Source organism: Eptesicus fuscus, chromosome 3, assembly GCF_027574615.1.
Source record: "Eptesicus fuscus isolate TK198812 chromosome 3, DD_ASM_mEF_20220401, whole genome shotgun sequence".
Taxonomy (NCBI): Eukaryota; Metazoa; Chordata; class Mammalia; order Chiroptera; family Vespertilionidae; genus Eptesicus; species Eptesicus fuscus.
The window spans coordinates 33,003,297-33,113,773 of record NC_072475.1 but is presented as its reverse complement, the minus strand read 5'-3'; the positions used below and the strand labels follow the sequence as shown (position 1 = coordinate 33,113,773).

The 110,477-nt window shown below is 39.0% G+C and overlaps 1 protein-coding gene, 1 long non-coding RNA gene and 1 pseudogene across 3 annotated transcripts; 2 read left to right on the top strand and 1 right to left on the bottom strand.

The window, feature by feature from the left end:
• The first annotated feature begins 25,479 nt into the window (after positions 1–25,479).
• On the top strand, positions 25,480–30,014 carry LOC129148275 (dnaJ homolog subfamily B member 6-like; annotated as a pseudogene).
• Positions 30,015–41,670: 11,656 nt separating this feature from the next.
• On the bottom strand, positions 41,671–104,402 carry ECT2 (epithelial cell transforming 2). Of its 2 annotated transcripts, XM_054711249.1 has the most exons (25): positions 104,302–104,402; positions 102,714–102,862; positions 101,959–102,038; positions 99,992–100,174; positions 98,937–99,026; positions 97,265–97,372; positions 95,681–95,754; positions 93,450–93,580; positions 92,970–93,085; positions 92,809–92,871; positions 90,655–90,877; positions 87,968–88,104; positions 79,837–79,956; positions 78,840–78,908; positions 76,428–76,538; positions 75,673–75,769; positions 72,882–72,963; positions 67,954–68,032; positions 67,672–67,791; positions 62,711–62,849; positions 61,445–61,599; positions 54,014–54,121; positions 52,736–52,882; positions 49,275–49,534; positions 46,806–47,838 (listed from the first exon to the last, which is right to left on the bottom strand). In XM_054711249.1, the coding sequence occupies exons 2-24, from the start codon at positions 102,838–102,840 to the stop codon at positions 49,298–49,300; spliced, it is 2,796 nt and encodes a 931-aa protein (XP_054567224.1). In that variant the 5' UTR covers positions 102,841–102,862; positions 104,302–104,402; the 3' UTR covers positions 46,806–47,838; positions 49,275–49,297. The 2 variants fall into 2 exon arrangements, with proteins under 2 accessions (XP_054567229.1, XP_054567224.1); XM_054711254.1 differs by lacking the exons at positions 46,806–47,838; positions 49,275–49,534 and adding an exon at positions 41,671–41,806.
• Positions 104,036–105,227, top strand: LOC129147804 (uncharacterized). The gene is made up of 3 exons (XR_008555014.1): positions 104,036–104,059; positions 104,467–104,643; positions 104,746–105,227. It is a non-coding gene; the product is annotated as an uncharacterized LOC129147804 (long non-coding RNA).
• Positions 105,228–110,477: the final 5,250 nt, after the last annotated feature.

Below are 110,477 nucleotides of genomic sequence, written 5' to 3'. Positions count from 1 at the left end.
GACTTCAAGACCCGGTCTTGCTGAATTTCCTGCCCATCCCTTGAGTAGTTCTATCCCGGAGTACCCCATTTTTTCAGTGATACTTGGCATGACATCACACCCTGACAATACCCTGCCTTCCTTAACTTATTCTCACTCTTCCCTACACCCTTTCCCTTCTTCTCTACTCAGCCTTCAAAGCCTCAGCTCAAAATAGAGACAGAATCAGCCCTAACTGATTTGGCTCAGTGGGTAGAGCCTTGGCCTGTGGACTCAAGGGTCCCAGGTTTGATTCCAGTCAAGGGCATGTACCTTGGTTGCGGGCACATACCAAGTAGGGAGTATGCAGGAGGCAATTGATCTGTTTCTCTCTCATCGATGTTTCTAACTCTCTATCCCTTTTCCTTCCTCTCTGTAAAAAAATCAATAAGATATATTTTTTTTTAAAATAGAGACAGAATAAGAGATAAAGAGCAGACTGACAGCTGTTTCGGGGGTGGGGCTGGGGAGTGGAAGGATTAAACAAAAAAAAAAGAAAAAAAGTCACTTATGCCAGCCTGTGTGGCTCAATGGCTGAGCATCAACCTATGAACCAGGAGGTCACAGTTGGATTCCCAGTCAGGACATGTACCTGGGGATATGATTCCATCCCCAGTAAAGGGCACGCAAGAAGCAGCCAATCAATGATTCTCTCTCATCATTGATGTTTCTCTCTCCCTCTCCCTTCCTCTTTGATAGAGTGAATTTTCTGGAAATATTTATAGAAAAGAAGAAAAATAGGATGGTAAAAGAGAAGGAAGATGTTTAGCAATTGAGTTTAAAATTTAGCACAATTGGTTTTTAGCCTAGTTCCTAGAAATGAAGTTGCTGTGCTGTGATCAAAGGCAACCCACATTGTTTCTCCGAATATCACTCACCCCATCTGCAAAATAGAAATAATAATAATAATAATAATAATAATAGATCTTACCTCCTTGGCACTGTTATGAGAGTATATGAACTAAAAGAGTGCCTGTAAAATTTCAATTTTGAATTTATTCCAAGGTCATTCCATTTTTTTAAGTATTTTTTCAGAAAAGGAAAATTAGAAATTGACTCCATAAGTTTCACTGAAAAAATACTCTTTTGTTGAATAATAATAGGAGACAAAACATGTCACCGTTCCAACTCATCCTCCTTTATTAATGGATTAAGCCTCATCAAAAGGCAATAAAAAGGGTATAAGAGGCTCCTAAGAATCATTCAAATTTTTATCAGTCATTTTCCCTCCATAAAATGAGCATTTCTATTAAAATGATATTACATAAAAATGGAATTTTAATGTGTGGAGATTCTTTAAAATCACGAGACCACCTGGCAAAAGGCAGGCTTCAAACTATTTTTGCCTCCGTAGAAATTAGAAGTGAAAGAAACACTGAAGTGAATAAAATTAGAAAATTCAAAACGAAAATAGGCACAGAATAAAATGTGCTGCCCAACTGTGGAAGTTTCAGGACATCCAACGCTAAGACGCCCACAGTTAAGAGCACTGGGTCTTGGTCAGCGGTGAGCATGGGAAGTGAGAAGCTCCTATGCTGTCGGTCATTGCCCTGCTCATAGAGAGACCACCTGGGTTATGGAGGAAGGCAGGCTGCGAGGGAAGGAGCAATGTGGGACTAGAAAGCAAGGATGGTGACATCACAGCACCGCTGAAATCATGAATTTCTTGCCATAGGGTGCAGGCCAGAAGAAGGTGCTCCAGTAAGCAAAAATACAGTCACGTTTAAAGAATGGTCACTCCAGACAAAAGAGGGCTCCTCGAAGAATAGGAAAAGGATACTCTGGTAAGTTTGTGTCAATGATCAAGCTTGAGGTCATTTTCAAAATACTACTAGTGATGAGTAGAAAACATTCTGTGCCTATTTTGAGAAGCATTGAGATAATATGCATAGAACTGCATACATTGTACTTGTAGATATTGGGGAGGGGGTGTGTGAATATTTATCTTGATCATCTCTGAGGAATTTCAGTTTAAAAAAAAAAAGAGCCCTAACTGGTTTGGCTCAGTGGATAGAGCGTCGGCCTGTGGACTCAAGGGTCCCAGGTTTGATTCCGGTCAAGGGCATGTCCCTTGGTTGCGGGCACATCCCCAGGAGGGGGTGTGCAGGAAGCAGCTGATCGATGTTTCTCTCTCATCGATGTTTCAAACTCTGTATCCCTCTCCCTTCCTCTCTGTAAGAAAATCAATAAAATATATTTTTAAAAAGAAAAGAAAAAATGTAGGTGAGAACAAAATACTCAAAAAACAAGTTTCTTCCAGGGTATAAGCTGAGGCCCTTGGAAAGCGCATCACTTTCATTGTTGGCTGGGACACAGCCAAGGAAACCCGTTCTCTTAGACCCACTGTCTCCCAATGTCCTGGAAGGACTGGCTCTCCCACGGGCCTGGCTACGTCTTTCATAAGCAGGAAGCATCTAAGTGCATTACTATGTACTTAGGAAACGGACAAGGCCACAGGTCACTGTTACTAGCATCTCCCTGTTGGCTTTTCACCTCGCTGCCGGCTGTCCACACTTGACAACACTTGACACTGGAAAAGCTGGTCCTCGTTGCCAGCGCATTAGCTCCTTTGATCTTGCACACAGCCTCCCGTGGTAGGCGGCGCAATTCTTTTCCGGATGAGCAAACGAAGGCTCGGAGATGGAAGGTCACGGTCCTACAAAGAGGCACATTGAAGGTAAAAATCCCACATCTTCCGGTTCCAAAGCTACGGCATCTCCCCCTGCCATTGGAAACTGCATAGTGGTTATGAGAATGGTTTGGTTCTCCGAGAAAGAGCAGCCCCCTGGCAAGCGCTCCTGGGTGTTTCCGGAGCCCCTTGGAGTGGTTGGTGCTGTGTTGAATCACCTGGAGGGGAAGAGGCCGCGTGCGTTTCCCCTGTGTGAGGCGCTGGCAGTGGGCTCAGGCTGCAGATGGGCAGAGGGAGGGGAGACCGGGGTGCAACGCTCTGAGCGGGGATTAAACATCCCACTCCGAAAGCGAACAGCTGTAGCCCCTTTACATTACAGTTTTAAAATTCCGAGCGTAAAAAAAGAACTATAAAAATCACAAGTAGGCCCTGGATCATAACAGATGAATAAGGGATTTATAATCTTTAAACTGCAAGGAGAATGGCTTATGCTGGTACCATTTCCTATTTTGATTACAATCATTGTCCTGAGAGCAGATTCATGTTGTGCCTTTTCTGATGCCTTTTGCAATCCATCACGAGGAGACAACAGAATGGGAGATAATAAAACCTATGTAACTTCAGACCTTTCCATGGGCTTTTCCTTCCTTTCTCTTTTTCTTTCGTTCTTTTTCATTCTTTCTCTTTCCCTTGTTTGTCATCATTTGATTGAGCAGTCGTTTCCTATTGGGGGCTGTTAGCCACCTCATTAAGCTGGAAGGGGGAGATGGTGTGGACAATTACCTTCCAGAATATTAAAAAGGTTAAAGTAATGCAATAGTCCGCTGCTTAGTACTTCTCATAAACTAACTCAGGTATTAAATTCTGACATCTTGTTCCAGGTTCCCAGCCTATAATCATGAGAAATGGCACAAAGCAAGGCTCTCCCTGAATTGTTTTAAAGTGGCATTCTTCTCCTAACGCTTTCAGGTCCTATGTCGTTTATGCATCCATAAGCCTTGGGGAAATTTCTACCCCTCCCTTCCCTACAACACCCTCCGACAACAGAATGTCCCTTATTCCTTCGTTGGGAGTTCTCCAGCTCAGTCTGTTTTCCCCTGTAGTAAAAGAACGCCTATAAAATTTATAAGAAGCTTTATAACAACCAAAATTCTCTATTTTTCTAGAAATCTACCATTTATGAAATGCAGTTTGAAGATATCAAGTCTCATATGCAAAGAAACAATGCAAAAGTCTTGGGTGCAGTGCCTCTGGGCTCCAGCCTGGCTATTAACTGTTACGGCCTAAAGTAGGACCGGAGCAGTGTGCACCTACCTGTGTTATTGTGCTATATACGCAACCAACTGGAAAACTATAGCTGCACCGATGCGAGAAAAATTTTAAAAAAGACAAATTATGTTGTATTTTTCAGGTGTTATTAAAATCCCACCGTTGGATAAAGGCTAGGATGACATCAAAACCCAGTAATTTCTAAATTAAAAAGGAAAAAAATAACTCTTTCTTCTCAGTGTTATTTTTTCCACTCTTGGTCCAGTTAGAGTGCCTAGCCTTTTATAGCACAGAGAATATATCGAGCATAAGAAACTGGTACCATACCCACAGCTCACCTGGTTTTATAGAATTACATTCCTATCTCCATCACTTATACTCCAACTGCCCTTGGGTGGCTTATACACCGGTGACATTTGTAACCTACAGGGAGTTACCCCTTGGAGGCTGCAAAGCTTGGGGTATATTATACCAAATCTCATTAAGCTCATTAAAGCATTTCCACACAGTGTTTTATGATGGATATGGAAGCCTCAGGAATTCTAGCTGGATTTATAAACAGCCTCCTGTTGTTTGTTATTCTAACTGTGGTCATTATACAAATGTAAATGTATATGCACTCTGTCTTCATTTGCATGTAATTTTGGCAAGCAGTGTCAGAAAAAAGAAGTGTTGACAACCGCTTACCAATCACTACTCTTCTCAGACAATAAATTAACTCATTTGTTCATCCATTCATATATTCCATAAGCCAGGCGTCCTCAAACTACGGCCCGCGGGCCACATGCGGGTGTTTTTGCCGTTTTGTTTTTTTACTTCAAAATAAGATATGTGCAGTGTGCAAAGGAATTTGTTCATAGTTTTTTTAAAACTATAGTCTGGCCCTCCAACGGTCTGAGGGACAGTGAACTGGCCCCCTGTTTAAAAAGTTTGAGGACACCTGCCCTAAGCATTAATTCTATATCTACTATGCAGGAGGCAATGTGAGAGGGTAACAGGCGTGGGATATATAAAAATAAGGAGATAGTCCCTGACCTCAAGAAGCATATGATGGTCTAGTGAAAAAAAAGAAATATCAACAGATACATTACCGTTACTATTTGTTTGTAAGTAGTGGGATTTCAGTATACAGTACATGAAATTCTATGTGAGAAGACCGAAACAGGCAAGTTTAACAGAGATAGTACTTGAGTTGGATTTTGAGGGATGAGTAGGACATTTCCGAATGCAGACAGCACTGCTAGTGGCAGGAAGGAAAATCAGGACTTCTGTGGTTATGGGTAATGCACCTGACTTCCTTCATCCAGGTCACTGCCATTCTGAATAATGAAGGAAATAGATTTTTGGCTTCCAGCGTCACTGGGGCAGTTTCATGGGAAGAAGTCACAGAAGATTCAAAGGCAGCCAAGGGAACAGCCATCTGACCTGCTGCTGACTGCATTTTCCAACAGACCTACAAGCGGGCTCTCCCTCTGGACCACAAGCGTTAACCAGGGGGCAGCCCTTCAGCCTTGGCCATTCACTAGGAAGGGGGCCACTCCTGACATTGCCTCTTCTGCTCGCTTTATTCGTATTGACTCCCCTCAGCAGTGCCAGAGGTCAGGTCTTGAAGAAAGCCTTTTCATCCTTTGGCAGGTATGTTTACTAGGACTGGAAAAATTCTCACACTGAGGAAGCACTTTGGATGAAAAAGAATTTCTGCTGTCCGGTGGTCACATTTTCAAAAATCATTATATTTTCATATTAAAATGACATTGTGTGGCCCTAGCTGGTTTGGCTCAGTGGATAGAGCATCAGCCTGTGAACTGGAGGGTCCTGGGTTCGATTCCAGTCAAGGGCACATGCCAGGGTTACGGGCTTGATCCCCAGTAGGGTGTGTGCAGGAGGCAGTCGATCAATAATTCTCTCTCGTCATTGATGTTTCTAACTCTCTCTCCCTCTCCTTTTCTCTCTGAAATCAATAAAAAAATATATTTTTAAAAAATAGTGTAAAATACGTTTAATGTTGAACTAAAGCCACGTGTGTACATCCATATGGTGTTTGTTAGAAGGGTTGAAATGTCTGCATGTTTCCATACTTTCATTCCCAGGGGATGTTACTTTGGGTAGATTAAGGAAGAGGAGCATTCATGCATCCTGTTACACTGGACAAGGTCTTGCTGCAGGGACCTGTCCAAGAAGAGCAGGTTTGGGAACAAGGCATGTACTTGCTCCTGCCACCACATCAGTAAACCACAACAGTGATCTTAGGAAATTTCTGGTATTGCTAGGACTACTGTTCTACAAATAAATAGGGAACAGAAGCAAGTTCCAAAGACTCCATTGTAGAGTGGTTACCTGAGCTATCCCCAAAGACACTTCTATTCATTCCATCCCCTCTTCAAATATCTCCTCACCAACCACAGCAAGTCCCAGAAGATGCTCAAAGATAAAGGCAGCTGAAAAGCCCCCCAAAGCATTTGGGGTAGAAATTATTGATAGCTGCTGCTTACTGCCTTCCAATGGTCACATCTGAAAATGTTTACGCGTTTCTCCTTCTTTCCCACCTTTTTTTTCAGGAAGTGATCCTCTCTCCTTGTTTTCCATGGCTGCTGTGCCAAGGAACAGCACTCTCACCTGTCTGAAGGAATTGGCTGCTTTGGAAGGAAGGGAAGAAATCTCTCCAGCATTAGTTAGTATAAAGGGAGGCTCATGTAAGTTATAGCTGTCTGGGGCCAGCTTGCACCGATACTTGGCATTTGTTCTTTCCTTCCTCCTCCCCACTCCCCCGTGCTGGAGGATACCTGCTGTAATAAAAAATAATAGAGAAAATTTGTTCCCACGAAGCCTTATTGAAATGCTCCACTGGTAGGAGTGACTGTAGGTCGGGAGGGGAAACATTCGGTCAATGGGATTCAGAGCGATGCTCCCTCTTCTGAACTCCCGCGGCACCAATTGGCTGAAGCAGCCCATGACATTTATCTAGTCCTGCCCTGCTGTGTTGTCTGTGCATGTCTGTCTCATGCACTCAGAGAGTGTGTAAAATTTCCTTAAAGGTAATATAATCCCTCATGCTCTCCTTTGTACCTCCAATAGTTCCTCGCACAGGGACTTGCACCCTGAAGTCATTTGAGAGAAAAAGGTTGGTGTGCTACTTCTGAAGACATTTGAACATATTTTAAAGAATTTTTTAAAGTGTTACAAGGAAACAGAACACAAAAGAGAAGGGGGCAGACTTTTTCATCTTTCCTCGATATGACAGACAGAATGATAATATTCCCAAAGATGTCCAAGTCCTAATCTCCAGAATCCATGGATATGTTGTGTTACATGGCGAGGGGGGAATCAAGGTTGCTAATCAGCTGATTTTAAATGGGGAGATTTTTCCTTCATTTTCTGGGTTAACAGAATCACAAACATTCTTAAAAGTAAAAGCCGGAAGCAGAAAAAGTGTCAGTGATGGTATGTGAGAAAGATTACTAGCCATTGCTGGCTTTGAAGATGGAAATGGGCCACAGACCAAGCAATGTGGGCAGCCAATAGAACGTGGAATAGGCAAGAACATTCTCCCTGGGGCCTGTTGATTTCCTGCTTTTATTTAGTGCAGTTCTGATCTCAGAACTGTAAGATAAGAAGTTTGTGTGGTTTTAAGCCACCAAGTTCATAGAAATTTGTGACAGAAGTGATAAGAAATAAATATTCAACTATCAACTTACCCAAAAGGAAGGGGAGTTTAATATTGAGACATTTTCTTCCTGATAGTTTCTGCCTTCAAGAAAGTCTTCAATCCTGTTTGACAAAAAAAGTTTCTAAATGATAGGGGCTAAAAAGGAGTGAAGCGACTATCAGGCAAATCTTTGGCTTCCCAGACCCTTGTATGTTCCACGTAATAACCCATTGTGGAAGGCAGAGCTAGTCTTGCTTTTGCATGAAATGAGCAGTTGCCTCTGTAGTGATTTCACGGGGAAGAATAAGGTCCCCAATCTACTTCCCTCAAAAATGTCCCTCCCGCCTCCCACTGGGCCTTGAAAACTGGGAAAGTAATATCACAGACAGTTGAATAGGGCAATATCCCTGCTTTCTGTAGGGAAATCTTATATCTTTGGATCAGAGGGTCCAGTTTTCACAATGGAAAACAACTTGCTATAGTGCCTGAACACAAATGTCACTTGAAAGCGGTGTCCCCAAACCTGATATCATTGGATGTTTCCAAATGAGATAGGCTCGGAGCCAGCAATACTGGCTGGAAACAAAAGGGGATGCATGTAGACACAGGTGTCTGCCAAGCCAGGGAGGAAAATAGAGAGAATTGGGCTCCGAAGACCATCTTTGCTAATGCCACAATTTTGTTTACTATCAACACTAAAAGGTGCAGGCTCCCCACTTCAGTCTATGCAGTTGATTAGCCTGGAAGGGCTGCAAAGGCTGCCTCTAGTACATCCTCTGAGTGAAATAAGGGCTTAAAGCACTCTTGTAATTGTTCAGTACCCAAGATACAAGTGAACACGTTTATGGGACTTGGCCTCTAGCCCACTTCTTATGAATACACATAAACACACCCTTTATTGCTCAATAATGTTTTCCCTTTTGCAACTTTTTATGAGCTACTAAGAAAAAAATGGGGTTTGTATTTTAATTTTTTCAGGAGGAGAAACCACAGAAATACCAAATCTTCCAAATGGGAACTTCTCTTGCCTGCTGCCTCAACCAAAAATTTTGTCAGGGGAGTGGTCAAAGCTTCGGCATCAACAATTCGAGATATTAATTTGGTCCAAATTCAACTAACTTGCTCTCCAGACTGAATTTCTGCATTTCTCTTTATGCGCCCAACCTCCTTCTCTGGGGTGCTTAAGGTGCAAAGCAGCAGAATTCATCAGCTCTATATACTTTATGGGATGTGCTCCCCACCAGCTCTGTTACAAATTAGTACTGTCTCCCCTTGGCTTCCATCCAGAAGAACAAGAAGCTCTTTCATCCATGTGCACCTTTTCATTGCCACGTCTACACCAAGGGCAGGCCTCCATGACCCCCTACCTAGACCAGTGACTTCCTAACTAGTCACCTTGTCCCTAATATTCACATTCTCCAATTTATATAGCCACATTGCTGCCAGATTAGTATTGAAGGAGAGATATAATATTGCCCCAGCTTAGATGATTCAATAGGTCTTCATTTTTCACCAAATGAAGTTCAACCTCCTTAACCTGGCACTCGACCTCATACAACCTGACTTCAAATTACATTTTCAGATGTATCACTCACTGCCCTCTTCCATGCATTCTGCACCACTAATAATCTGGATAGTTTGGCACTCGGCAGTGTACCCCCACATGTGCCTTAATTCTTGCCACTTTGAGTTCTTTGTTGCAAGCCACAAAAACTGAATTTGACTACCTTAGGGTATATATTGGAAGTTCACAAAGGCTAAAGGGCAAGGCACAGAAAGGGAAGAAATCAGAGCTGTTGGGGAGTGGGGTGCTCAATAGCAGAAACTTTTGAACAGTCTCTTCAGGAGACAGCTAAAGTAAATAAATGAGCTCAAGATTTTTGAGACTTTTGTTTCTGTTTGATTTTTGCCAGTCTACCCAGATTCCAGTTCCAGAGTATTCAACTGACCTGGCTTTGGCTAGAGAAAATAAGAGCACCTTAGTGGACAATTTCTTAAACTTTGTCCAAATGGAGAAGACAATTCTCCAAAAGTAAATCAGAGTTTTAGTACCCAAAGAACAAACAACAGAGGTTGGGCAGCCAAAAGCCACAAATACCTACAACACACTATGTCCGCCTGGAATGCTCATTTCAACCTACCAAAACTCTGCCAATCTTTCCTTTGATGTCTGAGCTCATCTCTCTTGTTGTACACTTCAGTTCAGAGTGTGCTCCTCTTTCAGTCCTCCTTACTTTCTTCCTTGTTTATAGTCTGTATGTCTTATCCCCTTCCTCTCTTACTAGCCTTGTAGTGAGAAAGTCACCTCCCCTCTCTAGGCTCCAGTTCCTAGGTCTACAAAAAGAGATAATAACAACTATCTCACAGAATCATTGTGAGTAGGATTCTAATATCTGAGTGTAATATAATTATTTCAGGGACTGACATGAAGCCTTCAATATATGGCGTTGTTGTTATTATTTTTATTAGCCTGTCATCATCATTGTCAGTATATAACTCTTTTAGACTGGGAATCATGATTTATGTGTTTTTATAGACCCTAGTCAAATATTTTACACAGAAATTATGTGCTACTTCTAGTGCATGAATGACTCAATCAATAAAGCAATCAATCAATGAAGGAAGAAAAAAAATGGAAGCTGAAATTGAAACTGAGATTTCAGTAGACCTGCCCTTTCTACTTTAACAACCCTATAAGGAGACCCCAACTGTAGGAGCAAGGATCAGGATAAATGTTCCAAGAAATAGACAGGTACAGAGCTTTCCATGATTCATTCTGTAGTTCTGAGGTATTTAGAAATACAGCCCCAGTTCTTTTCTTTTTCAGCAATAGCTTTTAACTGTGTGAAATTTTAAAATAAATAATGAAAAGAAAGAATGAAGGAACAGGGAAAGGAGAAAGGAAGAAGACCTATAATAAGAACTTTAGGGTGACCCACTGTGATAGGAAACACACCCCCATCCCTGACCTAGTTCTCTCACTCTGTCAGTGGCCCCCTCATGAGCCATTCTTGGTGCTGCTACTGTGTGCAATAGTTAAAGATGCTCCTCAGGCATCCTTATCTCCCTTGGTTACCATTATGGGTCTGTCTTCTATGAATTTATCGAAACCTTCAAATCTATTTTTAGATTCAGCTTTTGCCATTTTCCATTTGTATCTTAAAGCTTCGCTTTGAGTTTCATCTGGATGGCTGGTGGAAAACAAGAAAAAACTAGCCCTTCCAAGAGAGAACTGGAGCAAGTTCCATTTAAACCTTACCTGTGCCACTCATGCAACAGCCTTGGGCCAAACATTTGCCCTCCCTGATTCACTTTGGTTCATTTAAAATTGATACAATAATCTTCAGATTAGTACATTAAAGACTAATTAGATTTTAACTTTACCATGCCACTCATGGAATATGAAGGAGATTATATAAATATTGCATCTTATAGATTCTGAATAAGAATCTTTTTTTTAATTTGACTAAATGTTTATCTCTCCTGATCATTCATTTTTCCTTCATACCATCATATATTTATACACTTTAGATAATCCCTGTAGGATCACAACATATAGATGTATAGAATATACTCTAGGGGTTGACGTTCATATTGTTTAGCATAGATATGTCTATTCATTATGAAAATTTCCAGGTGAATGTCAGTAAACTATTTCAAGGCAATGGTACCTTTTTCCTCTTCACACCAAGATATTAAGAAGAATTATGGTTAAATTTGAGACATTCATATATATTCTCTCAGTTTGGACCTTGAATAAACTTCAATTTATTAAATAGATTCAAGAAAGCCTAATGTTATTTCTTTTTTGAATTATTATTGAATTATTTTGAAATTGGTCTTTATTGATTTCAGAGAGAGGAAGGGAAGGGAAGGAGAGAGATAGGAAAACATCGATGATCAGCTGCCTCCTGCATGTCCCCCATTGGGGATCAAGCCCACAATCCAAGCATGTGCCATGACTGAAAACCAAACCAGTGATCTCCTGGTGCATGGGACAATGCTCAACCAACTGAGCTACACCAGCCAGGCTAGAAAGCCTAATGCTATTTCAAATATAACATAGATGCAATAGTTTTCTCCTGCATCAGACTTCCCACTCACACAGCACACAGTCCTTTTATCCGAGCTATTCCTCATGGAGCTCAGTTTTTGAGGCCCATCACTTCATCTTTCAGCCCTGGTTGTGTGTCCAGAAGATACACACTTCAATGCAGGTCTATAAATTAATCAGGCTTTATTTATTTATTTTTATAAATGCTATAAATTATTTATTTATCTTTTGTGTTTTTTTTAATTTAATAAATCTTTATTGTTCAGATTATTAGAGTTGTTCCTCTTTTTTCTCCCCGTAGCTCCCCTCCACCTGGTTCCCATCCCACCCTCTTCCCGTACCTCCCCCTCACTGTCCTCATCCATAGGTGTAAGATTTTTGTCCAATCTCTTCAGGAACCCCCACACCCCTTTCCCCCTGAGAGTTGTCAGTCCACTCCCTTTCTATGCCCCTGATTCTATTATATTCACCAGTTTATTCTGTACATCAAATTTTTAATTCACTTGATTTTTAGATTCACTTGTTGATAGATATGTATTTGTTGTTCATAATTTTTATCTTTACCTTTTTCTTCTTCTTCCTCTTCTTAAAGAATACCTTTCAGCATTTCATATAATACTGGTTTGGTGTTGATGAACTCCTTTAGCTTTTTCTTATCTGTGAAGCTCTTTAGCTGCCCTTCAATTCTGAATGTCAGCTTGGCTGGGTAGAGTAGTCTTGGTTGTAGTTTCTTGCTATTCATCACTTTGGATATTTCTTGCCACTCCTGTCTGGCCTGCATAGTTTCTGTAGAGAAATCAGCTGACAATCGTATGGGTGCTCCCTTGTAGGTACTAACTGTTTTTCTCTTGCTGCTTTTAATATTCTCTCTTTGTCTTTTGCTCTTGGCATTTTAATTATGATGTGTCTTGGTGTGGTCCTCTTTGGATTCCTTTTGTTTGGGATTCTGTGCGCTTCCTGGACTTGTAAGTCTATTTCTTTCACCAGGTGGGGGAAGTTTTCAGTCATTATTTCTTCAAATACGTTTTCAGTATCTTGCTTTCTCTCTTCTTCTGGCACCCCCATAATTCTGATATTGGTACCCTTGAAGTTGTCCCAGAGGCTTCTTACACTATCTTCAAATGTTTGGATTCTTTTTTCTTTTAGCTTTTCCAGTTGAGTGATTTTTGCTTCTTTGTATTTCAAATCTTTGACTTGATTCTTGCGTTCCTCTAGTTTGCTGTTGGGTGTCTGTATAATATTTTTTTATTTCAGTCAGTGTATGTTTAATTTCTAGTTGGTCCTTTTCCATATCCTCAAGGGTCTCTCTCATATCCTCAAGGGTCTCGCTAAATTTATCGGCCTTTTCTAGGGAATTCTTGAAAAACCTTATAACCGTGGTTTTTAATTCTATCTCTAGTCGTTTGTTTTCCTCCATTTCTTTCGTTTGTGATCTGTTTCTTTGTCTCCGCATTTTCGCTGCTTCCCTGAGTTGGTAGGGTAGCTTTGTGTGCTAGGTGTCCTATATGGGCCAGTGGCTCGGCCTCCCCAGTTGCCTGAGGTGGACACTCTTGGTGCACCCCTTTGTGGACTGTGTGTACAGCCTTGTTGTAGTTAAGTCTTGATTGTTGTTGGTATCAGGGGGAGGAGTTGACCTCCAGGCCAACTGACTGTGAGGATCAGCTGTGTCTACGTCAGGAGACAGCTTTATTCGACTAGACTTGCAAAATTGCAAAAGCCTCTGTGCTCAGCTTGGATGGGGCGGAGTTTCAGGGTGGAGCCTACAGCTTTGGCTTCCTGTCAGCCCGCCCTATGAGGTTCCTGGGTCTCAGTGTCCCTCAGTACTCACTGCAAGCACCTCTGAGAGAAAGGCGCCCTCAAGTTTCACCCACTGCCAGACAGTCTAGTCTCTCCCGCAATGAATCTGGATTCCCAGATTCTTGCCCATAACTGGGGTTCAGTGCAGTCAGAACTGGGGTTCAGCGCAGTCCAGAGCTTTTGTCTCCTTCCCACTAGGACAATCCAGCGGCACAGTCAACAGTCCGTCCTCTGCGCGCATTCACGTGTGCACCTCCGGAGCTCTGCCTTTCACCACTCCCCTGAGTTTCCGCCTTACAGCCCAGATTCCCCCAGTATGAGCCTGGGTTCCCAGGGTCTCGCCCAGAACTGGGGTTCAGTGCAGTCGGAGCTGGGGTTAAGCACAGTCCGGAGCTTTTATCTCCTTCCCACTAGAGAATACCAGCCAGGCACTCAGCCACCCCGTCCTCTCCGGCTCCATCATCTCCGCATGCGCACGCCCATGTTTCCGTACCTCAGGCTTTTACAGCTCCTCTGATTTTCCTTGTGGTTTTCTCTTTCCTTCTAGTTGTAGAGTTTCCAGTCAGCCAGCTTTCCTGTGGTTCTGGATGATGTCCGTTTTGTCTTTTAGTTGTATTTTTGAAATTGTTGTGCGAGGCTGCAGTTTAGGTGTTTACCTATGCCGCCATCTAATCAGGCTTTAATGTCTTCTCTCCACATCCCCATGTCTGGCATAGAAATCTGTTTCAGGTGAAGTGTGAGGATGCCAGGCAAATCCACAGAGTAACACTAAATGTTATTCCAATTAGCATTATCTTTTATTTTCTCCTCAAAAGGAGGTCAGCTACTGGACTTGGCTCCTTTTAGGCATTGATGAGTATATTCTTAACCCTCAGAGTGGAGCCAAGAAAAGGATCTCTTGATCTGTTTCTAGATTTAATATTTCCTAGTAGATTTAAGAAAACCAATATTGTCTCAGGTACATGCACACACACATCATCATCATCATCTATATAAAACAAGATATAACCATTTTAACAGGAATTGTGCATTTCACAGATTTAGGAGTAAAAATGTTCAGGCTGATGCAAGCAACCCCGCATCAAGTACTCATTGAGCTCTTACTTGAACCTCTGCCTGTGTTGAAACCACAGGAAAGGAAAAATCCTTACTTCAGTATAGGAATGGAAATATGTCAAGTTACTTACTCTACTAAACCTCATTTTTCTAATGATTAAAATGAGACTAATAATACCTACCTCTCAGACCATTAGTTAACTGAAATAATAAACATGAAATCTCCTAAGTAACTAATAAATATTTAGCAAATACTTATGGAAAACCTACTGCACTAATTAAAAAGATAAGCATTGAAAAAAAAAAGATAAGCATTGTTCTGGCCTTCATGGAGCTTTTACTCTTGTTAGAGTGCTTTTTTATTATTATTATTCACAAAAGGTTCTTAAAAGAATGAAGCAACTAGTGGTGTGCTAGAGGCAGCTTGCAAGAGTCATTGGCTTGCAAGAGTCATTACTAAATATACAAAACGAGTTGCTAAACCATTGGTAGCTTGAAATGTGGGAGTATTTACACCACAGTAATTGCCAAGCACTGTGAATCAGGCATTTTTTTCAAAAGGTCAGTTTTCTAGCACATCTTTGGGAGCAAAATATGAAAGCATGAGAAATATAGCATAGTGGTTAAGAACAGAGATTTGGAATTGAGGAGACATTGATTAAAAGCCTAGCTCTACAACCTATAAGCTATGAGACTGAGCAATACATTTGGCTACTCTGAGCCTTATTATCCTCATATCTTAATATTGTAACCTACTTATATTAGGCTGACAGAATAAACATAGACTGGGTGGCTTAAACAACAATTTTATCACAGTTTTGGGGGCAGAAGTCCAAGATCAAGTGGGCAACATAGTCAGTTTCTGGGGTGGACTCTCTTTCTGGCTTGCAAATGGCCAGTTTCTCACTGTGTCCTCATGTGGCCTCTCCTTGGTGGGTGTGCATGGAGAGAGAGCAAACAAGCTTTCTAATGTCTCTTCTTATAAGGACACTAATCCTAACAGATCAGGGCCCTACTCTTAAGACTTTATTTAACCTTCACACCTCCTTGAAGGTCCTCTCTGAATAGTCACACTGCATGGATAAGGCTTCAACATATCAATGTTGAGAAGACACAAACATTTAGTCCTTAACACTGTCTCATAAGTTTGTTAGGAAGATGAGACAGTATGTAAATGCAATGCTTAGTGCTTCACAAGTCCTCAATAAATATTATCTACTATGACTATTACTTGTTAGGCAAGTGAGTCTGGCTTTGTGAGGTGGTGGGAAGGGAAACTAGAGACAGGAAGCCTATAATCAAGAAGATTAAAAAAAGAAGATTATTGAGCAGACTATTGGAAAACCTCAGGCAAGTACTGTTTAGACAAAGACAGACCTCATTAAATGAAAAATTAACAAGATATAGAAACTGACTAGATATGAAGGTGATAAGAAGAAAGGGCCAGAGATAAGGAGCCTGGGTTAAAAGAATTGATGGGAAAAAGACACCATAAGGTGAGAATTGGTTTGGGGAGTTTTAGGAGATAAACTGAAACAATTGAGAAATTAAGATAATGCTCAAAAACATCCCATATCCCCCATTTCAAATTCTGAAAGCATGTTTTCATTGACCAAATATTTCTTGAGTTTTTGCTATGTGCAAGACATTGTCAGGGATACAAAAATGATCAGGATAGGGTCCTTATCTTTGATATTCTATGGCTCATTACAGGAGATGACATGAAAAAGATGATTGAAAGAGATTCAAATTAGATGCACTGAATTTTGCAAAGGAAGAGAGATGGCTTATTATTGGGGATAAATTAGGATTTTTATAAAGGCAGGGTGATAGAACATGAAGGCTGGAGAGATTTTTTATTTTTATTTTTTAAATATGTTTTTATTAATTTCAGAGAATAAGGGAGAAGGAGAGAAAGATAGAAAGATCAATGATGACAAAGAATCATTTCTATTGCCACTCTCAATTTTTTGGTGCTGATCAGATCTGATAAAAGTACCATAAATAGCCCACCGGTGTAGCTCAGCGGTTGAGCATCAACCTATAATCAGGAGGTCATGGTTCAATTCCAGGTCAGGTCACATGCCCAGGTTGTGGGCTCAATCCCCCAGTGCAGAGGGTGCAGGAGGCAGCTGATCAATGATTCTCCCTCATCGTTGATGTTTCTGTCTCTCTCTCCATCTCCCTTCCTCTCTGAAATCAATAAAAATATATATTTTTAAAAAAATTCAAAATAGAACTACCACATAATTCAGCAATCCCATTACTGGCTATATATCCCAAGAAATGAAATCAGTATCTTGAAAGATATCTGTACTCCCATTACATTACAACATTATTCATATTAGTCAAGATGTGGAAATAATGTAAGTATTCATTAATGGGTTAATGGATAAATAAAACAGATATACAATGCAATATTATTCAGCTATATAAAAGAGACAAATCCTGCCATTTGCAAGATCATGGATGAATCTTAAGGACATTGTGCTAAATGAAATCAACCAGATACTGAAAGACAAATACTGTATGATATTATTTATATATAGAATCTAAAGTACTCAACAAACTCATAGAAGCAGAGAGTAGAATGATGGTTCTCAGAGCCAGAGCCATTTTCAAGGATGCAGTCTTGAGCAATTAATGTATTGTTGAGACCATCTGAACTAAATATGCAGTTGAGCCCAGGTAAGGTTTCTATAAAAACCTTTAAGATTTTGGTGGGCTGGTGCAGAGATCTACTTGTCTTTTGGTTGCCCGAGACAAAGCTCATCTATAAGTTTCCTTGCTTATGAAATCTGGAGTGGTCTCTCCCTGCCTTCTGTGTACGGGAGCCAGTTTCACCTGGGAAATTCACAGAGTTGCAAATCAACTCCCCAGCACCTGGCCTTAGGCGTGACACAAAATAGGCTCTCAGGGAATGGTGGTTGAAGGCAGGGATGAAGGGAGGAGAAAAGGGAGAGACAGAGGTGCAGCAAGACGACAGGACATGGGGCTTTGGAAAGTTTGCCTCCACTTTTAGATTTGGGGCTTAAGAACAAAGACCATCATCTTTCCGTTCTTCCAGCCAACATACCTAATGTAGAATCAAACATGCACTGAACATGCAATGAATTATTAGCACACCTTTGAATTATTAAAAGCAGGGATTAAAGATTAGAAAGAAGTCTTGCATTTAAAAACATATGGTTTTTCTCTTAATTTCTAGGAAAATGAGGACTGTCCAGATGCTGCTGCTGATAGAACTGACTTCTAATAGCATGCTGCAAGGTTGAGACTGTGCCATTTGTGCTTTGTAAAATCCAGAATCCTTCCGTGGTCTGAACAGTAACAGCCCAAGCAAACTGAAGCTGATGGAGCATTTTTTGTTCACTAAATTAAACGTCCTCAGTGATGTGAGTCTGCTTTCTTCTTTCGCTTTTAGGGAGGCTGGTGTGTAGGTTAGCCATGCTTTTTACAATCCACAGATTTTTGTAGATGGGCAACTTTTAAATACAAAATTATACTGTCTTGGTAATATTATTATTATTATTATTATTATTATTATTATTATTGCTAGTACTGCTATCTCTACCTCTGGTGCCTGGGAATGCTGGGAGATCCCATGGATAAAGAAAACTAGAGTCTTTTAAAGACTCAAAACTAAAGCAACCTGCCTTCCCCTTCTCTCCAGCACACCAGCAAGAATTAATTACCTACTTGGGGGAAATGAACAGAAGCATTAGCCCATCTAGAATGGAAAAACCAGGCCCTCGGGACTCAGAGGGCTTCAAAACTGAGCCTGCTAAGCCGCATCAATTTAAGGAGGATTTAAATGTTCTACCCTGCTTTCTCTTTGTCAGAAGTGAATCACATGGAGATGAGAAGGAGGCCAAACAATGAGAACAAGCATTTGCATAAGGTCAGGTGGCCTGGTCTATTCTAGATGCGTGGTCTGAAGATGGAACTGTGTATTTGAAGTTAGCACACCTTTGAATTATTAAAAACAGGGATTAAAGATTAGAAAGAAGTCTTGCATTTAAAAACATAGGGTTTTTCTCTTAATTTCTAGGAAAATGAGGACTGTCCAGATGCTGCTGCTGATAGAACTGACTTCTAATAGCATGCTGCAAGGTTGAGACTGTGCCATTTGTGCTTTGTAAAATCCAGAATCCTTCCGTGGTCTGAACAGTAACAGCCCAAGCAAACTGAAGCTGATGGAGCATTTTTTGTCCACATCCCTCACTATCTTCCACCTCCCCTCTTCTGCGCAGCACCAAGCACTCTCCAATTAAGAGGAAGTAACCCATATAAAGAGTGCAAATGTCCAGCAAAGGTAATGTGGTTCTGTCCTTTTGTAAAATGAATGGAATCTCAAGCTTTTACCCAATCTAGCAGCACACCCGTTTGAAAGATCTTTATTTTTCAACATGTTTTTATTGATTTCAGAGAGGAAGGGGTAGAGAGAGATAGAAGCATCAGGGATGAGAAAGAATCATCAATTGGCTGCCTCTTGCACGCCCCCCACTGGGGATTGAGCCCACAACCCAGGCATGTGCCCTGACCAGGAATCAAACTGTGGCATTGAGCCACACCGGCTGGGCTGAAAGACCTTTAGCAAGCTTCCTAGGTGATAATCAGTACAAAGGAGCTCACTGACTAATTCAACAAACTTTTCTTGAGCATCTTTGTTATGCCAGGGATGAGCTTTCAGAGGTACTGCTTAGAGTCCATTGCCAAGAGTTTATGGCCTGCATGCGTATAAGGCCCAAACCTCACACACATGCAGGCCAGTGTAGGCTGTAATATCTTCCCAAGGATACACAGACAAGACTGAGAGATGTTCTTCATAGTGCCTATTTTGGACTTCGAAATAAGTTTTTATAAGTCATGTAATATCTTGTGAAAAGCCTGTCTATGTTGCATCATATCTTTTGTATTAAAACATTTAATTGGCCCAGTCAGTGTGGCTCAGTGGTTGAGCATCAACCTATGAACCAGAATGTCACGGTTCGATTCCTGGTCAGGGCACATTTCCGGGTTGTGGGCTCAATCCCCAGTGTGGGACCTGCAGGAGGCAGCCAGTCAATGATTCTCTCTCATCATTGATGTTTTTATCTCTCTCACCCTCTCCTTTCCTCTCTGAAATCAATAAAAAATATATTTTTTTAAAAGATGTAATTGGTCCTGGCCGGGTGGCTCAGTTGGTTGGAATATTGTCCCATACACTAAGAGGTTTCAGGTTTCATTCCCTGTCAGAGCACATACCTTGCTTTCAGGTTTCATCCCTAGTTGGGGTGAATATAGGAGGCAATAGATCAATGTTTCTCTATCTCTGTGTCTCTCCCCCTTCCTCTCTTTCTAAAATAAATAAAAACATATCCTCAAGTGAGGATAAAAAATAAATTGATTGATCATAGATAGATAGATACAAACATACATACATATGCATATATATAAATTATTTTTTATATTCCACAATTTTAACCCTATTTTAGCATTTCCCCATTTGCAGAGATACTGGGTGCCTCAAACTGTGGAAGTGGCCCAGCCCTTTCTGAGAGTATAAGATGATAAAGATAGCATGAAACCATGGAAACGACATCATTTTCTAGCACTTAAATCATCTCAAAGTAACAATTACTACCTTTTTCTTTTAAATCTCCATTCAAGGTTTCTTATTGACTCTTCTATAATGGCATGGTGGCATTTCACTGTGGTTTGAAATTGTATTCTGCTGCACCTTCATCTAAATCCCTCCTGCATCAATTTCTCTACATTCTTTCTTGATGTATTGGTATAAATAGAAAAAAAAAAGTCATTTACCAGGATTTGCAGTGTATGTGACAGAGTACTTTGCTTATCATACATAGAGTCTGAACAAATGTTGCTCAATTTTAACCAAAGATGTTGACCAGATTCATATACCAAATATAAATAGAGTAGTATATATATAGATACTATTAAACAAACCACCTCTTCAAAACACTTAATGTATATTATTTTACAGCTTTCCTGTAAAGTTGTTTTTCTTATCCCAACTATACAGCCCGTGTGACCTTAAAGCCATATTGTGGGTTCCAGACTACAAGGCAGTATCTCCCCCTTTGGTCCTGGGGCTAGATTTTGTTGCTTTTAATTGTGTTCTTTCTAATGAAAACAATTCTCAACTGGGAACAACTCTACAGAGAATCTGAAAAGAAAAAAAAAGAGTAAATTTGGAGAAGTCAGAGCTTTGACATTTTTTCCCATCATATTTCTTCAAAGTAATTGCTCCAAAAGAGAACGTGGTACTTATTTCCAGTAAAACTGTGACAGCCCCAGAAATGCTGACTCACTTGTAATGGAATATCATTCCTGGAACCATGTCCCACGTAAAGTGGCCTGTCCGAGCTCCAGCAGATGAGAAAGGGCCTCTCTGGTCATGGCACCTCCCCCCTACTTCAGCGAGTGCTCATGGGACACTGTCTGTCACAGGATGTTCACAGGACAGGTTTGTGTTAGAGAAGCCAGACTTCTCAGCTTGCATCCCATAATACGTAGCTACCAGGATATTTGTTTTCTTTATAATGAACAAAGTTTGGAATTAATACCTAGTTTTGTCTCCTTTACTATTTTGGCATTTCTTTGTTTGGATTATTGTACCCTGCTTCCTTTCTGTGCAAATTGCTCTTACAGAGTTCTGCCCCTGAATCATATCAAGCAGGAAGCTCTCTAAAACCTCCTGTCCAATAATTTCTAGAGTCCCTCTAGGAACAAGCATTTTTTAAAAAATACTTTTTTTATTGATTTCAGAGAGGAAGAGGGAAAGAGAGAGAGAGAGAGAGAGAGAGAGAGAGAGAGAGAGAGAGAGAGAGAGAAACATCAATGATGAGAGAGAATCATTAATCAGCTGCCTCCCACACTGGGAATCGAGCCCACACCCCTGGCATTTACCCTTTGCCGGAATCAAACCCGGGACCCCCTCAGTCTGCAGGCTGACATTCCATCCACTGAGCCAAACCAACCAGGGTTAGGAACAATCTTTTTAAAGATTCATTTCCACTCTATCACTTCTCATTTTCTCCTTCAGATACCACCGAAGAGTCACGTGAAGTGGATGATTCCACTCCTTATTTATTTGATCTCTGCAATAGTTGATACCATCCGACATTCTCTCCTGGAAACTTTTCTATCCCTTGATGTTCTTGGTATCATTCTGTTCTCATTTCCTTCTATCTGGCCAGTCCTCCTTCCCATTTTCATTCTTACACTGTCTTTCATATCATCTATCCTTTTCTTCCTCTTTCATCTTAAATGTTAATCATTCATGAGATCCTACTTCTGCACTTTAACATTTTTTATTGATTGATTGACTTTAGAGAGAAGAAGAAGAGAGAGAAACATTGTTTGTTGTTCCACTTATTGATGCATTCATTGGTTGATTATTATATGTGCTTTGATCACAGATCAAACCCGAAACCTTGGCATATCTAACCAACTGAGCTACTCATCCAGAACCCTGCTACTGCACTTTTAACTACACTCTCCTTAGGTGACCTCATCCTTAAGACTTCAAATGCTCCCGTTATACTATGTCTGCCAAGTATTATTATTATGAGAGCAAGGATTACACCAATCTTGGCCTGGAGCATGAAAAATGAGTAATAAGCCCAGTCAGTGTGGCTTGGAGGTTGAGCATCAACTCATAAACCAGGAGGTCAGGGTTCGATTTCTGGTCAGGGCTCGATCCCCAGTAGGGGGCATTCAGGAGGCAGACAATCAATTATTCTCTCTCATCACTGATGTTTCTATTTCTCTCTCCCTTCCTCTCTGAAATCAATAAAATATATATATTTTTTAAGTAGCTTATTCTCAACTGGCCCCACCTCTTCCTTACCTTTGGTTCTATATTTTAGTAAATGGCATCATGCAAATCAGTTACCCTGGAGGTTGTCCTTATGACTCTCTCTTACCCACATTGCCCCCCCCCCTCTTTATATCCAATTATTCGCTGAGTCCATTTAATTTTCCCCTGCAAATCTTTCAAGTCTGTCCTCTCCATCCACTCATACTGCCACAATCTTAGTTCAGGCTTTCACCATTATGTAACTTCCATAGCCTACTAATTGGTCTCATTCTCTTCACTCCCTCTTCAGCCACGAACACCCACATGCATCCTCTACACTGCTCTCAGAATGTTTCTTCTGAAAACAAACCCAATCATGTTCTATTATGTACCCAATATTATAAGTTCCATGAGTTTCCCCTTTCTCTCTGTTTATCAGCACTGCAACCAGCACCTTCCACAAAAGGCCTACTCAAGGCAAATACAATCATTCCCTTGTAACAGGAATTCAGCCAACCTTCTAATGGGAGTCAGAACCCTGGGTCAAGACCACCCTAGATTCTTATACTTCATTCCAGCAAGGCAGTAGCGCCTGCACCATATTCCCAGCCAATATGCTTATCTGGAATACTACTTATTCCACTAATTTAAAATGATTGCTAGCATTCCTCAGGCTAGTTAATAAACCCTCTAGTGCTAATGAAGATGGTAAGAGTTAAACATTTACAGTAGCTACCTGATTAAAGTCTTTCAAATGCTAACTAAGCTTCCTGGAATGTATATTTCTGACTAAGGTACTTCAAATATTAGCAAGCTGCCCCTGGAGGTAGGTTAAACTAGCTAAACACACACATATGTCTTACACTTTCCCTGCTGAATGATTTTAAACTAAATTACAGACAATATATTGCCCTATTTTGCAGGGCCTTACATGCATGCCTAATCTGCCTACTGGGTAATTAAGCAGTGCCAGTACTTACCCAACCCTTGGCATCCTTGCCTCAATGCTCAGTACAAGAATAAATATGCAATGAATGTTTTGTTAATGAATAAATGAGTGACATCACTAATCCATTAGTTATAAGAACAAAAATTTGGGATAGGAACTCAGAATTTATTTCATCTATCCGGGCTCAATCTTTCACATAGGTGACAGTAGCTAATATTAAGCTGAGCCCAATGAAAATGCCATCTTTAAAATTGGAAAACATGCAGATATGGACAATTTTATGCGGTTCAGTCCCCTATGATGCTTCCAAGCCACCTTCAAATAAAGAGAAACTAGTGTAAAGCACTTGTAAGAATCAAGTCGCATTCAAATGCTTGCTAACCAGGTCCTAGGAAGAGAAGCAGGTCCCCCTACCCTCAGTGTCTCTAGCGTCTCCAACCTCCTAAATATTCTTAATCCTTCCATAGGGTCTTAGTCCTTTCATAGGGTTGCCGTGAAGTTGTGACAGATCAATTAAATCCTGGGCACTTTGGAGGTGACGTTCCGATTAGTGGGAGGGTGAAGAAAATCAATTCTTACTTTTCAGGCTGCAGGTGCCCACAGATTTCCTGGTGTGAGTAGTGAACTCTCATTTCAAACACAAAGGCAAAGATGGCCTCTCCTTTCAGGCCCACTAGCTGATTGCTGAGTTGATGCACAGAAGAATAGGAACCCTGGGGGTCTTGCCTTGTCATTAAGGGTACTGGCACAAAAAGACCTCTTTATACCAGAGTTAGAAAGAGGAGAGGACGGAATTCCTATTTCACCAACCCTTGAAGTAAAATTACCTTGAGAATGTGGGCTTCATACAGGGATAAGAGCACCAGCCTTCATTATCTGGCCAAGACTTGAAGGGAAGAAATGCTTTTTGAGGAAAAGTGTCACTTCTGAGGGGAGAAGGGAAGAAAAGATGAGTCAAGGTGAGGCAAAGTGAATTCCGCCATTTAATTAGCAATCACCCCTGACCTGCCAGACACAGCCAGCGGAATTCCTGAATGGGAAAGGCAAAGCAAAGGAGCGAGTAATTAGACAGCAAGCACTGGAGCATTGAGAAGTGTCAGGGTTTGCGCTGAGAGCAAACTGGATGTATGTGCTAGGCTTTCAATATAGTCTGCTTTCTAATTCGCAATCAGGACTGATTTGTCAGTCATTCCACCTATAATGCAGAAAGCACTGGAATGTAGGGAGGGGGAAGCAAGTTCAGAAAATCAATTATGCTTATATTTACATTCCCTCAAGGCTGAGGCGTTGCAAAAACTGCCGAAATATTATCTTCCTGTTTACAAAAGAGCAGAAAGAAAGGGTGAGATTGCAATTCAATATAATGAATAAATCTCTGGCTGTTTGGGGAAAGGTACGATAGTTGAATATATATGAGATTGGTGATGGGAAATGTATTTCATATGGTCAGCAATTATAGAAATAGTCTACCATTTTAAAAGAGCATAGACACATGTATATGGTCAAGAAATATAGAATCATCTTTTATAGGTAGAGAGCTAACAGGAAATGCTTTAAAGTTCAGCCTTTTTATTGGACGGTGATTGACAGAATGGGAATTTATTATCTCTCTCAAGTAGCCCCATGAGTGTAACAATACACTCACACAAGAGGTGATCTATAACTTCCTTCTAGCCTTCTCAAGATGGGAGTCCAAACTCAGAGACCTCTTAATTTCCAATTCAGTGAATACTTCCCAGTACTCATCCTATATAATAAAACCCTACTATGCAAATGATGTGCACTGACCACCAGGGGGCAGATGCTCAATGCAGGAGCTGCCCCCTGGTGGTCAGTGTGCTCCCACAGGGGGAGTGCTGCTCAACCAGAAGCCGGGTTCATGGCTGGCGAGTGCAGTGGTGGTGGCAGGGGCCTCTCCTGCCTCTGCAGCAGTGCTAAGGACCCCTCGGGGGCTGTCCGCCTGCAGGCTTAGGCCCGCTCCCAGAGCCTAAGCAGCAGGTGGACATCCCCCAAGGGGTCCCGACTGTGAGAGGGCATAGGCCTGGCTGAGGGATTCCCTCACCTCCAGTGCATGAATATTATGCACCGGGCCTCTAGTCTTAACAGATTTGCCACAGGTGATTTCTCCCATCTCTTTCCAACACTCTCATCTTTGATTTCTGTGATATCTCACTCTTGATTGTCCTTCTGCCTCTCTGGTCATCCCATTTATATCTCCTTTGTGAGCTTCTCTTTATCTGCACGTGTCTTAACTATGGAGGCTCCCAATTCAGCTTGCACATTTTCTTCGGGTGTTATTTGCTTCTCACCAATGGTTTTAACTGCAGTTCATGGGCTGAGATACCTAAATCTCAATTCTTGTTCAGACCTGACTGGAGCCTCAGGCTCAGCATCTAACTTCCAGATGGACATCTCCGCCAAAATATCCACCACACATGATACGCGGTATGTCCGAAGTCAAGCTAGTCGTCCTTCTGGCTTTCAACCATGCTCTTCCTCTGGCCCTCCCTGTTGTCCAGCACCATTTATTAAAAACTCCAGCTTTATCCCAAGGACCAGCGATGCCCCCTAACAAACTAACTTCTAAAGCTATAACAATGAAGACATTATGAGAACCATTAACACACAAGAATGCCCCCCCCAAAAAAAAATAATATATTACAAAAAGTAGATAGAAGAGCCTTGATAAATGAAGCGAAACTAAGGAAACTATGCCTAAAATACATACAGAGAAAGGACATTTTATAATGACTTTTTTAAAGCCAGTTTATCAAGAATAAATAACAATCTTAAATGTGTATCAACTGTGGTGCACCTCTTGACTGATTTTCACATCTAATAAAATGTGGTGGGTCTCATTTGACCAAAAAGTTGGGTTGGAAAATCATTTCTTTATTTGTTCTTCTGAAATTGTTTTCCATTTCAACCCGCAGAGCCAGAGGGATAATGAGGAATTTCCAGCCACATCTACAGCAACATCTTGACATCCCCAACATACTTTTAGATTCTTGGGAAACAGCTGGGTATAGTAGTCATTCAATTCTTCCAGCTGTGAGTTTTTATCTTCTGCTCTGGGCTTTTTAAAATGTTACCAATTCATTTCCAGTCTCCTAGAAAAGCTTCAGATAATGAAAACATCAATTTGTTTTAAAGGGAGTGGTTCTGGGATAGGACTCTTTATTCTGAAAGACCATGAAAGACCCAGTGAAGCAGCTCGTGGCTGTGTTACAGAGTCAATCGAACTCCGTGTCGGTCCTTAGCCTTGCCCTACCTCCCACCCTGCGAAAACACTGTGAGATGAATCATTTAATTTCAAAAATGCTTTGTGTTAATTACAAACGAGATGATGAATTCTGCTATAAGTAGATCAGTTTGACATTTAGGAAAGTCTCCAGAATCCAGGTTTAAGGTGTTCTTGAGCTGGGTAGACTAAGTAGGTAGGATACCCAAAGATTTACCCATGACTCTGAGCTGTTGGAATCAGTGAGTCAGCCCAAGTCTTCCCTTCCTGTCTTTCTTCCAAGGAGTTCTCCTCACATTCATGACCTCATTAATCATGGATAAACATGGGTTGTAATAGCTCTTTAATTCCCAGGAGGGAATATTGAGGCTCAGAGCGAACAAATAACTTGATAATTCAAATCTGTAAAATTAAAAATAAAAAAAAATGATATCCTAGAAAAATGTGGAGTAATCATAGAGTTTTTGTTGTTTTAACCCCTAAAATTGATAGTGAGATTAAGAGGTGAACTCTGCCCAATGAGCATCATTAGTGTTAATTTGTAACTTAATCTGAAAAGAACTTTAGAACATTGTAGCAATAATTTTTGCATAATACACAATCTTGTCGGTCTCTAATGATCAAGCTGCTGGAAGCCCTTGCCCATGCTACGAGGACTGACAAAATGTATCCCAGGGATAAATCACTGAATTTCCTCAACTGTGAAATCAGTCCTCATCCCAGCCCATGCCGTTTGCCCGAGGTACTTACTGAGAATGAACGACTTGCGAGTTCTTTACTCCTGAAAAAAAGAAAAACACACAATTACATATGGTTAGTCAAGCACATTATTACAGGTCAAAAGCCCCAGGACTTTAAGAGAAACGAGGACTTAATGTCACTATGACTTGAGTGCGAATTTTAATAAAAATTAAAATATACCATGCTCCAGATATTTTTTCTATTGAATTGTGGTCATGATTTGGTCACCATTTAAAAGTATTGACATGTTTATTACACATATGATATATTGGAATTAATTAACATTTTGGTGATACTGTCTTTGCATGCATCATTTTAACTATTCCTGACAACAGGAAGAAGAACGTATCATCCTCATTTTACAAATAAAATGGAGATACTGATAAAATTATAAAAGAACCTTACCCAGCATATCACAGCCAGTAGGTGGAAGAGCTGGTGTTTGAAATCAGGTCTTTTGATTCTTAAGTACATATTTTTCCTAATGCACGGAAAATTTGCCATCAATGGTATGTTTCATCTTAATTTCACTGATTCCAATATCTTAGATTCTGTGATTCACAAAATGAACATGAATCTGAATTTGTTGGTTTGTAAATACTGGGCTTCTGGGCTAACGGCTGTTCGAGGAGGGCTCCCAGACCTGATCCATCAGGGGAAGGAGGTATTGTGGGTGTTTTTAAATTACCTGACTAAAGAACAATGTTCAAGTCTAATATTGGGACTGCCATCCACTATGGCACTTGTTTTCAACTTTTATTTTGGCCCAACATCCCTGTGGAGTGCAGCTCACTGACGTCAATAACGAGGGGGTGGTCCTGTGAGAATCCCAGAGGACAGGGTGGTGAGGTCCCTGCAGGGATCCGGCAGAGGCCCCCTCCTCAGCTGATTCAGCTCTGGGGGCACGGGAGGTACAAAGGGCCGTATTTCTAACAATAAAATCCAATCTTTAAACCCGTGCATTCATGCAAATCTGTAGAAACAGCCTAAAAAATTACAGAGGGGTCCCCCTTTCTCCAGCCTGCTGGGCCCATACCAGAGCACGTGGCTGGATAAATACAGGCCGGGTGTCAGCCCTAACCCTCCTCTCAGTTGGGGCATAACTTGCACAACCAGAGGCAGTGACCGGCTCAGTGAGGTGAAAGCACTACACGGCCTAGAAGTACAGGATGGCTCTAAGTACCGGAGAAAAGATTAAATAAAGCTCGATCTCTGCCCCTCAATAATTATCCATCGCTTAGGTGATTTACTAAAAAAGGAAAGTGCGCGCGCACACACACACACACACACACACACACATTTAACCTAACTCGAAATTTTTAAAAATGCATATTAAGATCATTTTTCAAGGAAAGCGCGAGGAGCCGCCGCCGTCACCAGCGCCGCCGCGGAGAAGCCAGAAGCCGAGGAGGCCGGGCTGTCTCCCCGCCGCCCGCTGCGGTGCTGGACGGTTCCGACAGCCTGGAAAACAGGTTGGGTTACTAGGAAGGTCTAGGTGTGCAGAGACCTGCCTCTGCCCAGGACATGAAAAAGGCGTATGGGAAACTGGCGTTGAAGTGGCACCCAGATAAAAATCCTGAGAATAAAGAAGAAGCGGACAGGACATGCAAACAAGTAGCCGAGCATCCAAGGTGCTGTTAGATGCTAAAAAATGGGACATGGGACATGCATGGCAAAGAAGGTGGAGGAGGTGGAGGTGGAGGTGGAGGAGGAGGAGGTGGTGGAGGTGGAGGTGGAGGAGGTGGTGGAGGTGGGGGTGGAGGTGGAGGTGGAGGAGGTGGTGGAGGAGGAGGTGGAGGTGGAGGAGGAGGAGGTGGAGGAGGAGGAGGTGGAGGAGGTGGAGGAAATGGAGGAGGAGGAGGAGGTGGAGGAGGAGGAGGAGGAGGTGGAGGAGGAGGAGGAGGAGGTGGAGGACGTGGTGGAGGTGGTGGAGGTGGAGGAGGAGGAGGTGGAGGAGGAGGAAGTGGAGGTGGAGGAGGTGGAGGTGGAGGTGGAGGTGGAGGAGGAGGAGGAGGTGGAGGTGGAGGAGGTGGAGGAGGAGGAGGAGGTGGAGGAGGTGGAGGAGGAGGTGGAGGACGAGGTGGAGGTGGAGGTGGAGGTGGAGGTGGTGGAGGTGGAGGAGGAGGAGGAGGAGGTGGAGATGGAGGAGGTGGAGGAGGTGGAGGTAGAGGTGGAGGAGGAGGAGATGGAGGGGGAGGTGGAGGTGGAGGTGGAGGAGGTGGAGGTGGAGGTGGAGGAAGAGGAGGTGGAGGAGGAGGTGGAGGTGGAGGTGGAGGTGGAGGTGGAGGTGGAGGTGGAGGTGGAGGTGGAGGTGGAGGAAGTCACTTCGACAACCCGTTTGAGTTCGGCCTCACATTCCAGAACCCCGATGACATGTTCAGGGAATTTTTTGGTGGAAGGGACCCGTTTCCATTCGACTTCTTGGAAGACCCATTTGACGACTTCTTTGGGACTCGGCGGGGCCCGCGTGGGAGCAGCTCGTTCCTCTCCGCCTTTCCAGGGCCCCCGGCTTCGGCCTAGGGTTTCCGTCCTTTGGTCCAGGACTGACTGGATCGGGCCGAGCGGTCCTGGGGGTCTCACTTCATTCTCTTCCACGTCATTTGGGGGCAGTGGGATGGGCAACTTCAAGTCCTTATCGACTTCCACCAAAATTGTTAACGGGAGAAAAACGACTACAAAGAGCTTTGGAAAGAATGGCCAAGAAAGAGGACAGATTGCAGAAGGCGGCCGGTCACAGTCCGGGCCGATCAATGGGAAGGACACGGCTGCTCCGCTTGGATAACTGGGGATGCGACGCCCGCGAGTAACCGAGATGTTAACTGTAAAAAGCATCATGTGAGGGTTCACAGGAACTTTTTTGAAGATTTCCGAGGAGCTCGACTTTCAGTATAACTGTACCTAGTGTGAGGTTTTATACACAGCTCGTCGGAGCCTGTTTGCCAGACTGTTGAGTTATTGTTGGGACCACATGATGGGACCTTTTTTTTTTTTTTTTTTTTTCCTATCTTTACAATTGTTGTAAATCTCTGTATGCACTTTGCTTTTTATTAAACGTGACCCAGGGTGGCCGTGACTTCACACGCAGACACCAGCACGGACCTGCTTTCCGTTGTGTTTAAACCTGAGCCAAGCGGCGGCGGCCTGCGGCGAAGCTAACAGGGCCAGGCCGCGCCTCCCAGAGCAGTTTCCGTCTTTCAGTGTTGAGTGAGCCGTGAAAGGGGCATCCATGGTGAGACATTTCTGGTTTAGTGTAAATTAAGGATGTTTCCTAGTTGTGCATGAATGCTGGCAACTTAGTACGTTTTGACCGTTGTTTAAATGTGTACTGTTACGCTTAGGTTTAAAAAGTAAAGCTGGAAAACTGGGTCTTTGTTATTTGCTTTTTTAAAAAAGAAAAGAAGTGCCATGTGTTTGGTGCAAGAAAAGATCATTGTTCACTTCTCAAAGCTGTCGTTTTGTAAAGTCAAACCAATGCTGAGGAAGGTGAGACGCGGTAACGCGGGCACTGCGGGGGGCGGGCTGCATGTTGGTACAAACTTGCTGGAAGCATGGTGGCAACGTGACCCTAAAAGGAAAGATGGGGTGGGTGGAGGTGGGAAAGGACACTGGGGGATAAATGGAGATGGAAAAAAATAAAATAAAATAAAGAGAGAGAAAAATTAATTAAAAATAACTACTTAAATAACTACTTTAATAAAAGAAGGATGAAGGCTGTATGATTTTTACTGTATGATATTCTGGAAGAGTGAAAACAATGGAGACTGTAAAAAATACCAGCAGTGCCAGGGGTTAGGGTGGAGAAAGGAATGAATGACAGGTGGAGCACAGAGGACTTTGAGGGCAGTGAAAGGATTCCCTATGATACTATAATTGCAGGTGCATATCATTACGCATTTATCAAATCCCACAGAACATACAACATAAAGAGTGAACCCTATATAAACTATAGATTTGGGGTGATAATGATGTATCCATATAGGTTCACTGTTTGTAACAAATGTTGACAGTAGGGGAGGCTATACCTGTGTAGTGGCAGGTGCTTTATAGGAACCGTAATTTTTGCTCAGTTTTGCTGTTTTTGTTTACCGTTCTAAAACATGAAGTCTATTTTTTTTTTTATCGCCACCTGAGGATATGTTTTTATTGATTTTGAGAGAAAGAGAGAGAGAGAGTAAGAGAGAGAGAGAGAGACTAAGAAACATCAATAGGTTTTCTCCCTACATGCCCCAACCAGGGATCAAACCGGCAACCTAGGTGTGTACCCTGACTGGGTATTGAACGGGATGACGCTCCAACCAACTGAGCCACCGGCCAGGGCTGAAGTCTATTTTTAAAAAAGGTTTTAAAAGCCACAGATGTCCAGATTCTTTGTTCAATAATCCTACTTCTAAGAATCTGTCTTGAAGAAATATCCAAGATGCAATCAAAAAGTTACTTTAAGGATGTTTACCAGAGTAGCTGTGAAAATATAAAGACAAATTAAGTACTGTACCTACCAATGAGGTAACAGGAAGATAGTTAATGGTACAGACCTGTAAAATATATGCAGACATTTAAAATCAAGCTTTTGAGGAATACATAAAAATATGAGAAAGTTCTCAAGTATAAAAATCAGTACAGAAAAGTAAGTGTAATCCCTAGGATATCTACTCCCTGGATATGATATGGTATCTAAGAGAAAATGTAAAAGCTTTTTTCTTTTAATATTGAAATGGGAAAGGCTTTCTAGAGCATGACAATAAAAACAGAATCCATAAGTAAAAAAATGGATAGAATATGTATAAATTATTTTAACTTCTGATCATCAATCAGAACAGAAATATAAATAAAATTAAATGAAAAACTGGGGGGAAAAATACTCACTGCATATATGGCCTAAAAAAAACTAATGAATTCACCTCACAATCTGCAGTAGATAAACCTGGGTACAAATCACACGACTTACTGTTTGATCTCAACTCAGTTTCCACTTCCCTAATGTCTGAAGACCGATCAGCTCCCTCCTAAGAGTGCCGTGAGGATTCCATGAGATGAAGCTTCCAGAGTTCATAGCACCGTTTCTGACACAGAGCTCTAAATTAATAATAGCCATTACTATGAATAACTAAAGAAAACGCTAATAAGTCAGCATTTTTTTACCCAAAATATTAGTGAAAATTAAAATTTGAAAGTGACGTCCAGTACTGAAAAAGGAAGAGCTGGCACTCTCACAGACCACTGGTGGGAGTGGACATCTGTAGTCTTTTTAGATGGCAATCTAGCAATATGCCTCAGAATTGTTAGAATGCTTACAGAGTCTTTGGAAATTTTTCCTTCTAGGAATTTATCCTAAGGAATATCACACACACTATAATGAAGGACCAGGGTCTTCAGGACAAAATTGTGTGCACAATAGTCCCTCTTTATCTGCGGGGAACACGTTCCAAGACCCCCATGGGTAATATCAAACTCCATGTGTACTATGTTTTCTCCTATCATACGTACCTTTTCACTTAGCGGAAGCACTCCATGGCTTCTCTTTGTCATGTTCGGATTGCCAGCACCATGATGATTGAGCCTTGGAGCCGTTATTAAGTAAAATAAGGGTTACTTGAACACACTAACTATTATTTACAAGAGTCGATCGGGTAATCTAGACGGCTACTAAGTGACTGACAGGCGGTATCAGATCCAGCGTGGATACACTGGACAAAGGGATGGTTCACGTCCTGGGTGGCACAGAGCTAGGCATTACTCAGAATGGCACGCATCTTAAGACTTATGAACAATTTATTTCTGAAATTTTCTGTTTTATGTTTTTGGACTGCAGTTAACCGCGGGTAACTGAGACCTCAGAAAATAAAATCACGGAAAAGGGGGGACTATTGTAAGTTGAAACTTGGAAATAATCTTATGTTCAACAATAAGGAATTGATTAAATAAATACGGTACATTCGTACTGTTAGAATTTTTTTTTTGTTATAACCAGAGATTTGTTCAATTTGCTTTTAAGTAAGTGAACACTGATTGGAATACTAATGGCACAGAAAGGAAGTTGGGAGCCTTATCCACAGTTATGCTTCAGTGGAACCAAAAACATATCTCACAGGAAGCGCAAGCCCAAGTCATCTGTTAAGACTTCCCAAAGACCAGAATGAAATTAAAGAACTGAAGAGTCATGCAGGAGCCCGCAGCCTAAGGAAATAGAGTATTTGTCCTTTTCTCCTCGTGGAATTGCTAATCCTGACTATCATGACTCAGCTACTATCTAACTGCTACTACTGTTCTTACCAACCAACTACCTTACCCTCAACTATGTTATTTAGCTACTAGTAATCATAACTTTCCCTTATTCCTGGTATCTGCTACTTTATTTCCCTCCTGCCAACCTTTCCCATGAGGATCTTCTTTCTTCTCTTCCCATGTCACTGACCAAATCCTACAATATGTTCAATTCTCAAAATAATACAGTTGGTCATGTTAGTTGCTGTCGTCTCTGCCAGAGCAAGCTCTTGTGGCAGGCCATCTCATAGGTTCTGGGTCACTGCAATGACTGCTCTTAGAAAGGTCAGAGGTTGCAACCACGTGTGGACTAAATCTAGCCCAAAGACATGATTTGTTTGGCCTGAGCTTTGTTGGCCCACACAGTGAGGAGACCTGGGGATTTTGTTTAAAAATAGAAATGTTTAGCTTTGCTTGAAAATTCAAAGGTCTGGGTAATATTTAGTCTATTTCTGGATGGCAACAGTTGGCAAAAACTGCATATTGGTCTCCCCCTTGAGACAGGGCCCGCTCTCTCCAGTTCTTTGCAGCCTCCAGTGAGTTCTCTGTTGTCTCACGCCATCTGCCTGCTTCCTTGCTGGACTCCATTGGCTTTTGAGTTTGCAGACTCTGAGGTAAGTGCCCTCCTCTGCTCCAATCACTTGTGACAGGAGTGGTAGAGTCACGTGATAAGAAACAGCTCCCTGTTTTTCATAAGAAATGATGTGGCCCTGCTCCCTCAAGAGAGAGCCATGGATAGGAAGCCTTCAGAATGGAGCTGTGGCTGTGACTGGTGTTCTAATGCTTGGCTTATCCATTACACAAATAGGGCAAATAATGTATTTCTATAAATATCAATGTCGTTTATTTATATAGAGATATGGTTACGATGTTTTGTGAAAGAGCAGATTCAAGTCAAGACAGTAGCCCAGCTAGATATCAAATTTGGAGGTAGTGAGAGAATGGGCAAAAATATTCCATTATTTTATATGGAAAAAAAAAATATGTAATCTGTTTCGAGCCCAACCAACTTTCCAAAATTTACTTAAGTACTCTTAAACAGCTATATAATAACATTCTCAAGGGTTTCTACCTACATATATTATACACAACATTAACTACATCATTATTTAATACTTCATGGGCTTTTTAATGGATATATTTTCATGTAATATGCAGTAGAAATTAGTTTTCTTTGTATAATGCAACAAGCATATACTATAATGTAAATTTTTAAAAATACTATATATTTGGAAGTTACATAATGCGTGCCAATACCATTCATTAAATAAGCAAACATGGAATTTTTTAAGTGATTATGAGATAAGGAGCAGGTTAGGAAGAGATAGATGGAGGCTGCTGTTAGGGAGACACTGTTGCTGCTCAGCAGTGGGTCAAGGGGAGTGGGAATAAGCTAGCAGAGAGCCAGCGAAATGGCACACACCAGCAGTCCCCTAATTCCAGTCCCGGGGCCTTGAGGACACTCATCTCTTTTTAACTTCAGTCTAGAAATGGATGGCCAGGAGCCATTATCTAAGACGGTAGGTAATGATGGACCCCCAGAATAAAACAGAAGTGCAAGAACAAACCTTTTATCTGCATAATTCCAAGTTTTCTAAAGACCCTGCACCCGCTGTTTATCGTTCCTCTTCCTGCTCTTCCTTTGACCTGAATGAACATCCAGCTGAACAAGTCTCTTGGCCGTAAGTTGTTTGTACCATCCACCTCACTAAATCTAGCCTTCTTCACAAGATTTAGAATTGTTGCTTTGCGTTAATCACTTCCCCCAAACCTTGGAAGTCAGCAACAATCGTGGGGCTAGTTACTCCCATACATCATTTATTGTGTGTTATGATACATGCCAAGCCCAGGTGATAAATGTGAAGACCTTCTGAATGTCAAAACTCTTCCATAAATCCTTCATCGAAGCGGTGTTGCCGGCATCCTCAGACCGTATATCAGCATATAAGCGCCACATACTGCATCACCATCTGAAACAACTGCCTTGTAGCGACGCTCAGGTCCAGAGGCTACAATAGTGACCGAATGCCGGGAGGCGAAAAGACCCCTGTGAACTTATCTCCGCAACTGTCAACAGCAGAAGGACATCTGGGAGACTTGTCTGTTATCAAAAAAGCCTTGGTTGCAAGTTCTCCATCCTTGCGTACTCGTTGATAAATAGAGACAGCTCCTCATGTAATTACTGCGCACAGCCTTGGTCACCCAGTTCTAGGAGTTGAATGTCATTAACAGGCATTTCACTCTTCAATAGTCCTTAAAAGGCATGGGGGGGCGGGGGGTTGAAGTGATAACACTAGCAGAAGTTTCAACTTAATATCACATTCACTTTAAAATGGTGTTAGCCTTTTTTATATGGTTTATGTTCTGACACTTCTGTCTCCTTTTCTGAAATGAACACACAGGATTGCATTCGTTTCCAAAATAGCCCAATTTCATCAACGTTAAAAATTTGCTTTGCAGTTCAATCACCTTTGTCAATAGTGTTCTGCAAAGCATGGGTTCATCTACTTTCTTTGCAGGCTTTTTAGCATTCTTAGAAGACATTTTCTTATAATAATATAGGGAATGTGATGAGATGATGCACATGTTTAAACTGTGCAAGCACAGATTCAGTATTATCAAAAGAAAAGCTGAGAATCGACTACAGCATGCTCCCCTGAATTTGTGCAGAAACGAAACGGTTTTTGCTGCTATGAAATGTGGATTTCTTATAAGTTTTCCTTTCAGATAGTGAGTTTTGGGGAAATTTTTATAAGTCTTTTAAACAAAGATTTGGATAGTGAGATTCAATGGCAAGGATTATCTATAATAATAAAAGTATAATATGCTAATTAGACTGGATGTCCTTCGGGACGACCTTCCAGACAAAGCCAGGGCTGTGAGGGAAGCCTGAGTCCCAGGTGCCAGAGGGAAGCTGGTACCGGCAGCCAGGGGAAGGAAGGCCTACTCTTGCACGAATTTCGTGCATCGGGCCACTAGTCCATTGTAATAATAAAAGAATATAAACCAAGGTTAATAGTAACTATCCCTGAAAGATGGGACAGAGTAATTTTAATAATTTTTTATTTTGCTCATCAATGCTTCTCGAAAATGAGTTGGTATCAGTTCTATAGTTTAAATGGGGAAGATAGATAAATCAATAAGAATAAAACACCATCAACCTGGGCTAGCAGAGTACTTCACACCTGAACCACATTGTTTTGGTTCTCAAAGCAGAAAGGCACTTTCACAATATTTCCCATCCACTTGTGTGGCAGAACTCTATTGAAAATGGAACAATATATTACAATGGGACTCCTTTTTGTATCCATTTCAGCAGAGGCCACCCAGAATCGGAGATCCAAACAGTAGATGGATGACAAGTAGAGCAGGTGTCAGGAACTGGTCTTTCGACTTCAGCTCAACACCATGTCAGAGGCAGAGGAAGAAAACCTGCAGTGCTGTGACATTTTCCCTTCCTCCTCCCTTGGGAGGAAAACGGATGTTTCCCATTTACCTCAAGGTTAGGGGCTTTAAGGGGAACATTTACCGAGCTTGACAAATGTGAAGGGCACAGGCACTGCTGTGCCCTGAGGCAGCTGCAGGGGGCGCTAGCGACACTTGCACCAACCGTGTGGGCACAGCACTATCAATCAAGTAAGATGCTTCCTGACCCTGACCTCCTCTTTTCCCAAATAAGAGGAATCTAGGACAGCTTAGTCATAGGGGTAAGAAAGGCAGGTGTAGCGCTGGCTGGTGTGGCTCAGGTAGTTGGAGCCTTGTTCCCGCACACCAAAAGGTGGAGGGTTTAATTCCCAGTCAGGGCACATAACTATGTTGCAGTTGGATCCCTGGTCAGGATGTGTGTGGGAGGCAACCCATTGATGTTTCTCTCTCTCTCCCTCACTCTCTCTCTTAAAAAAATCAGTAAAAATAGATAGATAGATAGATAGATAGATAGATAGATAGATAAAATATACCTCACTTAAAAAATAAAATAAAAAAGGAGGGTGTAAGGAAGGAAAGAAACAAAATGTCAAGACCTGAGAAAATACAAGATCCAAGACGATGCCCCCTCCCTTGATCACCATAGACTTCCAACCCAACCTGTGGGAAAAGAAAAGTTGAACTTCAAATAAAGCTCATAGTTCTTATCATTTTGGTGGCCTGAACATAATCCTATATAATAAAAGCCTAATGTGCTAAGTGTCTGGTCATCTGGTTGTTCATTCAACCAATCAACGTGTAATATGCTAATGACATGCTAAGGCCGCTCAACCACTCGCTATGAGGTGCACTAACCACCAGGGGGCATATGCTCCAACCAGTAGATTAGCATGCTGCTAAGGTCCGTCCGATCGGGACTAAGCGAGATGGGCTGGGCACACCCTGGAGCCCTCCCATAGTCCCTCCCCAGCTGGTCAACCTCCCACATCCCTTCCAGGCCCCGATTGTGCACCGGTGGGGTCCCTCAGCCTGGCCTGCACCCTCTTGCAATCCAGGACCCCTCGGGGTATGTTGGAGAGCCGGTTTCGGCCCGATCCCACAGGCATAAAAGGCTACTATGCAAATCAATCAAACAGCAGAATGACCGGTCGCTATGATGTGCACTGACCACCAGGGGGCAGATGCTCAATTCAGGAGCTGCCCCCTGGTGGTCAGTGCACTCCCACAGTTGGACATCCCCCAAGGGCTCCTGGACTGCGAGAGGGTGCAGGCCGGGTGGAGGGACACCCCCCCCAAGTGCACAAATTTCGTGCACCAGGCCTCTAGTAAGGATTATAGAGGAGTCTAGTCTATGGACTAAAAGTGAAAGGAAACAATTTGTTTTCTGAGAATGATACAAAAAGCTCAAGAGACTGGTCCTAAATTTCACAAAAGGAGTGGGGAAAACCAACAGGCATCAAATGGATGCAGGCTGTGGTGTAGGAGTGGGAGAGAGAACAAGGGTGCTTGTAATTGTGCCCTAGAGAGTTCTGTTTGTTCCTATTATTACAACTCCCGTATGCGTCATATTGCTATAGTTACTACAACATCATACACTGCATTAAACACACCTTCCCCACCAGATCCCACAGGAAGTTAAGTTGCCCCAGCCTTTATTCCAGCAACAGTTCTCCTCCACATCAAACTGTTTTTATTTTACAGGCACTGTGAATCAAGGGATTGGTCCTGCTGGTGGAGGGACTGGTTTTTGTTCCGTTGTTAGAACATTCAGAATAAAATGTGTGGCGAACATCTAACAAAGGCACCAGACACTCTGCAGGCACTTGCGTTGAGTACCAACCTCAGCCCTAACATCCTCTCTCCCAGGACTATTCTTTTTGCCACTGTTTTCTACCTTTTTTTGGGTTTTGTTTTTATGTAAAACACCTCAAATCCTTCCCATAATATGACAGGGTAATAAATATATTTATCACAAATGTCTATAGACCTAGCTTAGAATAATTTGCACTAAAATTAATCTGAAACATAATTAAACTCTGTTCTAATAATTATGAAGATGCTTTTGGGTCTTGTATTACCTTAAGGCCAAACATGTGAGCATCAATTATTATTGCGCTTTAAGTGTGCTTAACCTGAGGAGTCTAATTAATGAGGGATCTAATAACAAAGTGTTCTCTGTGTTACCAGCCTAGGGTAGGTGAAAGGTGGAGAATAATATCCTGAAATTATCTTCTTTAATGTTTAGGTATTTGTAAGTCATATTTCTATTCATCCATATCTAAGACAGTTTTAAAGAAACAAATGCTTTTTTTACATGCTTTTTAAAAGTCATTTTTACACATTTCTGCTTTTACACACACACACACACACACACACACACACACACACACACGACCAAATTAGGATTTCTAGTTCAAACTGAAGCTTAAATAGTAATGATTACCCAATGAAGACTCTACTAAGAAAGAGTGAAGAAATCATGTGATAAAAGTGGACAAAAGGGAAAATTCAAAGAGAGAGATTTTTTTTTAAATATGTTTTTGTTCATTTCAGAGAGGAAGGGAGAGGGAGAGAGGGATAGAAATATCAATGGTGAGAGAATCACTGATCAGTTGCCTCCTGCACGCCCCACACTGGAGATGGAGCCTGCAACTGGGCATGTGCCCTGATTGGGAATCGAACCATAACATCCTTGTTCATAGGTTGACACTCAACCACTGAGCCACACCAGCCAGGCTAAAGGAGAGTTGTGAACACGTTTCTAAAAGACGGAAAGAGGATGAAGCCTATTGACGATAAAACCAATTGGGAAAGCAGGGATCTAGAATTCACAGAAGGAAGAAAAGGAGCAAAAAGGAGAGGTGATGTCAGAACCCCAAAGGCTCCAAAATCAAGGTCAGAGGTAAGGAGGAAGACAGGAAGATAGGGAGGGGGCTGAAGAGAGATTAATTAAAATTTCTCTACTCAACAACACTCTAGGAGTGTTGTGGTTGCAGGGACAGGTGAGGGGGAGAAAGCAAAATGGAACATAAGAAGACATTTACAAGAAAGTCAAGTCCCAAAAACCATGAGAACTACAGTGTGGTATGATTTTGAGCAGCTGGAGGAGGGCTTGCTGAGAAGAACTGGAAATCATTGGAACTGGTTATGAGGACCATTTGGCTTTGACTGGTACCAAGGTTGAAATATTCAATGTATAACCCTAACGTATTACTTGTCTCTACACTGGAGAGTATTCACTTAGTCATAATCATGCAAATGCTGTGCATCAAATGTTGAACCTTTGAATTAAACTATTAGCCAAACTGGAAAACTTTAAAATGTTGTATCACAGAACGTATGTTATTGATTTTGACAATACAGGATTGTTTTTCAGTGCAGTTTAATGCTCTCCACCAGGATCTCCAGCTCCCTCTGTCCTCCATGAGGCCCTCTGCCCAGGGCACTCCTCACACCGGAGCCCCAGACTCTGTGCCTAAGAGATGCCCACCTAGGCACCACCCTTCCCAGTCCCCATGGCCGGGACTTGGAGGGGCTGCGTCTTCACTTCTGGGACCTGGGAGCAGATAGAAAATAGGGCTTCCTCTGAGGGAGGAGAGCCACAGAGTGAGAAAAATAATCACTGAGCTCCAGAAAGTGAATAAGATGTATATTGGGATGAAAAGGGGAAAAAAGTGTTAGATGCAGGGGGACAGCAGATATATGGTGAGAGTGGAAAGGTGAGGTGGAGGGAAGGCTAGGTGTTGATACCTCCTCTGTGGGGGAACAGCAGGGCACAATAACTAGCACAGATAACAGAGCCATCCCAGCTCTACCACCCACTAACTAGTAACCGTGTGTAAGTTATGTAACTGCTCAGTGCCTCAGTTTCCATGTCTAAAAAATGGGGATAATTAACCTCTTTCATAGGTCCAATGTGAGAAAAAATGAGTTAATGTACAGTGTATACAAAATGTTTAGACGTTTCTGTTATACAGTAAGCACTCAATAGATGTTTAACATTAACATCATTGGGAGCTATTCTATGCTACCTCAGTAAAATAAAAAAATAACTTTAAGCATTTTTAAAAATATATATTTTATTAATTTCCGACAGGAAGGGAGAGGGAGAGATAGAAACATCAATGATGAGAGAGAATCATGGATTGGCTGCCTCCTGCATGCCCCACACCAGGGATCGAGCCCACAACCAGTGCATGTGCCCTGACCAAGAATCGAACCGTAACCACCTGGTTCTTAGGTCAACGCTCAACCATTGAGCCACACTGCCTGGCAACAAAAATAACTTTCAATTGAAGGAAGAGAAGCAGAGAAATTATACTTCTTAGCTTCTTGGAAGTTCAGCAAATAAATATAATGACTAAAGTGGATAGTTGAAGAAAAGCAGTGTTTTGTATTATTTAAAGTTAAGGAGGTAACTGTTAGTAACACTAAAATTAGAAATCCTTATAAGCTTTTATTATTTTCCTAATCAAGAACTATACAATTTTTCATTTAAAAAATTAAGTGATAATAAATTTGGCACAAATTAATTCTATAAATGCTGAAATCAAGAACACCAAACAAATCAAGCTGAATCTATTCCTTTGCAAATGAATTCAGTCTGAAAGATATATTTGGAAGTTAAAAATAACCTCTCAGCCAACAATGTTTCCCCAAATCTGTGCCACACTTTCCAAGGTTATAGCAGTGCCACACCTCTTGGCAGGGAGACACAGATCCTGGGGAGGTGCAACATTAGTGCCCCATGTCACAATTCCAACTCTACATGTTATCCCGGCCTTTTCCTCCAGGCTCACGTGCTGCTTCTCCAGTTCCAGCATGTGGGTGCCATTTCCTGGAGGGCTGAAACTCTCTCTGTAAGACATGGCTTCCCAGATTCTCAGTTTCACATTTCTTGCAGGCGGGTGATCTGCAAGGTGTCGTTTCCATCAGTAGCGAGAAGACTGCTCTTTGGACCATTCTAGCATGTCAGAGCTGACGCCTTTTTATCTCTTTACCTGCCACTCCTTCATGCAATGCTTAAAACCTGCATTCTTCCTAAGGTACACCTGACAGGAACATGTTACATTAACACGTTCTGAGAGGAACTAAAACCCCAAAGGTATGTAGACAAACACGGAATGTGGTTATTCTTTTTCTCAGTGATATAGTTGCTTCACTTTCCCTAATTTACAGCTTTCATATAGATATGGGAACAATTCCAAGTTTTTGAGTACCTGTTATCTGTCCAGTTCTGTGCCAGAAATTGATAATCTAGCTTAACAGATAAATTACTGTCCCCCTCAACAAAAAAGTAACAGAATATTAATTCTATGGTGAAGGTAAACATAGGGTGCTGCTGGAACATGTATGAGGAGAACTAACCTGGCCTGAGAAAGTTAAGCAAAAATGGAGAAGGTCATTCCAGGGAGGGGATACAGCATACACAAGAGCCAGAATGAGAGTAAATTGTAAAAGTTCTCATCACACATGAAAAATTTTGTAACTACACGTGGTGATGGATGGTATATGTGATCATTTGTCAAATATATACAAATATTGACCATTATGTTGTATGCCTAAAACAAATGTCAATTATATCCCAAAAATAATAAATAAGAAAAAAATAAGATACTAAGTGGAAATGCAGTGAGTTTAGAAATAAATTTCGGAAAAATTATTTTAAATAGTATCACCCTGGCTGGTGTGGCTCGGTGGGTGGGCATCAAGCCATGAACCTGGTCAGGGTTCAATTCCGGGTCAGGGCACATGTCCAGGTTTTGGCTTGATCCCCAGCAGGAGGTGTACAGGAAGCAGCTGATCAATGGTCCACTCTCACATGGATGTTACCCTCCCTCCCTCTTCCTTCTTCTCTCTAAAAAATCAATAGGTATTATCATCCAGGAAAAATAAGTCTCTGCAGTCATTCAAGATTCATGCCCTTTAATAAGAGTTTGTATTTACATAGGCCTGTACCTTTCTCATTAAATTTATTCCAAGGGATTTTATAAACTTGTCACTATTGTAAGGAAAATCTTTAATGTGTTGCTTCAAATGCAAACTGGATATAGCCAACTTGGAGAAAAGCTTTTAACTTTTGTATATCTATCGTATAACCAGCCAAATACGTAACTGTTGCGGTGAATTACATTGCTTTTGTATGACTAAAGCAACCTTGCATTCCACAGATAAACCCAACTTAATAATGATGCATAATCTTTATGTGAACACACTTTGCTTAGAATAGTAGCAATTTTAGAATAGTTCCACGAGAGTCTTGAATGAGGTTAGATTACCATTTTCCTTCCCTGTTCTATCTTTATATATATAAAATCTCAAGGTCATGTTAAACTAAGAAATGGAAAATATTTGCTCTTCAGTCTGTTTCTTGAATTTTGAAAGTTGTTCATATTATGTCCAGATGTAGATCATACCTAACATTGTTTATTTGCTCTATCTCTCCCTCAACCTTGAGATGTTAATGTTATGGGCTTCTCAAAACACTGAATAAAACAATAAATTACTATGAACTGTATAAATATCACAGGTTTAGTAATAGAATGCTTCCAGCAGCACTTAAGTAACTGCGTACCCCTTCCTCATTTTTACCCGTGGAGGCTATACAGTATATGTTGGTTTTTAGGGATATTATACTTTCTTGCTTTTCTTTGAATGTTTGCCAGTTAGCCCTTTGCACTCACTTGCTTTTTTCTCGATTCCTTTATTCTACTCGGGATTTAATTTTTTAAATACCCCAGATTTTACAAAGCGCAGCAGTAGAATAAAAAACTGGAGTTTCTTTTCATACAAACTTATTTATTTGGATTTTTTTATATTTCAAATTATTGATACATTCAATAACCGTCACACTCGACATCCGAGTGCAAAAGGTTAACTCTCTAACCTTACACAATAGAGTATCACTTTGCCAATTTTTAAATTTTATCTAAGTGAAATCATATAGTGGTTACTCTTTTATATCTACTTCCTTACATTCAATAATTATCCAGGTCACTGCATATTCATTAGTTCATTCCATGCATGACCAAAACACTGTATTATCAATCTATCTAATAAAAATTTCTGATTTTTCAGTTTCAGGTTATTATGTGTTATATAGCTATGAACATTCTTATACATGGATCCTTGTATTCATATGCCTACATTTCTCTGTAATAAACATCTAAGATTCAAACTGTTAGGTTTTAAAGTATGCATATCTTAAAACCTCATTGGTTAATTTCCAAGTGTTTTGAAAATGGTTACACAATTCAGACTCCTACAAGCAATGGAAGAGACTTTTCTGCTTTCCATCTGGGCCAAGCTAATATGGTGCATGTGCAATGAATGGTATCTTATTTGTACTTTCTTATCCTATATAATAAAGAGTAATATGCAAATTGACCATAACTCCAACACACAAGATGGCCGCCCCCTTGTGGTCAAAGATGGCCACCCCATGTGGACACAAGATGGCCAGCAGGGTAGGGCAGTTGGGGGCTATCAGGCCTGCAGGGGAAGGCACTTAGGGGTGACCGGGACAGCAGAGAAAGGAAGTTGGGGACAACCAGGCCTGCAGGGGAGGACAGTTGGGGGGGACCCAGGCCTGCAGGGAGGGCAGTTGGGACCAGGCCTGCAGGGGAGGGCAGTTAGGGGCGACCAGGCGGCAGGGGAGAACAGTTAGAGATGACCAGGCTTGCAGGGGAGGGGAATTAGGGACAATCAGGCTGGTAGGGGAGCAGTTAAGCATTGATCAGGCTGGTAGGGGAGTGGTTAGGGGGTGATCAGGGTGGCAGGCAGAAGTGGTTAGGGGCAATCAGGCAGGCAGGCAGGCGAGTGGTTGGGAGCCAGCAGTCCTGGATTGTGAGAGGGATCCCAGATTGGAGAGGATCCAGGCTGAGCTGAGACACACACACACACACACACACACAAGCACACAGCCATGCACAAATTTTGTGCACCGGGCCTCTAGCTATGTATAAAAACATTTCTTAATAAGCTTAAAAAATCCATTTGAATTTTCATTTGTGAAATGCCTGGTTTTCTATAAGGATGTTTGATTATTCTGTTTGGTTCTTTTTGTATTCTGGATATGAGTCCTTGTCAGTTACATATATTATGCACATGTATTCTGTGACTTCCACTCTTACATCTTTTCAAACTAGTAGTTCTTGATTTTAATGTAGATTTATCACTCTTTTCCATTATAATGATCTTAAAGGTGTTAACATGTTTAAGCAGTCTTTTCCAACCTGACAATTACAATACTCTCCTATATTATCTAGTGAAGTATTTATATTTTTACCTTTCAGATTTAGGTCTATAATCCCCTTGGAACTAATTTTTGTATAGAGTATAAAAAAAGAGATTATTTTTTTAAAATAAAGATACCAATTTTTCTCAGAACCATTTATGGAGTAGACTCTTTTCCCACTGTTTGTTTCACTTTACCTGATTGTGATCTATTATTGTGTTCAGTATACCAAGATCTCTATATTCTCACTGTCTTCATTTCTACACTTTATAATTAACCTTGTTTCTGACAGAGCAGGTCCTTGTACTTCAACTGACTGGTTATTCTTAACCCTTTGTATTTCTGTATTAATTTTGGGAACAATTTATCATGGTATACACACATAAAAACTGTCAGTATTTTAATCAGCTTTGTTTGAATCTATAGTTTAATTTGGGCAAAACTGCTATTTTTCAATATTGATGTATCCAATCCATGACTATGATAAAGCATCTCTATTAAGGTGTAAATATAAGTCTATAGTCTTCTCTGTAAAATCTTGTATATCTTCTATTAGATTATTAAATACTTCAATAATTGTTATGCTATTGTGACAGGTAATTTAAAATATATATATTTTCAACATGTTTGTGGCTGTTGTCAAGAAATACAATCCTATATAATAAAAGCCTAATATGCTAAGTGTCTGGTTGTCCATTCAACCAAAGCATAATATGCTAATGATATGCTAAGCCACTCAACCGCTCACTATGACATGCACTGACCACCAGGGGGCAGACAGTTGACCAGTTGCTATGACATGCACTGTCCACCAGGGGGCAGACGCTTCGAATGGTAGGTTAGCTTGCTGCTGGGGTCCGGCCGATCGGGACTGAGCGAGACAGGCTGGACATGCCCTGAAGCCTTCCCACGGTCCCTCCCCGGCTGGCCAACCTCCTGTGTCTCTCCCCGGCTCCGATCATGCACTGGTGGGGTCCCTTGGCCTGGCCTGCACCCTCTCACAATCAGGGACCCCTCAGGGGATGTTGGAGAGCCAGTTTCAGCCCAATCCCACAGGCCAGGCCGAGGGACCCCACTGGTGCACGAATACGTGCACCGGGCCTCTAGTTGATAATATTTGTATATGATTTTTGTATCAGATTTTAACCTCATAACTTATCTGTGTACATCCAATATGTTTCTAATGTCATACCTTATGCCATTTCCTCTCACTTGAAACACCACATTTTTTGGAGGGACTCACAGTTCCATTCCCAATAAAATGATAAAAGCAGTGTAATTTCTACCAGAAAAATGCATATGGGCACATAAACATAATTTTACATAACTATCATAAAATCCACTATTCCCATTCTGCAAAGTAGAGTCCAGATTAAAAATTATAACACAAAATACACTCGGGTCTTAAGTATTTATTTACAAAGTTCTTACTAATACAACTGCTTTTAAAATATAGCAATAAAGTGGTACATACATGGTATAGAAAAAATCTATATAGTCAGTTAAACTATTAAGAAGATAACCAAGAACTGTTAAATGACAATTAAATGTTTGTAGTAATCCCTAAACAGGTAGGAAATAAAAATTAATTTATTCGTAAGAACTTGATTATTTTGTATTGCTGACTATAAAAAAAAAACTATTGTGAAAAATAATATCAAGGCTTGAAAAATATTTTACAACAGCAAATAAATGTATTTCAATTTTACATTTTATATGGGACGACAATAAAAAGTTGACCATACACATATCCATGTAATATTTGACAGCAGATTAATAAAACTAATGCCAGTTTTAGAGTTATTTCATAAAGAGTATAAACAATCTTTACTACGATTTCCCCATGGTCATCCTTCAAAATAAAACCCCACACACTATCAAATTAAATCAAGATTTGATAGTGGCTAAAAATCACCATAAATATAGGCTCTGAAGCAGCTACAAGTATACACCAATATCATGTTAGTGCAAAATATACATTATTCTTTTAATCTTTCTGTTCTTATCAATCTCCTTTAACTGTTATTCTTTTTAATAAGGGCAAATCTTTTTAAATCCGCACGCTAGATCTTAAAGACACTTGAGAATAAATTAAACTGCAAATGGAGCAGTTAACTACTTCAAACAGCACATGTGAAATAAGACCCCAATATTTAATCAGTTATCTATGCAGGTTTTTAATATAATTAGGTACTGTGATATCACCTAATTTCTGCACAAATTGAGATACACAAATATGTATTTCCAAAATTCATTCATGGGCACTATACAAAGAAATCCACAGCAATATTTGGCATCCACCAATGAAATTTATTTACTGTATATGTCAGGTTGCAGCACTACTGGTATCATGAATAACTTAAGATATTGGTCTTCAAATGAAGGATTCAAGCAAAGAGAAAAATTACATCAAAATCAATATAATCTTTTAATAAATTAACATGGAAAATGTAAGAGGTTAACTTTACTCTTTCAAGAAGAAAATCAACTGGCATAGTTTAGTGTTATCTATCTTCTTTCCGGATTTCACCAAGTGCTAATGACAAGTACCATATAAGTCAGTTCCTTATTTGCGTATGAGGTGTTAAGTTTCTATAAATTAAGATTTTTTTTAAGCTTCATATCAAATGAGTTGTAGATCTACTTAAAGTATGACTTCTCCTTTCAAAGAAGGAAGGAAGGGTGACAAGGGAAGGCGATGGAATACCCTGTAAAGATAAGACAAATATTTTATATTTAAACTTTTTCTTTTTAAAATTTGTAACATACAGTTATGCATCATGCATATCATTTTTACATTTCACAAAATACCATAACAATTAATTTAAAGACATCTAAAAATCCTAAACTCTGTAAATAAGCAAAAGAATTTAAAACTGGAGGGGAGGAAATTTCAGCATTCTGAAAACAAAACAAATGGATTCACTAGTTAACTACATATCAACTCACTGGAATAGATATTGGCTTACTGCTAGTAGTGGTACCTAACTTCTATGAGATATTAATGAATCAGTGTTTCAGGTTATTAAAAAAATTACAAATTAGTAAGCAAGTTTTGAGGTAAAAAGATAAACCCTAGTGGTTTCTTCTTAACTTAATCATAAAGCAAAATTAAGAGAAATTATTTTATGACAAATAAAAATTTTCTAAAATTGAAAGTCATATACTCCTAAAGAGGTTTTGGATTATGTATACAACCTATATTTATATATGTATGTTTGTGACTTTGCTCCACATAAAAATTGAGCCCTAGCTGGTTTGGCTCAGTGGACAGAGAGTAGACCTACTGACTGAAGGGTCCTGGGTTTGATTCTGGTCAAGGGCACATGCCTGGGTTGTGTGTTCAATCCCTGGTAGGGGGCATGCAGGAGGTAGCCAATCGATGATTCTTTCTTATCATTATTGTTTCTCTCTCTCTCTCTCTCCCTCTCCCTTCCTCTCTGAAATCAATAAAAATATATTTAAAAAATAAAATAAATTGAGCACAACAGCAGCACTTCTGTTAATAGAGATTATTCAGTTACTAAGCTGTCTAAATTTGTTTCAGAGGTCAAAGCTAAATTTCTCATAAGAGCTTTTAACAATAACAAATAGGCATACACAAGAATACAAAAAAACCAACAGTGAGTATAAATCAAAATGAATTACAAAGAAAGTTAGTGTTTTATTTTAGTATATATGAAAGGCTATGTGTAACTAGCCAACAATGTTCTCACCTACAAGGTAGCTAAATGAAGTGTTTAAAGATCTGTGTTGATCAAGTATTACCATTCAAGTGATAACAAAGCAATGATTTAAGTAGAAAGTAAAAAATTTTTGATTTTCTATATTAAAAGCATAAATTTTATAAAATGCCATAAATCTAAGATTAAGAATCAGATTTGGAACATGAATCCACTTTACATGGCAATTATTATTCTTTCAAATGTTCACTTTCATAAATAAGAAAATTTCTAATAGTATTGATTCTTTTTCTGAACTTGAGCATAATTACCTTGCAAAAATATTTTTATGTGCCAATCTGCAATAAAGCAGTTATAAAATTGTGAATTCAAAAGTCCCCACCCACCTAATAAGTAATTTAATGGAGTAAGAATACTTCCTTTTTTCACAAATACAAATTTCAAATAGCTAATAAGCTCACATTAAACTTGAGGCTTGTTTCCATTACTGGTTGGTATTATCTCTTAATTCTTCACAAATACCAAAGATGACTTGGATAGAACTTTTTTTGAAATTTGAAAAATCAATATTTTCTTTCAGTGTCTCACTAACTCGTGAGGCAGAATGACGTATAGATGGGAACCAGGAGTTTTGAGAGCGCCCACCAGTAGAGTATGAGCACTGAGCATAAACATGCTTAGTAAATCCAATTGTACTGCTTGTGGAAACTGAATGGATAATCTGTCAGAACAGAAATAAGCAATGGAGAAAAGGACATGAATGTCTGAAAGATATTTTAGGTACTTCTTATTTATATTTATATTGTCTACATAAAAGTGACAAAACCACAAATAATATAATTTAACTTACTAAAAAGTTTCTATAAAATCCAGTTACTTTCATTTGAAAAGCAATGTTTATAACAGTTACTATAGGAAATAAACAAGGGACAGTTCTTTGGCCTTCAGAAAGCTTATAATCTATTTTAATAAAGAGATGCTTATTGTTTTTTGTCAATTTTAATATATTTTTCATTTCATTTAATATAGTAATCAAATTTCTATGCATGTTTATATTATCAGCTAAGTATTGGAAACTTAACCTTGATCAAATACCATTATAAACATGCTCTGCCCTGGCTGGGTGGCTCAGTTGTTTGGAGCACCCTTCTGCACATCAAAAAGTTGTGGGTTCAATACCCAGTCAGGGCACATAACCTAGGTTGTGGATTTGATCCCCAGTTGGGGCACGGGGCATGGGACATGGGGCACCCACAGAAGGCAACCAATCGATGTTTCTCTTTCACATCAGTGTTTTTCCCTATCTCTAAAATCAATAAAAACATATCCTCAGGTGAAGATTAGAGGATTTAAAAAAATCTGTATAGACAAGCTCAGAGTCAGCTGTAACTCTTTGATGTATTAACTAAAGACTTAACTAGCTTTTTTTTTTTTTTTTTTTTTTTTAAATTTACTTGAGGGTATTACAGATATGCTCCATTATTCCCCATTGCCCACACTGCACTGCGGCAGCCAGCCAGCCTGATCCGGGCCCCAACCAGCCCCCAATACCCTCATCAAGGGCAGGGCCAGCTGCCAACCATTGTGGCCCCTCCCCCCAATCAGCTCCAACACCCCAATCAGAGGTGGGGCTGGCCAGCCAACCACCCACAGCCCCGCCCAATGGGCCCCCATCGGGGCAGCCAGCCTGACCCCACCTGTGCACGAATTCGTGCACCTGGCCTCTAGCATATGTATATAAGTTCTTTGGTCATTCTCTGCCCACCACTCCCAATGCCCCTTCTCTCTGAGATCCCTGTCTGTGCCATGCTTTCATGCCTCTGGGACGATTTTGTTCATCAGTTTATTTTGTTCATTAGATTCCAAAGTCTGTATAAATTTTATATAATAAACAGTAACCACTTGTAAAACACTAGAGCAGCCTTGGGGGTGACTACTCACCATGAACTGCCCAATTAGGGATTTATGATTTATTACAGCACCCCTTTTTGTCCACAAGATCCAAAGTCCAGAGTTCAAGAAGGGTATTAATGGTGCAGGAAACAGCCCATACAAAGCCTCTAGGTGGATTAGCTTAGAGTTTTTTAAGGAAAGCAAGAAAGCCAGTGTGGCTGAAATAGGGTGTGTGTGTGGCGGGGGGAAGACATGCATTAAAGGAAAGGGTGGAGGAACAGAGTATGCTGCCTTGGAGAGGTCTGATATTCTAAGGGTGGAGGGAGATAAATGAGGAGCTGGGAACAACAGGGGTTCTCTCTAGCAGCCATGAGTAGGGTGAAAGAGGATGGGGTGAGGGGAGCAAAAAGAAAAATAATTACTAGAGCTCACACTGTGTGCCAGGGACTGACCAAAGCACTTTGCATAAATTAACTTATTTAATCCTTACAACTCTACTTTAGATTCATTTTACAGATAGTGAAATTGAAACAGAGATCTTTAATAATGTATCAAAAGCCATAGAGTTAGTAAATAGCAGAGTTGGGATATGATCACATGAGTTCTAGAGTTCATGCTCTTAGCTACTACTCAAAATGCCTCTCACTATATAATCACATCATGTATGTGTGTGTGTGTGTGTGTGTACTTAGTCCTTATAATAACACCATAAAGTACTATTATTAATCTCTTTTCCCTCATCTGCAAAAAGTGGGGATAAGAGAACAAGAAACTTGCTACAGGACACATAATTGAGTAACAGTCACTTGCTTTTCTTAACCATAGTAGTTAGGTTAATAATTTTATAATCATACATCACTCATATATCTAATGACAGCAATAAATGTTAGAAATGTCCTTAATATTTATTGTCTAACTAGAGGTCCAGTGCACGGGAGGGGGGGGGGGTCTCCTCAGCCCAGCCTGTACCCCCTCCAATCCGGGACCCCTCAGGGGATGTCTGACTGCCGGTTTAGGCCCGATCCCCAGGACATCCCTCTCACAATCCTGGACTGCTGGCTCCTAATCGCTCACCTGCCTGCCTGCCTGATCACCCCTCACTGCCTCTGCATGCCAGCCTGGTCGCCCTAACTGCCCCCCGCTGCCTGCCAGATTATCCCCACCTACCCCCTCCCTGCCGGCCTGGTCGCTCCTAACTGCCCCTCTCCCCCGGCCTGGTCACCCCTTACTGCCCCCCCTGCCAGCCTAATCACCCCCAACTGCCCCCCCTGCCAGCCTGGTTGCCCCCAACTGCACCCCCCTGGCCTGGTCTCCCCTAACTGCCCCCCTACCAGCCTGATTGCCCCACGCAGCCTGCTGTTCAGTTGTTTGGTCATCCCTCACTAACCCCCCTGCCAACCTGGTCACCCCACGCAGCCTGCTTGTTCAGTCGTTTGGCTGTCCCTCACTAACCACCCTGCCGGCCTGGTCGTAGGCAGCCATCTTATGGGGGCGTCACGGTCAATTTGCATAGTACCTCTTTATTATATAGGATACTTCAGACACCATTGGGAATTTGTATTTTTCAGAACACATTTAAAAATATACATATGAATTCAGAACACATATCATCCTTTGAAGTCTACAGTTTCAGAAATTATATTCTTCTCATCACAGAAACAGTAAAAAGAATAAAACTCAGTCTCTGTTATATTGCTGGGGCCAATGTATATAAACAGAACCATTGCTATTTATGTTAGTAAAGTGAGAGGCCAGATTGAAACACGCTTTTTTCTTTAGACTTTAGAACATGTCTCAATCTGAATAAAATTTCTTATCAAATAAACTACATATTAAGTATGTCTCTATTTCTAGTTCATTAAAGTGATGTTTTCTCAGTTATCTTTACCTAACAAAATATGTTAGAAGTTAATAAGTATAAAAAAAAAAAAATGGAGATATTAGATTTCCATCTTTAAAATTGGCACATTCCATACCAACTTCCATAAGTGTGAATAAGTCATTAGTCCATCAAATCAAAGTCACTTACTGCTAATGATGATGTGCTAGACATACGACTCATTACGTGCTTGTCATTGCTGAGAGGACTTCTTCCCTCCACTGAACTTTGGGATGTCATAAGAGCCCTTCGTAGAACTCTTCTTGGAGTTTTGGAGAAAGAAAATGCTCTTGTAACCTAGAATTTTAAGAAGTTACAATTAAGCCTAAAGAAGTTTAATATAACTGATCAGAACAATTATACATAAACAAAGCCAAATACACAAAAGTGTTTGTACAAATAGTATTATCATAGATTTAGAATCTCTTTGGACAAAACACTGAGAAAATGTAGTACAGTAATAGTCCTCACTCAACGTTGTGGTCCTCGATATGTTCTGCGACTTCAAGTGAAATGATATAATAAAACCAATTTTATCAGAGGCTAATTGATATAAACAAGAGTTAATTTCCTATAGCATTCTCATCATCATTATAATGAAACAACGCTGAACATTATTTAAAGACCTGCTGTATACTCGCATTCTTAGAGCACAACAGTCAAATGGGAGAAAAAAAGTGCAAGGATAAACCTGGCATGGGAGAGAAGAAACGTGGCTTTTTTGTGTCTGATTCCACTAAAACTTAGTTGTGAGATCTTTAACCCAAAGCCATTTGAACCTCAATTTCCTTTTTGAAGAAGTGAAGGAGTTAATTTGACTCCCCATTTAACATATTTATTTACCATATATCAAACATGCTAATCTTGGGAGATATAAAGATGATTTAAAAAGTACAAAGCTTCCCTTCAAAAGCAAAAACTTGTAAATCTAGCAATAGAGTATGCCTGCAAATTTCACCTAGACTATTAATATACCTTTTTTTCTATTTCTAAAATGCCCAATATTCTTACGTAGTCCTCAATAAAGTAAGCAGGGAAGTTATCTCTGGTAAGGTAAGTAGGGAAGTTATATCTAGCATTATACTATGGTCAGGATCTCTGTCGTGTGCCCTTTGCTGAACAATATCTGAGGCGATATTCAAGATGAATGCACACAAACTTACATCTACAACACCAACAATACATTTCTACTGAAATAGAGTTCATAGAAGTATCACTATAAAAAGAATATGAAGGTAACAGGTTGTTATAATTACTGTACTAAAGAATTCACTAAACTAAAACTATTATCTCTGTGGGCCATTTCCTAAGCCCTCAAACTAACTTTGTTTTATAGACTACCTTTACACTGATGTTTCTGGCAATATTTTAATGTAGTCTAAAAAATACTTTTTGGAGATATGTTAAATAATAATGCCAGGGACTCACCCTTTTTGAAGTCTTTTTTATTGCTCTAGATGCTCTACTCAATGTACTGTCCATATCTTTTGTATTTACTTCAAAGGTTTCTGGATCAGCAGTGTAAATAAGATTTTCCTGTTCAAAAAATAAACATTTTTATTATTTTAAAATAAAATTTTAGAAATATACAACTGTTTTAAAAAATCAAACCTTTAAGCACTTATCTTCATATGGGAGTATATATAAAAGAAGCTACTCAAGGTTTTTGACATACTTGACATCATTTCTATTCTAAAATGTATTAATTTAAGGATAGTGGAAAATAAACACTCAGTAAATAAAAAATCCATTGCAAGGACAACGGAGACCAAAGCAACTGGAAATCCTATATCAGGCGTCCTCAAACTACGGCCCGGGGGCCACATGTGGGTGTTTTTGCCGTTTTGTTTTTTTTACTTTAAAATAAGATATGTGCAGTGTGCATAGGAATTTGTTCATAGTTTTTTTTAAACTATAGTCCGGCCCTCGAACGGTCTGAGGGACAATGAACTGGCCCCCTGTTTAAAAAGTTTGAGGACCCTGTCCTATATAATAAAAGACTAATATGCAAATAGACCGAACGGCAGAATGACCGGTCACTATGATGCACACTGCCTATAAGGGGTCAGACTCTCAATGCAGGAGCTGCCCCCTAGTGGTCAATGCACTCCCACAGGGGGAGTGCTGCTCAGCCAGAAACCGGGCTCATGGCTGGCGAGCGCAGTAGCAATGGCCTCTCCTGCTTCCGCGGCAGCGTTAAAGATGTCCGACTGACACTTACACCAGCTCCCCATGGGTCTAAGCCGTCAGTCAGACACCCCTCGAGGGCTCCCGGACTGTGAGAGGGCACAGGCCAGGCTGAGGGACCCCACCCCCGCAAGTGCACAAATTTTGTGCACTAGGCCTCTAGTATATATATAAAATCTTACTAACAACCCTAAAACTAGTAAGTTAGAAATTTAGCATAATTTACATGCTTAAGAATAATGTCTGCTACAAAATCAGTATCACAAAAATTAATTTAATTAGAAAAACCAAATCTACCCTGCTTTCTCTATCAGAAAAAAGACCCTCTCTTTTCTACTTGATCTACTTGCTAAATGACTCAGTTGCTTAATCTAATCGTACTCAGGTAACTGAGTATTTATAATTATCAGTATCTTTTAAAAACAATGTTGCAATTTTTTCTGAGTTTTGTGTTTTTTTAAAATCACATCATAAAATGTTTGGGGGAGAATTTTAAAATAAAATTACCCATAAACCCTACTAAACATTTACTATTTATATTTTGGTATATTCCTTACAGATATTTTCCTACATGCATAAAATGCTTTATTGTAACAAAATTGGAATCATAGTTTTCTTTAAAATAGGTTTCATTTGTTCCTTATAAGGCTATTCCTAGATTTATACTAAAATTTTCTAAATGTATACCAAATCTTACTGGAAAGGCGGCAGGGATCTTCTTTATTTCCTACTTTCTAGTTGGTTACTGCTAGCAAAGATGAAAACTATTGGTATGTATGCATTTATATTTATTTGGCTACTTAACTCTGTTTTAAGTGCTAGTAGTTTTCAATTGGTTCTTGCCAATTATATAGACAATCATGTGAAAAATAACTCTGAATAGTTAACATCTCTTGCCAATCCATGAGAAACAAAGCAGTCAAGGCTATGATTTAAGCTCTAGCTAACTCTGAGTCTCTCAACATCCCCACTCACATACTCCTTCCAGGTTTTGCACTATTAAGATTTCCTACACACAGGAGATGGGATCACATTTCCTAAAATGCTATACATACGGCATCATAAACTAAGCAAAGCATTAACTTTAGTTTTATGAACTTAATTTTGTTTTCATTTCATTCAATTTTTAAGTTTAATTTCATTTCAATTTGGATTTCATCCAATGAATAATATATTGAAAATCTATTTCATAGTAGTTTACATGGTCCAAGACATAGATACAAATTCAGATAAAGTTTTGACACAGAACCATTTTCTTCCATTATGTCTCATTTTTAAACTACAAGGTAATGTATCAATCATCACTCTGAATTGGTCAACAAGTGACATTTTTTAAAAACTGATAGCTGAAAAATCCAATCAAATTGTCAAAAAGCATTTGGAAATAGTAAGAGAATTTAATAAAAATGATGGGTTACAAAATTAACATCCATACATCAAAGATTTACCCATATAGAAAAACAACAAAAACAGCTAAACTCACTCACTTATGATAGTATCTAGTATCATTGTGTCCCCTCCCTTACTGTGTGCCACAGGGATTTCCTCAAACTTTGTAATCATGTTTATAGCTTAGAGTATCTGATTTGGTCAAATTAAAATGATACCAATAACAGGCATTTATATTAACAACTTACTATGTATGGCTAATAACCAGCAGAATAATAATAATTTTAAATAGAAATTGTATTAACTCCAGCATAAATATTATTGGCTCAGAAGCACAAACTCTTCTTGTATATGTTATATCTTCAATCTATTCCTCATGTAGTTAGAAATTCTAGTTCTGCAATATTGAATATTATTAATATTAAATGAATACTGTTACTAATAAATAATTAGTGATAAAAGTACTGAGTGGTAGCATAAGACATTTAATTATAAAGTTACTTCTAAACTATTCAAATTGGGGGAAGGGAGTGTAACATTGCTTAAATTCATTTATTACTAGAAATACACTTTTGACATTAGAGGTTAGAAATCCGTAATGGCTTCAGCAAAGCCACCATCTGGCCTCAGGTGATATATAAGCCTTAAGAGTATAGTATGGACAACAAAATTAAAGGTTACATGTTGGCAAGAGACTGAAAAGACATACCTAAGTATTCTGAGAAAAAGTTTTCAACAAATTAAAACTTTAACCTTTAAATTTGGAATAACAGAATATGATATGGGACATCATATCCATGAGAAGAAAAACTATGGAGAGTTTTAACCAAGAATAAGGATACCCGGAATCTAATGTTAGCTTTATGCTCTTACCCTTAGTTTTCACATGTAAAATAATGATATTAGATTAAATGTTCTTTCAGCCTGAAAATTTTAATTCTCTTTTTAAATGAAGTAAGTCTAGAATAAAATAGTTATACTTATTTTACTCTTAATTATTTAAGCTCCAATTATTTAGGGCACCAATAGATACATAATAAATAGGACAGAAACTATTGATTCAAAGAATCAGATATTTTTATCGCTTACATCTTTTGTATACACACACATATATGTAAATATGTACACACACACAAATATTTAAAAATACTTTCTCTTCAGCATGACAAATGTTCTCAAATGACACTGACTCAGGACTTTTAAAAAAATTACTCTCTGCAGTACTTTAAATGTGAGAAATATCTCAACTGAAGTCAATATGTGAATTTACAGACTTATTTCTTAGTAACAAAATGTGACAACTTGAAAAACATTCTCTTTAAGACAGTATAAATCAGTACATAGTTAAATGTTTGCTGCCATCTTGTGGCTAATTTTACTTTATGAAATTTGTTTCATTATTTGTTGTTTATATACAAACTAGAGGCCCGGTGCACGAAATTCATGCACAGGAGGGGGTATCCCTCAGCCCAGGCTGCATCCTCTTGCAATCTGGGACCTCTCAGGGGATGTTGGGCCTAAGCCAGCAGTTGGACATCCCTCTCACAATCTGGGATGCTGCATGCACCAGTGACCATACTTTCCATACAGGTGAAAGGTATCTTGCTGTTGTATGGGCAGCTACATTATTTTTGCCCTGATTATAAAAAGTAGTACATAACATGATCTTTCTGAGGCAGTAGTACCATTTTCCCCATCTTATGGGTGGAAAAATTGAAGCAGGAGAAGTTAAGTAATTGGCTTTGTCACACAGTTATAAGTGTCAGAATCAGGGCTGACCACAAAATGTGCAAGCCAGAGTCCATGCATGTCATCATTGCATCATCCTGTTTTTTCAGTGTTAGAGTAGCCTTGAGAGGTTTTAATTTTTAAATCTAAGAGACTGTTCCCCTAGGCCTGGCTGGCAATCTGTGGGGCAACCAACAGGCGGGGTGATCGGGAGGGGCCTCTGCTGGCACCTGCCTTGGCTGGCAGCCTGGCACTGCCCACTGGCCAGCCCTGACTCCCAATTGCAGCCGCTGGTCATCTGTCCCCTGGTAGTGCGTGTCATTGCAATTGTTAGTTCCGCTGTTCAGTCAATTTGCATATTAGGGTTTTATTATATAAAACTAGAGGCCTGGTGCACGGATTTGTGCACTGATGTGGTCCCTCGGCCTGGCCTGTGCCCTCTAGCAATCTGGGACCCCTCAGTGGGGGTCAGATAGCCGGTTTCAGCCTGATCCCCACAGGCCCGATCCAGACAGGAGGAAGCCTTATCCTGTGAGTTGAGTGTCTGCCCCCGTGGTCAGTGCGCATCAAAGTGACCGGTCGACTGGTCATTCGGTCACTTAGGCTTTTATATATACTAGAGGCTCGGTGCACGAAATTTGTGCATAGGTAGGGTTCCTAGGCCTGCTGGCGATCAGGGCCAATCGAGGCCTTCCGGCTGCCGGCCGGGGCCTTCCTTTGTTCCATGCCGCCCCTGGTGATCAGCACACATCATAGCAAGCAAACTCCTGGTCTCCCGGTCGATCTCCCGAGGGGACATTTTGCATATTAGCCTTTTATATATACTAGAGGCCCAGTGCACAAAATTTGTGCACTTGGGGGGGGATCCCTCAGCCTGGCCTGCACCCTCTTGCAGTCCAGAAGCCCTCAGGGGATGTCCAACTGCTGACTTAGTCCCTCTCCCTAAGTGGGCAGTTGGACATCCTTATCCCTGCTGTGGAGGTGGGAGAGGCTCCCACCACCGCTGCTGCGCTTGCCAGCCATGCGCCCGGCTTCTGGCTGAATGGCGTTCCCCTGTGGGAGTGCACTGACCACCAGGGAGCAGCTCCTGTATTGAGCATCTGCCCCCTGGTGGTCAGTGTGCGTCATAGTGACCAGTCACTGCCATTCGGTTGATTTGCATATTAGCTTTTTATTATATAGGATAGATAGATTCTAGGATTATTAGCTATCTTATAGCTAGTAATTCAATAGACTGTATTTCAAGAAAATTTTTCCATTAACTGTTTATGCTTCAGTTTTATAGTTATAAATTCAAAAAGGACTGCGTAAGCCATCTACTCTGACATCTTGATAAATGAAGGAGTAATTTCTAAAATAGGCAATCACTATAAAGCAAGGATACGTATTGTCTATGAATACCTAGACCTATGAAAAAAAATTCTTCCATATAATGAGCGATTTTGTAAGCTCTATAATAAAAACTGTCTCCATCATTTTTCTAGCCAATATTCTGTTTTATGCATTAACATTGCATTACTTCTATAAACCATTTTGTGGAACAAACATCCTATATTTTTGGCCTATAGAAATGTTCAAAAGCAAAAAATAGTCTATTTACTGTTCTACATATTTAGGTAGGACGTTCTAGCCATGTATTATCTACTTTATAAACCATAATAATTATATCTCAATATCTTTCATAAGAAGACTTAACTATGATAAAATAAACATTTTACTGTCACAGGAATGTCCAAGCAATGTCAGTTACAGTACTATTGTACTGAAAAGGGTCATCTATCAATACATTCTCTTCTTATCATTTGTATGTGTCTTATAATTTGAGAACATATGCCATGTTGAAGAGAAAGTATATATATATATATATATATATATATATATATACACATACACATACACACATACACACACACACACACACACACACACACACACACACACAAAAGACAAAAAAAAAAAAAAATCTGATTCTTTGAAACAGTAGTTTCTGTCCTTCTAATACATATTCATTGGTGGCCTAAATAATTGGAGCTTAAATAATTAAGAGTAGAATAAGTGTAACTATTTTATTCTAGACTAATTTCATTTGTCATACCCATTTGTAAATGACTTAAGAATTAAAATTTTCAGGCTGAAAGAACATTTAATCTATTATCATTATTTTACATGTGAAAACTAAGGCCAAGAGCATAAAGCTAATATTAGATTCCAGGTATCCTTATTCTTGTAACTCTCCATAGTTTTTCTCCTTGTGGATATGATGTCTCATATTCTGTTATTTCAAATTTAAAGATTAAAGTTTTAATTTGTTGAAAATTTTTTTTCTCAGAATTCTTAGGTATGTATTTTTGGTCTCTTGCCAACTTGTAACCTTTAATTGTGTTGTTCATACTCTTAAGGCTCATACATCACCTGAGGTCAGATGGTAGCTTTGCTGAAGCCATTAGATTTCTAATCTCCAATATGAAAAATATAATTCTATTAACAAATGAGTTTTTTAATTAACATGTTATTTAAGCAAAAATGATGGTCTATATCTATAGCATGTCTCACCATTAATGATAAAGAAAGTAAATTATCTTTTATAGGACCTATATTTTATCCAAGAGCTACTATAGGCTACCTGAATTCTGATAGTTGTTTAACTTTGATAATTTGAATTTCTCATGTATCTTCACATTAATCTATATAGGGTAAAAATAATTACATATTCTATATGTATATATTCACAATTCACATTTGATTTTAAGAGGCTGGACTGAGAAAACTGGATTGGCTACTTGCCTGATAGGAAATGCAACTTGCTTTATCTCATTATTGCTTGCAGTTAGATAAGGGAACAGCAGAACAGAATACCCTCTACTTTACAAACAGTCAGGCCTACGAGCTTCCATGAAAATCACAGGGTACAAGTCCCAAAAGCCTCACCCAATCAGAGCCAGAGGAGCTATAAGGTTAAGAAGGCCTTTCCATAAACTAGCAATTTAGTGTTTCATGTGTCTATACTTTTAAAATATCTTTTCCAAAACAATTTATTAAACCAGCTTTCCTTAATACATACAAAACTAAAACTCTCTTATAATCACAATTAGCAATTAACAAGTCATTAGAAATGTACAGATTTAGCTTGAATGCACTGCCATGGAGTTTTAACTCTTCATAATAGACTAGAGGCCTGGTGCATGAAAATTCATGCACTGGAAGGGGGAGTCCCTCAGCCCGGCCTGCCCCCCCCGCCCCCCGCCACAGTCTGGGAGCCCTCAGGGGCAGGAGGCAACCCAGCGATCAGGGGAAGGCGACGCCCCATCACACCTCTGCTGCTGCCACTGCCGGCAGCACAAGCCTCTGCCGGCCCTAGTTACCTGAGCCTCAGGCAGCTCTGGGAGGCTGAGAAGCCACCATCCGAGACTTGCCTGTGCCTCGAGCCAGCCCTGGGTGGCTGGGGAGCTGAGGGGACTGGGTGCCACCATCTTGTGGCTGTGGGAACTGCCATCTTTGCAATGGCATGAGGGTCAATTAACATATTCCCTTTATTACATAGGATTAAGAACTTACAGCATCTGCTTTACAAATGGTGTTGGCTACATGTCGACATAGCATCTTAAGCCAGTTTTCTTTTGGAATTTCCTCTGATGTCATCTGGAAACTGAGCAGCACATTTGCCTGCTCTGTTGGTGGCCGCACGAGCAAGGCAAAAGCATTATGGCAATCTAGGGTTCCAGAATTATAAACAATATGTGTTATTCTTGGAAAATGATAGATTTATGCAAGTTTAGTTACCTCAGATCAACAACAACATTCCAATGAAATGAATGATCTTTTCTCCACCCTCCCCACCCCCTCTATTTTTAATTGGACAGAGATTATCACCGTTTTACATTGAAACATTAGAAAGAACTGTAACAGTAAGTACCATATGAAGAACCAACAATAATAATTTGACATTACATAAACAGTATTTTCCATGACATTTAATATTTTATATGATGGAGTTTTAAACAATTAGAATGTATCATTACTTATTATCCTAGAATTTAAGTTTTAAAATGAAATGGCATTGTAAGAATAATTTAAAAACTCAACCTATTTAAATTAAGTTTAAAGAAACAAAATTATCAAATATTAAAATTGTTACAAAATGTTTTTTAGAACCTATTTTAAACAATGAAATCTTCCATTATTAGAATCCAAAAATATGGAAATATTTAAAATAAACATACTACATAACCCATAATTCAAATGTGACAATAGAGTAAAGATAGCAATATAAGTTATTATTCAAATTTTCTTTGTTTCTATTAACTCAAAGCCTTTCATCATGAGAGGATGGGATCATTAATGGAACCAGCTTACACTGTAAAAATCATGCCTAACACCCAAAATATGACCATAAAGATATATCACTAGTGCCAGTTAAACAATGATACTATTTTGAGTAGGTATAAACTTTTGGCAATTTCAGGCCTTCAGAGATACCTCCCTTATACTATCAAAGTTGAGGGAGAAAGCTTCCCTTAATACACATTTAACTCCATGCCAAGACTACCATAGTTACTTAGGGTGTATTTACTCATGCACATCATTCCTAGTCATATCCTAACTGTATCCTTAACAATGCTGCCACTGGCAACAAGGAAAGTATAAGATGCAGAGCACAGATGATTTCTTTTGGATTCTGAAGAAATAAAATGTTTTGGTGTGGGAACAGGCTAGGTTAGTGTACATAGCACTTTCATTTGAAAAAAAACATAAGGGAGTGAAACAAATCCGCAATGAGTATGAACTATTTTTATTTAGCAATAGTTTATCAAATAAGCATACCTTCTGTCTCTCTTATGTCCAGCACTTTCTTAATTTGAGAAAGAGGCATTAGATGAATATGCTTAAGAGAAGCTGGAGGTCGGGTCTGGCCATGAGGACTCCTAAAAGTGCCAATAACTTTGTGGCGTTTCCTTGCTATCTGATTATAGAAAAACAAAAGTCATTATAAGTAATATGAATAAAAACAAAGACAAAATACTTAAAAACAAAATGCACTAATCACATAAATCTATATGCAGCTCATCTATTAGTCATTCCAGAATTACTATGAGATAAGAAGCTATGTAAAATATTCATACATGTACTTGTATAACAGATATGCTCATGTTTATATAAGAGTTCAAAGGTCAGGAAACCAGGCAAAGGGACAGGATCTACACAAAAAATCCTAGAGGTGTGAAAAAACTTAGAAGCATTGTGAGAACTAACAGGATCAAAGAACTGAGGAATTTTCTTGAGTTAGGAAGGAAAATAGTTACTCTGGGACCTCTATATTGGGTACAAAAGATAACTGATATCAGTTTAAGAGCAGAATTCACAATTATCTCAGATCCTGAGAATAAATTACACAGAAATGGTTCTGCCTCTCATATTTTCATACCATCGAGAAAGGAGACAGTTAAAAGGTAACTAAACAATAAATTAAACAAATGGTAGAAATTATAAACTCAAGGTGCTACGTTAAGACATAATTTTACCTAAACTAGGGATTCCTGCAAAAGAAAGAGGTAAATAAAATAACGCTGGAAAAACCAGGGGCAAAATCAGAAAGGACCCTGCAATTCATGATGTACTTGAGTTCTGTGAATTTAACAAGGTCTTTAAATTTATTGTTTCCATCTCCATGAAAGCCTGGTATGTTATTTAGCTTTTTTAAAAGGACATCTCTTTTGAGGTAATAATCATCAACTGAAGGACATCCACACAAAATGTCTTAGATTAGGTTACTTAATGAATTGAGATTAACAGGTCACCATCATGAATATGACAAAGTATGGCTGAAAAGCATATCTACTTAAGTGTTGGCTAATTAGAAAAGATCAAAAGGCAGTCAGTACATATTCATATTGAAGCAAAACTATGACTCAGATCTGTATTAAATATTAAGTTAATTTACCTTAATGTAGTGAAAATAAGCAATAAAAACTTAAATATTTTCACTAATATTTAAATATACATTAACTTGGTTAAGCAGAATAAATATAATTTTAAGGTTTTTTTAAAAAGGAAAAGCAATGACAAGTGTTAATAATTTTTGTTGTTGTTGATCATCACTGGAGGATATTTTTCCATTGATTTTTAGATAGAGTGGAAGGGAAGGGAAGGGAAGAGACAGAGAGAGAGAAACATCGATACACATCAATTGGTTGCCTTCCACATACGCCCCAACTGAGGGGATCGAGCCTGCAACCAAGGTATGTACCCTTGACAGGAATTGAACCCGGGACCATTCAGTCCGAGGGTCCATGCTCTATCCACTGAGCCAAACTACCTAGGGCACAAGTATTAATATTAATGACACATATGCTAGTACATAAAACTCAAAACAAATAAAATATAAAAAGAAAAGTATATTCTTAAATACTAAATTAGTTTAGCTTCAGTAAAACATCACCTGCCATATTTAAGAGAAGTCAATATAGATTTTATCCATTTTAATGGTTTCTAACTTTTATCTTACTCTTCATTCCAAATTTGTTAAGAGGTTTGGTTATTTGTTTGTAATTTTGGTTTTTCAGTTTATTAATTTTAGAGGAGGTGGGGAAGAAGCCAGAGAGAAGAGGGAAGGAGAGAGGGAGGGAGGGAAGGAAGGGAGGGAGGGGGAGAAGGAGAGAGAGAGAGAGGAGAGAAACATTGATTTGTTGTCCCACTTATTTATGCATTCATTGGTTGATTCTTATATGTGCCCTGATTAGGGAGGGGGAACAGAGGGGGGGAGTCAAACCACAACCTTGACATATTGGGACGACAATTTAACCACAGAGCTATCTGGCCAGGACTGTTTGGTGTGTGTTTTTCAGACAAACAAGCTAGAGAATGAGAGTTTAGGATTATAAATCTTCTAAGTCCAAATTTAATGTTAGAAATAGTACTGTTTCAATTACTATGATTCTGAGATAGGAAAGCTAAGAGAGAGTAGAACAAAAAGTCACTGGTGAATGAAATGAGAGGCCAGGGTATTACAAAACCGACTGGAAGCTACAGGGAATGACAAATGGCAAGAATTAAAGTGGAAGGTGAGTCAATGAGCCAGTTATAGAATACTTCAAGGAATTTGAAGGGGATGTTAAGATCAAAAAATTAAAGTTAACTACAACTCTCTTGGGATTAAGGGGATAAAAACCAGAATGGATTAGCTGGGAAGTAAAGATAACCTAACCAATTAGATGAATGAAGCCAGTTGACCAAGGGAATTCAACAGGAAAGATCCTAAAAAAAAATTTTAATAGGACCTAATAGAGAAGAACTGAGCAACTATGGACAGACAGTAAAACTCCAGGATAATCCCTACTGAGGTAAAGTACTATTTATCTGCCTCATGATTTTTTATTATAACTTTCTCAGTTCTGGGTATGGTCAATTGTGTATAGTATTTTCAGTGTCATTACTTTGTGTTTTGCAACATTCCTGAACAAATGATTTTTCACTAATCTCACAAAACTCTGCATTTAACACAAGTGAACTTTTGGTGACTGGGCATGATTTATTCTCTAAGAGTTCTCTGTGTTTTATAACAATACTAGAGGCCCGGTGCATGAAATTCATGCATGGGGAGGGGGGTGTCCCTCAGCCCAGCCTACACCCTCTCCAATCTGGGACCCCTCAAAGGATGTCCCATTGGGATCGGGCCTAAACGGGCAGTCGGACATCCCTCTCACAACCCAGGACTGCTGGCTCCCAACTGCTTGCCTGCCTGCCTTCCTGATTGCCCCTAACCGCTTCTGCCTGCCAGCTTGATCACCCCCTAACCACTCCCATGCCAGCCTAATTGATGTCTAACTGCTCCCCTGCCAGCCTGTTTGCCCCTAACTTCCCTCCTCTGCCGGCCTGGTCACCCCTAACTGCTCTCCCTTGCAGGCCTGGTGCCTCCCAACTGCCCTCCCCTGCTGGCTATCTTGTGGTGGCCATCTTGTGTCCACATGGGGGCAGGATCTTTGACCACATGGGGGCAGCCATATTGTGTGTTGGAGTGATGGTCAATCTGTATATTACTCTTTTATTAGATAGGATAGAGGCCTGGTACAGGAGTGGGGACCAGCTGGTTTGCCCTGAAGGGTGTCCCTGATCAGGGTGGGGGTTCCCTTGGGGTGTGGGGCGGCCTGAGCGAGGGGCCTGTGGTGGTTTGCAGGCCAGCCATGCCCCCTGGCGACCCAAGCAGAGGCCCTGGTATCTGGAATTTATTTACCTTCTACAATTGAAACTTTGTAGCCTGGAGTGGAGCCAAGCCTCCTGCTCGCTCCTTGGCCAGCAGCCATTTCTGTTGGGGTTCGTGTATATCTTCTATAATTGAAACTTTGTAGCTTTAAGCAGAGGCCTGGGCCAGCCAGGGTGTGAGGAAAGCAGGGGGCAAACCTAGACTCCTGCTCTTTCCAGCTCCGTGGCTGCTGCCATTTCTGTTTGGATTTGTTTACCTTCTATAATTGAAACTTTGTAGCTTGAGTGGAGGCTTAGGCCGGGAATAGCAGGCGGAAAGCTTGGCTTCATCCGTTGCCTGTGAAACCCAAGCCTCCCTCCTGCTCTCTGTGGCTGTAGCCATCTTGGTTGGTTTATTTGCATACTCGCTCTGATTGACTGGTGGGCGTGGCTGGTGGGCGTGGCTTGTGCATGTAGCGGAGTGATGGTTAATTTTCATATTACTCTTTTATTAGGTAGGATACATGATGCAAGAGCACAACACCAGAAGACATGTAGAAAAGAAAGAGGAATAGACATTTTTTTTTTTTCTAAGAAAACACATTAAATCACTTTAATGAAAGCAACAGGTAGATACCAAATAACAGAAATTCAAATTAGTCTTCTGGTGAATTAATATCTGTTTTATCAAAATGAATAGCTTTATCTCCTGAGACAAAGGAAAATACACTCCTTTATATCCCACATTAGGCCATTTTAATGTTTGAAAGTACACTATTAACAGAATGAAAGAAAAGAGTTGAAAAAGCAGCCCTAGTTGGTTTGGCTCAGTGGCTAGAGCTTTAGCCTGCAGACTGAGGGGTCCTGGGGTGGATTCCAGTCAAGGGCACATGCTGGGGTTGTGGGCTCAAACCCCAGTAGGGGGCATGCAGGAGGTAGCCGATCAATGATTCTTCTCATCATTGATGTTCCTATCTCTCTCTCCCTCTCCCTTCCTCTCTGAAATCAATAAAAATATGTTTAAAAAAAAAAAAAAAGAAAAAGTACACAAATATAATTCAGTTTGTCTATAGGAATAATATGGGAGAGAAAAAATTTAAATTAGATAAGAATTTTAGAATCAATGCACATCATCTGATATACTGACCACTCATTTAACCCTGATGACTTAAGGAAGAATCAGGAAATCATAATTCATGATATTATACAATCAATTTATCTCTTTTCAACAAAATACTGATATCTTTACTTAAATTTCAAAGTAACTCATAGCTATGTCATACATTTCTTATAAATATACATAGATATAAGAAGTTCTTAAAATTCGTTTGACTTAGGGATTTATTTGCATGGAAATAAACTAAATTTTCATTCTGACTTAAATTTGAAGTCATGAAAATTTATCATACTTCTTAATATTAGGTCTTCTTCTAAAAGCATTCCATTAATAAAAAGTATTAAATCAACAATTGGTCTCAATTAAAAAAGTGTGATTATTTAAGTTTAGTTACTTTAAACTTACCTATAATACTTTAATCAAAGCTTGGTTTTAAACATTCCAGGAAGTCATATAAATCAGTATTATGTTATATTAAGTACAACTTTACCTCCAGGCAGTCATTGAAGAGAAAGAGGGTTACTTGTTCTCCTCTGTCACAGGGGTGCTCGCCTAGAGAAATTGTTTCAACTCTTTGGATTAAGCTTCGGTGAGAAGATAAAAGGTTAGCCTGTGTAGATTGAAAATATTAATAGATCATTTGGGAGCAAAGAATTATTTTAAATTATAATTTAAAAGAAAGTGGTGCCAAGATCTTTTTATATAAAAATTGTAGAATCTAAATAACAAGAAAGAGAAAATAAATTTACAATTATCAAAGATGAATACTTACTGGGCATCCATCTACTTCATAAACAACATCAAAAATTTGCTTTTGCGCTTCCGTTTTTCTCTTATCCTCATTAATATGCCTGAAAAATTAATAAGGTTATTTTTAAAACTTTAAAAGCTTAGTGGAACTTAGTTGGTCCCTGGTTAAAAAAACAAAAACAATGACCCAACCGGCATGGCTCAGTGGTTGTGCATCAACCTATGAACGAGGAGGTCATGATTCGATTTTCAGTCAGGGAACATGCCCAAGGTTGCAGACTAGAACCCTATGTGGGGAGTGCAAGAGCCAGCCGATCAATGATTCTCTCTCATCATTGATGTTTCTATCTCTCTCCCCGTCTCCCTTCCTCTCTGAAATCAATAAAAATATATTTTAAAAAAAAACTCAAAATAAGAAAATTCAAATTTTAAAAAAAGTAGACAAAAGATTTGAACATATATATCACAAAGAAGATAATATGAATGTCAAATAAGCACATGAAAAAATGCTGACCATCATTTGGCATTAGGGAAAATGCAAGTTAAACCTACAATAAGATATTTCACTATACATCTATTAGAATTTCACAAATTAAAATGACTACTCATACTGAGCGTTGGTAAAAACATAGAGCCACTGGTGTTCAACATACACTGTTGGTGGGAATGCAAAGTAATACAACCACTTTGGAAACAGTTGGGTGAATTTTTTAAAACTTATATGACCTAGCCATTCCTACTTCTGGATACTTTTTATCCAGAAGAAATGAAAGTATATGTCCATATAAAAATGTATTCACAGATGCTCATAGCAGCTTTGTTATAGACAGACACTGAAAACAATCAAAATATCCACCAACACATGAACTGATAAATGTGGTATACCCATACAACAGAAAATAAAAGGGGATGAACTATTGATATAAGCAACAATAAGGACTAATCTAAAAATAATTATGCTGAGTAAAAAAAAAGCCTGACAAAAATATAATATGCAATTTGATTCTATTTAGATAAAATCCTAGAAAATGCAAATTATACTGATAAAAGAGAAGAGTAGTTGTTGCCTCAGGATGGGCCTGAGAGGAAGGAAAAGGGATTACTACCAAAGGCTATGAATAAACTTGGAGGTAGCGGAAATGTTCCTTAACTTGATAGTGGTGATGGTTTTATGGGAATATATATATATATACTAAAAATAAAAAAACTTTACATTAAACATATATAATTTGCTAAGAAAAATGTACTAAAAACTACTAAAATGTAGATCTATAACAAATTAATGTTTATAAGATAATATGTGTAATTAATGGTGTTTGAGTCCAATTTTAGGGGGGGTTTTGTTTGTTTTGCTTAAATGGCAAGGACTAGTTAATTGGTGCTCTCTCATTGTTTCCTTTATCTTACAGATTACAGTGTTTCAATCAACCACAATATTAATAAGCACTTAATCCCTATGCTAAATATTCAAGAATCCTAAGAATTCAAGTGTGGTCAAATTCTGTAAGATTTACAAATCAGTATCACAACTCAACATTAAAATTGCAGCTTCTTTAGTTCAATATCTATTGAAAATCTATGAGCAAGCCATTTAGGGTAGTGATATATTAGAAAGAGTTGTAAATTCTGAGGAAGCTTAAATAAAATGTTGAAAAAGAAAGAAATCTTTAATCACCAGTCATCAATTTGGCTCATTATTCCTAAAGCAGCCCACTTGACACTACTTCAAAGGAGGCAACAGGTCAAATGACAAATCTACTCCCTAGTTAGGTTACTTTATAATCTTTGTTTACCAAAATACATTGTATATAAACTAGAGGCCCGGTGCACGAAATTCGTGCACGGAGGGGGGTTGTCCCTCAGCCCAGCCTATACCCTCTCCAATATGGGACCCCTCGAGGGATATCCAATTGCCCATTTAGGCCCAATCCCGGTGGGCAGTCGGATCCCTAAACGGGCAGTCGGACATCCCTCTCACAATCCAGGACTGCTGGCTCCCAACTGCTTGCCTGCCTGCCTTCCTGATTGCCCCTAACCATTTCTGCCTGCCAGCCTGATCACCCCCTAACCACTCCCATGCTAGCCTGTTTGCCCCCAACTTCCCTCCTCTGCCAGCCTGGTCACCCCTAACTGCCCTCTCCTGCAGGCTTGATCGCCTCCAACTGCCCTCCCTTGCAGGCTTGGTCCCTCTCAACTGCCCTCCCTTGCAGGCCGGGTGCCTCCCAACTGCCCTCTCCTGCTGGCCATCTTGTGGTGGCCATCTTGTGTCCACATGGGGGCAGGATCTTTGACCACATGGGGGCAGCTATATTGTGTGTTGCAGTGATGATCAATCTGCACATTACTCTTTTATTAGATAGGATAGAGGCCTGGTACAGGGGTGGGGGCCAGCTGGTTTGCCCTGAAGGGCGTCCCAGATCAGGTGGGGTTCCCTTGGGGTGTGGGGCGGCCTGAGCGAGGGGCTTGCGGTGGTTTGCAGGCCAGCCACGTCCCCTGGCAACCCAAGCAGAGGCCCTGGTATCTGGAATTTATTTTCCTTCTACAATTGAAACTTTGTAGCCTGGAGCGGAGCCAAGCCTGGGGCTCCCTCCGAGGCCGGCTGGCAGCCATTTCTGTTGGGGTTATAATTGAAACTTTGTTGCCTTAAGCGGGTGGGCCCAGCCAGGGTGTGAGGAAAGCTTTGCTTCCCCTGTGGCCAGCGGCAACCCTGGCCTGCTCTCTCAAGCTCCATTCTGCCGCCATTTGTTTGAATTTGTTTACCTTCTATAATTGAAACTTTGTAGCTTGAGTGGAGGCTTAGGCCTGGCAAGGGCAGGCGGAAAGCTTGGCTTCCTCTGTTACCTAGGAAACCTTGTTCTCTGTGGCTGTAGCCATCTTGGTTTGGGTTAATTTGCATACTCGCTCTGATTAGATGGTGGGCGTGGCTTGTGGGCATGGCTTACAGGTGTGTCAGAGGTATAGTCAATTTGCATATTTGTCTATTATTAGATAGGATAATAAATTGCATATGCTATCATCACTAAACAGGCAAATAGGCCAAGTAACAACCTCTCAGCTTTTCTCTTTGTGAAAATATGTTAACACTGACTGCCTACTTCAAAGAGTTGTTGAAAGAATCAAGATAAGAAATGACAAGAGTTTGTTAAACAATGAAGTGTTTAAAAAACTATTTTTTTTTTTTAAACCACAGATAATCTTTTTTTATATATATTTTATTGATTTTTTACAGAGAGGAAGAGAGAGGGATAGAGAGTTAGAAACATCGATGAGAGAGAAACATCGATCAGCTGCCTCTTGCACACCCCCTACTGGGGATGTGCCCGCAACCAAGGTACATGCCCTTGACCGGAATCGAACCCGGGACCTTTGAGTCCGCAGGCCGACGCTCTATCCACTGAGCCAAGCCGGTTTCGGCTTAAAAAACTATTATTCTGGCTGATAAACATATCAAATATGAATGTGAGCAAAAAACAAAACATGCCTAAAACTATCCATAGCAACAGAAACTCTTAATTTGAGCATTATTTTATTGCTGGGCTCTCACTCTTACAGCTAGTAAAGTGCCTTGCTAAGCATGCCTTTGCAAGTTGTTTTTTTGTTTGTTTGTTTTTTTAATATGGTTGTTTCTTATTGTTACTTTTATTTTTTTGTCGAGAGACAGAGAAAAAAACATCAGCTGGCTCCTGCATGACCCCTACTGAGGATCAAGCCCACAACCCAGGCATGTACCTTGACTGGGAATCGAACCAGCAACCTCTCAATGCATGAGATGACAACCAACCGAGCAACACTAGCCAGGGTATTTTCAAGTATTTTAAGAAACTACTAGTGGCCCAGTGCACGAAATTCATGCACATTAAAAGGGAATTAATTAGAGGAAATATTGCTATTTGCCCTTTCTCTATAATAGAAGTGTCAGAGATTAAAGAAAATTAGTAAAATGTATATGAAAATTTCCCTCCTGTCAGTCTCGGGTGCGCCGCGGGACTGAGTCAAGTCCCCACCCACTCACGCACACCTCGAAATCGAGAGAAACCCAGACCCAGCCAGCCCCACCCCTGTCTAGCCCCGCAGGGCAGGGGGAGCAGCCTCAGGTCCCCCGGCCCAGTGCCAGGCGGGGGGACAAAGCCTCAGGTCCCCCATCTAGCCCTGTGGGGCGGAGAGCATGGCCTCAGGTTAATTGGTATAGCCTCAGGTCCCCCAGACCTAGCACAAGAGCATGAGGGCGTGATGACCATTTGCCTATTAGCTCTTTATTATATAGGATTTCAGACTGAAGCACCTCATGAAATCTCAGAAATATTTTAATTAAATCTATTAAATATGTTGATATGTAAAGTCCAAAGAGTTGAAATGCCCTCACCCTCCATGAGTCAAAGCAATACCAACATAGTTTTCAGTTCTGATCATAATAGTCAGGAAAGATCATTTCGATCAGAACTATGTCTACAAGTTTAACAATCAAGGCCCCAAGGCAATTTCATTGAGTTTATATTTTCATACATCTCCAACCAACCCCAATAATTTAATTCCTTAAAATTCAAGGTAAGAAGCCAAAAGCCAAATGTAAAGTGAAAAAAAGTATTATAAATCTTTTTTTATTTCACCATGGTCAAATTTCCAAGTTACATTTGGGCAATTTATGTGAATATGAACACAAAAACAAGCTATGATTAGAGGTATATAAAGAAAATGGCTATTAGTAAATTATAACATTTTCAAATTTGTAAACCATTGTTACGCTCTGTACATAATAGTTTAATACCCTAAGAAATGTTTTTAATTAATCAATGTATTCTTATAATACTTTCTCATCATTTTAATGTGTAATTACAGTATTAGAAAAATAACAAGTATTTGTTATTTTTCTCTCCATTTATGATTCTAATTGTTCTATCATTTCCATTCTAAATCCAAGGAACAACAAAAAAGTTGAAATAATGCACTTACGTCATTACTTCCTTTAGTGATCCAATAGCTTTCTCTAGAGTGTCTTTGTCAGGATTTTCTTCAGCTGTATGTTTCTTAAGATCTGTAATGATAAAATGTTTTTTCCATGATTAACAAAAATTCAATGGTTTTCCATCCAAGATTTAATTAAAAAATGCCATCCATCTTAACAGACATAGACTAATAATTTTTAAAGATAATATCCAACCTTTTACCTTAAGAGCTCTCTTCCTACACATTTGTTAAGGTTCCCACATTTGTTTCTTATTTACTAAACTTACAGAATAATATGTGACCCATTATTTCACAGCTATCTCAATTTCCTTCTAGTAAAGTTTGAGAACTGCTAGATTCCTTAAATTCCCTCCATGAATGAAAACACAGGCTGGGAAATCATTATATAGCTGTATTTCACACTGGAGTCCATGAGTGCATCACAGAGAGCCTTTGGTGTCCTTAGAGCAGGTTTTGTTTCATTTACGGGTTCATGAGATGCCTAAGCCTTGATTGTTCTTACGCAGGTTGCTCTTAATGTTCCCTATGCTGTATTCACCTAATGATTTCCTAGTACCATACCCACTTAATCTTTTAAATGGATAGAAAAAAATCTTAGAAATCATGTTCATTTTATTTATTTTTTGAAATCAAGTTCATTTTAGTCATGACACCATTTGATGGATTTCTATAAGTACTAATGGAGATAAGCAAAAAAAAAAAATACACTGCTTTGATTGCGCATATATTCTCTTTATAATCCATAAAATAGGACAGCTTTCAAAGACTAGGAAATAATTTCATATGCTAGTAATTCTAAACTACATTAGATAAACGTAAAGAGAACAAAAATTGTCAATTTTTTTTGGTTACTACTATAATTCATGTTAACCGAAATATTTTAAAGAAAAAATGATTAAATAGCCAAAAAGTCAGCTTCCTTGTCAGCTACACATACTACTATATTTAAGGTTTGAGGATCAAAATGCTTTTTTACAGACTTATTCCTATTAGTAATTTAGTTTTCATACTTAAATTTTTTAAATAATATAAAAATTGACACTGTCCTAAAAATATTCACTACTATAGAGTAAGCTAAATGTAAAGGCATATACATATGCTTATCTTTTACTGCAAGCAAAATTTATTCAAAAAATTAACTCTCGAGGGAGAAACCAAGATGGCGGCATAGGTAAACACCTGAACTTGCCGCCTCGCACAACAACTTCAAAACTACAACTAAAAGACAAAAAGGTAAAGATAAAAATTATGAACAAATACATATCTATCAACAAGTGAATCTAAAAATCAAGTGAATAAAAAATCTGATGAACAGAATAATCTGGTGAATATAATAGAATCAAGAGCATAGAAAGGGAGTGGACTGACAATCCTTGGGGGGAAAGTGGTGTAGGGGGTGCAGGAAGAGAATGGACAAAAATCGTACACTATGGATGAGGACGGGGGGGGGGGGGGGGGGGGGAGGGACCGGGTGGAGGGGAGCTATGGAGGGGAAAAAAGAGGAACAATTGTAATAAACTGAACAATAAAGATTTTTAAAAAATAAAATAAAATAAAGCTATCTCTCCAGAACAGTTAAAAAAAAAATTAACTCTCCACTATAAAACTCCCTTCCATTGATATCCATAGTTTACTTTCCAAAATAAATGAGTATTTCAAGTGTTCTGCACAATCTAAGAAAAAAGTGAGCATAAGACCAAATATACAAAATTTTACTACGACTCAGAAAGAACCAAATAATTAGAGACAAAGGAATCATCTCTTGCCTTGGGATTTCTGTGGGTGAATGGTGTTGTTTACATGAATGTAAACTGATTTTGCATTAATGACACATCAAGAAATTTAAGGAGACTTTTAGTGGAAAGATAAAAAGTACAATACTGGTCAATATAATTGATATCAGACCAAATAAAGCATTCTAAACCAGGCTGAATTTTTGTAGCACCAGTGATTAAGATTATCCATAAAGATATTTTCTATGTAAAAGATATAAACTTTAACCTTTTGCACTTGGATGTCGAGTGTGACTCGACATGGTTAGCATTGGTAGCAGCTCGTATGTCGAGCCACACTCGACACGTAGTTTCACCGCAGGGGAAGGGAGATTTTTGTCTATTTTTCCAGTATCTTTTCTTGTTTTTATTAGCATGAAAGGACAAGTAAAATGTAAATGCCGTCTCAACTGATGCCAAAAAAGAAAAAATGAAAAACCGATAACGCATGTGAAATTTATTAGGAAACTAGTACATGATCTTGTTGGAGAATTCAGAGATGGTACACCAACTTCCAGGGGTAGATTATTATCCACTAACTTAGAGCAACGTTTAGATGGAAAGCTCCATATAATCACACCTCACCCTAACAAAAAAATCAAAGGAGGAAGAAGAGAGACAATTTATATTTGCGAAACATGTGAATGTAAACCAGGTCTTCATGTGGGTGAATGTTTCAAAAAATATCACACCATGAAAAATTATAGAGATTAAAATTACTCTTTGAATGTATCAATAATTTGAAATATAAAAAAATCCAAATAAATAAGTTTGTATGAAAAGAAAACTCCAGTTTTTTTATTCTACTGCCGCACATTGTAAAATCTGGGGTATTTAAAAAATTAAATCCTGAGTAGAATAAAGGAATTGAGAAAAAAGCAAGTGAGTGCAAAGGGTTAATGCTAAAATCTAAGAAAATTTGAAAACAAAGAGTTTCAAATTTTTTAGAACAAAACAATTCTATAAAAACATCCAAGTGGTCTAAAAAACGATCAGACAAGTACCATTTAAAAGTAACGCAACACTAGGTAACCTCTGTACTGGCCGGATGAGAAGTTCAACAAGGCTTTGCCGTCCACATTCTGGTTTAGCTTGGTTGATCTGAAAAGAATTAATTTATTCAACAATTTTTTAAAGTGGTTTTTGCAAACATTAGACACCCTACATTTATCAATTACACCTCTTCATTAGTGCCCTGACAACTAACAGGAAAGCTGGGGTGGCAATGTTCTCTGGCAGATTACTGTGGTTGAAATAACCTCCTGGCCAGCCAAGGGTTAATTAACATCTTAACCAGAAAGTGAGTTACTCTACATACTACTATATAATCCTTTTTAAACTAGTCTTAAATCTACATGATTCGTAAGGAAAAAAACTTTTAAAATATTGTGTTGATTGGATAAACAAAATAAGGCAGTGGTAAGAGGCGGGGGGGAGTGGGGGGGAGAATCATTAAAGGCAAGACAGAATTCCCCTAGAAATGTTTTAGGTGTTTGAGAACTAAAACATGTATAACTTTAAACAAACAAACAAACACCATAAACAAGATTCTCATTTACTTAGCTGCCTCTTAGACCCTGCTACCTAATATGTCGAACCTTCAGAATCTAAACATCACTGCTACTATCAGAAGGTACAGCTAAAATTAACAGGTAACATTAAGATCTTCTTACATGAACTCATTTTTACTAAAAGCATAATTTTAATGAATTCCTTCAGAAATTATTCTCAGATTTTTATTTGAAAGACTGTACATTACCTTCAGAAAAGCATGAAATCTTGGTTTCTGTTTTTCACACTTAATAATTGTTTCCTTGCTCATTTCAAAGAAGTTAACAAAGGGAGGGTAGGTTTTTACCAAATCTTTTGACTAGAAAGAAGAAAAAAAAACACACACATTAATTTGTAATACCTTTCACCCTTAGACAATAAAACTTGAAGTCGAATGATCAATAGTCATAATCTGACATAGAGTGCAAAAGTAAGTTTCTTCTCATGTTAAATACAAAAATTTATGAGTTAACTGCTAAACAAAATGCATCAATTGGTATGCACAGCCTGAAAAGTAAACACCGTAAAGAAAGAAAAGTATGTTAAAACTTGTTGTACTGATATAAACATAACAAGTTTAAAACTTATAAATTTAATTCACAACAAAGGAGCCAAGAACACACAATGGAGAAAGGAGTCTCTAGAATTAATGGTGCTGGGAAAACTTGACAGCCACATGGCAAAAGAATGAAACTAGACCACTTTCTTACACCATACACAAAAATTCATTCAAAATGTAAGACATGCAACTATAAAATTCCTAGAAGAAAACATAGGAGGTTAAACTCCTTGACAGGGGTCTTAGCAATGTTTTTGAGGCAAGGGAAACAAAAGCAAAGATAAACAAATGGGACTACATCAAACTAAAAGGCTTCTGCACAGTGAAGGAAGCCTTTCAGTTTGATGTAGTCCCAAAGAAAACATACAAAGGCAAACAGGCTCATGGAAAGATGTTTAACATCACTAAATATTATGAAGGTGCAAGCCAAAAGCTACAATGAGAGATGACCTCACACCTGTTAGAATAACTATTATGAAAAAGATAAGAAATAACAAGTGTTGGAGAGGATGTAAAGAAAAGGGAACTCTGTACACTATCTGTGGGATTAAGTGGTGCAGCCACTATAAAAACCAGTATGAAGATTTCTCAAAAAATTAAGAATAGAACTACCATATGATCCAGCAATTCCACTTCTGGGTATTTATCCAAAGAATTTGAAAACACTAATTCAAAAAGATATACACATCCCTATGTCCACTGCAGCATTATTTACAATAATGATGTGAAAACAACCTGTGTCTATAAATGGATGAATAGATAAAGAAGATGTATGTGTGTGTGTGTGTGAGTGTGTATTCCCCAAAAAATGTATACACACTTTGAATAATTATAATGGCAGTGTTTATTAAAATACATTTCATTTTCAAAATTCAGCTATCAGCTGTTAAAGTGTGAGACACCCTCTCTATATAGTAGAATATTATTCAGCCATTAAAAATGAAATCTTACCATTTGTAATAACATAGATGAAACCTGAGGGTACAATGCTAAGTGAAATAAGTCAGAATGATAAAGACAAGTAACATCTGATTTCACTCATATGTGTAATCTTTTAAAAGAGAGAGAAACGAACAAACAAAACAAAATCATACATACAGGGAACAGATCAGTAGTTATCAAAGTGGAAGGGAGTTCAGGGGTGAGTAAAAGAGGGGGAAGGAGTCAAGTTCATGGTGATGGATAATAACTAGACTTTTGGTCGTCACTCTGTAAGTGTATACAGATGCTAAATTATGTTGTAGACCTGAAACTTATATAATAAAAAAAAGTCTGTTTAAGTTCAGAATATAGTAATTAGAATTGATCTATGCAGAACCTAAGAACATGCTATTATTTATTGAAGGATCCAAACCATCATTAAAAGATTCAATATATTAACCAAAAATGCAAACAAGAAAAGAAAAAGTCTTGGCTAATTGAGGAGACTAAAAAGTATCAAAAGGTATGTGAGAATAATTTGCATATTTGGAATTCTCAAGCAAGCACACATACACACGCACAAAAATCTGAGCGACTAGATGGTAAGAACTGGAAGTTAGAAACCCTCAGAAAACAAAAATAAATGTGCCAGAACCCAAGGCACTGAAACTTACAATTATATTCAAAAAGACTAAAAAAAAAATGTATAAGTCCTATTCAAATCATCTCATTCAAAATGAATTTACTTTATTTGAAAAAACTTAAGTTATGTTGTTCTTCTCCTAAAAAGTAGTAGTCTATTAGAAGCTTTTATGCAGAGCAGACAAAATGACAGCAAGTAATATCAACTAAGGAAAAACAAAAATGAAAACTCAGTTAAAGAAAATTTCAGAAAAATCATTAATCTATGGCCACTGTGAAGAGCAAATAACTTGATATATAATAAAATAATTATAGCACAATACTACAGTGTTCCTAATGATGACCTTGAGCTATTCAAAGTGTTAAGTTTTATATTTAACAAACACAATGATGTCAAAGTTTTAAAAGCTCTCACATTTAAGCAGGTAACTTTCATTTCCTGCCAATCCTTTATGATATTTAATCTGGAAATTTTTAAAAAAGAAATAAGATATTTACATATTTAAGAAAGATGTCACCAATGCTTTTGCTTTCATCCCAATTAACAATAAGGTCTTCAAGATCATCCTGAAAAAAAAAAAAAAAAACACACAAATTAAGACATTTAAAATTGTACTTGACAATCTCTTAAGTATCTTTTAACATTTTCAAGATAGTCATTTTGAAAAAAAAAAAAGATAGTCATTTTGAAGGTACTTTACACAGTATGTCCCCTTTATATCTAGAAATAACTGAAATATCCAAGGATTTTGATAAAATATAAAATAGAAGTATTTGATAAATTGCATTTTATTAACTTATAGATCTTTTATATTTTTATTTGTAATGTACAGTAATATCAAAAGTAAGTTAATATATTTGCTTGAAACATTTTATAATTCAGATTAATCTTTTTCCTAAATAAACATTAATATGGGTAATTTTGAGAAAACCGATAAATTTAATTCAAGAACCACACAGAAAAAATAAGAAGAAATAAACCTAAACTACTTTTAAGAACTCAGCTAATCCTCCCCAAATTTACTTTACTATGATGGATTGGTACCTGGAAATCACGGATCCTTCATTTAAAATAAAAAATCATTAAAAAGAAAATAGGATTGTCTTATATGATTTTAGCATTTATCTAACTATAGAAAATTGAATGAAATAAACTCTAAGTCCCTTCCAGTTTCACAGTTTTTCAAACAAACTGAAGCCAAACAAAAACATAGAGCAGAGGAACAATAGAAAAATAACACTAACAACTATATTTCTCTATAGAAGAATTTTGTGAGGCCTTAATTCCTTATTTTCAGGATTAATGCAAATTTTAAAAAAACACAAGCAAACAACAAACAGTAACAATGCATTGCAGCAAAGAACAAATCATCCAAAGGAATAAATGAAAATTTTTAGATACAAAATTTATTTAGCTCATCAGAAGAACCTGAAAAATCATAATAAATATATACATAAAAAAGAATTACTACGAGCCTAACATATACAAATTTACCTTTATCTTAGTGTGCACATCAAAAATATCTGGGATACTACCAAAAATAGTCTTAATCTCTTCTGGTGCAAGGATAGGCCCACCACGTTGTCCTTCTTCTTCCAGAGGTACCTGAAATAACTAAAAGGTAAAAAAAAAAAAAAAAATGGTTTCAGTAGACTGTGGGGAGGGGAAAGGGAGTGAAACTAACACATAGTGATAAAGGGGAGATGAAAAGTTGATGAAAAAGATTAAAGATTTAAAAATACTTCTCTAAATTTGAGGCCTTTTTTTCTAACATTTTCTATTCTACTTTATCATATTTATTTATACACTAAAAGCCCAGTGCACGGATTTGTGCACCAGTGGGGTCCCTCGGCCTGGCCTGCGGGGATCAGTGGACCTCCGCACCACCGCAGCCTGGCCTTAACCACCAACTGATTGATCCCGCACAGCATGAAGTAGTGCACGAAGCGGCAGCAAGCAGGGAGGAGAGGGAGCCCAGGCCAGACGCCATACCGCTCCTGCTCATCCTGGCCCCGCTGCGCCTGCCGCCGCTGCTCAGTAAGCTTGCTACCACTCTGCAGCGTTTTCCACGTGCCCATCCTGGGGCGATACTGGTGCGCCCATGACCACGCAGCTGCCGCTTGTCATCGCAGCCTCGCTCCACTTGAGGTGGCCTGCTGGTGCCCAGTCAGTCTGGATGCCGGTTCCAATCCCCGTCCAGATGGGTGAGGGGCACGCAGGGTGAGTGTCCGTGGGAGAGGCTCAAGCTGCCGCCACAGCTGCGCTTGCTGGCCAAGAGCTGGGCGTCTGGCGCCCGTAGGTCAGCTGAGCAGTGCTCCCGCTATGGGAGTGCACTGATCACCAGGGGGCAGCTCCTGCATTGAGCATCTGACCCCTGGTGGTCAGTGCGCATCATAGCAACCGGTCAACCAGTCCTTTGGTTGCTTAGGCTTTAATATATATAGACTAAAGGCCTAGTGCACAAATTCATGCACGAATGAGATCTGGCCGGTCCTGCCCCCAATCAGGGTGGGAGGGCCGATCGAGGGCAGGGTCACCCGGGGGAGGGGCCACAGGTGGTTGGCCGGCCCCGCCCCCTGATCAAACTCCCAGTCAAGGGGACAATTTGCATATTAGCCTTTTATTATATAGGATCTGTGTATATGTGTATATATGCTCTTGTAATAAAATGTTATGTTAGCATCTAATAAAACTTTACCACGAGGATACGGAGAAAAAGGAACCCTCGTACACTGCTGTTGGGAATGCAGACTGGTGCAGCCACTGTGGACAACAGTATGGAGTTGCCTCAAAAAACTAAAAATAGAACTCCCATTTGACCCAGTGATCCCACTTCTAGGAATATATCCCAAGAAACTAGAAATACCAATCAGAAAGGATATATGCACCCCTACGTTCATAGCAGCACAATTTACAATAGCTAAGATTTGGAACCAGCCTAAGTGCCCATCAGCAGATGAGTGGATTAGAAAACTGTTGTACATCTACACAATGGAATACTATGCTGCTGTAAAAAGCAAGGAATTCCTACCATTTGCAACAGCATGGATGGAACTGGAGAGCATTATGCTAAGTGAAATAAGTCAGTCAGAGAAAGATAAATATCACATGATTTCGTTCATTTGCAGATTATAATGAACAACATAAAGTAATGAACAAAAACAGATCCAGAGACAGAGAAGCATCAATCAGATGCTCAAAGCTCAGAGGGAAGGTAGGGGAGGGAGGTGCATGCATATAAGTATAACCAATGGACAGAGACACCAGGGGGGTGATAGCATGAACAGGAGTGGGGTGGGGCGGGGAGGAGAGGTAATGGGGTATAAGGACACGTATGTAATACCTTAATAAAAAAAATTTTTTTTAAACTTTACCACACAGTTCTACAAATCATTAAAACTGGTAGTATGATACATGAATAATATCTATTTTTATTCAAGTTAGTGAGGAAGAAAGCAATAAGCAATCAGTTATTTCCAGAATATACTTACTATAAGTACTAAATGTTTTTAAATGGTAGCACAGAACCTTGGTGTTAGGAGAAAGAGACAAGATTTGGAACAAAAGACCTGTTTGTATTTATGTTGTTGATTGTATCAATCTAAAACAAATAAAAAATAAAGGAGCCCGGCCAGTGTGCTCAGTGGTTGAGTGTCGACCTATGAACCAGGAAGTCAAGGTTTGATTCTGGGTCAGGGCACATGCCTGGGTTGCAGACTCGATCTCTAGAGTGGGGTGTTCAGGAGGCAGCCGATCAATGATTCTCTCTCATCACTGATGCTTTTCTCTCTCTCTCTCTCTCTCTCTCTCTCTCTCTCTCTCTCTCTCTCTCTGTCCCCCCCTTCCGCTCTGAAATCAATTTTAAAAAAATCTATCCAATATAATAAAGAGTTAATATGCTAATGGTCATCACGCCGTCATGCCGTAATGATCAATCAGCAGGAGGCTGCGTGTGCAGCGAGGCGTGCGAGGATTGCTGGCGCAAGGAGGCAGGGCGCATCCTCGTAGCGGCGGGAGGCAAGGCACCTCCTCACGTGATTTCAATCGCACACTGGGCCTCTAGTATATATATAAAAAAATAAAAATACAAAAATAAAGAATAAATAGCTCCTAGAACTAATACGTGAATATAGCAAAGTCATTATTTGCTATATTCACATAGGTCAGCATGCACATTCACTCATGTACAGAGGATGCAGACACATTGAATATATACCAATAATGTACAAAGTAATCCAAAATTTAAAAAGTATCATGTACAATAAAAAATTAAAGTACTTAAGTATAAATATACAGCAGGTCCTTGAATAAACATTCTTTCATTATAATGTTGTTGGATGCCATAGAAACTTAATTCTTTTTTTTTTTAAATATATTTTATTGATTTTTTACAGAGAGGAAGAGAGAGGGATAGAAAGCCAGAAACATCAATGAGAGAGAAACATCGATCAGCTGCCTCTTGCACACCCCTTACTGGGGATGTGCCTGCAACCAACGTACATGCCCCTGACCGGAATCGAACCTGGGACCCTTCAGTCCGCAGGCCGACGCTCTATCCACTGAGCCAAACCGGTTTCAGCAGGAACTTAATTCTTATTTATATCAATTAGCCTATGGTCAAACTGGTTTTATTTTATGTCATTTCGCTTAAAGTGCCAGAACCTATGAACAATGTTAAATGAGTACTTACTATAATAAAACATGTAAATTATGCTGAAAACTAAGGATGCTGATCAAAGAAAACATATGGCTGTGGATTGAAAGACACTACACAGTAAGTGTCAATTATCCCCCAAATTGATCTATGGATTTAACCCAATACTTATCAAAATTCCAGAACTTTTTGTTAATAAAGAAAACCAGATTCTAAAAATGTATATGGAATGGCAAAGGAACTTCTTAGTTTAAAACTGCAGTATTCAAGACTGTGTGTGAAGGGAGAAACATACAAGATCAATAGTAGAGAATAAAGTCCAGGAACAAACCCACACAAATATGAAGTCATATTTGATAAAAGTATAAAAGCAATTCAATGGAGGAAGGCTAGTTGTTCAACAAATGGTATTAGAACACTACTTGCAAAAAAATAAACCTCAGCCTAAATATAACTAAAGTATGATCTATTTTTTAAAATCTGATAAATTGGACTTCATTAAAATTAAAAACTTTTTTTCAGCAAAAATCTTAGAATGAGAAGACATGCTATAGATTAAGAAAAAATATCTGCAAATCACATATCTGACAAAGGAATATATATAATTTTCAAACTCAGGAGGAAACCCAATTAAAAATAATAAATAATAGTATTGTGGGTTCTTAAGATATGTAGAAATAAAATGAATTACAATAATAGCTCATATGCCGAGATTAATGGAAGTTTTTTTTAAGAAATGTAAAAAAAGATAATACATTATAAATACTATGAAATGACATGAAGATTACAAATTGTTACTATTTTTAAGAACTACAATTTTAAAACAGTTCATTCTCTTCTATTGAGAACTTCCAATTCTAAGTATGGTGAACCCTACTTGCTGAAAACAACTGAAAAGTCTGAAGAAAAACTTCTTTCTAAATATACCAATAAGCACACAAGGCCAAAATCTAAGTGAATGTAGAGAGTTGAACACTAAAACCAACTTTTGCCAAAACCAGTGGTCGGCAAACTGTGGCTCTGTTGACTAATGAGTTTGCCGACCACTGCTAGGGAAAAACACTTAAAAAACATTTTAATAATGTACTAAAGTCTTTATTTATAAATAATGTACTGAAGTCAAAACTTCTGGGTAAGGGTAATGCCTTAGCAGTGGTTGGCAAACTCATTAGTCAACAGAGCGGCAAACCGCGGCTCGCAAGCCGCATGTGGCTCGCAAGCCGCAGTTTGCCGACCACTGGCCTAAACTGATGAAAGTTAAGCTTTACCTATGAAAACCTCAGTAGGCACAGACCTAGTTTCCAACTTACTATCAACTTCCAGTGAAGTTAAAAATGTGTGTATGAGTCAGAAATTCCAAATTTTTACCCAGAGTATGTTCTCAAGGAGACATGAGTAAGAATATTCACAGTAGATTACTAAGAGTAAAAAACAAAAACAGAACACTAAAACTTAACTCCAATGTCATTAAAAAGAAAAGTTAAATAAACTGACTTATTCATACAGAAAAATGAATTATAGCTACATGCAACAACACAGATGTGTCTCAAAAGCATTACTCTCAAGTGAAAAGGCAAATCACTAAAAATATATAAATACAGTTATAACTTGTTTTTTCTAAACATGTGATAGAACTAAGGGAAATAAGCACAAAATTCAAGATGATGATTATGTCTGACAAAGGGAAAGAAACACAATAAAGATTTCAAACATATTTGCAATCATTTATAAATATTCCTTTATCTAATCAACATTTAAAATCCTTAACAAAAATATTCAAATAACCAAAATACATCTAGTTTCATTAAAAATCTCAGTAGTCTTAAGATATGTTAAACCATTCTAAAACCTTTCTGGGTTTGCTTTAAGCCCCATATAAAATTAGAGAGGCAAAAAACTATTGATTCTACCTTTCCAATATTTCTTAAATTTATCCTCATTTCATTTTCACTGATACTATCCTAAGAAGTCCAGGTCCTCAAAATCTAACCAAGACTACTGAAATAACCTCCACATTGGTCTACTTGACTCCACAAATTGTTCTCTTTAATATCTCCTTCAAACTGAACCAAGTTATCTTTCTAAAATGCTCATCAGAAGTACGAAATTGGGTCTCAAAAGAACTGTTGGTCCAGGGGGAAGCTCGCTACAGATTGATTCATTTGCCTGTCAGCATAAATATTATTGCTCGTCTCACATTCAGTTCTTATTAGTATATATCTAGTGACATATGATCTCGTTCATCTAGAGGAAATGATGAACAACATAGACTGAGGAACAAGAACAGAACCAGAAGCAAGGAGGCATCGATCGGACTATCGGGCCTCAGAGGGAGGATAGGGGAGGGTAGGGGGAGGGTGGGGGGAGGGGGAGAGTTCAACCAAAGGACCTGTATGCATGCATATAAGCCTATCCAACGGTTAAGTTCAACAGGGGATTGGGGCATGCGTGGGGAGAGCGGTGGGATGGGAATGGGGGGATGAGGACAAATATGTGACACCTTAATCAATAAAGAAATTAAAAAAAAAAAAAAAAAAAAAGAATAAATCTCATTTTGGTACAAAAAAAAAAAAAAAAAAGAAGTACCTTCCCATTCTACAGCTTCCAGATGACACAGCACACTATAGAAAGGCCTTCCTAGTTATGGCACAGGCATCTTATTTCAAGTCTCACTGTATCCAAACCCTATCCCCACCCTTGTTCCCTTCAAACTACCCTAAACTCTAATCCCCCTAGACTATTCTCAATACCTTGAATATACATCTTCAATCATCTGTATTATTTGCAAAATCTCAAATACACTGCCCACCGATATTCTTTGCATGTCCCAGTCAGACTCATACTTTAAAATCCAACTCAATTTTTTTTCTTAACATGCTTTTTTCAATGTTCAACCTATCAAAAATTCCAACCCAACACTTTCCTAAGCTCGAAGAGGAGTAAAACAAACCTCGCAAATCTCCAATTTATCTTAAATAAACCTCCCCCATGATGCACATAACCTTCCGCTTGATATTACAATTTGGTATGTATATTCTATTTCCTCTCCTTTCAGTCTAACTCCTTTAAAATAAAAATGCTCTTTAACGGTTGGCACAATATTAACTTATATTTTTTTATTATTAATTTTTATAATATTCTGGAATAGTTATGTTATTCTACATTTTATTATATTCTGGATATTTATTTAATTTGGAGGCTATGTTAAAATTTACTCCAAATTCAATATCAAAAAACAAAAAAGAATACATCAGTCCTAAAATAAAGCTTCAAGAAAACACTATCATGAATTTAGACCTTAACTTTTTCTTTAATATGTTTTTATTGATTTTAGAGAGATAAAAGGAAAGGGAGAGAAGCATCGATGTGAGAAATATTGATCGGCTGCCTCCTACATGCCTCCTACTGGGAATTGAGCATGCAACCCTGGCATGTGCCCTGACCTGGAATCAAACTTGTGACCTTTTGTTGCATGGGACAAAGTTCATACAACTGAGCTACACAGGCCAGGGATAGACCATAATCTTTTAAGTAAAAGATTAGGTGAGTTTATACTAAGCATAGTAGTATGAAATTTTGTATGCAGTTTAATAATTTCAAGGGCTTTTTAAAGAGGAGTTCTGGAAAATGTAATTGATATGCAAATTAGAATTCTGAAACTCCAGTGCATTTACCATGGCTTGAAAGAATTTACACTTCTAGTTAATAAATGCTACCACAGAACATGAAAAGTGTAAGCCAAAAGGATATTCTGCTACTCAACTACATTTTGGCTGACTATAAAAACTTAAACCAGAAAGTCATCCAGGATGACATTTCCCTTGAGGAAGAGAAAAGATGACTTAAAACAAGTAAAGTTTAATACAGCTGAGGCCTCATGAAACCTTGACTACTACTAAACAAATTAACTGTGAAAGATAATCTCTCCAATTTATTACCAAGAAACTTCCATTTTTTATCCATTTCTTATCACAATTATTTTTCTATTCAAAGATAAGTTTGATGGTATTAACTTCATTTTCCTGACTATCTCTGTCAATACCTAAAACAAATTTATTCCTTCTTTCTACAGATTCCAAAAAAAAGCCCTATTATTATGTCTTCCAGAACCTTGAATTTTGGTTTATTCCTTAATACTTTCTTCAATCTCATATTACAAGGATTCATTAGAATTGTTTTTTTCTTCAGAAATAACTTCACAGTACTTTTTAATAGTGGTAAGCAAGGAGTTAACATTTATTTATGACTAACCATTGCAAAGTTTAAGAAAATTTGACATATGAAAGGATTTTTTAAAAAGTACTGACATCCATATTGTTACACTTTATTGCTATGGCTTTTTTCCACAAATATACAGCACTACCTGAAGCAATGACTCTAGAGAACACACACTTTCAGAAAAAGTTATCTCCAACTTCCAAATATAAATATAAATGCAGTTATCTTGACAAGGAACCTGCAAAGTTCTGAATTAAACTTGGTCCCTCTATGATCATCTAATCAGGATCCTTCTCTCTTTAAAGTCACTCTAAAATATGGTGCTATTTCTGCATGAATAAAAATTACTATTACAGTTATGGCATTTCCCTAAGAGCAGTTTTTGTCACACATTTTCATTTTTACTATCTATGTTCAAATTCTATGCTTATGTAATTTTCTTGTAAGAAATAACATCTCTTAGATTTTTTTATGTAGAAACACTGGAATAGAAATCATTTTGCAACCAGCCGAAACCGGTTTGGCTCAGTGGATAGAGCGTCGGCCTGCAGACTGAAAGGTCCCAGGTTCGATTCCGGTCAGGGGCATGTACCTTGGTTGAGAGCACATCCCCGGTAGAGGGTGTGCAGGAGGCAGCTGGTCGATGTTTCTCTCTCATCGATGTTTCTGGCTTTCTATCCCTCTCCCTTCCTCTCTGTAAAAAATCAATAAAATATATTAAAAAAAAAAATCATTTTGCAACCAAACTCTTACCTGAATAATTGTGGCCAATATATTTACATAATTACTTTCAGTCTGATAGAGTTCTTTTGCAACTTGCCACCTGGCTGACTGCTTTGAAGGAACCGGAGTGGAATTTTTAGAAGACTTAGTACAAGACTTTGGTGTTTCTAAAAGGTAAAAAAGGAGGAATGATTTAAAATGCAGGCCAGATATAAGTACTAAACATTGCAGAGATTTAACAGAAAAAGGGAAGCATACTAACTCTTATAAATGTATACTAACTCTTATAAATACACCACCATATAGATTTTCATTATGGTAAAATTTCCTCATAAGATGAGGCCAGAGAAAAAAAATTGTCAAAAATATCGATGACTCCAAATTGACAAGACTTTTTACTAAATAGATGGCCTATATTTTTTAAAAATGCCAAGGTCATTAAAAACAAAGACTGAGGAACTGTACCAGATTAGAAGAGACTAAAGAGATATAACCTGTGATCCTGGGATAGATCCTAGACCAGAAAAAAACAACAAAAAAAACTTTTCTCTTTTGCTAAAAAGGACATTAATGGAACAACTGATAAAATTTGAAGGTCTGTGGGGTAGATCATAGCATTAAGGTTAACTTCCTAATTACAAAATACAAGAAATATCCCTATATTTTAAGAAATATAAATGTAAATATTAGACATAAAGGCACAACATATCTGCAATGTACTCTCACTCTCAAACATTAAAAATATGTGTGGAGACAGAGAGAAAGAGAGAATGAATGAATGAATGAATGAATGAATGTTAAAGCAAACATAGCAGAATATTTCCACTTGGGAAATTTGAGTAGAAAGTATATAGGAATCTTTATACTATATTTGCAGTATTTTTGCAATCTGAAATTATTTCAAAATAAAAAGCTTAAATAATAAAATAAAAAGCAACATATAGAAAGATTTAAGTTAAAAAAGGAGGAAAAGGTTATGATTACACTCTTCATATATATGTGTGTGTGTGTTGTGTGTGTATATATATATATGTATATATATATATACATATATATATATATATATATATATTGAAAAAGCCTCCCTCAAAAAATACCCAACATCAACTGCAAATTCGTTGTTAGTTCAAAGTATCTTAATATAAAACATCTAGTCCAACCCAAAGTGCAGGGAGGATGCATTCATATATTTTATATGTATTTCAAGAAAAATTAAACTTTATAAAAGCTTAAAATACAATTTCTTACTATCAATATGATTAGAATATTTCAACATTATATACAGAATCTTCTAATAGAAAGTATAATGTTCCTCAGCTATGGATGTAGTAGAAATATTCAAAGAATAACAAAGATAGTGTGACTGAAGCTTAGATAGTATCACTGGAAAGCATGATATCACATGAGGTTTGAGGTAGATGAGGAAGGATTACATAGGAACTTGAAAGTGATGGTAATACAAAGCCACTCAATGACTTTAAGCAGAGTGTCATGCTCTAATTCAGCGGTCGCCAACCGGTGGACCACAGACCACCGGTCCGAAAGGTTGGCGACTGCTGATCTAATTTATATAATTTTAGAGACCACTGTTAAATGCTAATGTAGAAAGGCAAAAATGGATATAAAGAGACCACTGCAATTGTCCGAGAGAGATCTTTTCTACAGAAAAAGTTGATAAAGTATGGCAAAGGAATAGTTTGAGAGTGGTAGAGAGAATCAAAGTTCTAATTTGATAATGTTATGTTTAAGATTCGGACAAGGAGGGTGAAGTAGGCAATTGGAGAGGGAAGACAGCAAATTTTGGGGTCATCAGCATATAAATGTTGTTAAAGCTATGGAATTAAATGAGATCATTTAGGGAAAATAAAAAAGAAAAGAAACAACATAGGAATAACATTCAACATCCAGAATTGGAGAGTGAAGCTGGGCAAAGGAGAATGAGAAATGTACATAAGCCAAGATTTAAAAAAAAATGAGTCCAGAAGTAAGTAGCTGTTCATGTGTCAAATACTGTTGATTGCATAGAAACTGTCATCTCTCTAGCAAGATCCAATGTCACAGTAGGGGGACTGAAGTTCAATTGGAATGTTGAAAAGACAATGAAAAGCAGGAAATAAGACAGTGGATCAAGGTAATTCTTTGAAGAGTACTCATGTGAAAGGGAAGAGAAAAAGGGAATAAAAAATAGAGAGTGCCACGAGATCGAGGGGAGGTTTTGATTGTTATCAAGTCTAGAAAACACAGTTAGTATGCTGACTAAAAAATAAAAAATTGATGATCAACAGAGAAGAACTCATTGTAGCTTTCCTGTATCAGTTGAGAACAAAGTAAACTCAGCCTCCTCTGACTTCACTGTACTTGTTTTCCCCATAATACATCTATAATTTTATTTAGCTAGTGCTAAGAATGCTCTTTGAATGGTTCCATCACTTTCTAGCTGTGTGACCCTTAATGAGTTATTTCTCTGACCTCAGTCCAGTCATCCGTAAATAGGAGAAATAAAATCTATCTCATAAATACAAAAAATATACAAAAGCACTTAGCATATAGTAAACAATCATTAAATAGAAGCATTTTCACGTGCCTTTTCTCCTCAACTAAAACAAAAGTAATTAAAGGCAGAGCCTTTCATATTCAATATAAGCAGAGATTTTATCTATAGTTTAACAATATTCCATTCCACTAAACTTTAAAGATAAATTTTAAACGTGAATTACCTCCATAGTTAATGCTAGATTCTGGTGTGTTGGAGATATCTAGAAGTGACCCTATAGAAAGGGAATGTTCAGCTGATGGGCGCTTACGGGGAGGGAAAGGTGACAGGTCTGTCTCTCTTGAAAGCTGAGCAAGCGTCTCTTTTAAACGACGTCTTTTGCGATTGCTGTTTGGAGTACTTAGAGAAAGCAGTGACACTGATTTCTTGAGCTCAGGTGTATTAGCCTGCAATCAAAAGCACAAAATCTCAATTTCACTTCCATGGCTCTTTACTGAGACAGGAACAAAAGAAAAATATATTTGAGTCTGACAAAACCTGGATTTCGCACAATAATTTTACAACTATATACTCTGCCAGGTAATTCAGAAGCTACATAAAACATAATAGTCAAGGGACCACTGTAATTGTCTAAGCCCTAGCACCTCATTCCTTTTCTTCACAGCACTATCACCATTACATATTCTCCTGTAAGCTGGTTTACTATCTATTCCCCATTAGGCCATAAACTCCAGGAGAGCAGGAGCCATTCACATTTTGTTCACTGTATCTCTAGCATTTAGCACAGTGCTGGACACAGCACTCTCCAACATTTGTCAACACCAGATTTTAAAAGCTCTCTCTCAGTATCTAAAGCATCTTAACTTTATGTTAAGAACCTAACAATGAGAAGATAACACAATATAGTATTTACCTGTTTAAACCCATACCACATCTTCAGTATTCTATTCAAAATTATTAAATCCCAAACTGAAGTAAATCTTCCCGTAAAACCTCTTCTATAGCTTTATGCCACATTTTGGTGAATGATACCACTCTTCACCAAGATCCAACATGGAGGCTGAGTTTTCCTTGCCTACATTCTACTACAGTCATTGTTTTTAACGACATCTTTCCCCTTAATATTAAATGTCTCCCAATATTTACAGCAGTGATTTTCAACTGGTGTGCTGCAAGAATTTTTAAACACACAATACCTGACTATTTAGTCAGGGGCACTGGCCTCATTTCCTTTAGACTGTCCAATAAAAAAAAATGACAACAGCCAATACAAGAATAGCCATCCAGTGGGAATGAATGAAAATTATACCTACTTCTTGTCAGATTGGCAAAAAATGTATTTTTTTGATATATTGCAGAATTTTAGTAATCAGTTTATGTGTGCCATGAGATAGAAAAGGTTGAAAGTCACTGACTTATAGGATAAAATTTAAGCCTCTTCAATATATTAAAAACTTGTTAATTCTGCCCACCTAGTAAGCTTTATCTGTTGGCCTTCTTTCTCACATTTTTTTTCTAAGCCATACTAAGCTACTTACTATTTTAACATACTTTCAAGCTTTCATACCACTCCCACCTGCTGTCAAACTTGAATGTCCTTACCAGGTTAGCCTAGTAAATTGGCTCAACACTTCTTTGCTCTTTTCAATCCTACCCAAGTCTCTTAGAATGAGGCTAGTTAAAATACATTATTCCATTATGGCATATATAATTCTGCACTGTAACTGTTTGCATATCTATCTTTCCCTTACAGTTCTAAGTTTCTGAAGACAGGGATATCAGTGTTCATAATAATACCACCAATTATTAGTACAGAATCCTACATAATAAAGGCTAATAAGGAAATCAACCAAGCGGTGGAACAACCAGTCGCTATGACACGCACTGACCACCAGGGGGCAGACGCTCAACGCTGCCCCCTGGTGGTCAGTGCGCTCCCACAGGGGGAGCGCTGCTCAGCAGGAAGCCAAGTTCATGGCTGATGAGCGCAGTGGCAGTAGCAGGAGCCTCTCCTGCCTCTGCAGCAGTGCTAAGGATGCCCGACTAAGGATGGGGAATGGGCCTAAGCCGTCAGTCAGACATCCCCTGAGGGCTCCTGGACTGTGAGAGGGCACAGGTCGGGCTGAAGGACCCTCCCACCCAAGTGCAAGAATTTTGTGCACCGGGCCTCTAGTGATATAAGATTACAACAATATCCATTACAATGAGTGGTTTTACCTAAATAGACATAGACAACTACTCCAATTGTTCTCAAACTCCTAAACATGATGTAACATGGTATGCTAATTATACCATGCTCTTTTTGGATAGAAAGTGTCATCTTTATAAAATCAAATTCAAGAACAAATAACTAAGACACATTTTTTAAAAAGCATACCTTTTCATATAAATACATAGTTTCTCCAGCTCGGGCATCCATTTGAATGCTTCCCCAGAACCACTAGGTGAGAAAAAGAACATTTTAATTAAGGATTCGCATTATCAGAAATGCCAAGTGTAATAGTTTTAGAAAACCAATCTCATTTTTTAATTACTTGCCTCTTGCTTGACAACATAAAGTTTCTTTGAAGGTTCAAATGGAAGTTCTTTAACTGTATTCTCTTCAACTATAAGGTGAGTGCACCTTTCATCTCCAACCTGTAAATAGCTACCTCCTAAAGAAAAAATGCATACAAACATATAAATAAGGCAAACTACTTCACACACAAATCCTTTTTCTTTCCTAGAGAGAGGAAGGGAGAGAAAGAGGAAGAGGAAGAGGAAGAAAGAAAGAGAAAAACATCAACTGGTTATCTCCCATACCCGCCCCAATTGGGGACTGAACACACAATCTCGGCACATTTCCTGACCAGGAATCTAACCCGTGTCACTGAAGCAGAATGATGCTCCAACCAACGGAACCACTCTGCCAGGACCAAACCCAAAAATTTTTTAAGAGGCATATTCACCAGGAAGTCATTAGGCAAGAGTGGGGAATAAAATACATATGTAAAACTTTTAAATTATGTCACATTCTACCTTGCATTTCAGTCATTTCTTCCATATTGGTTTTCTCTTCATCTGAAAATCCCAGAAAACTTAAAATGCAATCTTGAAATGGAGGAACTTTAAATTCATTTCTAAAGTCATCAGCTGATGCACAGAAATCCCTTTAAAAAAAGAAAAAAATATATATATACACACACACACACACACACACACACACACATTCTTCTAAAACAGCTTAACTTAAATTCAACAAATTAGGTACATCAATTTCTAATCTTCAAGGTTTTAGCATAATACATTTATTGAAAATATTTTACATCAGATCCTGAAATTTATTTTTAATATATTTTATTGACACCCTAGCTTGTTTGGCTCAGCCGATAGAGAGTCGGCCTGTGGACTGAAGGGTCCCAGGTTCGATTCCAGTCAAGGGCACATGCCCAAGTTGCAGGCTCAATCCCCAGTGGGAGACGTGCAAGAGGCAGCCAATCAATGAATTCCCTGTCATCATCGATGTTTCTATCTCTCCCTCTCCTTCCTCTCTGAAATCAATAAAAATATATTTTTAAAAAATTAAAAAATATATATATTAAAAAAGTAAATAAATATATTTTATTGATTTTTTACAGAGAGGAAGAAAGAGGGATAGAGAGTCAGAAACATCGATGAAAGAGAAACATCTATCAGCTGCCTCATGCACAACCCCTACTGAGGATGTGCCCGCAACAAAGGTACATGCCCTTGACCAGAATCGAACCTGGGACCCTGAAGTCTGTAGGCCGACGCTCTATCCACTGAGCAAAACTGGTTAGGGCAGATCCTGAAATATTAACAAAACTTTAACATTTTAATAACAACAGCTAAAAAAAATTTTTTTTTGCTGTGTCCTCATGTCATCCTGAATTAAATTCTGACAAAATTTGATCATGGGTAATTTTTACAAGATTCAAATTCCTGCTCTGTACATGAAATTTCATGTGTGTGCTAGGGGTTCTAATTTCATTAAATATTAAGTAATGAAGAAGCACAACAGCAAGGAATTACAAGGTTGGAAAGCTTAAAAAAGATTATGAACTGAAATTACCACTTAAAATGTAACCAGAAAAACATAAGAAAAACCATGATCCAAATATCCATTAAGCTATCCTATATAATAAAGAGGTAATATGCAAATTGACAATCACTCCAACATACAAGATGGCCACCCCCATGTGGTCAAAGATGGCCACCCCCATGTGGACACAAGATGGCTGCCACAAGATGGCCAGCAGGGGAGGGCAGTTTGGGAGGGACCAGGCCTGCAAGGGAGGGCAGTTGGGAGGGACCAGGCCAGCAGGGCAGGGAAATTAGGGGCACCCAGGCCCTCAGGGGAGGGCAGTTGGGAGGGACCAGGCCTGCAAGGGAGGGCAGTGGGGGTGACCAGGCCAGCAGGGGAGGGCAGTTGGGGGCGACCAGGCCTGCAAGGGAGGGCAGTTAGGGGCAATCGGGCCAGCAGGGGAACAGTTAGGCATCGATCAGGCTGGCAGGGGAGTAGTTAGGGGGTGATCAGGCTGGCAGGCAAAAGCAGTTAGGGGCAATCAAGCAGGATGGCAGATGAGCAGCTGGGATCGGGCCTAAACAGGCAGTCGGACATCCATCAAGATTGGAAAGGGTGCAGGCTGGGCTGAGGGATACACACACCCCATCCCCGTGCATGAATTTCGTTCACTGGGCCTCTAGTTACCTAATAATTTTAGAATATTTATGATAATCAAAATCATTTCTCAGATGTCTTCCAATTTTCAATATTTCATAATTTTTAACCCTTTGCACTCGCTTGCTTTTTTCTCGATTCCTTTATTCTAATGCTAACCGTGTCGAGTCACACTCGACATCCGAGTGCAAAAAGTTAAAATATATTTTTATTGATTTCAAAGAGAGAGAGGGACAGATAGAAATATCAATAATGACAGAGAATCACTGATTGGCTGCCTCCTACATGCCCCTTACTGGGGATCGAGCCCACAACCCAGGCATGTGCCCTGACCAGGAATAAACCATGTCCTCCTGGTTCATAGGCTGACTCTGAACCACTGAGCCACACTACCCAGCCATAACTTTTTTTTTTATAACTTCACTCTTCCTAACCTTTATTCCCCAAGCTACCCCAAGACTGACTTCATTTTCTTCTATATTAGTTATGAATTTAGGGTTGAAGCACATGGGATTACCTTTATAACATTTAATTCACATAATGAACTACTGAATTGTTAAACACTTACTGTTCATTCCGCCTTTCCCAAGCTTTATAAATCCATTCTGGCTTCATAATTGGAGTACCCAGGCTCACAGCAATCTAAAAATATAAACATTAAACTACTATTAATTTTTATTTTAAATAACTACATTCATGGAAGTTCCAAGCAATTACATACATACTTTTTTTGCAGTTTTAGATCATTATTCATCTACTTTGTAACATAAGCAAAATTAACAGAAAAAAAACAAAAACTCTCTCAATCATACAACTTAGGTTAAAACAAATCCCATGATGTGCAAACCATTTCCTTATTTTACTAGTACTTTAAATAAATGTATCTCTGAAGTTGATGAAGTTCACCTTCATTATAGTTCATTTCTCCTTTCATGTTTACTTCTTTCAAGAACTGACCCCCAAGACAGCACTACAGAAGAAAACATCTGATTAAAAACTTCAGTATGAATTAGAAAGTAGGAATTCCCTGGAATTAACTGAAATTAACATTTGCTACATAAATAAATACACTGATGGAGGGTTAGAACAGAGAGATAAAGTCTCCCTAACATAGATATTCAAGTATAATCTTAACTAAGATTTTAATCCTAATAAAGATACTTTCTCATTTTAATATTAAATCTTAGGAGCATTTTATAAAAACACTAGAGGCCCGGGTATGGTCCCTAGGCCTGGCCTGCAACCAGGGCCATCTTCCCCGGCCGCCCGCAGCTGACCCCGGCCCCCGCTGCCACCCACCCCCGATTACTCATTCACCATTGGGGGATCAGAACCTGATGGCCAGGGGAAGGGACCGAGAAGTCGGCCATTCCCACCTGCTCGCCGGCCCCACCCCCACCGCAGGTGGCCCTCTGTATGTGGGGCGACTGGCAGGGCGGGTGTCTTGGCCTGGCACCACCTGTGTCCCCCGCCACCCACCCCCGGTTCCCTGTTCACCATTAGCCAATTGGAGCCTGCCGGCCGGGGAAAGGGACCAAGAGGTGATCAGTGTGCCTCATAGTGACTGGTCAAGTGTCATTCTGGTCGTTCCACCACTAGGGTCAATTTGCATATTACCCTTTTATTATATACTTTAGTAGTATATAATATATATAGGATATATATAGGATAGCTCTGCTCTGTTCTTATAAAGACCACTTAGATAAGAGTAAAATATGCATGTATCTCTCTCATCACTTCCCAACCCTCCTTTTACTAATGCTCACAGTAACTTTTGCAAATAGTATTCATCTGCCTGAAATGTTATCCATCAACAAACCTCCAAAATCCTACTCATCTTTGAGCACCTAACGCAAGTTCCATTGCCACCTTAAAACCTGAGACCACACTCCTATGATTTAAAATTTTGTGTTCTAGCCGGTGTTCTCAGTGGTTAGAGCATCGGCTCAAGAACCAAAGGGTCAGAGGTTCGATTCCAGGTCAAGGGCACATACCTGGGTTGCAGGTTTGATTCCTGGCCCTGTTGGGGCTCATGCAGCAACCAAATGATATGTCTTTTCCCATCCCCTCTACTCTCTCTAAAAATCAATGAAAAATACCCTCTGGTGAGGATTAAAAATAAATATATAAATAAATACCAAAGTTTACATACCCTGAATTTTTCTCCTTGTGTACAATTTGCCACCAAATGTGTTACTTTGGAATTAAAATCTTTTCGAATAACTCCACCCATGTGATGGACCAATGTCACCAATCTGACCTCAAAAGAAAAATTAAGCAACATTAGCTTTATTAATTTAAATAAAATTTTAAACTATGTTTACAACTTATTTAGCATTAACTGGGTACTTTCTGTTTTATAATGTACATATAGGAATTTTTATAAAGGTATAAACTTTACATCAAAATAATTGAAAGATTTTACTGGTACAAAACTATATAGTGACTAGAGGCCCGGTGCATGAATTCGTGCACCAGTGGGGTCCCTCAGCTTGGCCTGCAGGATCGGGCCAAAACCGGCTCTCCGATATCCCGAGGGGTCCCGGATTGCGAGAGGAAAACAGGAGGTTGGCCAGCCGTGGAGGGACCGTGGAAGGGCTCCAGGGCGTGATTGGCCCATCTCGCTTAGTCCCGATCAGCTGGACCCCAGCAGCAAGTTTTTAACCTACCAGTCAAAGCGTCTGACCCCTGGTGGTTAGTGCACATCATAGAGACTAGTCGACCGATTGACAGGTTGACTGTCTGCCCCCTGGTAGTCAGTGCACGTCATAGTGAGCGGTTGAGCGGCCTTAGCATATCATTAGCATATTACACTTTGATTGGTCAAAAAGCCAACCAGGGGACTGGACATTTAGCATATTAGGCTTTTATTATATAAAATAAGCTAGTAAAGATGATCACACAAAACTCAGTTAATTAAGCTATCTTTCACAGCTAAATAAATTACTTTTTTTTTATAACATGAGGTTATATTATACCAATATTCTTCCCACAAAATTAGAGTAATCCTCCATTACCTCCAACATAGAAACTTACAAATCAAAGAAGCTTCTGTGAGCTTGGCTGGTGTGGCTAAGTAGTTAAGTGTTGACCTATGAACCAGGAGGTCAGGGCACATGCCTGGGTTGCAGGCTCAATCCCAAGTAGAGGGCATGCAGGAAGCAGCCCATCAATGATTCTCTCTCATCATTGATGTTTCTATCTTTCTCTCCCTCTCCCTTCCTCTCTGAAATCAATATTTTCTTTTTCTAAAAAAAAAAGCCCTAGCCAGTTTGGCTCAGTGGATAGAAGATTCCCAGGTTTGATTCTGGTCAAGGGCTTGATCCCTGATCCCCAACACATGTGGTTGGGGCATGTGTGGGAGGCAACCAATCAATGTTTCTCTCTCCTTGTCTCTCTCCCTCCCTTCCACTCTCTCTAGAAATCAATGGAAAAGTAGCCTCAGGTGAGGATTAACAAAACAAATTTTAAAAAAAGAAGTTTCTGTGTATGCTCCAGAGCAGTAAGAATACTTTAAGGCTGAACTTGTGTAACAAAAAAAAAAAAAAAAAAATTGCACTGTGTACACAAAAACTTCAAATAATGTGGCCAATAGGATACTGAAAAGAGTTTAAACAGATTAGACAGTTACTCAATTTTTCTGTTAATTCATATGCTAGCCATCCTAGACAAAATATTTGGGGTTTTTTACAAGGCTCTTCAGAATATTTCTTCACAAAATTTGAAAATGGTATAGGCAGAGTAATTTCTCCTCCAAAACTTTGAAAATAAAACCAGGATACATCATCAAAAAGTGCCAATTTAGAATATTTTTAAATACTTACTAGTTCTTCTTTCTTCCTGAATCCAGTAAAGCATAGTACTAGATTCATCATGCTTGTACAATACAGTGGACGACATGAAAATGGCAAAGGCTGAAGAATAATTTTAAATCTGTGAGCTTTCTTTATAGTAGAAAATGGAATACATCTTTCTCAAGTTAAAATATCTGCCCTCTTATCAATCAACTATCCCAATTCAAAGATTTAGTTGCATTTTTCAATATGCAATAAAAATAGCAAAAAAAATTTGCTAGTTTCACAATAAAATTTCCACAATTCCCAAATCATGCTTGATACACATAAACTAAGCACACTTTATGATTTGTAAATATATTCAAACCTTTAGTTCTAAAATGTACTTTGTCACATGTGAAATATTATCAATAAACAGATTTCTGACTCCATACACTACTGTAAATGCTTCCAATTAAAGTTAAAACAGGTCAAATATTTATAAATACCAGGTATATAACATATAATTGAACCAAATATGCTTCCAATTTTTGAGCTAAAAAAATGGAGGTAATCAAGTAAATATTTTAACCAATTTAACACATATATATCAGAATAAGAATATACAGATATTTAACAGTTAATATATATATATTATATATATACTTAATTTTGGGCTTTAAAATTTTTACTCGGCTTCTGCAAGCAACATTTCTCAACCAAAACAGAGAATTAAAGATAGTCATGTGCTTCTTACTAGTATCTATAACAAAAACACAATGACTTAAGCAATTTTAAGTTAATAAGGCAAGCTTTAGAATGGCAAAACATAGCAATAAAACCAAAGAATAGGGACTAACTCTGCTACAACTCTTATATGTATATTATATATATAGTTTTTATTGCCTAACTTTCAAAGGTATTAGATTTTCAATACTGAAAATTACAATAGAAAAAAAACAAAAGGACTATACACTACTACTATTCCTATTCTAAATATTTCATACTCTCAACAATAAACGGAATTTTCTACTTCTCAATTTGCGCAACATTCAATAATAAAAATTTAACCTGGAAAAGTCATAATAAATGTATATTCTTCTTACCTCTCCTTTTTGTGCACAGTTTAATACTACTGGTGGTCCAATAACTCTACAATCAGTCTTGTATAACTCAGTAAAGACAGGATCCTGGAAGTCCATGACTATAAAAACATTTTCAAATTCTGGAGAATCCAAACTTTCATATTCTTCTACTGATTCCATCTTTACAAAGGGCACTTTAATTTCCTTGATTTTTTTCATGTAGTTATAGAAATAAAATGTATGTATTATAAAATTAATTCATATTAACTCTCTAAGACCTACAAATACCAAAATTTTAATTTTATATTTGTTGAAAACTTAAGTTTTAAATCATACAATAATGAACTTTATATTCAAGAGTGAACAGTCATTTCTTTAGTGGCTGATTTGCATATATATATATATATATATATATATATATATATATATATCCATCTACATTAAGATCTTAAATTTTGAAGATTTCTCTTATAAAGGCCTAAGCTTTGACTTAATAGTCATTATAAATCATCTTGTATGCATATAAAATAAAAATGATGAATTTAAGCACACACATTTTGACAGTAGGATGCATTAAGATATCCGCTATTGCTTTTTCTTCTAACCAAGAAAATGATGTCATACATATGGTTCCTTCTTGTACAAATAAGTCTTTAGAAAAAATAGAAAACTATGGCACTTGAGATCTTCCAAAAGGGCATAGATTAACATAATCATTTCAGTATATATCAGGAAAATAAGAGAAAGATGTGAACTATGTAGGCAGTTGCAGCATGGCAAGGATGTATAAAAAAGCAAGTTACTGTTTACCACTTCATTCAAAGAAAGCAATACCACTGTACATCTACGAAAAAGAATGAAGATATTTAAGTACCTATATGACTTCCATGTAACAAAAAAAGAGAACCATTTAAAGGAAAATTCTGAATGGTTAAATGATTTGGGCTTTCTTTTGTAGGTTGATGTGATGGGCTGAATCATGTATCCCCAAGATTCATGTTGAAACTAACCCCCTTATACCCTAAAATGTGACTGTATATTTGATGATAGGGCCTTTTAAGAGATAATTAAGGTAAAATGAGGTCACATGGGTGAGCCCTAATCCAATCCGTCTTGTGTCCTTATAAGAGGAGGAAATTTGGGGGGGCACACAACAGAGATAGCAGGGAAGTGCATACACAGAAGAAAGGCCATGTGAAGACACAGCAAGAAAGTGGCGGCTACCTCCAAGACGAGGAGAAAGGCCTCAAGAGAAGCCAAACCTTCTAATACCTTGATCTTGGACTCCTAGACCTAGGAACTATGAGAAAATATATTTCTGTTGTTTAATCCACCCAGTGTGTGTTATTTTGTATGGCAGCCCTCACAAACTATTACAGATGGTACAGAGAATTAAATATATTTCATATGCGGAGGCAAAGTCCCTAATGACTGTCAATAATTATGATTTATAATTTGGAAATAAAGCAAGAATTTAGAATAAATATAAAGTTAATGAGAAAAAAGATAAAAGAATTTAGAGAAAAGTATCAGATCTTTGTAAATTCATGATATGCCATTTAAATTTACAATGACAAATGATAAGGATTCCATTATTTGCAATAGATGCAATAGTTTGGGGTTTCAGAAACACCCAAATTTTAGAAATAAATTTAAAATTGTTTCTATTTATCTAGTTTCAGAGTGCACAATATACCCTGCACCTAATTTAGGTCATCACCATAAGTGAAATATAGGAATACAATCAAGGGAAGTGCAGCATGCCACATGCATTGAAATGCTGAACCTACCATATTAACAACACTTTTTATTAATTTTTCATCCGATTTTCCAGGGCAACTTTCTTTTATCTTTATAACTGGTACATCCATTATTTTAATAGTCTGTGGAAAAGAGACTTAAGTATGAGATTAAAACTATAAAATTATTTATAGCCTAATGGAAGAAAAACAGCCTTTTTAAAAAGTTAAAAACTTAAAACTCCATACCTTTAAGGCTTTTATAAGTTCTTCTTGTTTTCCAGCTTCTTGAACCAATACCACTCTTGTTTCAACCTGAGGCATTTCTTCTATTAAAATTAAAATGTTTAAATATGTTTATCAGGAATTAACATCAAAATCAGTAGTTCCTATTCCCATTTTTGGTTATAGCTACTATATTTTCCATCTTTGAGATCATAACATTCTCTAAAATTAAAATACTACTTATTCCCAGCTTATTAAAAAATATTTTGACCACGTTCCATTTTAAGGAAGAGAACATATATACAAACATCAACACTCCTCCTAACCCAAGAAAGCATTCAGTATCTTGTACAATCATCTTCATCAACAGTGCATTCAAATTTAGGAAAGACCCATTTACATAGTGAGGTAAGGGAAGAAGTCTTTTCACCTAACCAGACATAACTGGATACAATCTAGCTAACACTGTTGCAGCTAGATTGCCCTCACATACAGAAAAAGCAATATCCAATATGACTTCCCCTTCAAAGTTGGGAAGCATTAATCCATACAATAAAAAGTGTAGGGGGGTCAGGGAGGGTTAGGGGACGGGAGACATCTATAATACTTTCAACAATAAAGGTAATTTTTTTAAATCTATGTAGTGTAAAGATTGTCAACAAATATTTACAGAATACCTGTACTCTAACTTAAAACAGTGTTACAGTTAAATGATAAAAAGTCTCTAGTTAACAAGTTCAGTATTAAAATAGTGATTTGCAGTTTTAAAGCACATTTACCTTCAACATACAAAGTAGGTCCATTAAGTAAGTTTTCCTTAGAAGTTTCAGTAACTTTAGAATCAAAAATGGAAGAGTCTGCCAAGCTTGTCCTCCCAGCACACGTTAGTACACTATTGTCAGCCATTGTTTGTACTCTTCTAAGTTCACTAAAAAAGAATAAATTCGAATAAGGATACATGAAACAAATATGGTCTTTGGGCAAACTCTGCTTTTATACTAGAGTTTATAAAAAGATTCAGTAAAAGAAAATTTTTTAAAAAAATAAAAATAAAAAGCATCAGCACCCATTTTTCCTAATATTGAACCAAATAAAGTTCACTCTGAACCTCTGTTTCCTCTTCTATAACATAAATACACCAGTACCTGACTCCCTCCGCAGACTATGGTACAAATAACAATCAAAAGTACTCAGGCCGGGCGGTTGGGCATCGACCTAGGAACCAGGGGGTCCCGGTTTGATTCCCGGGACAAGCCTGGGTTGCAGGCTCTATCCCCAGTAGGGGGCGCTGCAAGAGGCAGCCGATCAATGATTCTCATCAGTGATGTTTCTCTCTTTCTCCCTTCCTCTCTGAAATCAATAAAAATATATATATTTTTAAAATTGTCATTTAACCAAAATACTTTCGGCTTCTTTTTAGTTTTTAGGCAATCATCTTTCAGGGTGGGGGAGCTCAATGCAATACCGGGCTATGTAGTTGGTGTAACTGACCACTTTAATAATACTGATAGCATTACAGAGCATGATGATTAACAAGATTTATTTAACCCTTCACACGGGGCAGACAGTGTTCTGACCCTTTTGCTTGTGTTTCTTTTTGTACCTACAACAATCCTAAGAGGCGGGTACGGTTATTGCTTCCAGCTGATAGAGAAACCTGTAACAACCCAAAGAAACCTATAACAGAAAGGTTAAGTAACTTCCCCCAAGTCACAATGTTAGGGGTAAAACTGGGGTTCAAAGCCGGGCTCCCCCCAGAGACTGCGCTTTTAACCACTAAGCCATCCACCTCTGCACCCAAGAGGATGGCGCGCGCGGACCGGGGTTGGGGGGGGGGGGGGGGGGGGGCGGGGTTGGGGGGGGGCGGGGGACAGGGTTGCGGGGGGGGTAGAAGGGAGGCGGATGGGGCGGGATGGGCTGGCGTTTCAAGTACAAACTCAACTGCCCACCGACAGGCCGGCCCAGAAGAATCCTGGAGCGAAACCACTGCGTCCTGAGATAAGACCACGGAGGGTGCCGCGCCGGCCCCGCAGCCGCAGAGGGCAGCGAGGCTTTGCCAAGGCCCCCTTCCCGACCAACCCCCTCCCTCCACCCACCGACTCTTCGGGAAGGAACAGCCAGCCAGGTGAGCGGCGGCGGAGAGCACAGCCACCTGGTGGGCTTCGGGCTCCCACCGCCGCGCCCCGCCGCGCCCCGCCCCGCCCCGGCGCCGGGAGAGCGGTCGTGCAGCTCCCAGAGCCGGGACCCGGCGGCGGTGCCCGGAATTCGCGGTCACCGGGGCGGGGCTGTCGGACCTCAGCAAAGGAGCCCGCTGCTCCCGGGACGCGAGCCCGCTCCCCCTCCCCCGCTCCCACCCAGAGGCCTCACCGCTCTCACACAGCGCCCCGGAAAGTGCCACTTCTTCACACGCCGGTTCCTTTCACCGTTACCGCCATTCCTCGCAGGAGGCAGCCACGGCCAATTCAAAAAGGGAGCCTCTCTCTCTCTAAAAGCCATGCCGATTGGCGCGTGATGTCAACCTCTTTCCCATAGGCTGGAGCCTCCGGAGGGGCGGGGATTGGCCGCTGCCCTCCGCCCCTGATTGGTGGTGCCTGTGTTTCAAATGAACCCAACGTCTCGGACGTCGGGACGTCAGGATTCTGTAGAGAAGTGCCCGGATGTGGCCAGCAGGTGGCGGTGGTGGGTCCCGGGCGCCACTGGGAGTAGCAGGTGTGTCTGTGGCTACCGCTTGTTTACTCAGTAAACAGCCCGTTTCCTGGGGGAAAGTTTGAGCGGATGCGCCTCTCCTACAGCTTTTCCCCCACCCCCTAGAGCCACCAAATCCTCTAAAGGAAATCAGTGCCTCCATAGATGATCCCCCCCCGCCCACACCCCCACTGATGGCTGTGATCTGGAAGAGTTTTCTGCCCGAAGGCTTTCTGCTTTGGCTGTTGGGTGGAAGGTGTGCGCGCAGCAGGGACCGGGACAGGATACCTCGGGCCTCTGCAGGTGCACTTGTTAAATCAGCAACCCGCCTTATTTAAACCCTGATGTACAGCACTGGACTCTGGTCTAGGGAATTTCGTGGGTGATTGGAGTAAGTTCCCTAATATGTCCTGGGCTTTTATTTTCTTCATGTAAGCTTCCATTTGAACAAATGTAAGAATATGTCTGGAGATTCTAGAATCTCCTGGAGCCAGAGTAAATTGCTTCCTGATGCCTTCTCCCCACCCCCCACCGTGAGATCTTTTGTTACTTTCCGCTAAAGCCTAGACAAAAATGTATCGTTTTACCTGTAATAACTATTGTTATTATGAAACCAAAGGTTGTTTTCGCATATTATTTTCTGCATTCTCTGAATACAACACCCTACCTAATAACTATATCTTGAGAAAAGTATGTCTTCCCCAGGTGGGTTTTGCATAGTTCCCACCTCATCACTGATTTACTCAAAAGAAAGGGGAATCCCATTAAGAGGAAGAAGACTTTTGTTACCAATGAGAGGGGGAGAGGAGGAGCCCTCTCTAGAAAAAGATTTCAATCAAGAGACAACGTGTAGGAAAAAAGCAAACAAGAATGTATTGACCGCAGCAAAAATAGACTCAGGTGAGGGAAACCAGGAAGGGCATAGAAGCCGCAGGGGGGCCTAGGCTGGGCTGCCTTAGGTCACCGGGCAGGCAGAGGATAGGGGGCCTTTGCTCCCCTGGGGGCAGGTCTCATGGGGTCCCTTAGAGGTTAGGGGATGTGTGGGAAATGGGGGGAGTGGCTCCTGTGTGCTCCCTGAAGGGAGAGTGCCCTGGGACCCTGTTTTCAGGGGTTTTAAAGGCTGGGCCTGTAAGGGAGCTTTTAGGGGCAGATCAATAGACTATTCATCAGCTTCAGGCTGATGTACCAAAATAAGATTTATTCTCTTAATTTGTCTGCCCTTGGGTGTGGTTGGCAAATGGCACTTAATTGGATTTCTGTTTTCTGTCTCCCTGAATAGGGTGATTTAAGCTATTTACCCTCTGATTGGGGAGAAGTGCACACCATTTATTCTATTAAAAAAATCTTCATTGTTGCCGAAACCGGTTTGGCTCTGTGGATAGAGCGTCAGTCTGAGGACTGAAAGGTCCCAGGTTCGATTCCGGTCAAGGGCATGTACCTTGGTTGCGGGCACATCCCTGCTGGGGAGTGTGCAGGAGGCAGCTGGTCGATGATTCTCTCTCATCGATGTTTCTAGCTCTCTATCCCTCTCTCTTCCTCTCTGTAAAAAATCAATAAAATATATTTTTTAAAAAATCTTCATTGTTGAAAGTATTACATATGTCCCTCAAACTGTTTACTCTTAAGTGTCCTTGGTTTAAGGAAGATAGGATTTACTAGAATGCTGCAAACTATTTAACTATCTGTCTTGGTTTCCCTACCTATTCCCCTCGTCCTAGAATTTTCCTAGCTTCTTACTATTCCAGGGGTCCTCAAACTTTTTAAACAGGGGGCCAGTTCACTGTCCCTCAGACCGTTGGAGGGCCGGACTATAGTTTAAAAAAAAACATGAACAAATTCCTATGCACACTGCACATATCTTATTTTGAAGTAAAAAAAAAAAAAAAAAAAAAAAACGGCAAAAACACCCGCATGTGGCCCGCGGGCTGTAGTTTGAGGACACCTGTACTAGTCCATAACACTTTGAAATGGAACACTTTTGGCCCTAGCTGGTTTGGCTCAGTGGATAGAGCGTCGGCTGGTGGACTGAAGTGTCCGGGTTCAATTCCAGTCCAGGGCACATGCCTGGGTTGCAGGCTCAATCCCCGGTATGGGGTGTGCAGGAGGCAGCCAAGATGGATGATGTTTCTCTCTCTCCCTCTCCCTTCCTCTCTGAAATCAATAAAAAAGAAAAAAGGAAAAAGAAAAAAATTTGAGCACTTGCGAATATCTCAAACAAGTCATGGGGATTTACAATATTTTCTAATTTTGTCAGGACAACTTAGAATACCTAAGAAATTTATAATTCAATAAACAAAACGAGTAAAGCAGTCTAGTTATTATTGATTTCCCTGTTTATAATTGAAGACTATTTGCAGTCTGCCCTTCATTATAAGCTGTGATAACCGTTGTGGCTAAAGAAAAGAAAAACAGTAATTGAAATTTCACTTTGGAATGTGCTTGCATTCTCAAACTAGGGTGTGCCCAACATTCCAAAAATTCTCATCACACTGGTTTGGCTCAGTGGATATAGAGCATCCGCCCGAGGACTGAAGGGTCCTGGGTTCAATTCTGGTCAAGGGCACATACCTTGGTTGATATCCTCAGATGAGGATTAACAACAACAACAACAAAAAAGTCAAAAATTCTCATCACCGAAAATACATTACACCAGTGAGGAGAGCAGCCTTTTTCCCTCATTGGACATGTTTTGCACCCAAACCTAATGACTGAGCACATAGTATCACTGCATAAGTTGTATGCTAGCTTAACAAAAGTTCTGCTTGATTCCTCTAGGGATGTGTGTCACTTTGACTGCCAAATAAACAGGCAGTGCAATCTTATAACATTTCCAAGCCATCTAACCTCAAGCAAGTTATTTAACCTCTGTGCCTGTTCGTCTTTGTATAAAATGGCATGTTCATACTGAACTCATAGTGTTGTTGTGAGGATTAAAAGAGTCCACGTGTGGCATGGCAGGTGTGGCTTGGTGGTTGAACATCAACCTATGAACCAGGAGGTCACGGTTCGATTTCCAGTCAGGGCACATGCCTGGGTTGCAGACTCAATCCCCAGTAGGGGGCATGATGTTTCTATCTCTCCCTCTCTCTTCCTCTGAAATCAATAAAAATATTTTTTTTAAAAAAAGAGTTAATGGCTGAAACCGGTTTGGCTCAGTGAATAGAGCGTCGGTCTGCGGACTGGAAGGTCCCGGGTTCAATTCCGGTCAAGGGCATGTACCTTGGTTGCGGGAACATCCCCATTGGGGGGTGTGCAGGAGGCAGCTGATCGATGTTTCTCTCTCATCGATGTTTCTAACTCTCTATCCCTCTCCCTTCCTCTCTGTAAAAAATCAATAAAATATATTTTTAAAAAATAAAAATAAATAAAAAAGAGTTAATGTGTGTAATTAGAACATACTGTGGCACATAAGCATTCAATAATGTTAGCTATTAATATCACTACTACTTTACTACTACTGTTCTCTCAGCTGAGACCCTGTAACCTGCAGTGGTTCTCAACCTTTCTAATGCCGCGACCCTTTAAAACAGTTCCCCATGTTGTGGTGACCCCCAACCATAAAATTATTTTCATTGCTACTTCATAACTGTAATTTTGCTACTGTTATGAATCGTATGGTCTTAGGCGACCCTGTAGAGCCTAAGACCATTGGAAAACACAGATATTTACATTACGATTCAAAACAGTAGCAAATTCAATTACAGTTATGAAGTAGCAACAAAAATAATTTTATGGTTGGGGGTCACCACAACATGAGGAACTGTATTAAAGGGTCGCGGCATTAGAAAGGTTGAGAACCACTGTGCACCAATGGTTCTCTACATTGCCTTCTCACCCCTGACCATAGGAGCTATGGTAGTTACGTTTCTGTTCCCTTTGCCTCACCTTACTCCAGCCCCAAGTCATCCTCTCCCCGCCCCCCAACCCCCATCAGGCCAATCTTGATGCAGAGAAGACCTCCATTGCATCCTTTTCCTACCAGAAGGTGCACAGTCCTTCTTCTATACCGAATCTAATCTCCCTCTTCTCTTTTAGGGGAAAGGCTTGTGTACTCAAGCTCTCTTATCTTGCCTAGCAGACTTGGCTCTTTTCCTGGTGCTCTTGTCCAGGCTTCTGTCCCTTTCCAAGGCAGGTCCTAGCTAAGATTCCTTATGTTAAATGCTGCACTCTTTCTCCAGGACCCTCCCCTGGAAATACAGTTATTGAATTCATATGTCAAGGAGACAAAACTGTTTAAAAGTATAAGCTAGCTAGGTAGATAGATAAATGAAGATGAGATGTTCCTTGAAGGAATAAACCATTCAGTAAATTCTTAGTGTCATCCACAACTCCTAAGATGCTGAATGAACAGATTTCAGACAAAAAGTACTAAAGGAATGGAACTGAATTTCCGTACTTAGTATACTGAAGTGTGTGACATACTTTCCCCAAGCAATAAAATAATTTCTGAGGTGGGGAAAATGAAATGTAAAAGATTGAATTACTGAGATTATTCCTTTGGAGGATCAACTTCCCCACCTCCATCTCTGAATTGAGTGACAGGCTGGACCATCTTTCCTGACTTCCCTCTCACACTTGCTCTTCTTCCAGTTTATTCCCTCCTCTTTATTCATAGTTTCTTTTTTTCCTTTCCTCCATCCCCCATCCATCTCCATCTTCTTTCTTTTATCTATGCTCCTTCAGGGCAGCAGAGAATGGGAAAGTTAGTTTTGGGTTATGGACTATCTTTCTCCACCCACCCTCAGTCGCAAGTGTGCACACTGCCCATGCAATCACTCTTCAAATCAGAGTGCACAAGATTTCTCACTTTCTAGTGTGTTTGAATCTACTAATATACCTGAAAAATTATTAAGTTTGTTACAATAAATGGACAACTTTGTTGTAATGGTCTTTGTTTTTATTATGTAAAATTATGATGAAATATATTATAATTGTCTAATGTTATTTCTAAATATGAAATGTTATGTTATCAACCTATAATAGTATCTATTTTATAATAATTTTAAATGTCTTAAAGGATTAAATGTTTTATTGTAACTAAATATTAACACTATAATGACTCATAGATTTCACATAATGGTTTTTTTCCCTCAAGACATTTAGGAGGTACATAGCCATATATAATGCCACATTAGGTACAGTTACAAAGATTCAATCCTAAGAATTTATCACTTAAGATTTTTATTCTAAAATGTTTAATGAATAGCCATGGAATTCTGTTCTATCTTGGAATTATTAACATTTTCCAATTAAAATGTCATATTTCCAAGTTGGTTATAATATAGCATCTTCTAACCTGTCATCTCTGCCTGAAAAACAAGCTTCAGAAATTATAATCACTTTGAGCCAAACGAAGCTATTTTATACACTTCAATAGCCAGTAATTAAGATATGAATCATTGCTTTATTCATATGAATCAATGGGCTATAAATCACTTGACATAGATTTACAAGACTGTACAGATTTAGCACTTAAAGTTTCACAAATAGAATTCACTTTCCTTGATGGAGCAAGAGTTTTCCAAATGTGATGAGGCCATTATTTCAAATTATCTAATTTGATTAGTAAAATTTTAGATGTGGAAAAAAATCTTAGCTCATTAGTCTCATTCATTTTACAGATGAGTTTTACTAAGGCTAGCAACAGAGGGGTTATCGTCCTTTTTCAAGGTCAGGTAACTAGTTAGTGGCAAAACCAAGATCAAAAGTTTTATTTCCATGAATCGATTCTGTCTTTTTATTAAAGATATTAATATTTATATTTTACAATATACTTATAAAAGTACCAATATATTTATTCATAATGCTTATTTTTTTACCTTTGAAATCACTAAAATGCTTTCAGTTCTCTAAGAGCC

Bases quoted from the DNA above. Each gene is read 5' to 3' on its own strand.
- ECT2 (XM_054711249.1), bottom strand. From the start codon at position 102,840: ATGGCTGACAATAGTGTACTAACGTGTGCTGGGAGGACAAGCTTGGCA. The intron at 93,086-93,449 runs GTAGAATGTGAC...TTTTTTCTTTAG, and splicing joins AGAAATGACTGAAATGCAAG to GAGGTAGCTATTTACAGGTT. The intron at 90,878-92,808 runs GTATGCTTTTTA...TTTTGATTGCAG, and splicing joins CTATGTATTTATATGAAAAG to GCTAATACACCTGAGCTCAA.